Source organism: Bos grunniens, chromosome 17, assembly GCF_055505025.1.
Source record: "Bos grunniens cultivar Pamir isolate PY7600 chromosome 17, Bosgru_T2T1.0, whole genome shotgun sequence".
In the NCBI taxonomy this organism is placed as follows: Eukaryota; Metazoa; Chordata; class Mammalia; order Artiodactyla; family Bovidae; genus Bos; species Bos grunniens.
Window position 1 is genome coordinate 21693114 of NC_141181.1, and position 144179 is coordinate 21837292.

Consider the following 144179-nt stretch of genomic DNA (forward strand, 5'->3'; position numbering starts at 1 on the left):
TTAAACAATTACATTTGGAAAATAATCTTTGTATATAATTAGAATTATCTCTTTTCATGTCATGTATGAGGAACTCACTTATTTAAAAAGTTTATTAAACATTGGGTATGATTGTGTGTATCTCTGTGTTAGGAGAGGTCATTTTAAGTGGAAGTAAAAGTATACAGTGACTAGAAAGTAAGAGGCCATCATTTCACATTATTGGAACTTATCAAACACATGGCAGAGTTACAAGACTCAGCAGACTTGAAGTGGACATGAAGGGTTGAGAATGAGAGAAGGGAATGCCTGTTTTGCTTTCTATTGAACCCTCAGTTCCAGAAGACTGCCTAAACATTGGATATGGCTTACACATGTTTGCTGAAGTACTAAACGGAGGTAAATGATTAAAATAGAGCAGTGTCCATTACTCTATCTAATTTCTCTGCTAACTCTAACCTGCTGCAAGTGCTGACAGTGTTCTAACTTTAATTTTTTTCATTCCTTAAACACAAACTAATTCTCAGTACTGGAGAAGCCTTCTCTTAACAACAACTTCTCTCTCCTTTCCCATTCTTCCACTCAACTTACTCCCCTAATTGCGTCTTTTTAAAAATTGGAGGATAATTGCTTTATAATGTTGTGGTGATCTAGCTGTCCATCAATGTGAATCAGTCATAACTAAATATGCACCCCTCCCTCTTAAGCCTCCCCCCCCCATTCTACCCATCTTAAGTGAGATAGGCCCACATAGCATATCAGATCAGATCAGTCGCTCAGTCGTGTCCGACTCTTTGCGATCCCATGAATCGCAGCACGCCAGGCCTCCCTGTCCATCACCAACTCCCGGAGTTCATTCAGACTCACGTCCATTGAGTCAGTGATGCCATCCAGCCATCTCATTCTCTGTCATCCCCTTCTCCTCCTGCCCCCAATCCCTCCCAGCATCAGAGTCTTTTCCAATGAGTCAACTCTTCACATGAGGTGGCCAAAGTACTGGAGTTTCAGCTTCAGCATCATTCCTTCCAAAGAAATCCCAGGGCTGATCTCCTTCAGAATGGACTGGTTGGATCTTCTTGCAGTCCAAGGGACTCTCAAGAGTCTTCTCCAACACAGTTCAAAAGCATCAATTCTTCAGTGCTCAGCCTTCTTCACAGTCCAACTCTCACATCCATACATGACCACAGGAAAAACTATAGCATATATACACCCACAAAATAATAATTTTGGGGTTTAGCTCCAGTATCTTCATATTTTTCTGAGCAGTATTCATTGATAGAATTAACACATGTACATGAAACTCCCCTCATTATTGAGGCCTAGATGATGGTGCAGAAAAAGAGAGACAAAGAATATGCCAGGCTGATTTAGAATTGATCACCTTAAAACCTCCTTCACCTAAAAATGAACTAGTAAATTAGTCTGGACTAATGAATCCAGATTACTACTGATTGTTTTTATTTAACAAATGGGTCCTGGCAGAAATACCTATGTAGGTAGGTCTAGGGACCCCAAAAATGTATATAATGATTTGTAAAACAGAAGGAACAAAGTGGGAAGCATTGGAAGAGACCCTTCATTGAAGTGTTTTGCTTTTTGGATGCTTCTCAATAGGAAAATGTCATGTTAGATATACAATTTTACTTATTTTTTAATTACCTTCAAACTTTTTAATACAGTTGGGTTAACTCACATATGTCTGTATGGTTTTGAAAATTAGAGCAATGGGGTCAACATATAGAATTATTATCCTTCATTCATCCCCTCAACTTGTTCATGTACCATGCGATAATATTTTGGCAGCCGAATGGATTCACATCACCGTATTTTCTTTTGCACAGTAGCTGCCATCTTGCTCCCAAGTTGCTCTCATTTCTTAACACATTTTAGTCAGTAGATGGAGACTCCTGTGCTCTTTGTGTCAAGAGTAGAGCATCCTAGAAGAATGAGGGGAAAATGAGAATTATTTTCTTTGCTTTTGGACTTTGATAGTATAGAGCCTCTGGGAGAAACAAAGTTTTCATCGCCACAAAGATTCAGGAGAATTTGAGGGAGGTCTGAGCAGAGTTTCTCCTTTCTAACCCCCTCTATGTGGGGGATTAGAGGCTCAGAGAAGAAGAAGAAAGAGGTACGATGCTGGTGGCACCCCTGACTGGAGCCCTGAACTCTAACTTCACATACGTCATTGTGGGAAATAGAGAGAATAACAAAATCCCCATAAAGATTTGGGGATATCATGTTAATATATGGCAGAGACCAACAAAATATTGTAAAGCAATTGTCTTTCAATTGGCAATAAATAAATTTAAATAAATAAAAATATTTGGGGGAATCTGAATTCAAGACCTAAATTCCTTTTCCCAGTAAATTTCAAGGAAGTCCAGAACAGCTTCCTAACAGAAATGATTGCAAGATGTGTTTACTTGACAGGCTGTAGGACCCTTGGAGAGCAACCCCATGCCCTGTTGACAGAGAGCAGTAGAACAATTCTGATGGCACCCAGAACAGTCTGGAACTGGTGAAGCGCCATAGATGTCGCCATACATTTCTCACACTGCCATCATGATGAATAAGTAACAGAATGATCACATGCACTAAAGAGCAGAATACAATTTGGCACAATAAGAGTCAAACACAGTGGCAAAAATGATCACTGGTGGCTTCCTTAGCAGGCTTCAGATTACCGCTAGTACCAAGGCGTATTGTTAATGACTTAGATCAGGTGGCAACCCCTAATCCCTTCAGGGGAATACTAGCCCTATAGTAATGAGAGAAACTTAAACTGAGATTAGTTTTCCTTTACCCTGTAGGATGGATGCTCATATTAGAAAGCCAGTTGGGTTATAGAAAATATAAAATTATCTTTTATTATAGAAAATATTAAATTCCTTTTTTGCACTCCTGAATTTGGTGATTAAATTAAGACTCTGAATCCACAGCTCTACAGAATCTCATTTTCCCCAAGATGGCACAGAGAAGAGGTGAGTCCTTGGAGGAGTGGGTGTAACTGGGAGAAATGTGGGATGCACCAAGCAGCTTCCAGGTGGATGACTCAGAAAGACCTCAGAGTAGGCCCCAAATTTCAATCCATTCAATAGGAAGGAGAATTTCTGAAGATCTCCTTTTAAACCTTTCAGAAGGGTGGTTGGTGGAGGGGGGCTAAATACTTAACATTGCCAACAACATTTTTTAACTTTAAAAAAAAGCACATTTATAATGTTCATAGTTAAAAGAGAAGGTATATGTAAAGTTTGCTGTTGTGAATGTTTAGCTTATGTTTAAACTTAACTGGACTGTGGGATGCCAGATAGCTATAAAACATTATTTCTGGGTGTGACTTTGAGGGCATTTCTGGAAGAAATTAGCATTGATTTAGTAGACTGAGTAAAGAGATCTGCCCTGACCAATATGAATGAGCCTCATCCAACTTTGAGGACCCAGATAGAACAAAAGGCAAAGGAAGGATGAATTCTCTCTTTTCTTGAGCTAGAATGCCCTTGGACATCGGAGCTCACCCTTGGACATCAGAGCTCCAGGTTCTCGGGCCTTAAAACTCATAATTTTGTACCATCAGCTTTTTTGCTGGTATAAAACCACCAGGTTCTGCAACTTGCAGAAGGCAGATTGTGAGACTTTTTTTCCTCCACAAACATGTACGCCATTTCCTATAATACATATATGAGGAGGGCAGAGAGAATGTATTGGTTCTGTTTCTTAGGAAACCCTGCCTAATACTCTTGCATATAAGCAGGCATACACATTCTCTTGGTTTCCCTTGTAATTTCCCTTAGAAATGGCTCTAGAGTAGAGCAAAAAACTTTGTATTTTTGTTTTCTTTTGGCAGTGGGAAGGAAAATGAGAAAAGGAAATTGAGGGATCAGTAAGTCAACCTAAGAACTTTAATTTTAAAGTACTAACTTTAAAAAATAGCTAAAAAGCCAGAATCCATTAAAGAAAACCAACAAACTGTGTGTAAAATGCATATATACTTTATTTTACATATTTCTATTTTTCTGTAAGAGAATGTGTTTTTCTAATCATTCTCATTTGCCTGCTCATTGAGCTGTTCATTCATTTTAAACTGTTCTGCATTTCCCTCTGTAAGAAATTCTGAGTGAGTAATTTTGATTAGTAGCTCTTCCTACATACACATCTTTTTGTTCTTATTTTCAACCATTATAGTTATACTTTTTATTTTAATATGGCTTCTCATTTTATGACTTGTGATTTAGACTAATGTCTTTGATGTGAGTCATTAATGCAGAGATTTGATCATTTTACATTGGCAAAGGTATGAAAATACATTCATTTATTCCTTTAATGAGAAATGTCATACCATAGGGATTTAATAAGTAATCATACAAGGGAAAATGAAGGTATGTCAGGGTCTTTGTTAAGTAAAAGCAACAAGTTGGGTAATTTTTATCTTTGTGGTGAAATAGCTCCTCTTGGAGATAACAGTGAAAGAAACATTTGAAATAGAAGATTTTAAAGAAAGTGATAGGTAAAGTGAATAGTCTCCGGCATGAAGTAAGGCTCCACTGTGGCACTTGGCAATCTCTCTCTCCTCCACAGGGGACAGGCAGGGAAAACAACCGCGGGCTGACTCACGTGTTGGAGGAGTGTGCCACCATCCCCCTGAAATATGGTGCGGTGGAGGCAGTCACAAGGCCATTTCTTGGTTGTTTCTAGTTGTAGGAGTCTGTTAGGAGGCAGTTTCTCATCTGCCTCCTTAACTCCAACAGAACTGAGAAGTTCTGTCTCACCCACATTTGCATACAGCTGCAGACTGTAAAACTGCTTGACTGTGGCTCAGAGTTGCCTCCCTGAAGACAGGGCCCCCACACTTATGTTTCCTATCATCTGGCTCCTTCTGTATGATGTGGGCTTTAGAACTCGGGATGTGAGAAACTGACACCACTGGCCATGGTTTTGCTTGCCCTGTGAAAGGAATAAACTTGCCAATTCCATTCGGACTCCTTTGCGCCATTTCACCAAATCTCTGTAAGTGCCTCAAGCCATCCTGACAGCAGATAACAGGCTTCTGCTTACAGACTGATGGATCACTTTGGCTGGCACAGAGTTTGTAACTAATAATTTGCTATCCTGTGTAGATCGTAGGGCTGTTGCTTTATTAATAATAATCTTTAGCTATTTGCATATGTTTCTCTCTGTGTCTTCCTTTTTTGTTCAAGCACATGATGTTTTGTTTTCCCAGGTAGATTAAGATTTCTTCCTTTGTCTCCTTTCCACATTTGAACATGTAAACCATTATGGATATTTATCAAAATGGTAAATGCAGTATGACTGTTCCATGCAGTAAGAGGAGGAACTACAAAATATATATTTTTTTAACAAGGTGATTCTCTTTATTTCTCTATCCTCTACTAATATTCTCTAAATAGATTAAAAGGGAAAACAAATCTGCTTGTTTAATCTATATTTTAATCTATATTAGAAAAGGATCAACTCTCATTTCCCTTCTCTTTCCAGTCAGTAAACTCATTCTCTTCTTAAGCTTATCTCTGTACTTTTATTCCTGTGCCATTTTCATTCTCTGTGTCAGGACAATTAGACTTTTAAGTCTTGTATTATCTTTTGTTTTCAACATTTCCCTTCTCCTAGGTGTTTTGGCAATGGCACCCCACTCCAGTACTTCTGCCTGGAAAATCCCATGGACGGAGGAGCCTGGTAGGCTGCAGTCCATGGGGTCGCTCAGAGTCGGACACGACTGAGCAGCTTCACTTTCACTTTTCACTTTCATGTATTGGAGAAGGAAATGGCAACCCACTCCATTGTTCTTACCTGGAGAATCCCAGGGACGGGGGAGCCTGGTGGGCTGCCGTCTATGGGGTCTCACAGAGTCGGACACGACTGAAGTGACTTAGCAGCAGCAGCAGCGGGTGTTTTGGACATTGTATAATGATGGTCAAGGGCCATTTTTTATAATAAATAAAACATTTATCAACCTGGAAAAATCACTCAGCTTGAATCCAATGCCTGCCTTTTCTTTCACTATCAAACTTCTTGAAGAAAAAAGTATCCTACACTCCTTGGTCCCCGGTGTTTGTCTCCCACTCATTTCTCAGCCCACTATAATCTGGTGTGTACTCCATGCACTGTACTGAGATATTGCATATGTTACAAACGACTAATCACAAATTTCTCAGCCTTCTTAACACATGGATTTACTTATTGTAGATTTTTATCTTACTGTACATTTACTGTTTCGAAATATGCTCTTGTAGCTTCTTTTCCTTTGACTGTCCCTAAATAAAGAACTTTTTCAATTTTTCTACTTTTTAAAAATCATTTTCCTTTCTTGAAGATCTCTAGTTTGCTTGCTTTAATAATTACATTTACGTATTTGATTAGGATCTTCCTTGGTGGCTCAGACTGTAAAGCGTCTCCCTACAATGCGGGAGACCTGGGTTCAATCCCTAGGTCAGGAAGATCTCCTGGAGAAGGAAATGGCAACCCACTCCAGTATTCTTACCTGGAAAATCCCATGGACGGAGGAACCTGGTTAGGCTACAGTCCATGGGGTCACAAAGAGTCGAACACGACTGAGCAAATTTGTATTTACAGCACATATATTCTACTGAGTGAGACTTCTAGGTATCTATAGGAAAATTTTATTCGGTACCTTAGTAGCTCCTTAAAGTTAATCATACCTAAACACTGCTCAACATCTTCAATGCTCATCTGTCTCTCTGATGCATTCATTATCTCCACAATAAATATGTCTATTTTTTCCAATCCTCTGGAATCGTTATACAAGCCATTTTTACTCTCAGTTACCAACTATTCTCCCATCCATTTGACACAGTCTTTATTTAACGTTCCCAGTGTCCCTTGAAGCAATCTCATCTTTTCATTCTTCACTGTTACTCTCCTAATTTAGGCTTTCATGACAACTCTTAAAATAGACCCTTTATCGACCAGCTTACTGCCAATATCCTTTCTTCCCTTAAGTCTTACACATATCTATGTCAGATATGTTTGTTTGTACACACACAACCATCACCTTCCTCTCTACTGGGGAAGCCCTGATGCTACTTTGATGTTTATAAGCCCTGGTGCCTTGTCCCTGGAAACAATAACTTCCTGTAGTCCCTTTGGGTTCATCATAATTGGTCCAAGGTGGTCATGCTTGTTTTACTTCTTTGACATGATTGTTTTTGTCACGGCCTATGACTCATTCTTAGCAAATTGTACCTGGTGGGAAATCTGTAGGCTTCTAGGAAAGGTTTTTACTTACAAATTAAAAGTGATACAAGGTTGAAAATGCTCCTGTTTTTAATGGGATGTCAGCTTTCTGCATGTGAAGCTTAGAACTGGGGCAGTTACTTTTCACCACGAGGGGACATGTCATCAGCACATGGGAATGATGAAGCAGACTAATAGGAAGTCTCTGATCTTTAATAAAAAGACTGAGTTATTGGATTTGCTAAACTTCTACTCTGCTGCCTCTAGTCACTCTTTTCTTCCCTCCATGCATATCATTTTTTCTGCTTTAATCTTGTAAACTGCATAGCTATAGGCTTACTTATTTATTACTGAGGTAACATTAGTTTATAACATTATATAAATTTCATATGTACAATATTATTTTTGACTTCTGTCTACACGGCAGTGAGCTCACCACCAAGCATCTGGTTGCTGTCCATCACCATAAAGTTGACCGCTTCTACCCATTTCACCATCCTCCAACTCCCTTCTCCTCTGAAAAACACTACTCTGTTCCACATGCTTGTTTTTGTTCTGTTTGCTTTGATCATTTATTTTATTTTCTTACATATGACCCAAATCATACAGTCTAGTAACACGTAATGAATTGCTTACATTTAAAGACTTTTTAAACGTTAAGTTGGCTTATGTGGGGCTTGTAGAGCAGAAGTGTATTTGTTACAACTCAAATCACTTTACTCTATTGCTTTGATTGTTCTCTATTCCCTCCAGAATAAATTATAATACTCTTAGCATTGTACTTAAGGGTCTGTATGAACTGGTTGCAGCATATATTTTCAGTTTTATCTTTCAAAACTGCTCTTCACAACTTTCAGGCTCCATCCAAAGCAATCCATTAATTCACTGTTCTTGAACACACTTCAGAATTTTTCCCTCGTTTGCCTTCTAGCAGCTTTTCTTCCATTTGTAATAGTTTTCCCCACCTTCAAAGCTTATTTTTCCATTGAAATCACTATGTTCTTCTAAGGTTAAGTTCAAGGACCATAATCCTCATAAAGTCACCCTATTCCTGTGGGTTGGAATTTAAAATCTCTCCATCTGTTGGGTATCTATGTCAGGTGGTAATTTTATTCTAGCACCTGTCACAATCTCTCTGGTAACATGAATCTTTGTGCTTTGTGCCCCCTTTCTCATTGTAATTTCAATTATACTTAGCAGTATGCTTACCTTTAGGAAGTTGTCAGTGGAAAGTATGCTCTGTATCTGAAACAGGGCAAATTTTAAAATAAACTAAAACTTTGAAATCTTAGCCCAGAGAATAGGAAAGGACACTTGCTGAAATTTAATCCTACTTTAGGGCATAGAGATTGTGATTTTTTGATTTATTTCAGGGAAATTTTATATTGTGTACCAGAACACGTTTACTTCAGCATTGTTTACAGTATGAAAAAATTAAAATGACCTAAATGTCCGTCTATAGAAGGATGGAAAAACTTTTAATTCATAAAATTATTAATGTGTCAGTGAGGGGAAATCTTAAAAATCTTAGCAAGGATATGTAGAGAAAATTGCATAACATAAACTGTAATTTAGAAATTTCAATATTAAGAAAATAACCAGTGTCAGGAAAGGGACTTGTAACAACCACCTTGACTTCAAAGAAAGACTTCAGAGCTATTAACTAGAAACAGACACAGCTATAAACTATAAACAGCTCTTTTCTTAGGAGAGCAATGTAAAAGAATGCCTCTGGACATTTATGTGATATCATGCTGTCTACAGAACATAAATATTGTGCATCATTATTCCCAGCTCCCTTTGTATGATGGAAATGATCTACTAGCCACCCATCACTATAGTCTTCCTTCCTGTCTCAGAAACAGAAGTTTGTTCTCTGTATTTAGGCCTGACTGTCCTCCCTGTGCCCCACGTTATCATTCAACAGGGTCTTGGGACTTTCTTTCTACACTTATTTATTCACCCTTTATATTGTTTCAGTTTCTTCTTAGTAAACTCTTTTCTGTTACAAACACTTACCTCTTTCCCTCCATGTTCTCTTTTATTTTTTCTTTCCCATTTAACAAAGAAGATAGTTTCAGGAGATGTTTTATACATGCTGTTTTCATTGTCTAAATTAACATTTACTCCCAAGTTCATTGCTTTATTCTTTCTTTTCACTAGCATTCATCTGGCTATTCTAGCATCTCCCCAGAAATCCAGTTAAATAAATCAAGTAAATGCTCTTTTTAGTTCTTGCTCTTTGGTCATTATTTTTTCAATTGACCACTCTTATAACTAAAACCCTGTTCTCACTTGCCTTTTTAAAAAATATATTTTATTTTATATTTGCAGAAAAATTGAAAGGATAGTACAGAGGGTTCTCATATGCCTCACATTCAGTTTTCAATTAATTAGTATGGTTAACTAGTCATAATAATATTGAAACAATATTGATGTATCATTATTAAATGAAATCCATTCTATGCCAGGATCCCATCCAGTATATCACACCACATTTAGCTGGCACGGTTCCTTAGGCATCTCTCTCTATTATTATTATTTTTTTTTTTAGGTGCACATCATGGCTTGTGGGATCTTACTTCCCCAACCAAGGATTGAAACCAGAACCCAGGTATTAGAAACACAGAGTCCTAAGCACCAGACCACCAGAGAACTCCTTAGGCATCTCTTGGCTGTGTCAGTCTCTCAGACTTTCCTTGTTTTTGAGACCTTAGCAGTTTTGAGGAGTACTGCTTTGGTATTTTGTAAAATTTTTTTCAATTGGGATTGGTCTGATGTTTTCTTATGACTGTGTTGTGCTTAGTTGCTCAGTTGTGTCTGACTCTTTGCGACACCATGGACTGTAGCCCACCAGGCTCCTCTGTCCCTAGGGATTCTCCAGGCAAGAATACGGGAGTAGGTTGCCATACCCTCCTCCAGGGTATCTCCTCAACCCAAGGATTGAACCCAGATGCCTGCATTGCAGGCGTATTCTTTATCATCTGAGCCACCAGGAATTAGATTAAGGCTTTTGGAGGAAGACCACAGAGTTAAAGAGACATCCCCATCACATTGTATCAAATGTGCACACTACCAACATAATTTATCACTGTTGACGTTAAATGGTGATCAAAGTTAACATCCTTGTAAAGTCACTCCCCCCCGCACCCCTAATTTTCATACCGTGGTCTTTGGGAGGAAATCACTACTCATAACCCACACTTACGAGTGGGGAGTTGTGTTCCACCTCCTGGGGACAGAGTATCTACATGAATTATTTGTAATTCTGCACAGGGAAGTTGTGTATTTCTCTATTTATTTATTTAATAATATTTATCTCATTATGGACTCATGGATATTTATTTTATACTTTGAATTATATTCCAATTCAGTTTCTTTATTTTGTTCCTTAAATTGTTCCCACTTTGGACCTTCAGAGTTCTTTCATTTGACTGTTCTGTCCCTTTGGCATATCCCCATCATTGTAGGATTTTTTCCTTCCTCTCTTTTGAGCACTTCCTCCCTTTGTGGCACTACAAAAATGCTCCAAATTCATCTTTTATCTTTCCTGCTCCAGTAAAGGGTCCCAGGTTCCAGCCTATCTTGATAGCAAATGAGACACTCAGTCAGCTCCATCTTCTCTTATACTCTGACACATATACTGTGCTCCAGTTATCTCAAAACCTGCACATTTCGTAAAATGAATTATGCTTATCTTGCCTCAGTGCCTTTTGACATAGTATTTCCTTTGCCTGAAATGTTCTTCCTTCTCCATGTCTTTGCTAATTTTCCTTTTGTTTCTGGTTCACCCACTCATGTATTAAGACTTAGTTCTTTAGTAAGACCCACCTAACTGTAAAGTTTGGGGGAATGAACACTTTCTCTGGGCCTCCAGAGCTCACAGCATATGCCTAATGATATTACAGCTGTCCTCAATTTAGACAATCGGCATTTATTATCTGTGTATTAATTAAGGGAAGACAGTGCAGTTAATTCTAGAACTAGGCACAAAGTTCATATTTTTTATGATTGATAAATGTTTGCTGAGTAAATGAACTAACAGTGCTAGAGAATCTGAAGCTATTGGTCAAACTAATTTCCAAGGAGATTATAGAGGAAGTACTCACAGTGCTCATACCAAGGGGCACTTTCTCTGATAGTCACTATTAAGCTCCATTCCATTCTTTAATCAACAATGTTTTTCATTCTTAAGTGACTACCTTAAAAACAGTCTTCTAGCCACCAACTATGTCTTCCCCCAAATCAATTGCTACCCCAAACTCCTCTGTATCAGTTATGGGAATTCAGACTTACAGTAATTAAAAAAAAATCCCAATTCAAATCGGTTTACAAGTGTAACCAAATAGGACTCTATGGGACCTTCCTAGGACACTGGCACAGCTCTTCCCCTGCTCCTCCAGCGATGTCATCTGCCTAACCCTTATTTGTAGAAAAACAGCCTCCTAAGCCTTCCTTTTGAGTGTTTGAGTGTCTCATGCAGATGTACAGGTCAGCAGTGGCCTACCATAGGGTCCGGGGCTCTGAATGCAGCAGTGCTGGGTGTGGCATAAGCCCCCTGAGAGGAGGTCACCATTAACCCCACTATAGAGCTGCTGAGCAGACGACCCACAAACTGAAGAAAAGTATACCAAATAAGTTCTCACACTGTTAAGAAAGTCTAGGAGCCACAACAAATTTCCCAACCTGGGGATTTAGCAAAGGGAGTGAGAACCCCCAGGGAATTTGACTTTGGAGGCCAGTGGGATTTGATTACAGAAATTACACAGGACTGGGGAAACAGACTTTTGGAGGGCACAAATAAAACCTTGTGTGCACCAGGACCCAGGAGAATAGAGCAGTGACCCCACAAGAGTTTGACCCCGACTTGCCTGTTGAGTGTCCAGGAGTCTCCGTGAAGGCGTGGGTCGGCGGTGGCCTGCTACAGGGGCCGGGGCACTGAGTGCAGCAGCTCATGGGCAGGACCTTTGAAGGAGGTCGCCATTGTCTTCATTACCTCCACCATAGTTTGGTCTCAGCTCAAGCAACAGGGAGGGAACACAGCCCCACCCATCAAACAGAAAATTGGATTAAAGATTTACCAAGTATGGCCCTGCCCATCAGAACAAAACCTGGTATCAGTCAGTCTTTCCCATCAGGAAGCTTCCTTAAGCCTCTGATCCTTATCCCTTAGAGTGCAGAAAGAATGAAAATCACAATCACAGAAAACTAATCAAACTGATCGCATGGACCACAGCCTTGTCTAACTCAATGAAACTATGAGCCATGCCATGTAGGGCCACCCAAAACAAATGGGTGATGGCGGAGAGTTCTGACAAAATGGCGTCTACTGGAGAAGGGAATGGCAAACCACTTCAGTATTCTTGCCTTGAGAACCACATAAACAGCATGAAAAGTCAAAAAGATAGAACACTGAAAGATGAAAGACTTTATTTTCTTGAGCTCCAAAATCACTGAAGACAGTGACTGCAGCCATGAAATTAAAAGACGCTTGCTCTTTGGAAGAAAAGCTATGACCAACCTAGATAGCATATTAAAAAGTAGAGACGTTACTTTGCCAACCAAAGTCCATCTAGTCAAAGCTATGGTTTTTCCAGTAGTTGTGTATGAGTGTGAGATCTGGACCATAAAGAAAGCTGAGTGTCAAAGAATTGATGCTTTTGAACTGTGGTGCTGGAGAAGACTCTTGAGAATCCCTTGGGCTGCAAGGAGATCAGACCAGTCCATCCTAAAGGAAATCAGTCCTGAATATTCATTGGAAGAGCTGATGCTGAAGCTGAGACTCCAATACTTTGGCCACATGATGTGACTGACTGACTCATTGAAAAAGACTCTGATGCTGGGAAAAGTTGAAGGCAGGAGGAGAAGGGGATGACAGAGGATGAAATGGTTGGATGGCATCACCAACTCGATGGACATGAGTTTGAGCAAGTTCTGGGAGTTGCTGTTGGACAGGGAGGCCTGGCGTGTTGCAGTCCATGGGGTCGCAAAGAGGCAGACACAACTGAGCGACTGAACTAAACTAAACTGAGGCCTTCCCTGAGCTCCAAAGAGCAAATTTATCTAGAGAAGTGAGAAATGCAGAAACAAAGGAAAACAGTCAAGCAAGACCAAATAATAATAGCTTAGCCATTTAACAAAGTCAAAAAGCTTTAGTCCTTTTGTGTAACCAAAGGTGGGATGTATCCTCCAGGTCAGTCAAGGGAATTGCACAGCTCCCAGGACCCATGTTTAGACATAACATTGTCTCAGAAAAAATGCACACTTGTTCCACTTTTTTTTATAGCAGAAAGATGAAAACTTTCCTTTTACCTGCCTCCATTTCTATCACCTCAATACACATTTGAAAACTTTAGATAATCTGTATATCTTAATTTATGTCTCTCCAAATACTGACCCTGAAAAAATAATTTGAATGAAATAATTTATCTGGGAAGCACCATGGAAAATGGTAGGAAACTAGCATAAGGAGGAAAACAGAGAGTGAATTACACTCTGGATAAGGGAGTTCCATCCTGCCAGGGATCCTTTCAGAGACTGTAGAACACAGTGAAAGCCAGGAGATTTCAGTAAGACTTCACTCCAACTCTTATCCTTCTCTAGGTGATAGTACTCCCTGGTACTTCCACAGCCTTGCAACTGGTCAAGAACCTCATGTTGGCCAAAGAAACCCACAGGAGATTAGATGCAGGAGATTCAGGTAGGAAGTTGATGATAGATAAAGAAACTATTCACTGAAGTTACAGATGATATTTTGGGTGGGCCAACTAGGACAGGACACCAATAGTGTCTGCTACAAAGTCCATTCCCAAATAATTCACCATCAGGGCTCATTTGAAAATCATATTTAGCTTAGGCTTTTTGCTGCTGCTGCTTCTGCTAAGTCACTTCAGTCGTGTCCGACTCTGTGCGACCCCATAGACGTCACTCCACCAGGCTCCCCCGTCCCTGGGATTCTCCAGGCAAGAACCCTGGAGTGGGTTGCCATTTCCTTCTCCAGTTCATGAAAGTGAAAAATGAAAATGAAGTTGCTTAGTCATGTCAGACTCTTAGCGACCCTGTGGAACACAGCCTACCAGACTCCTCCATCCATGGGATTTTCCAGGCAAGAGTACTGGAGTGGGGTGCCATTGCCTTCTCCGTAGGCTTTTTAGTTATGCTAAATAAATACTGCAGTGTTAACTTTCATGGCCACTATTGTCTCTATAAAGGACTTTTGGGTTTATACTGAAGAAATGAGACAAAGCTAAGTAGATACAGTTGATTTTCATTACTATCACTTTAACTTTCCAGGGTAGTGAAGTTAAAAATAAGATAAAATATAGATAAATCTGGTATTCTAATTGGAGAAGGGAATGGCAACCCAACTCCAGTATTCTTGCCTGGAAAATTCCGTGAACAGAGGAACCTGACAGGCTACAGTCCATGGGGCTGCAAACAGTCGGACATGACTGAGTGACTTAGCACATATGCATAGTATTCTAATACTGGATTGATTTTTCCATCTTCATTAATATCTCCCATCACCATGGTTCATTCCTCTCAAATTTTGATTTTTACTTTCCTTATTTTTCTTGTTAAACTCACTTGCCTCTACAATACAGATATAATGATATGAGGATATAATGTCACTTTTACTGCTAAAATTCTTTTTAAGTGACTTAAAGACAAAATAAAATATTTAATAATTTTAATGATTTTATTTGCTTTACTCATCTATCTATATCCATATATGATTTATCTATGAATCTATTCATCTCTTTCTTTATATTATTTGCCAAACCAAGTGAAAGTAAGTTATAGACATCATGACTTTTCACTACTAAATAGTTCAACATTCATTTTCAAAAAACTCATGCAGTCCTCTTTACAATCAAAATAATATTATCAAACTCAATATGTTTAACTTTGTGAAAGAATGCTATATAACATAATAATCTTATATAAGATCCTTATTGAAACTTTCCATATTTTCACAATAATACCCTTTGTAACTCTTAGACGCTTTTGTTAATTTAGGATAAACATAATTATGCATTACAATTAATTGTCAATTATGATAGCAACTCTTTAGATTCCTTAACTTAAAGTGTTTCCCTCACTTATTTCTTTCTTGGTTAATCATGGCAGTAAGGCCTAGGCCATATTTAAAACAAAGCAAAAACCTGAAAATTTTATTTTGTGATAATTTTAGATTTACAGAAAAGTTGCAGCTACATCCAGAGAGACTGACTGCTTACATTGCCCACCCCCCACCCCTTTTTAACATCTTATATTACATGATGCATTTTTCAAAACTGAAAAATCAACATAGATGCATTATTTTGCTTATCTGAGTTTCTTCAATTTTCAGGTTAAGGTCCTCTTTCTGTTTCTGGATTTTATCCAGTTGCCGCATTGTAATTATTTAGCTTGTCTGTGAAGTCTCTTCTGTCTTGAGGAATACTGAACAGGTATTCTGTAGAATGTTCCCAATTTGAGTTTAGCCTTTATTTTTTAAGTTAGGCTAGGGCAATGGGTTTTTGAAAAGAATACCAGAGGTGAAGAACCTTTCTCATTGCATCTATCACAGATCTTTATATCCACATGATCTCATTGCTGAGGTTAACAGTCGCCATTTGGTAATGTTTGCCAGATTCCTTCATTGTAATGTTAGTATTTTCTCTGTCTTTATCCTGTTTTTAGAGGTAAGTCACTAAGTGTAGAACACTCTGGGGCATGGAGGGGTAGAGGTTAGGGTGGATAGAGTCATGGAGGGCCTGGTGACTGGAATTAAATTCTACCTCCCATAAGGTACAATATCTACATATATTGTTTGCAACTCTGTATAGGAGCTTCAGAGAAGGCAATGGCACCCCATTCCAGTACTTTTGCCTGGAAAATCCCACGGATGGTGGAGCCTGGTAGGCTGCAGTCCATGGGGTCACTAAGAGTCGGACACGACTGAGTGACTTCGCTTTCACTTTTCACTTTCATGCATTGGAGAAGGAAATGGCAACCCACTCCAGTGTTCTTGCCTGGAGAATCCCAGGGACGGGGGAGCCTGGTGGCTGCCGTCTATGGGGTCATACAGAGTTGGACATGACTGAAGTGACTTAGCATAGCATAGCATAGCATAGCATAGGAGCTTTGTCCACCAGTTTATGTATATAATCATTAATTAATAGCAGTATAGACTTGTGTAAATTTCTTTTCTACTTTGGGTTTTAATCCAAATTTACCTCATTAATTTTGTAGCTTCTATTGTTCTAGCTTGATCATTGGGAGCTCTTTCAGAAGACCAGTTTCTTTGACAGTCATATTTTATATTCACTTTGATCTTCATTCTGCCTTTTCCTCAAATCTCATTTCTATACTATCTCATTGGATAGAAATTCAACTCAAACCATTAACTTTCAATATGACATAGAACCAAGAAGAATACTGTTCAGTTCTATGTTTATAATTTTATAAATCTGCTTTCTATCATTTGATTTCTCCAACAAATTATTTTGACATATGAGACATTATTAAAATCTATTTACTATGGTGAAAATTAGAACTCATAGAATATAAAAAACAAACTATCAAGCCATCTGTTGGAAAAATCTTGATCCTTAAAAGGACTTTCCATTCCCTGACACTTGTACTTTTCTCCCACCTCTCATATGCTGCTCTAAATATGACAGCTGCCATGGGTGATTAGATTCTTCACCTGCAAAAGCTAAATTTCACATGCTTAATATATCATCTTATCTAAAATAATATAGTCATAGGAAGGCTACCTGTATTTTACTTGGATATACTTCTATGTTGGCAACATACATGCCACTACAGTGCAGAGTAAGCCTCAATACTTCAATTGCATTTGACGGAGGACGTACTTATTAATTTCTCAAAAGGGGCATGGATATTTTTAAATCCTTTGTCTCATTTTCCATTGTCTACTCAGTGTCAAGTGGCTTATTAAAAAAACAAGTTGATTTATAAAAAATGTTTAATATGATGGCTGCTGATTGGAATTTAGCAAAGGACATGTAACAAAAGCAAGGTTGAATCTAGTCCATAACATATCTGCTTTTTAATGGTTTTGCATGTAGCCTTTGTCTATTACATATAAAGAATATAGATGTAAAGTGATAGAATGAAATGGTACAAAGCTTAGAATCTATCTCCACTACTTAATATTTCCTATCAGTATAGAGTAGAGAAAATAATAATCTTTTTAAGGTCATTATAGTAATCAAATAAATGTAAGTGAATACTTAGTATTTCTATTTAGTAATCTGTCAAGCAGTGGTAGTCATATTTAAACGTTTGCATATTAATACACATGCATTTATTTTATCTAAAAATTAAATGTTATAGAATTTTAAAGAGTGAGTGAGTGAGTGAAGTCGCTCAGTTGTGTCCGACTCTCTGCAACCCCGTGGACTGTAGCCCACCAGGCTCCTCCATCTGTGGGATTCTCCAGGCAAGACTATTGGAGTAGGTTGCCATTTCCTTCCCCAGGGGATCTTCCCAACCCAGGGATTGATTTTAAAGAGTACTTTGTAATTATTCCAGATGGTGAGTCGAACCATGAATGATCATTCATTGAACAAAATCCTCCTGGGCAAGAAGGCCCTTTGCCTGGTGATTGAGGGTTGTCCTAGCCTTGAACCCACTTGTCTGTTGCCACCTCCCTGTCCTTTTCCAGAGGGATTAGAACCGGTCCTCTCAGTGTTGTTATTGGGAGAGAATGGGAGAGGTGAGGGCTTCCCTGCTGGCTCAAATGGTAAAGAATCTGCCTGCAATGTGGGAGATCTGAGTTTGATCCCTGGGTTGGTAAGATTTCCTGGACAAGGGAATGGCTACCCACTCCAGTATTCTGGCCTGGAGAATTCCATGGACAGAGGAGAGCCTGGCAGGCTAAATTCCATGGGGTCACAAAGAGTTGGATATTATTGAGCAACTTTCACTTTCAGGGGGAGGTGAAGAAGAAATACAAAATAAAACAGGGACATTTACAACCATATTCATTTCTTAATCTTTCCTAATAAAGTTAAACATATTTTTAGTAGGGGAGACTGAAGCCCTTCTGGAACACACTTATGCTCTAACTTTGTTAATTCTTTTCCTAGTTATGGCTTATCTTGAAATTCATTTTCATTTGATTTTGCTTCCAAAAAGTGATAGGGAGACTATGGAGACCATAGTGAACTCATGTTCTGTGATCTTAAACTCCTAGATGTGAACTTTTGTTTTTCTTGGTGTTCTATGTTTATAAGTTGCATCTTTGGAAGCTATATGATTTTATTAGTTAATGGAATATAATACGTACAAAGTTACCTTGCAATGAGTCTAATCATATCAGTGTCTAGAAAGATAAGTATTGTTTCCATAAGTGTGTAAAATTACTGAGGGTTATTTTAAACAGTGTGAAACTGAAAAATCATCATAATAGCACCTACTGTTGCCCACACACATTTGCTATATTATTTCCTGAACCTTATAAATATGTATATATATTCTGCATATCATATGTCTAGTCTACTTAAAATACTTTTTAAGTTATTGAAGAATGTCTAATATTGTGTATAAAAACAATTTACCACCAGGGACATGTTTGAAGCACTATAGCAAATATGTACTTTCTAGTCCAAAATTAAAGGAAATACTCCTAGCTATTAGACTGGTAAGAACTATGTAGCTATACTTAAAAATAAATCCTGAGTATAAGAAAGCTAATATACATAACCTAAATTATAGAATATTAACACATTTCCCTTTGCTTTATGATATATGGCATATTTTGTTTTGAATATTAAATATCTAACAGTCTTTTCTCAATTTTTTAAAAAATAATTTTATTTATTTGCTTTTGCCTGTGCTTGGTCTTTATTGCTATGTGGGCTATTCTCTAGTTGAGGTGTGGTGGTGGAGGTTGTTTAGTTGCTAATTCATGTCTAACTCTTGCAACCCCATCGACTGTAGCCCACCAGGATTCTCTATGGGATTTTCCAGCCGAGAATACTGGAGTGGGTTACCATTTCCTTCTCCAGGGAACCTTCCTGACACAGGGGACAAACCCATGTCTCCTGCATTGCTGGTGGATTCTTACCGATTGAGCCAGCAGGCCCGATGCAGAGGCTTCTCTTGTTGTGGAACATGGGCTCTGAGGTACATGGGCTTCAGTAGGTGCAGCTCCTGGGCTCTAGAGCACAGGCTCAGTAGTTGTGGCACACGGACTTAGTTGCTTCCTGGCATGTGAGATCTTACAAGCCCAACAATCAAACCATGTCTCCCGCATTGGTGGGTAGATTCCTCACCACTGAGCCACCAGGGAAGCCCATCTTTCCCCAGATGTTTTTGTGTATCTGTACTCAACATTTAGAAAACTAAGATCATGGCATCTGGTCCCATCACTTCATGGCAAATAGATGGGGAAACAGTGGAAACAGTGTCCAACTTTATTTTTTAGGCTCCAAAATCACTGCAGATGGTGATTGCAGCCATGAAATTAAAAGACGCTTACTCCTTGGAAGGAAAGTTATGACCAACCTAGATAGCATATTCAAAAGCAGAGACATTACTTTGCCAACAAAGGTCCGTCTAGTCAAGGCTATGGTTTTTCCAGTCATCATGTATGGATGTGAGAGTTTTTTTGAAAGCTGAATGTCGAAGAATTGATGCTTTTGAAGTGTAGTGTTGGAGAAGACTCTTGAGAGTCCCGTGGACTGCGAGGAGATCCAACCAGTCCATTCTAAAGGAGATCACTCCTGGGTGTTCATTGGAAGGACTGATGCTAAAGCTCAAACTCCAGTACTTTGGCCACCTCATGCAAAGAGTTGACTCATTGAAAAAGACCTGATCCTGGGAGGGATTGGGGCAGGAAGAAAAGGGGATGACAGAGGATGAGATGGCTGGATGGCATCACCAACTTGATGGACATGAGTTTGAGTAAACTCTGGGAGTTGGTGATGGACAGGGAGGCCTGGCGTGTTGCAGTTCATGGGGTCGCAAAGAGTCAGACATGACTGACTGACTGAACCGAACTGAACTGAGACAATGTGAAAAAGAAAACCAGACATCACAGCTAATCTTCACATGTTCTGATAATTTAGTTAAGTATACTTCTCCCTGGATCATACACTGCATATAAGCTTGTTATCTTCTTTGGCTTTATTCAAAATTTTGTGTGGAGAGAGAAGATTCTTTCAATAATATTAAAACTATTACCGTTTATAAATAGCAATACATAAAATTTTGTTTCCATTTCTCTGCTCATAAACTATATAACCATAAATGTAATCTCATGATAGTTCACATATTTTATAAAACCTTATATATTATTAAACACATGAAAAAATAGTAAAGAAAACAGAACCCACTTCTATACTTGATATATTAGAATGCAGTTCAAGCTGCTGCTAACTCACTTCAGTGGTGTCCGATTCTGTGCGACCCCATAGATGGCAGCCCACCAGGCTCCCCCGTCCCTGGGATTCTCCAGGCAAGAACACTGGAGTGGGTTGCCATTTCCCTCTGCAATGCATGAAAGTGAAAAGCGAAAGTGAAGTCGCTCAGTCGTGTCTGACTCTTGTAATAATAAAATAAGTAAGCCAAAGTATATACTACCCACTTTATTCAAATTGTGTGTAAAGCACAAATTATATACCTTTTAAAAAAAACCAATTGTTATACTGACTGCACATCTAAGTATAAGATTAATATTGATCTTCATTTGATCTTTAGTTATTTTCCTCAGTGTATGAATAGGAAAGCTAATACTCGCTATAAATCCATAGATTTTTGTTTAGTTTTGAAAACTTGTTACCATAAAACCAAAACTAAAGAAATAAGCAGAGATTCACAGCTACACCCTCCAATATCACTTTAAATTTACACTAGTATGTGATTATAATAGAAAGTTTTGTTATGGTGTTCCTCTAAAAGACTTCACCATTTCTCAACGAAATGAAGACAAATTCATAATATGACCTATAGTTATGGTAAAGATCTGTATCATCCATCAGCAGATAATCTAAGAAGGTCAGACAGAAAGTGATAGATGTAGTCTTATACTAGGGGCAGGAAAGTAAGACCATCCAGGGTGAAAAAGGATCACTGCTGGGCAGTAAACTGAAATGAGTTAGCATCAGGGAGACGTAGCCACATTACATTGGACCTGAAATGGGATATTGGAACAGTGACACACCTGAATTTATCAGTGTGAGCAAAAAGACTAAAGCCTACTCAGATATGAAAAACTAACTCAGATCTGACTTTTCCAAGAAGCTAAATTTATTTCAGAAATGTAGTCTAAATGAGTTCCAATGCCTAAAAATAATTCAAAACCAAAGCTATAAGCATTTAGAAAACTTTTTCTATAGGTTTTTACTAATGTTTTTCCAGAGCTACATTTTACAAACAGTTTTAGAACAGCTATAAAATAAAACTTGCAATAAAAAAACAGTAAAAAATTAAAAGTTATAAGCATTAAGAAAGGTTTTTACTTTTGTAAAATTTCATTAGATAGAAGTAGATCCCTAAAGGACTTCTCTGGCTGTACAATGGTTAACATTCCACACTTCCACTGCAGGGTACAAGGGTTCAATCCCTAACCCAGGAATTAAGATCCCCGTGCTACATGCCTGCTATGTGGCAAAAAAGAAAAATAAAATGTTACTAAAAACTTGTTCTCTGGCTTTTTAAAGACTTTAAAACTTCAAAAATGCTACTATCCAAATAATTCTGCAAAAAAGATTGTTTCTCTACTGTCTATATTAAGCTTTTCTCAGGTTGCATTAAGGTAGCCCTAATTGGAAAACATATTTCTGTGATATAAATGCCAGAAATAAAATAACTCTGTATTTTACATATTAATTTAAAGAAAAGACCTTATATCTCATGACAACTGGAGCGCTATTTAATAAAAGATAAATTACAGTTTTTCTTCCCACTCCAGGATAAATTCCAAATTGATTAGAGAATAAAACATAAAAAATGAAAATATATATGAACTAGAAGAAAATTGGTGTGTGTTTAAGAATATTGTAGAAAAAAACACAATAAGCTAAGTCAAAACCTAACAGCAAAATGAAAAATAATCCAATTTATAAGAAACTGAGTTTACATCCCTACTCACCAGGAGTTCTTAAATATCAAGGAATAAAGAAAAACCTGTAGCATAATGAATAAATGATATAAACCATACATTCACTGAAAAAAAAAAGCCTCTTTAAACATAAGAAGAATTACATTCTCACTTATAATAAGAGAAAGATGAATAAATGTTTTATTTCATCATTTTTGTAAAATTCCAAAAGCATGACAAAATATTTTGTTAATAAAGCTGTGAAGAAATTTATAGTCTCGTACACTGCTGATGAGGTTGGGGGAAAAAAGGCATTACATAAATAGAGGAATAGTTGGCAACATTAGAAAACTTTACATAGTGCAAATCCCCCTTGATTCCACTTCTAGGAATCCATCACCAAGATACATTGGCAAAAATATAAAATGACTTATAATCATTATGATACTCTTCTTAAAAACAAATGACTGAAAAAAAAACTTAGGATCTTTCAATAAGGCACCCAGTGATTAAATCCTGTATATAATGCAGAAGGATACACTGTAGCCATAAGAAAGAATGAATATTACCTTTAGAGAGTGATAAAATGTGATTTCTATTATATATAGGCATACCTTATTTTACTTCACTTTAGAAATATTGCATTATTTTCTAAACTGAAGGTTTGTGGCAACCCTGCATCAAGCAAATAAATTGGTGCCAGTTTTTTCCAAAAGTCCTTGCTCACTTTGAGTCTCTGTGCCACATTTTGATAATCCTTGCCATATTTCACACTTTTTCATTATTATATTTGTAAAGGTGATTTGCATTCAGGGACTTCTGATGTTTCTACAACTCACTGAAGGCTCAGATGATGGTTAGCCCTTTTTTAGCAACAATCTTAATAATTATGTAAAGTTAAAGAGTACTGTAAACAATGTTGAATAAATTTATTTCATTGTTGTCTGATTTATTTTGAACAAACTCAGTGGCAAAAAAAAAAAAAAGCTTTTGGAAAAATGGTTTTTACTTTTTTTAATTCCAGTAGGAGAATATACTTTTAAGTAATTCTTAATTTGGCCTATTTGTGATAATTTTATTTAAATAAAAATATATGGATTAATCAATTTAGGAATGTGTTTTTAAGCAACATATTTCCTTACAAAGATATTTCACAAGAGACTTTATGTATATACTTGGTTTTTTAGCATGAAGGTGATGATATATTACTTTTTTTTTTACTTTTCTCAATTTATGTAATAATAATGAAATACAACTTGGGTTTATATTGTATTTTTATCGGACTTTGACAAACATAATTTATGATAATAAATTATAACATAACCAGGAAAATAATATTATCTTAAAATGCTTATTTTTAAGTATTCATGTGAACACATAGAACCAGATAAAAATGAGGCCACTTGAACACATGAATTTAATTATCTATCATTATTACTACAATCACCTAACACAAAATTCCCATATGCCATGCCTACTTATCCCAGAAGGAAAGTGTTCCTACTTCTAATTTGTAGCATTTTTCATTTGTCTGATTAACATTTGCTTCCTTTGAATTATAAACAAAATTTAATAGTAACCTTATGATTAGTGAATGACTTTTCCTAACTCTAAATGAGAATGAAAAAGAACGTAGATGTCAAATACATTGGAATATGACCTCTAGCTAATTAAATTAGCTAACACTTTTGAGCAAACTTACAAAGAACTTTCATATACTTTATCTCCTATGATAGCTGCAGAAACCCAGTGAAAATCTCACCTCCATTTTACAGATGGGAAAAGTTAATTTCTGAGAGTACATGAACTGTGCAAGGTCATATAATAATAACTTGGATTCAGACTAAGTTCAGTTTCCATATCCAGTTATTTCCTATTGTTCTACTGCAGCTACTCATTATAAGTAAATGTTTTATTACTGGAAAAATATACACTTGATCCGATAGCACACTCAGTTTAACACTGTGCCTTCAAAGATAGATAAGATGTTTGTTGATAAAAAATGGCACTATTTAAATGTGTTATTGAATTTTTAAGCAGAATAACCAACCAGTTTTCTTGTACCAAGTACAGTATTTAGACTGTTCCTCCAGCGTAATTCCAAATCTCTGTAACTGTTGATATGTATTTTACATTTAGGTAGATAGAAAGTATATATATACATGTAAATTAGTGAACATATAAATTATGTATAAATAAGACATATCTATTATCATTATTTACATATATAGATTTGTTATATACAATTTATTTATGAACTCTTTAAATTAGGATTTACTTAATACAAATTAGATGCTGTAGAAGACAAGTGATATTTAAGATTCAGCACTTCCCATATTTCTTATTATCAGCTCTAACACTTTAACAGAAGAGTTTGTCATTTCTGCAAATGAATAAAGCAAAAGAACTACCTAGAGCTAGTAATTAACTAGTGCAGCTAAACTGGAGAACAACTGACATGTAAGTGTTGGCAGATATTTTAACTAATTGTATCTCACCTTCCTTTAAATCCCATATAAGCAACAGGAAAAACGCACTGCTGGAGAAACAGGACACAGCTGATAATGCCCGATGTCCAAGAGAAGCTCAAGGCAGATTGAAAAGACTGGGAACTATAATGACCACATGCAAGCATCCTCATTCTGTCATTTATACATGTAACATGATCTGGAATAGCAAAGTTCATATAAAAAAGTTGTGTTTTATACAGAAAACCAAATATAAAATAAATCAGAGTGTTTTAAATCCCTGGGTAAATTTGAAGTCTGATGTGGGGAAAAAAAAATGTCATCAAAACAGGGATTTGATATTTGGGATGATTTCCTGATAATGTATTATATGCTTTATAGAGTCATAAGGAACATCTTGATCAAAGTGGCAATGGAAGGCAGTAATGATGAGCCATACTCTGTGGAAGGCTGCACCTAACTTATGAATGATTTCTCTTCATATGAGTTTTGGAGAATAGATATCTTTGAAGTATATATTGTCACCTACTAATAAAATTCAAAACAAGTCATAGCAAGAGAGTTGCTTTATGTGTTTCATGAAAATTATTAGGATAAAAAGAAAGGCAGAGTATTTAATTCATGATAGTCAAAAGGGGTTATTTTTATTTATTAAATTCATTTTATTATTTCTGTTATTGATGTAAAGCTTATGGATAGTGAAAGTCAAATGATACAGAAAACATGCAAAAAGAAGCAGCAGCATCACATATCCTTTCTGAGTCACAGTTTGTTTTCTACCCCTCTGTAGACACAGTGATTTCTCAATGTGTGCATTTCTGGTTCTCTGTTTATCTCCATAATACTAAGTCATTTTTAATAGTAGCATTTCTTGAAATATGAGTGCTAGTTAACATTTTTTGTTACTACTTTCTATAATAGATAAAAATAATTTTTTTAGAAAAAATAGATAAAACTATCTTTTATAATAGATAAAACTAAAATAGATAGAACACATATAGTTCAAGTCATCTCTTTCACTTTAATGTCAGGTTATATAAGATAACTTTAGTCATTTTTATAATCAAATAATATTCTGGAAACTTCATCTCATGAATTCATGCTTTTGTTTACTCATCATATAAACATTCATATATAAAAAATCAGAGCAAAATGATATATATTCATAAACATATTGCTGCTCAGTCGCTAAGTTGTATCCAACTCTTTGTGACCCCTCGGCAGGCTGATCCCACCGCAGCATGCCAGGTTTCCCTGTCCTTCACTATCCCTCGGAGTTTGCCCAAACTAATGTCTGTTGAGTCAGTGATGCCATTCAACCATCTCATCCTCTGTTACCTCCTTCTCTTCTTGCTCTCAATCTTTCCCAGCTTCAGGGTCTTTTCCAAAGAGTAGGGTCTTTTCTATTAAGTTGGCTCTTTGCATCAGGTGGTCAAACGATTAGAGCTTCAGCTCCAGCATCGGTCCTTCCAATGAATATTCAGGGTTGAATATTTCATATTTCCTTTAGGATTGACTGGTTTCATCTCTTTGCTGTCCAAGTGACTCTCAAGAGTCTTCTCCAGCACCATAGTTCAGAAGCATCAATCTTCGGCACTCAGCTTACTTTATGGTCCAACTCTCACATACATACATGACTATTGGGGAAACCATAGCTTTGACTATATGGACCTTTGTTGGCAAAGTAACATCTCTTCTTTTTAATAGGCTTTCCAGGAAGGCTGGAGAAGGGATAGGCTACCCACTTCAGTATTATTGGGCTTCCTTTGTGGCTCAGCTGGTGAAGAATCCGCTTGCAATGCAGGAGACCTGGGTTCGATCTCCAGATTGGGAAGATCTCCTGGAGAAGGGAAGGGCTACCCACTCCAGTATTCTGGCCTGGAGAATTCCATGGACTATACAGTTCATGAGGTCGCAAAGAGTCGGACTGAGCGACTTTCACTTATTTCAGTTTTGTCATAGCTTTCCTTCCAAGGAGCAAGAATTTCATGGCTGCAGTCACCATCCTCAGTGATATAGACTTAGCTAATACTCCAGTGTTCTTGCCTGGAGAATCCCAGGGACCGGGGAGCCTGGTGGGCTGCCATCTCTGGGGTCGCATAGAATTGGACACGACTGAAGAGACTTAGTAGTAGTAGTAATATATTTTTATATACATTCTATATCTGTTTTTATATTTGAGGTTGAATTATCTTAATTGCCAGCATCATATTTCTGAATATAAGGATATGTGTAAAGTATTGGCAGGTGGTAAAGAATGCACCCACCAATGCATGAGAGGCAAGATTCACAGGTTCATTCCCTGGGTCTTTAAGTCCCCTGGAGAAGGAAACGGCAACCCACATCAGTATGCTTGCCTGGAAAACTCTATACACACTGAAGTCTGGTGGGCTACAGTGACATGAGTGAGGAAGCGTGGATGCATGCCCACTCACTCACACACACACACGTACACATCTTTCCTAAAATTAAGATATTTTCTTACATAACCAGAATAGTATCTTTATATTTGAGAAAATGATGTTTTATATAACTCCTAGTACATATTTAAATGTGTTCAATTGCCATCAACTTTAGATTTCTTTTTTTTCTTTCTTCTTTTTAAAAATAGAGCCAAAAAAAAAAAAAAAAAAATAGAGCCAGCCTGCAGGCCCTCCCAGCTCAAAGGCATGGCATTTAGGAACAGCCCCCGGTTGGCCAGGAAGCTGTGGAAGGCGGTGCTTCTGTAGCTTCGTCAGCAGCCCGACTGCACATGTCCAGCACCTATGCTCACTTGCTTCCATCCCAAGGTGGTCTGGTGGTTTGCGTGCCGAGCCGCTATTCCTCGGCCTAAGTGCCTCCTTCGGTATCCCTTTATGCCCGTTACATAAGGTACAGATATTACCTTCTTCCTTCCCTCTCTTTTACAAACTTTTTCTCTCCTGCCATCTACTGCTTTAGAGTGCAAGTTAAAGAGAAATTATGGTAAAGAAGCAGCGGCATGGGGCAAATGAAGGTCTGTAGCCAACTCTTGTCCCAGGTCCAATTTGGAAACGGACTGATATTCGTTTTAAGAGTCTGTCGTCTTGGGAGAAGTGGCCCGGGGTCACATATGGAGGAGTAAGGTGGTAGGATTGGGCAGAATGGCTGGTTGAAGAGCCAAGCACTTAGAGTGAAATCACCGGCCTCGGCTGGACGCTCCCAGGTGCTCTTCATTGTGGTGGTGAGGGCTTGGGGGGGAAAGGCGGGACTTGCCGCCTAGCTTGTGGTACTCGCTGGGTGTGGACGTGGCTGCTTCCTGAGGCAGTGGGAAATTTCTGGAAGCCACTCAACTGAAAACTCAGAAGCCAAAGCTGTTGGAAGGCCAGGGCAAATGCCTGGGGTGGTCTGTGCCGCAGATAGCAGCAACTGCTGTGTCACGAGCTGAGCTGAATTGGAGAGAGCTGTGAAATGGTCAAGCCAAAATGAAAGTAACGGTGAAGCCCTTAATTCAGTAAAAATAAATGTGAGGCTAAACAGGAGAAAATGTCACTTCCCCAAATCTTCCATTTTCCCGCATGGGACAAGGAGGGGGTGGGAGTCAGAGGATCCAAGAAGACGTGGGGATTGTCTCACTGCTGAGGGAAACTGGAACAAAGCGCCTGGGGCAGGGGAGAGGATCACATACTGAGTCTAAGTGGAGAAAAGTGTCTTCAGGGCCCCTGCCCCCATAAGGCCTCAGCTGAGCTCGTCTCCGCCAGGGCGGCCTTCACATGGAGGAACTGAATGCAGGGAAGAATAAGACATGGGTGACCAGGGTGACTGGTCCTTGACTGTTACTTCCTTTAGAACCTTCGATTTCTTGACCAATCTCTAAGTCTGGTGTGGGGAGTGTGGCCCCCCCGCTCCCCCTCCCCCCTCACACACTGGCATGAGTTTTTTTCCAACAGCCAGACTCTTCACACTACAGCTCATTCTCCACTGTTACCAACACTAAACCTCTGCCTCTCCAGATTTGAAATCTATTGAAAGATTCAGGTGACTGGGTCTGAATTAATCCTTTGGCCTCTATGGAGGTTGGCCCAAGAAAATTGACGTGTTTCTCAGCTGTGGGTGAGGCAAAATGTTTGGAGTCCATTGTCAGGGAATCTTTTAAAGATCACAAAGGGTGCAGCTCTTGAGAAAAATGTGACTCTCAGAACTCTGGGACTGGCACAGGAAGGTTTAAAGTCAGCCCCATGGATGTCCTTGATCTAAATATTTTAGCTAGGGGCTCTACTGCAGTCTTATCACTGGTCCATTGGTGGATAGATGGCTATTCCTTTTCACTTGGGGGACTGTGTGTAGTATTCTAGAGACTGTAAGATTCAGCGCTTATAGAACACGTGACAATCACAGTAAAGATGCTGGAAGAGACTGATAATTTCAACAGAAAAAAATGAATTATAGCAGTTAAGAAAATTCTGATGCTTCGCCACACATCAATACACTCACACACGCATATAGTTAAGCAAGGAAAACAAATCTGAATTCTGAATAACAGTGAAACATTTCCCTGATATATCAATAGTTAGATGGTAGGATTGTCTTTTGAGGCCTAAATTAGCGACATGGCAAACAAATTGGAAGAAATTTCTTTAAGTGTATGTTAAAAAGTATAAAAAGAGGGAGAAGCTCATGTGTGATATATTTAGATTAATTTTAAGGAAGAAAATGAACACAGAATACAAGCAATGAATAAAAATAGACCTGTGTATTCAGACAAAAAGAGCTTACCAAAATCCAGGGAGTCATGAAAGCCTCGAAACACAGCTGGTTCTAGGCATTTATTTGTATTTGTGTATTACAATACATGTCCTAATGCACTGGCATGAGAGCATGGAGGAATATGTATGATTATATACCAGGTTAAGTTAATAATGTAGCAGAGATGGGGGTGGATTATATGGGTAAAGATGAGGGGGAGAGGCAAAAGAGAGATCCAGTCCAATAAGAGAAAAAGAATGGGGCTGCCTCTAAATAATCACGATTAACATGCATTGTCTATTAAAATTAGCGTTAATCTTAATCATTTATCTCAGTTTTCAATTAAGTTGGTTAATTTTTAAAAATGCCTGTGGAATAATATTTTTGCAGAAGACATAAAAACAGTCATTAAAAGCTCAACTTTTTAGAGCCAACCTCACTACATTAAAATCTTGATCCAGCACTTACTAAGGAATATAACTTTGAACAAAGTACATATACTCTGTTCTTTAGTTTCTTTACCTGTAAAATATTAAATAGGACCTGCTTCCTAGGACTATATTGAGAATCAAATGATTCACAACATGAAAAGATCATAGAATAGTAGTGCCTGGCTAATAGTTTTCCATAAATGAGGGTTGCTATTATTGTTGCAGTTGTTGTTTTTACATATCCAATGTCAGAACTGTTGTGTCACTCAAAACAGACTGTTTCTAGTATGGCAGTGTTTTTGTTTTGCTCTATTTCAATGTGCTTCAAAATAGTGGCTTGGCTTTGTTACACAGTGTGTAAATAATGTTTTGTTTTGGACTTTATAATTTCCTTTTATGTGTTTGGAAAAGCAAGAAAATGCTTTCTTTCAGTGTCACAACAAATGCTAGCTTCCTTATTCTGTTTTTATATGGGATGAAGTTTTTGAGCACATTCTCAAATTCCACTAACAGAGAATTCTCATCTGGAGTCTTTTATTACAAGGACTGCAGAGTATCTCTCATACCTACAGGATTCTTCCCTCTTCCTCCTTTCCCTCCCTCTCACCTTCCTTCCTCTACCTCTCTGTTTTCTTTTCTCCTTTCTCTTCCTTTCATCTTTTCATCTTGAGAAAAGTTCTCAAATTTCATTTATCTCCCTGTTTTTCATCATAATTTTTCCAAAGTATGTCTTTTCAAGATTGAGCTCAGTGATAGAATTTGATTACATCATGTCTGTATGATACATAATGATTTCATTTGCAAACTAGCTGGATGCTGATCTGAATTAGATTGAATGTCATTTTTTTCTGAAAACTTTAATATCATCACTTCTTGTTTCATAACATCAAGAGTCATCAGTGGGAAGTCTTGGGGAGGTCTAATTCTTTGCTTTGTAGGAGGCCTGTTTTCAGAAATTTCCAAAGAATGTTACTCACCACCCCCCCCCCACCTTTTTTTAAAATGAGTCCTGCTTGATGCTGCATGAACATTCTCTGTGTGATAGTTACTTAGCTCTGTGATTTGCTTATGATCTTCTACTCCTGAGCTAATTCTCATCTTTTTGTTCTCTCTTTCCCTTAATACTACTCATGACATATTGGACCGGCACAGCTAATCTTTTTGTCATGTACTTTCTCCTTTTATTTTTATTATAATTTTAAAGAAATTGAAATATACACATACCCCAAAAGGTACAGACATAGGTGTAAAGCACAGTAATTATTACAAAGTGAACACACAGGGAAATAAATAGCACAAGCTCCCATCACATTTCTTCCCCAAAATTATGATCCCTACTCCCCATTGGTAAGTATTGTTCTAACTTTGTATTATATCGAATAATATAATTTATCTGTACCTGTGTTTGAAAGATATGTAAATTAAAATTAAGCAGTGCATGTTCTTTGCGCCTGACCTCTTTTCCTAAACATACTTGTGACATTGTTACAGATTAAGTGTAGATGTAGTTTAAAATTTTTTTTAGTATTATGTCAATTAAATAAATATACCATAGTTTATCCATTCTGTCATCAAAATTTTGTGTCTGTGTGTAAGTGCTAGAAATGATGATGCTACATTTTTCCTGATGCCAAAGCACATACATTTTGTTTGGATATATATCAAGGAGTTGAATTGCTGTCTGATAGGTTATGTATATATTCAAACTTATATATGCCAAGCAGTATATAATGCCACACATTAATTCCAGAGTGTTTATACAGATACCCAGATCTTCTTGACCTGTGATAGGGTTATGTTCTGATATACCCATCATAAACTGAAAATATAAGTCAAAAATACATTTAATACCCTGACCTTAGCCTGCCCTATCATAAATGTTCTCAGAACACTTATATTAGCCTACAGGTGGGCAAAATCATCTAACACAAAGCCCGTTTTGTAACAGAATTTCAAATATACCATGTGATTTATTGAATACTGAAAGTTATAAAAGGAATGATTTTATGGGTACTGAATGGTTATGAGTGTCTGGGTTGTGTGCCCTCATACTTATGTGGCTACCTGGGAGCTTTTGTTGCCCAGCATCAGGAGTGGGTATTATACTGTGCATGACTAGCCCAGGAAACGATCAAAATTAAAATTCGGTGTAAGGTTTCTACTGAATCACATCTTTTTGATGCTGTTGTAAAGTAAAAAAAATCTTAAACCATCATAAATCAGAGACTGTCCATAGATACCCTCTAGTAGTGCGTTGGATTGCCTGCTCTTCCATATGTTTAAACACGTGAGATTGGGGTCTGTGTAATGCTATCCAGTGCTATCCAATGCTATTTAATTTTCTTTTCCCTGTTTACTAATACAATTGAGTAGTTTTCTATACATTTATTGGTCATTTGATGACTAACTCATTTGCATTTCAAAAAACATTGAATATTTTTTTTTCAGAGTCAACTGCTATGTACTGAGTCAACCCTTTTTCAGTTGTATAAGTATCTCCCGTCTACAGCTTCCCCTTTCATACTTGTAATGATATACTTTGATGAAAAGGAATTATGTATAACATATTCAAATTTATAAAGTCTTTCCTTCCTCTTTCGTTCTGATGAAACTTTTTTCTTTTTTCATATCATGAAAACATTCCATATTATTTTAGAAGCATTGTTTACTTAACCGCTTCACAGATCATCAAAATGTTTGTGTATGGCATAAAGTATGTATTTTGTTCTTATATGGATTAACTCATCCAATTGACTCATCATGTTTTGGGAAAGATCTTCCTTTCCATACTGCTCTGTGGTACCAGAGGTGATACTTCATGATAAATTCAATGTTTCCATAAGTATGGGTTTATTACTAGATCATCTTTTCAGTACCAGATGCTTCTGTCTTTAACCATGCATCAGTGGTATACTATGTTGATCACTGTAGTTTTATTAGGTCTTCATAATGTTACTATGTAAGTCCTTCTGCCTTACAGGACTGCTTTTTTTTTTTTTTTCCCCCCCTTATCCTCTGCATTGCATACATATTTTTACCAAAAGATAAAAAGATTTTGCGTTTGGAGTTGCTTTGAATCTATAAAATACATTGACGAGAAACAGAAACTCAAGTATGTGAATATCCCTACATTTATTTAGACCCTTTGTAGACTTTTCAGAATTGTTTTATAGTTTTCTAAGTATACAGTTTTTGTTATATCTACTCATAGGAGTTTGATTTATTACTAGATGTTTTGAGTCTGTATATTTGTATTTTTTTTAATTAATGTGTGTTCTACTCAACTGTTGTTAGTATAGAGAAATGAAATAATTTTAAATTACAGGTCCAGTTACTTTTCTTGACACAGGGCATTTCAGTGTTTATGCCTATACTTGTGTCTACTTTGTTAAATTTTCTCTTATTTTTATGTTTATTTAATCTAGGTTTTTTTTGCTGTTGGCATAAAATTTGTTTCATTTTTAACCATATTATGAATTTTTAAAGTTGATAGAGTCCATAAAATATTCTCTCTTCCAATAGTAACATTTGTAAATATTTCTGTGTGAATCTTCCCATGAACTAATACATTTTACTTGCATTTAGTTATAATAGTTATTAGTTAACATACACTGACTGTTGGTGATCTCTATTGTACTCTTAATTTCCTATTTTACTATTTTATGCTCTTAATTTTAAAATTTTATTTATTTTTTTGTGTGGTGAAAGAAACAGCAGCCTTTATCTGATGCTGGGAGGGATTGGGGGCAGGAGGAGAAGGGGATGACAGAGGATGAGATGTCTGGATGGCATCACTGACTCAATGGACGTGAGTCTGAGTGAACTCCAGGATTTGGTGATGGACAGGGAGGCCTGGCGTGCTGCAATTCACGGGGTCGCAGAGTCGGACATGACTGAGCGACTGAACTGAACTGAACACAGGGAGAAGGGGCTTCCCTGGTAGCTCAGCTGGTAAAGAGCCCATATGTCAATGCAGGAGAAATAAGAGATGTGGGTTTTCTCTGGGTGGGAAAGATCCCATGGAGAAGGAAATGGCAGCCTACTCTAGTATTCTTGCCTGAAAAATTACATGGAGAGAGCAGCCTGACAGACTATCATCCTTGGGGTCACAAAGATGCAACTGAGTGCACACGCACATACAGGGAGAATAGGGTGGCTCATACTTAAAACCCCAAACCTCTCAATTAAAAAAGATACTTTCCAGGCAAGGCTCTACTGGGGCCCCTGCTTCAGAGTGGGGAGCAAGAACAAACAGCAGGTTCCCTTGTTTGCTTGCTCCCTGGGTCGGGGCGGGAGTCAGTCTTGTTCCGTACATGGGGTGAGTTTGGGATGGATGGGTCCAGGTGTCAGGCCGGAGGGGTAGCTTAGGTGGTTTGCCCACCTCTTAGGTGGTGTGGTATGTAGAAGGCATGTGCAGTACTCTGCCTTTGCTCTGGGCTCTAAAGAAGTGGTAGCTGGGCTTTCTGGTCTCTTTGTATCTTTTGTCTAGAATTTACCCTGACTGTGCATACATGCAGTTATTTTTGGTCCCATATAATTTCTTTCCTATTCTGTTGCTCAAGAAGAGGTATGTCCAGGTGCAAACATTGCAGCACTGCAGCAAAGGTCCCAGGTCCCAAGCCTGTCTCATTCCCCCCAGAGGCTCATCACCCTTGTTTTTAAGGGATTAGGGAGTCAAAAGTCTCTTCTTCCTGCTAAAGAGACTGCAGACCTTTGCCTACCCTAAAGGTGTAGAATTCCCTTGCCAACTGTTCGAAGGACATGTAGGGACCTGGGCCACCTTCTGGAATGGGCTGATTTCCTTGAGCTGTCATAAGTCTTACTTCAAACTCTTGTACTCTAAAAGACACAAACTTAACCCAAAGGTTAAACAAACAAGGGCCAAAAAGGAGAAAAGCAGTAATAGCCTTTAAATGGTTCAGAAAGGAAAGGAACTGGGATTCCTTTACTGTTGACCAGACAAGGGAGGCGACATCACCCCTGCCAAAATTATGACTCCATTATGCCTGAGCATATATTTCATTAGTATTAACTTTTACATATCCTGTTGCATTGATCCAAGTTGCAGCAGGAAGTATTAGTTATTACACAAACTCTACATTGTTCTGCCAAGAGGTACCAGGAGCCAGACAATTACCACGAACTATATCAGCCAAGGAAATAAGAGAGGTCCCAAGTCCCATTAATGCTTCAAGTAGGAGCCAACCCACTACAACATTTTACTTATCTGTTGATGGTGACTGTTTTTGAAATAGGTATCTCAAATATTTTGCAGGATCATAGGTGTATTGTTCTTCTATTGTGACCTGTGAGGTATCTGGAGGTAAAAGCTTTATTTTGGACAAATGTCCCCAATTAGATATCCCTTGCAGTTTGACCACAATAGATGTGGTTCAGCACAGTTCAGTCGCTCAGTCATGTCCTACTCTTTGCAACCTCATGGACTGCAGCAGGCCAGGCCTTCCTTACCTGTCCATCACCAACTCCCAGAGTTTACTCAGACTCATGTCCATTGAGTTGGTGCTGCCATCCAACCATCTCATCCTCTGTCATCCCCTTCTCCTCCCGCCTTCAATCTTTGGCAGCATCAGGATCTTTTCAAATCAGTTAGTTCTTTGCAAAGTATTGGAGTTTAAGCTTCAGCATCAGTCCTTCCAATGACTATTCAGGACTGATTTCCTTTAGGATGGACTGGTTGGATCTCCTTGCAGTGCAAGGGACTCTCAAGAGTCTTCTCCAAAACCACAGTTCAAAAGCATCAATTCTTCGGTGCTCAGCTTTCTCTATAGTCCAACTCTCACATCCATACATGACTACTCAAAAAATCATAGCCTTGACTAGATGGACCTTGGTTGGCAAAGTAATATCTCTGCTTTTTAATATGCTGTCTAGGTTGGTCAGGAGACCCTGGAGAAGAAAATGGCAACCCACTCCAGTATTCTTGCCTGGAGAATCCCATGGACAGAGGAGCCTCGGAGGCTACAGTCCACGGGATCGCAAAGAGTTGGATATGACTGAGCGACTTCACTCACTCACTGGGTTGGTCATAACTTTTCTTCTAAGGAGTAAGCATCTTTTAATTGCATGACTGCAGTCACCATCTGCAGTGCTTTTGGAGCCCCAAAAATTAAAGTCTGCCACTGTTTCCACTGTTTCAAAGCAGCAAGCTTCTTTTAATTTCATGGCTGCAATCACCATCTGCAGTGATTTTGGAGCCCAAAAAAATAAAGTCTGTCACTGTTGCCTTTGTTTCCCCATCTATTTGCCATGAAGTGATGGGAGCAGATGCCTTGATCTTCGTTTTCTGAATGTTGAGTTTTAAGCCAACTTTTTCCCTCTCCTTTTTCACTTTCATCAAGAGACTCTTTTGTTCTTCTTTGCTTTCTGCCATAAGGGTGCTCTCATCTGCATATCTGAGGTTATTGATATTTCTCCCGGTAATCTTGATTCCAGCTTATGTTTCATCCAGTCCAGCATTTCTCATGATGTACTCTGCATATAAGTTAAATAAGTAGGATGACAATATACAGTCTTGACGTACTCCTTTCCTGATTTGGAACCAGTCTCTTGTTCCATGTCCAGTTCTGACTGTTGCTTCCTGACCTGCATACAGATTTCTCAGGAGGCAGGTCAAGTGGTCTTGTATGCCCATCTCTTGAGGAATTTTCAGTTTGTTGTTATCCACACAAAGGCTTTGGCATAGTCAATAAAGCAGAAGTAGATGTTTTTCTGGAACTCTTTTGCTTTTTTGATGAACCAGAAGATGTTGGCAATTTGATCTCTGGTTCCTCTGCATTTTCTAAGTCCAGCTTGAACATCTGGAAGTTCACAGTTCACATAGTGTTGAAGCCTTGCTTGGATAATTTTGAGCATTACTTCGCTAGTTTGTGAGGTGAGTGCAATTATGCGGTGTTTTGAGCATTCGTTGACATTGCCTTTCTTAGGGATTGGACTTTTAGTAGAGTTTTCCAGATTTGCTGGCATATTGAGTGCAACACTTGTGCAGCATCATCTTTTAGGATTTGAAATAGCTCTACTGGATTTCATCACCTCCACTAGCTTTGTTCATAGTGATGCTTCCTAAGGCCCTCTTGACTTTGCATTCCATAATGTCTGGCTCTAGGTGAGTGGTAATATGTGGTAATCTGGGTAATGAAGATCTTTTTTGTATAGTTTCTCTGTGTATTCTTGCCACCTCTTCTTAATATCTTCTGCTTCTGTTGCTGCTAAGTCACTTCAGTTGTGTCTGACTCTGTGCGGACCCAATGGATGGCACCCACCAGGCTCCCCCGTCCCTGGGATTCTCCAGGCAAGAACACTGAAGTGGGTTGCCATTTCCTTCTCCAATCCATGAAAGTGAAAAATGAAAGTGAAGTTGCTCAGTCATGTCCGACTCTGAGCAACCCCATGGACTGCAGCCTACCAGGCTCCTCTGTCCATGGTATTTTCCAGGCAAGAGTACTGGAGTGGGGTACCATTGCCTTCTTCTGTTAGGTCCATATAATTTCTGTCCTTTATTATGCCCATATTTGCATGAAATGCTCTCTTGTTATCTCTAATTTTCTTGAAGAGTCCTCTAGTCTTTCCCATTCTATTGTTTTCCTCTATTTCTTTGCATTGATCACTGAGGATCAATGCTTTCTTTAAAATTACTTTATTGAGGTCCTTCCATTTTTGCAGTAGTTGGTCTTGGGGGTGGTATCCCTCTTTCCACCTTTTAAGAATTTGGTCCCCAGGATTTATTTGTGAAGGAACTACTACTTCCTCTGTATTTTTAGTAGGAGCTGGCAGTGCTTGTGGGCATAGCCCTGGATTGTCTTCTGAACTTGTTCTAGGTTAATAATAGACCTCAGGGACTTGTCCATATATTCATCCAGTAGAACATCAATAGTAAGAAAAGGCCTCTCATAGTTCATTTCAATGGCTAAATCTTGGAGCACTCAGTTGAGGCTACTGGACCCTGAGGGGTGCAGTAGAAAGCAAGTTGGTCCAGGTTTATAAGTTTCTTGGCAGAGCTTTACTAAGGTTTTCTTTAAAGTATGGTTTATTTTCTTCACCTCACAGAAGGGATAGTAGAGGTGTGGGGTGCCAAGTGGTGTGCAGCTTGTAGTTTGTCCCTAGGGCTGTTGTGAGCCCCTGTATGAGGGTTGGTTTTAAAAAAGGCCCCATTATCACTCTAGAGGGACTTTGGAAGTCAAAACCAAGGAATTATTTCTTTCAAAAGGACTCAGCAGACACCCATAGCCTTTTCAGATTTGATGGGGTAGGTTTCAACTCATCCGGTGAAAGTATCATGATACCAGAAGATACTTATATCTTGATCATGGGTGAATTTGGGTGAAATCTGCCAGTCTTCCCCTGGATATGTCCCTTGGCATTGAATTGACCTAATTAATGAAGAGGGGGATTGGATGAATCTATGGATGCATATTAATAAATCATAGGCAAGCATTACTTGTTTTACTGTTCTTTTAAGGCCCTTTCCTGAAAAAGACTTTTGCATCAAGTCCCATAGTGCGTCCCTTTTCTAGTGAGTGGCATCATATAAGCTCTTAGTTTCCATTTTTGGACCTCGAGGATTAGAACCTTACCCACCTTTTTATACCAGCCTGTGCTTCCTTTCTCATAGCCTCATTTTCATCATTCTCTTGTTCCTGTGGGGAATACTAGGGAATTCAGGGAGGCCAATCACTAGAGCCATAGGTTCCTGGATTCAAGATGCATTGTTTAGGTTCCTGTATTTGAGATGCATGCTTTGCAGTTTGATCAGCTTTGCTGTTCCCTTGTGTCAAAAAATTTCCATTCCTCTGATGGCCCCTACAGTGGATTACTGATACCTGGGTCAGAAGCTGCACTGCTTCTAAAAGAGCCAGAATCAAATCTTTATGTTTTATGAGGGGATTTCTAGCAATTAACATTCTTCTTTCTAGCATGTAGCACATGGAAACCCCATTTTGAATCAGTAAAAATACTTAATTTCTTATCCTTCCTTAATTGAAACGCTCTCATTAATGCAGTTAGCTCAGTCTTCCAGGCTCATGTCTGGGGTGGCAGGGCCTTTGCTTTTGTGACTTCATCTAGGCTGACCATGGCATACCCTTACCTTTTGGGTTCCCATTCTGCATAACTGCTTCCATAAGTAAACCATTTGACCTTTGGGCTGTCAAGGGGCTCATCTAGAAGATCAGATTTGCTGGACTAAGTTTGTTCCAGGGTGTCTATACACTGATGCTGTAAGTATTCACTCTCGACCATGGGCAGCAGAATTTCTGGCTTGGCATGCCTTTAAGGTAACTTAGACGGTGTCCATTAAGAGGGCCTGATATCTTATTAACCTTCCTCCAGTCAACCGTTTATGTCTTTTGACTTCCAGCACAGATTGTACCTTATGAAGAGTTAATACATCTAGAGGTTTCCTCAGAGTGAGCTTGGAAACTTCATCAACCAACAGGACTGTGGCTGTTGCTGCTCATGGGCAGCTTGGCCATCTTAGAGCCACTGAGTCCAGCTGTTTGGAAAAGTAAGTCACTGGCCTCTGAGTAGGTCCCAACTTTCGGATCAGGAGTCCTAGCGCTGTCCCGGACTTCTCGTGAACGTATATGGTAAAGGACTTGTCCAAATTTGGAAGCCCCAGTGCTGGTGGTCTACTCAACTCAGTCTTTGAGGTCTCAAAGTCCCACTAGTGGGCCTTTTTCCATTGAAAGGCTTATGTTTCTCCTCCTCATCTATAAGGCCATAATTTGGAATTCAGATACAAAACAACCCAGCCATCCTGAGAAAACCTTGGGGTTGCCTCTTTGTGATTGAGATGGTAATGTGATAATTGCTGGTTTTTGATCTACAGCCAGGCCAGGGCTTGTGCCTTCGGGGTTAAAACAAATCCTAAATATTGAACCTGTTACTGTGAGATCTGGGCCTTGGTGGGCGAGACTTTATATCCTCTTTTTGCCAGAAAATGAAGGACCCCTAACGGTATTTTGATCTGAATCTTGTTTGGTCTCACTAATGTGTGTTGCTGCTAAGTCACTTCAGTCTGTCTGACTCTGTGTGACCCCACAGACGGCAGCCCACCAGGCTCCCCCGTCCCTGGGATTCTCCAGGCAAGAACACTGGAGTGGGTTGCCAGTGTGTTAGTCACTCACAACTCTTTGCAACTCCATGGACTGTAGCTCACCAGGCTCCTCTATCCATGGGATTTCCCAAGCAAGAATCCTGTAGTGGGTTGCCATTCCCTCCTCCAGGGGATCTTCCCAACCAAGGACTTGAACCCAGGTCTCCTGCATTGGTCTCACTACTTATCAATAAATTATCAACATATTTTAGCAGAGTTCCCTTCTCAAGGAACAATTCCTTCAGTCCCCTTGCTTACCTAACACATTTCCAAAAACACAAGAGCTGTCCCTAAAGCCCTGGGGAAGCACTGTCCAGGTATATTTGGTAGCATCCAGGGTGTCAGGGCCCCTCCGTTCAAAGTTAAAACGATATTGAAAGTCTGGATACTGGAGTTGGTTAACGTTTCCTTCTGCAGGGGATCTTCCTGACCCAGGGATCAAACTCTTATCCCCTGTACTGGCAGATGGATTCTTTACCACTCTATCACCTGGGAAGCTCCATTCCTTGAGCTAAGGTGGGGAAAAAATCAAGAGTAAATATAGGTTACTTACTAAAGGCACAGGAGCTTAAACAATGTGTTATCAAAAGCAGCATTCCAGGATAACTTGATTCTCTGCTGAGAGTTTTGCATCAGCCTACTGTTAAAAAAATCCGTTTACCTAATTTAATCCTACTTTTGAAAATCTTGACCACATACAAAATTCTTTTCTCAAAATATCCCTCTTCTACAGACTTTCTGCAACTTACTTTGGCCCTTATTCTTTCCACATTCAGAAATAGCCACTTCTAGGACAAAATACGGAGAAGGCAATGGCACCCCACTCCAGTACTCTTGCCTGGAAAATCCCATGGATGGAGGAGCCTGGTAGGCTGTAGTCCATGGGGTCACGAAGAGTCGGACATGACTGAGTGCCTTCACTTTCACTTTTCACTTTCACATATTGGAGAAGGAAATGGCAACCCACTCCAGTGTTCTTGCCTGGAGAGTCCCAGGGATGGAGGAGCCTGGTGGGCTGCCGTCTATGGGGTTGCACAGAGTCGGACACGACTGAAGCGACTTAGCAGCAGCAGCAGCAGCAGAACAAAATCATCCTTTTTCCTTTCAACAAAATGCATTTCCATTCCTCATATGTTCTTTTCTGAAAACATACTTCCTAAGTAGCCATGAACTGTCCACTACGTTAGCATTCCTTAAATTGGTAGAGAACATGTCAAGGTGGCACAAAACGTCTTTAGTTTTTCTCTCACAAGAAGACAAAGGTAAATTTAGACATGTTTAACAATAATGCTCCAGTATTTTATTTTATTTGAAAATAGCCTGAATATTCAATTAATTTCTATCATTTAACTTAATTTAGTTTCAAATTTACAATAATTTGGAGACTTTTATTGTTTTTTTACTCGAGTATAATTGCTTTACAAGAGCATTAGTTTCTGCTATACAAAGAAGTGAGTTAACTATATGTATACATATATCCCGTTCCCCTTGAGCCTTCCTCCCACCCTCTCCTCACCCCACCCATCAAGGTCATCACAGCACCAAACTGAGCTCCCTGTGCTGTACAGCAGGTTCCCACTAGTTATCTGTTTCACTCAAGATAATGTATTCATATGAAACCTAATCTCCCAATCATCTTGCTGTCTTCATCCCGGCACCTCCCCTCTCCATGACCACACATCCCTTCTCTATGTTTGTATCTCTGTTCCTACTCTGGAACTTAGTTCATCTGTATCATTTTTCTAGATTCCACATACATGAATTAATATACAGTATCTGTTTTTCTGATTGACTTTGTATGACAGTCTTTCTTCAGATGACCTAATTTAGTTCCTTTTTATAGCTAAGTAATTAGCTCAGCTGGTGAAGAATCTGCTTGCAATGTAGGAAACCCTGGTTCAATTTATGGTTCTGGAAGATTCCTTGGAGAAGGGATCAACTACCCACTCCAGTGTTCTTGGACTTCCCTGGTGGCTCAGACGGTGAAGAATCTGCCTGTACTGTGGGAGACCTTGGTTTGATCCCTGGGCCTGAAGGCCAGCATGGCAACCCACTCCAGAATTCTGGTATGGAGAATCCCCATGGACAGAGGAGGTGGGCTACAGTCTGTGGGGTCACAAAGAGTTGGACACATGAGTGACTAAGCACAGCACAGCATAATATCCCCTTGTGTATGTATATGTGTGTGTATATATGTATACATATATACCTACACACAACATCTTTATCCATTCATCTGTTGATGGATACTTAATTTGTTTCTGTGTCCTGGCTGTTGTAAATAGTGCTTCAGTGAACACTGGGGTACATGTATCTTTTTGAATTATGGTTTTCTCAGGGCTTATGCCCAGTAGTGGGTCATATGATAGTGCTATTTTTAGTTTTTTTAAGGAACCTCCATACTGTTCTCCATAGTAGCTATATGAATTTACATTCCCACCAATAGTGCAAGAAGGTTCCCTTTTCTCCACATCTTCTCCAGCATTTACTGTTTGTAGACTTTTTGATTATGGCCATTCTGACCAATATGAAGTGATACCTCATTGTATTAATAGTTTTGATTTGCATTTTTCTAACAATTAGTGATGTTGAGCATCTTTTCATGTACCTCTTGTCCATCTGTATGTCTCTGGACGAATGTCTGTTCACCTTTTTTTTTAATTGGGTTGTTTGTTTTTATATTTAGCTGCATGAGCTGTTTGTGTATTTTGGAGATTAATCCTTTGTCTGTTGCTTCATTTGCAAATATTTTCAACCATTCTGAGAGTTGTCTTTTCATCCTCTTTATGGTTTCCTTTGATAACAAAATCTTTAAGTTTAATCAGGTCCCATTTGTTTGTTTTTATTTTGATTATTCTAGGAGGTAGGTCAAGAAAAATCTTGCAGTGATTTATGTCAAAGTGTTTTTCCAGTGTCTAAGTCTTTAATCTGTTTTGAGTTTACTCGTGTTAGGTAGGGTTCTGATTTCATTCTTGTGCATGTAGTTGTCCAGTTTTTCCAGCACCACTTACTGAAGACACTGTCTATTGTCCATTGTATGGTCTTGCCTCCTTTGTCATAGATTAGGTGACGATAGGTGCAAGGATTTATCTCTGGACTTTTTGTCCTGTATCACTGATCTGATATTTCTGTTTTTGTGCCAGTATGATACTGTCTTGATTATTGTAGCTTTGTAGTATAGGCTGAAGTTGAAGAGCCTGATTCCTCCAGCTCTGTTTTTCTTTCTCAAAATTGCTCTGGTTATTTGGGATCTTTTATGTTCCCATACAAATTGTAAAGTTTTTTGTTCTAATTCTGTGAAAAATGCCATTGGTAATTTGTTAGTGGTTTACATTTGTTAGGTAGGAAGTTAGGCATGAGCAATGAGGGATGGCCTAGCCAAAAAGAATGCAAGCTAATCTTTAAACCCGCAGTGAAAGTCATTCAGTCATGTCCAACTCTCTGCATCTCCATGGACTCTACAGTCCATGGAATTCTCCAGGCCAGAATACTGGAGTGGGTAGCCTTTCCCTTCTAAAGGGGATCTTCCCTACCCAGGGATCAAACCCAGGTCTCCCACACTGCAGTCAGATTCTTTACCAGCTGAGCCAGAAGGGAAGCCTGAGAATACTGAAGTGGATAGCCTATCCTTTCTCCAGCAGATCTTCCTGACCCAGGAATCAAACCGGGATCTCCTGCACTGCAGGTGGATTCTTTACCAACTGAGCTATCAGGGACTTTTCCAAATCCCACACACGCACCCTAGGCACACAGTAGATACAAACTAACCACAGGGGCTTCCTCAGGTAACCTTAGGAGCTAAGAGCCCGTTAAGCATTCATAAACATTCTACACGTATGGCATCCGGTCTCATCACTTCATGGGAAATAGATGGGGAAACAGTGTCAGACTTTATTTTTTTGGGCTCCAAAATCACTGCAGATGGTGACTGCAGCCATGAAATTCAAAGATGCTTACTCCTTGGAAGGAAAGTTATGACCAACCTAGATAGCATATTCAAAAGCAGAGACATTACTTTGCCAACAGTGGTTTGTCTGGTCAAGGATATGGTTTTTCCTGTGGTCATGTATGGATGTGAGAGTTGGACTATGAAGAAGGCTGAGCGCTGAAGAATTGATGCTTTTGAACTGTGGTGTTGGAGAAGACTCTTGAGAGTCCCTTGGACTGCAAGGAGATCCAACCAGTCCATTGTGAAGGAGATCAGCCCTGGGATTTCTTTGGAAGGAATGATGGTAAAGCTGAAACTCTAGTACTTTGGCCACCTCATGTGAAGAGTTGACTCACTGGAAAAGACTCTGATGCTGGGAGGGATTGGGGGCAGGAGGAGAAGGGGACGACAGAGGGTGAGATGGCTGGATGGCATCACTGACTTGATGGACGTGAGTCTGGGTGAACTCTGGGAGTTGGTGATGGACAGGGAGGCCTGGCGTGCTGCGATTCATGGGGTCACAAAGAGTCGGACATGACTGAGCAACTGAACTGAACTGAATAACAGACTAAATATTTAGTCTAATTTAGACTAATAACTAAATTATGGGAAGACATACACTACAGGGCCTGTTGTTATGTAACTTGCAGTTGTCAGTCGGTCTTAAGCATATGCCTGTTTGCATTCCTTCTCTTGATTTGTGGTGGGTACAAGCCCTGTTTTTGCACAGGGCGCAGCCAAAAGGAGATGGGAAGTATGAAAAGGGGGAAGCCAAGAGAAATCTTTTCGATGACTCTTGGGGTCAGCCTGCTCCCATGTCTTCAGATTGTCTAACAATAAAGATCTGTCTGCCTGAGCTGAACTGAGTTGTAACTTGTCTGTTGTTCTAAACCTTTTAGTCTGTCATTACAACTGTCGTGACAAGAACTGAGGAAGAGAAATCAACCTGATGTTTGGTGCCATGAAACAGATCGCTGACTGCCTCCAGATAAGGTAAGGGTCCTTGCCCTATGGCTCGAAGGACCTTGATTTCTGCTGAACTGATCTAACACACTGAATCTGTAGATTGCTTTGTAGTAAAGTCATTTTCACAATATTGATTCTTCCCATCTAAGAACATGGTATACTTCTCCATCTGTTTGCATCATCTTTGATTTCTTTTATCAGTGTTTTATAGTTTTCTGAGTACAGGTCTTTTGCATCCTTAGTTAGGTTTATTCCTAGGTATTTTATTCTTTTTCTTGAGATGATAAACAGGATTGTTAACTTAATGTCTCTATCTTATCTTTTGTTGTTAGTGTATAAGAATACAGGACACTTCTGTACACTAATTTTGTGTCCTGAAAATTTATTAAATTCATTGATTAGCTATAGGAGTTTTCTGGTAGCATCTTTCGAGTTTTCTGTGTATAGTATCTTGCCATCTGCAAACAGTGATAGTTTTACTTCTTTTCCAATTTGAATTCATTTTCTTTCTTTTTTTCTTTGATTGCTGTGGATAGGACTTTTATAGTGGAGAGAGTGGGCATCCTTGTATTGTTCCTGACCTCAGAGAAAATGCTTTCAGTTTTTCACTGTTGAGAATGATGTTAGCTGTAGGTTTGTCATATATGGCTTCTATTATGTTGAGGTAGGTTCTCTTTATGCTCACTTTCTGGAGCGTTTTTATCATAAATGGGTGTTGAGTTTTTTCATAACGTTTTCTGCATCTATTGAGATGATCATACTTTTTGTTTAATTTGATAATATGGTGTATCACATTGATTGATTTCTGTATATTGAAGAATCCTTGCATCCCTGGTATAAATCCCACTTAGTCATGGTGTATAATCCTTTTAGTGTGTTGTTGGATTCTGTTTGCTAGCATTTTGTTGAGGATTTTTGCATCTATGTTCATTGGTGATATCAGTCAGTAATTTTATTTGTGATATCTCCGGGCAATGGTGGCCTCATAGAGCAAGTTTGTGAGTGTCCCTCCCTCTGAAATGTTTTTGAAAGAGTTTTGAGAGGATGGGTGTTAGCTTTTCTCTAAATGTTTGATAGAATTCACCTGTGAACCCATCTAGTCCTGGACTTTTGTTTGTGGGAAGATTTTTTTTTTTTAATTTTATTTATTTACTTTTGGCTGAGCTGAGTCTTCATTGCTTATTTGGGCTTTTCTCTAGTTGTGGCTGGTAGGGGCTATTTAGTTGTGATGCACAGGCTTGTGGTGTCCTCTTTTGCTGGGGAGCACAGGCTTTAGGCATGCAGGTTTCAGTAGTGCTCCTGGGCTCTAGAGCACAGGCTCAGTAGTTATGCCTGGAATTAGTTGTTCCACCTGCAATTAACTGCAGGTGAGACCTTCCTGGATCAGGAATCGAACCTGTGTCTCCTGCATTGGCAGGTGGATTCTTTACCACTTAGCCTCCAGGGTAGCCCCAATTTTTTATTTTTATTTCAAGATAAAACAAACCAGAAGGCATGTGTGCATGTTCAGTCAATTCAGTCATGTTTCTGTGGGAAGATTTTTAATTTAAATTTCATAACTGTGATTAGTCTGTTTATATCTTCGGTTTCTTTCTGATTTAGTCTTTGAAAATTGTACTTTTCTAAGAATTTGTCCATTTCTTCCAGATTGTCCATTTTATTGGTATATAGTTGCTTCTAGTAATCTTTTATGATCCTTTATCTTTCTGTGGTGTCAGTTGTAATTTCTCCTTTTTCATTTCTAATTTTATTGATCTGAGTTCTCTTCCCCCCCTTTTTTTTCTTTATGAGTCTGGCTAAAGGATTATCAATTTTGTTTATATTCTCAAAGAACCAACTTTTTTATTGATCTTTTTTATTGTTTTTTTCATTTCTGTTTCATTTATTTCTGCTCTGATGTTTATGATTTCTTTCCTTCTAACTTTATTGTTGTTGTTCTTTTTCTTTCTCTAGTTGCTTTAGGTGTAAGATTAGCTTTCTTATTTGAGGTTTCTCTTGTTTCATGAGCTGAGGTTGAATTGCTATAAACTTCCCTCTGAGAACTGCTTTTTGTTGCATCCTTTATGTTTTGGGTCATTGTTTTTTCATTTTTATTTGCGCTGATGTATTTTTGTACTTCCTTTTTATTTCTTCAGTGATTCTTGGTTATTCAGAATGCACTGTTTAGCCTCCATGTATTTGTGTTCTTTATAGTTTTTTTTTTTCCCCCTGTAATCGATTTCTAATCTCATAGTGTTATAGTCAGAAAACATGTTTGATACGATTTCAGTTTTCTTAAACTTACCAAGGCTTGATTTGTACTCAAGATGTGATTCTGAAGGATGTTCTCTGTGCACTTGAGAAAAAAGTATATTCTATTTTTGAGTGGAATGTTCTATAAATATCAATTAAATATATGTAATCTGTTGTGCCATTTAAAGCTCTTACTTCTTTATTTAATTTCTGCCTGGGTGATCTGTCCATTGGTATAAGTGGGGTGTTAAAGTCCCCCACTATTATGGTGTTACTGTCGGGTTCCCCTTGTTGGCTGTTATTATTTGACTTAGGTATGGAGGTGGTCCTGCGTTGACTACAGAAATATTTATTACTGATGTATTTTCTTCCTGGATTGACCTCTTGATCATTATTATGTAGTGACCTTTATCTCTTGTCACAGTCTTTATTTAAAAGTTTATTTTGTCTGATACGAGTATTGCTATTCCAGCTTTCTTTTGCTTTCCATTGACATGGAATATCTTTTTCTATGCCCTTGCTTTCAGTCCGTATGTGTCCATAGCTGTGAAATGGGTCTCTTGTTTCCATTCAGCCAGTCTGTGTCTTTTGGTTGGAGCACTTATTCCATTTAAATTCAATGTAATTATAGATGTTTATGTTCCTATTACCATTTTCTAAATTGCTTTGGATTTGTTTTTGTGGGTCTTCTTTTGTTTTTCCTGCCTAGAGAAGCTCTTTTAGCATTTTTTTTTTTAAACTGGTTTGGTGGTACTGAATTCTCTTGGCTTTTTGCGTGTTTGTAAAGGTTTTTATTTTCTGTCCATTCTGAATGTGAGCCTTGCTGGGTAGAGTCATCTTGGTTGTAGCTTTTTCCATTTCATCACTTTAAATATATCCTGCCACTCCCTTCTGGCTGGCAGAGTTTCTGCTGAAAAATCAGCTGATAACCGTATGAGGATTCCCTGGTATGTTATTTGTTGCTTTTAATATTATTTCTTTGAATTTAATTTTTGTTTGATTCATTTGTGTCTTGGCGTTTTTCTCCTATGGTTTGTCCTGTGTGGGACTCTCTGCAGTTCCTGAACTTGCATGTTTTTTTTTTTTTTTTTTTCCTTTCCCATTTTAGGAAAGATTTTGACTCTGATCTCTTCATATATTTTCTCTAAACATTTCTATTTTTTTCCCTGGGGCCCCTGAAATTCAAATGTTGGTGTGTTTAATGTTGTCCCAGATGTCTCTAAGACTGTCCTCAATTCTTTTCATTCTTTTTTGATTTTTCTGCTCCACAGCAGTCATTTCCACCATTCCATTTTGCAGCTCACATATTCATTCTTCTGCTTCAGTTATTTTGCTATTGATTACTTCCAGTGTATTTTTAATTTCAGTTATTGTGTTTTTCATCACTGTCGTTCTCGAGTTCTTCCAAATTTTGTGCTGAGTTGTGTCTGACTGTATGCAACCCTATGGACTGTAGCCCACCAGGCTTCTCTGTCCGTGGGATTTTTCCAAACAAGAGTACTGGTGTGGGTTGCCAGTATTCTTTGGGCAGAGAATCTTCCCAACCCAGGAAGATCTTCTCCTGGGGTCTTCCTGACCCAGGGAATCAAACCTCCCAGTGTCTTGTGTCTGCTGCATGGGCAGGCAGATTCTTTATCAGTAGCACCACCTGGGAAGCCCTTGCTGGTTCTTCTAGGTCCTTGATAAACATTTCTTGTATTTTCTCCATCTGAGCCTCCACTCTTTCCAGTATTTTTAATAATCTTTACCATCATTACTCTGAATTCTTTTTCATGTGGGTTGCCTATTTCCTTTTCATTTATTTGGTCTTGTAGGTTTTTACCTTGATCCTTTGTAAAATCTTTTTTGTCATTTCATTTTGTTTGATGGGGGAGGAGGTGGGACTGTGTTCCTGTCTTACTGCTTGTATGGCCTGAGGCATTCAGCACCATTTGCAGGGGGTTGGGTAGGGCCGGATCTTGGTGCTGAGATGGGGCCTTCCAGGAGACTTCACTCTGATTAGCATTCCCTGATGTGTGAGGTTCTCTGTTAGTCCAGGGGGCTGAGTGTGGCACTCCTGCCACAGGAGCTCAGCCCTGACCACTGGCCTGGGAATCAGGATTCTACAAGCTATGTGGTCTGCAAGGAAAAAACATGGCAGAGCAATAGAAAAAGAATAGGAAGTAAAATAAAATTAGAAAACTTAAAAATATATTAGAAAAAATAAAAATATAGGTGAAACAACAAGAGAAAACAACCATAACAGCAAAAAAAAAAAAAACAGGCCAGAAAAGGCCTTGGCTGTAGGGGGCAAGGGCTTAGGTGGGACTGGGACCCTAGGCACAGGGCCAGAGTGACCAGAAAAGTCACTGTCCCTCCTTGGGAGAGTGTATGGGGGCAGGTCTTAGACTCAGTGTGCCCAGAGGGGTCCTCAGAGGGCTGAGGCTTAGGCCTGGGACCCCAGCAGCCTCACCAGGCCTGAGCTGACAAGGAGAATGCTGGCCACACTCCCCTCTGATCCTCCAACCCCTTGAAAGTGTTTTCCATCCCCGGTGGTGTGCTTACTGTGAGTGAGTCACTCTGAGCTTGGGAAGCCCTCCCATCCTCTAACTGCCTCTTGGGGGCACCAGTCCCATCTTGCTTTTACTTCTTTCCCACTCCCAGGGCCGTTAAATGGCAGAGGTTCAGGCCCAGCACCTCAGAAGGATCTCCCCAGGGCTTAAGTGGTGAGGAAGGAGATGGTGGCCCTGTTCCCTTCTGATCTTCCATTCATCTATAGGTCTCTCCCCATCCTAGCTGAGTGAGTCCCTTGCGATGAGTGGACCTCCCTAAGTGTGGAAACCCCTCCCCTCCCCCACTGCCCATCAGGGCCACTGGTCCCATCCCGGCTCCACTTCTCTCCCACGACCATATCCTACCTGGTGGTGTGGAGGCACCTCCCATCCCCTTAGGTGTCTGAGGTCCCCTACCTGTACCTGGTAAATGCCCTGGTTATGAGGAGACAGGTACTGCACAGCCTCTTATTCTGCCATCTTGACTTTGCCCCCATTGGAGAGATTGTTTTAGACAGATGTTTCCAAAACATAAAATTATTCTTACAGTTTACCAAAAAGTTCTTATCCCAGTTACATTTACTTAAAAATTTAATATCCGGTTATTTTCCCTGTTGACAGACATTATAACTGAAAAAAAAATATGCACTTAAAGATTACCAGTAACTCTAGGTATAATGAAAGTATACTTAACATTGATGACTCTAAAGACAGATCTATATTAATTAAACCCATAAGTTTAAGCTAGACAAGTTAATTTCTGTAGAACCAGAGATCTCATAGGTTTCTGTCTGAATTTAAAATGCCCCTCTTTTTTTCCTTTAGTCTGAGGGGACTGCAGATGAATCATTTAGTTCCTGAGAGTCCAGGCAGAATAGTTACATTATGGAGGCAGAGGAGGGAAAAATGCAAGGGCCTGTCATTTCTTTTCCTTCTTTAAAATACCAAGAAACCCAAGGCTGGAGTCTCAGGCAGTCTGGACTGTGTTTGTATTTCAAGGCTAAAGTGTTCCACCACACCCACAATGTCAGCAGAGGGTTGCAGGAGAAGTTGGACAGACAGAAAACTGCAACACAAACAAATATACCAATTATAAAACTTAAAAACACAGCAAAATGTTTTTAGGTCACAGGGGACAAGAGTGCAGTCATGAGGACCGAGAGAGATAAAAGGAGAAGAGACAGAAAACATTGAAAAAGAGAAGGAGTGAAATTGTCATTTCAGCCTACTCCCCATAGCTGTCTCTTCTGGCACCAACCTGCATGCTTCTAGAAAGGGCCTAGAGAAGGAGAGTGCCCACTGCCCACTAGGGTAATCAAGCCCAGAAACCAGCCAGCTGTATGTCTTCTGTGGGACTCTCACCAACTCATACACCAGTATATAGAAATCTGCTACTTTAGCCTGTTCCTAATGCAGCTTTTCTTGGTGGCAGGAAAATAAAAGTGAGAATGGAACAATTGGACTTCCAACCACTACATGATATAAGGTTTAAATTTCTATCTCTCTCGTATGTTCCCAGTCAGGAGAGCCCACTGGATCAAGGTCTGCATAGTGTGAAGTGAGCCTCTCTCACTTCTGCTTGTGACCCATCAAGGCGAGCCATTTGCAGGCCAAAAGAAGCAGCTCTCATAAGCTGAGGGGAGTGATACTGTAGCTGCCCAATATCCACAATCTCAGAAGGATAGGACAGAAGTAGGAGAGGACAGAGAGAGAAGTAGAGAAATTTCAGGAAAGGGAAAGGGACAACGGGGAAAGGGAATATGGTAAGAGATAAAGAACAGATGGGAGGGGAAAAGCATTGCCTGAATGAGAGTACTGAAGCTCCCAGGGGCCAGGAAGACATATTTACCAAACGTGGTGATGCTAACAAGAGATTCAGGTCCCTGCTTGCCACCCACAGGAAGCTGCATTCAGTGGTCCAAGAGGTGCCAAACTCTCTCCCCAGAAGAGGATAAGCCCCACATTGGGTGCCACAAAATATGTTACTGACCAGGGTTCTTGGCCTTCTTAATCAATAGAAATTGATCAGAGGCCAGACAAGAAATTAAGGCAAGGCTTTTTGGGGGCCCCAGCTGCAGCAGAGGTGGGGAAAGGGTGAGAACAACAGGTCCCTTGCTTGCTTGCTCACTCACTTCTTAGGGTGTAACTTACTGTTCTTTTTCAAACTTCATGAGGTGGAAGTTTAGATCCTTGATTTTCAGCCTTTCTTGTTTAATAATTACATTCAAATCTATAAAAAAATTTCCATGTAAGCATGGTTCATCTGTATCACACAAATTTTGATATAACATTCTTTGATTATCATTCAGTTAAAAATATTTCCTATTTTTAATCATAGTGTTTTCTTCTGTTAGTTAGTTAGAATAGGAAAAAGGAGTCCAGAATGGTGGTGGCTAAAAGACAAGGAAGGGAAAAGCCTGCAAAAATAGAACACAGGAAGGTCCAAGGACCAGAGTGAGGATCTCAGGTAGAACAAACAGCACTCCTGGATAGCCCAATTTACATAGGGCAGGCCCAGGGGGAGGAGACAAAATGTAAAAAAGAGGAGCCAGAATTGGGCTGGGGGCCTCTCTTTTTGCATCTTTTGGGTCTGCATGCCGTCAGGCCTCAAGGATGTATTTTCCTTTACTTTCTAAATAAAACTGAGCTGTAACATGGAGCTGTAACACTGGTCTGTCTGAGGGTTGTAAGGCTGGTCTGTCTGTCACTTCAAATTTTTGTTGCAAGGAAATTACAAACTCCCCTGACACTTTTGATCTACTTGTTTTGAAACATATGTTGCTGAATTTCTAAATGCATGGGAATTTCTTTCTTTTTTTATTATTTTGTATTTACATTATGAGAATCTACTCTGTGTAACTTTGACCCTTTATCATTTTTAAAATTTACTCTTTTATGTCCTAGCATACACTTAAATTTTGGAAATATCCTGTGAATATTTGAAGAGTGTGCATTCTGTGGTCTTCTATTGAGGTGTCCACAAATGCCAAGTGGATGTATGACATGACTAAAAGTCAGTTTTGTTTATTGTATTGAGCACATCTTCTTGCCTTTCTTTTTGTCAGCTTGTCCAGTCAGTTACTGGGAAATAATAAGTTTAAAAAACTCCTCCCATAAAGATGATTTTTCTTAATTCTCTTTTTATTGCAATTTTTGCTTTAGGTATTTTGATGCTACTGTATGCATACTATTCTAGGTTATATTATCAAGTGCATGCTGCTAAGTCACTTCAGTCATGTCCGACTCTGTGTGACCCCATAGACGGCAGCCCACAAGGCTCCCCCGTCCCTGGGATTCTCCAGGCAAAAACACTGGAGTGGGTTGCCATTTCCTTCTCCAATGCATGAAAGTGAAAAGTGAAAGTCAAGTTGCTCAGTTGTATCCGACTCTTAGCGACCCCATGGACTGCAGCCTACCAGGCTTCTCCGTCCATAGGATTTTCCAGGCTAAAGTATTGGAGTGGGGTGCTATTGCCTTCTCTGATCAAGTGCATAGATATTTAAAATTATATATTTCCAGTAATTTCAACATTGATCACTATAGAGAATCTTATTTTTGCTTTAGAACCTGTTTTGTATTATATGTTATTAAAACAGCACTAGCAGCTTTCTTTTGGAAAAAGTTTCTGTCATATCTTTTCCCTTATTTTGCTTTCAACCTTCCTGTATCCTTATATTTGAGGGATGGTATGGGGAGGGAGGAAGGTGGAGGGTTCAGGATGGGGAACACATGTATACCTGTGGTGGATTCATTTTGAGATATGGCAAAACCAATACAATATTGTAAAGTTAAAAAAATAAAATAAAATTAAAAAAAAATAAATAAACAAAATACATTCATTCAGTGTTTTTAAGACTGATAATCTTCTAAATGAAGCATTAGCTCATTCATATTGTGAAGTTATTATATAATTATTTGGGTTTAAGTCTATTATGTTATTTGCTTTTTTGTTCTACTATTCTGCTTTTCCTTTTAATGCATTCTTTTTTGAAACATTACATTTTTGCTTATCTTCCCCTATTAACTAGCTTATTAAATATTCACTTTTCTGTTATTCAGTTAGCAGTTATCCTGGAATTTACAAAGTCATACTGGATCTGTCAACCTTAATGTAAGGTAGTACTTTACCTCTTCCCAGAAAAAAGCATGGATATTTAAACCACTTTGCCTGTCTTTAATTGGCCCAGTGGGTAGAGAATCCTCCTGCATTGCGGGAGATGTTGGAGATACAGGTTTGATCCCTGCATCTTGTGGTTAGGAAGATCCCTTGGAGGGGGAAATTGGCAACCCACTCCAGTATTCTTGCCTGAAAAGTCCCATGAAGAGAGGAGCCTGGCAGGCTGCAGTCCACAGGGTCACAAAGAGTGGGAACAACTGAACATGTGGCACACGCTGGTGACATACTTTTCTTAGTTTTTGTTCTCTGAAAATTATTTCATTTTACTTCTACTTTGGAAAGTTATTTTCTCTGGTTATTAAATTCTAGATCGGCAGCTTTTTTTCTTCTTCTAACATTTAGAGGGATCTTTTTCTATCATCTTTTGATTTTTTTCAATTTTGCTATGAATCAGCTCTCAGTCTTAGTATTGCTTCTTTGAAGATAATATGACTTTATTTTTCTTGCTGTTTTTATTATCTACTCTTTATTTTTGTTTTCAGTAGTTTTATTTTGGTATATCTAGGCATAGTTTTTTTGTTGCTGTTTTGTTTGTTTGAACTTGCTTAGAAATTATGCTTCATTTGCTACTTAAGAAAAGACCTAGCAAATATCACTTTATATATAATTCCTATATGATGCACTTTTTTTATTTCTGGGAATCAAATTAAATGCATTTATTATCTCACATTTGTGTCTGTTTTCTCCTCATTTCTAATTTTACATCTCTGATTTTCATTTTGCATATTTTCTTCTTCTTTTTTTTTCAAGTTTACTCTTTCAACTTATCAGTATATAACCAGACATTAACCACCCCTCCATCTATTGAGGTTTTAATTTTTAGTATTTATATTTAAAATTCCATTTGGCTTTTAAGAAAAAATTCATGTTTATGAATGTAGTCTTTTGAAGTATTGAAAAGTCTGTGTCTCATCAGTACATTATATGGATATTCTGTTAATTATAAATTTTCCATTGATTCTTTTCCTTTTCAGACATGTCATTATTTTGTTTGGTTATTTTTGACTAAATTAGAAACTGTTCCTCAAAGAAAGTAAAAAATTGTTCCTCAAATAAAGTAAGCTTTTATTATTTATACAAGGAAAATATAACCTTATTCATAGTATGAAAATGCTTGTGTGTAGTGGTGTGATCTGAGACACACTTAAAAGTGTATCAATTCCCTAAATATGCACTCTCTATTACAAAGCTAAGACTCTCATTTCCTAAAAAATTATCATCCCTTAAGTCTCTTAGGTAGTACTTATCTTCTATTGATTATATTATGCATTGGGATGATATTAATATAATAGCAGTGTCTTACTCCCTTTCAAGCTTGATCCCTTTATTACCACCTAGACTCTAGTCAAGCTATATTACTTACTTCTCAAACACATATGAAAGTTTCTTCTTCCCAGCCTAATTTTTATATAAAGATTGAGAGCTTTTAACATATATTCATCCATCCATAGTTAACAGATATTTATTGAGTCACTATTATGCAAATAGTTCGATTGGCTGCTGGGAAGACAAAGATTTAAAAAACACAGTGTCCATCCCCATGGAGCTTAAAGTATCTAATTCTGCTTGTCCTCTGTATATCTACTCAAAAATCTATAGCCATTTTTCAAGGTTAGTCATTGATTTTAAGGATTCCAGTATATTAAAGTTCATGTCATTTTAAGATATAAAACTATTGGTAGTTTTGATGTGACATGATTATTTGCTCTGTAGCTTCACTTGCTTTGCTTTGATTCTTTTTCCAGTGCTTCAGCTGTCCTGTGTCCATTACCAATACCCTCACTTGCAAAGTTCCCTTTTTTCATCTTAATTTACAACCCTTTATACTATTACATCTTTTCTTCCAAAGAAAATGCTGAGCAAAGATGAGTTGTATGTAGTTTTCTGAAGCTCAACTTCTCTTTTGGAGGAGTTGAACAGATGTGACTGTAGGTAGAATCATCCCACTTGGTCTGTCTAAAAAGGAAGCACAAATGGGCAGAGATGAGGAAGTGCCCAGAGGCAAGATCCTGAATGCTCCACTTAAGGTGGTTAAAAACTGGAAGAAAGTACTAGAACAGATATAGTTATAATCCAGCTTCTACAGGCTCACAGTCTAAGATGAACTGAAGTTCAAAAAAGCAGCAAGATCAGTGAAAACAAATATTACATATTGATAAATATGTAGTTTATATTCTGTACATATGTTTCTTCACAGTTCTTCAGTTTCCACCAATAGTCTATTTGTGGTCTTTACAGCCTTCCTCTACCTCATATTCCCAAAGCCAATAGTAAAGGCCTTAGGTTCTTGTTACAGAAACAGTCCAGATTCAAGAAGTTGGGATAGAGACTGATGCTGGGAACCTAAAGTCACATTCATAGGGATGCATGTCAAGGAAAGCTTTGTCTAGAGCAGGTCAACTGGAAGAGTCATGCAATAACTTGATAGGAATCAGTTTTCATGAAATGTTTAAGTAAAGAACTGGTGTTAGCGAAAAAAACAAAAAGAGAGAGAGAGAGAGAGAGGAGAATTGGAGTTACCTAAAGCAGACTGCTCACTTACAGAGTTAATAAAGAAATGTGAAGCTAGCTAGACAGTTAATTGAGGGCAAGAAAAGGGTTTCTTTTGTTTCACTTTTTAACGGGAAAAATAACAGCGTATTTGCAAACTCATGGAAATAATACAGCAGAAAAGGAAAACTATCTGATACAAAAAGAAAAGCTGCCCAAGTAATATGAATATAAGAATATGTCATGCAGTGCACAAGTGGATGCTTAACCAAAGTCAAGAACAGAGACACTTCTTTTGTGGTGAAAGAAAAAAAGTGGAGTATTTAGGCACGGATGCCATACAGGTAACATAATGTGGTTGTGATAGATTGATTTGAGATTGCTAATATTTTTTTGAAATAGGAAGTAAAATTATCAACTCAGGGTAAGAATTAGGTAGAAGATATTGGAGATTTGAAGAGAGTGGAAAGAGTATTCAGCTAGGAGCATAAGTAAATAAACTGTTATAATTTTGGCACAGTAGACATCATTAAAGTCAGTAAATACTAATCATATGTGAGTTAATCAGCTGGTTATAGTTTTCAGTCACATTTAACTCTACAGAAAATAGGAGAGGGGTTAAAAAATTAATTAAGGTTATGATTTAGACAAGCGAGCCAAATTATGGAAGGGGGGACATTGGTGAAAAGTATGAGAAAGTGATGCTTATCACTGACTATGGAATTAACTAGAAGTGACAACCTGATAGGACAGAATACATTGGAAAATTGAAAGAAACTAAATTCTGTAGGTTACACTGATGTGGAGGAACTGATGGAGTTAAATTTCTAGAGCAATAGCTGGAAAAATGAGAGTTGGTGGAATAAAGAGTAGAAATTGAAACTAAGATTTTTCAGGAATTGTAGTTACTAGTAAAGACAAGATCTACAATGTGATCTGATCAGGGGAATAAATGGAATGGAGGTCAAGAAATGAAAGAGAGGAGGCCAAGAAGCTAATAAGTCAGGTTATTGGGAAAATAATCTACTAGAGTCTAGTACTAGTATATTGAAATAACCAGGAATAGTGATAGGATTAGTGGTGGAGAGAGTGACAATGAGCCTGGTAATAAAACGCCCAAGTTTCAGTGACCGGCTGCAAAGGAATCGGTTGGTAGAGTTTTATGGTATTAGAATCAAAGTTGGCTATTCTCACAGAAAAAGGGGTGAATGATTTAAATGATTTAGCAGTTGAAATAAGAAGAGAACACACCTCAGTGTGATTTGCATATGAGAAGTCAGCATAAGTAGGACTGTTGTAAGGAAACTTAGACTTCAGATTGAGCAAGAGGCAAAGGGCATGTTCTCAAAAGTGCCTGCTGTTATAAGAGATTTGCTGATCATAGGCAATGAGTTCCTAAATTCAGTCTAAAAGAATTTTGGGTTTGTTTTAAGGAAATGAAAGATTGATAAGAAATGTAATCAGAGGAGTGATCACCAGAGTGATCCCTAGAGTTGTGAGTGGATCAGAACCAGGGTATAATAGGTGGTAAGAGAATTCTGAGCTGCTTTTACTATCAGATAAACAGAAATAAAAGCCATGATGCAATTGGCCCTAATGGTCCCAAGGCAGACATTGGTGGCAAGCTGTGAATGTTGTGGAGAGTAAGAAGTGGGAATGTCGCCAGGCGCTCTTACTTTCTGCTGAGGGAAATAAAGAAAAACAACAACAACAAAAAATTAAAACAGAGCATGCATCCTCTCAAAACACTGAAATAATTCAGGGGGAAAAGGAAAATTTTGAAGTACTCCTATTAGTATGCTTAAAGTGTTTTACAAGTTTTTTGCATCTATACGAAAATATAAATGGGTGCTATAAAAGAAAGGCCTTCCCTTGTGGAATCTGCCTGCCATGATGTGAGAGACCTGGGTTCTATCCTGGGTTGGGAAGATCCCCTGGAGAAGGGAAAGGCTACCCACTCCAGTATTCTGTCCTGGAGAATTCCATGGACTGTTTAGACCATGGAGTCTCAAAGAGTTGGACACGATTGAGCAACTTTCACTTTCATAGAAAGGAAACAACTCACGAAGCAAAAGAGTTCTTAGGTACTACAAATGATTTAAGAACTGACAGCCTAGAAGATGTAACTGAAGGAAACTACAGAATATAGAGCAAAAAAGGATAGAGTAAGCAAAATAGAAAATCAACTGAAAATTCAACTAAAAGACAAAAAGTAAGGAAGTTGAAACACCAGAGAAGAATTACAGAGCTGATATCCTGGCCAGGGGTGGAGGAGGTGGGGGCGCGGGTGGAGATGAAATGCTAACCATAATTTTAAGTCAGTAATTTTACTATAGAAGAAAACTAACAGATTGCAAAGAATCTGATAAAAGGCAGAATAGCTACAGCTTCTGAGACCTTCTCTGGTCTCTAGAAATGAGGATGCAATTTGCAGAGTCTTTTAAAACAAACCCTGTTTAACATCCCATACTTTGGAGTAAGATGTTCAGAAGCACCCCTGAATAAAAAGTGGATGTAAAATATATCAGTACTTATAGGACTAGAATCTGATTTCACAATGTCTTCTTCTTGAAAATGGATTAAAATAATCTAGGATTCCTGTGTCTTTGTTGCCAGAGCAAATATGAATTCTCCCTGTTTTAACGTAAGGTATCATTTAAGGTATCATTGTAGAGCTCAAATCTACATTTCTTTCCAGTAGAGTGTACAAAATTCTAAATACATTATTAGAAAGCAAATGGAATTTTATTTTCTTGGATCCTTGCTAATCAATATTCCAAACTATTTGGGATATATCTGAACAGGTGTTTTGATTTAGCTAGCATATCTACCAACATGTAGTATAGTGTCTTATTCTGGTTGTTGCTGCTGCTGCTGCTAAGTCACTTCAGTCGTGTCCGACTCTGTGCGACCCCATAGACGGCAGCCCACCAGGCTCCCCCGTCCCTGGGATTCTCCAGGCAAGAACACTGGAGTGGGTTGCCATTTCCTTCTCCAATGCATGAAAGTGAAAAGTGAAAGTGAAGTCGCTCAGTTGTGTCCGACTCTTCGCAACCCCATGGACTGCAGCCCACCAGGCTCCTCCATCCATGGGGTTTTCCAGGCAAGAGTACTGGAGTGGGGTGCCATTACCTTCTCCGCTTATTCTGGTTAGGAACAAATTATTTAGTAAACTCGGATAGTGCCTTCAGAAATAGTCATTGTCTGTTGATCAAAAGAAAGCTTCCTTTTCATTGTAGGATGCCGACACACTGAGGAAGAAGGGAATTTTGGAACTAGATGGCACAGCTGCACAATGCATTAACAGCAGCAGCAAGAGACTGGAGTGGCAGGTGCAACTGGCTAGAAATTGGGAAAGGCATGCTGTGCTATTTGTATAGAAAGGTTCAATCCATACCCTTACCCATCCTGGAGACAAACTGGGTTTGTTGCAAATTAATAGACAAAGCCTGTAAATTGGATATAGTCCAGAAAAGGTTGGAGAAACAGTGAGTTCAAAAATCAAAGCAAGGGACTGGAAGTTACTGGGAAGCCAAGCTGAGTTTCTGTAGGTTTTGAGTGGAGAATTAGGTGTTTGTCACTTGCTATATTGTATTTCCTGTAAGAAAGTTTCAGCTGTGCAAAGACATTAAGTCCATATTAAGAAAGATGCGTTGCTTTTCTTCTGTATTTTACATCTTATCTGTAAACCTGAGTTGAACATGTCGTTAAAAAGAGTTATTAATCTCTGAAATATTCTAAATATAATATTACAGTTCTTGGGAACAGAAGGAAGGAGGGTAGGAGGGAAGGAGAGAGAGAAAAAAATTTAGTTCTTTAGGATTTTGTTGTTGGCTTAGTCACTAAGTTATCTCTGACTCTTTTGAGACCTCATGGACTGTAGCCTGCCAAGTCCTCTGTCTATGGCATTTCCCAAGCAAGAATACTGGAATAGGTTGCCATTTCCTCTTCCAAGGCATCTTCCTGACCCAGGGGTCAAACTCACATCTCCTGAATTGGCAGGCAGATTCTTTACCACTGAGCCAACCATCAGGGAAACCTCTTTAGTATTTCAGGCCAGCATATCTTCTCTACTGATGCAAGTAATAATAATATTGCTTTGAATCTTGAATTCCCCAATTTTTATTCTCTTCAAGTACAGTAATTATTTTTATAATTATATGTTTATATGTAAGAATGAAAGGTGAAAATGACTATTTTTGAAACAGAATCTAATGTTGAAAATGAAAACTGAAAGGAACTTTAACTTGTCAATATTTTGTTTAAATATTTGAAATGAATACTATTATACAGGGTTGATTTATAGAGTTTTATTTTGGGATATTTCATTGTGATAATTTGTTAGAAACTTTTATACATTGGAATAGTTAAAGAAGCATATTGATTACTTGGCAGTTAAATATATATAAAAGATCTTGAGTATCATTTGAAATTAACATTTAATGGGTGATACATTATTGGGTAGCCTTTACTATATCATACATATTTATGTGCAATATTTATTGATCTTCCTTCCTTTTTTCTAGGAGTTACTCTCTCCCATTTCCCATGCCTTCTTAGAGAATCTCAACATATATATAGCCTTTTTGGAAATCAGGCACTGTTGGTTAAACTATATCATGGAATTCTTGAGAATAAACAAATTAGTTTCAGTTACTTTGAAGAGTATTTTTGAGGCATGTTAAACCAAGAGTGTATCAGTAAATGTTTAGAATCTATTTTTAAAATAGTATAATATTAAGGGAAATGTGAGTCACTGGCTTTACATGCCTTTAAAAGCAGAAATTTTAAAATATATCTGTAGGTGGATTCTCTTTAAAGTAATGACCTGTGTTCTCTTGATCCCTGGGGAAGTTTCACTTGAGTGAAACTTCCTTTCTTACAGGAAGTTTCACTCAAGTGAAGTTTCGCTTGAGTATGGATGTGAATGTATACGAACATGTGTATGAGTTGTGTTTAAGCAGGGGGCCGTCTGCATTACACATACCTCTCAGCTTCTAAAATGCTCTTCTGCTTAAAATTTCTCATAGGTCCCCAGGCGATGGCAATGTGTTTAGGATAAGTGAAGTGAAGTTGCTCAGTCGTGTCCGACTCTTTGCAACCCCATGGACTGTAGTCTACCAGGCTCCTCAGTCCATGGAATTTTCCAGGCAAGAATACTGAAGTGGGTTGCCAAGAATCCTAGCCCTAGTTCAGATTTAGTCCTTGCAACTAAGAGGGGATAATGAATGGAGCTCTCAATCTCAGCGCTTTTGCATCTCATTAGGGCTTCCTTTGTGGCTCAGCTGGTAAAGAATCCACCTGCAATACAGGAAACGTGGGTTTGATCCTTGGGTTGAGAAGATCCCCTGGAGAAGGGAAAGGCTACCCACTCCAGTATTCTGGCCTGGAGAATTCCATGGACTGTATAGTGCACGAGGTCGCAAAGAGTCAGACATGACTGAGTGACTTACACTTTGAATTTTCTGTAGTTATAAAGTAAGCGGAATTATACCCCGAGATTGTTGTAATGCTAAAATGAGACAACATTAAAGTGCAGTTCCTGGTACTAAGTTCATGCTTAATAAATGTTAGAGGAAACAGAAATATATATATATATCTTCATGTGTAAACAGTGTCAGTTGTATTTCCTTACCACATAAAGATAGGAGTGACTGGTGAAAGCTAGAACTGACCCCCACACACACATATATTTCTGTGGGTTTTGTTGGTTCATTAATTGGTTGCTATTTTAACATTTCATCTTCGAGTGATAGTTGTTTCCTCTGAGGGTAGCTTTCTTTAGTAGGGAAAGACTAAGTTTAACTTCTGAGTGAAAGAGAAAATTAGGAGAAAACCAGTTTACTCCTGAAAATGGTCAGCTTGGTTTCTTTGCCCAAACACCCTCTGTTAGAGGAAGCACTGGAGAAAGCCCTTCAAAGTCTGTACACATCAATCTAGACTGTGGCTGATGGGCATCTAGAGGGAAACCCGGCAGCAGTCTGTGAAGTGTGCTCAGTGCCTGGTGTAGCGACCTTTCCGTCCTCCTCTAGAAGGCACTGTCCCAGTGCCCCTCGCAGTCTGTATGACTGCGAGGTACCCAAGGAACTGGAGCACTTACTTCCAGCAAACGGAGGAGCATAACTCCAGGTAACTAGACTCAACGAATGCTCAAGGATTTCTTAAAGCCCAGCTTCATATAGTGCTGCGTAACTGCCAATTACTGGGAAACCATAAGAAGAGAAAACCAGATGTTCAGCAAGCACATTGAGTAGGTAATTTAGACTTTGGGCAAGGAATTCTTGTTGATGCAATTTCATTTCATTCAAAACTGTGAATTTGTTTAAATCGGTATCTCATATCCTCCTCTATCACTACCACAGGATTTACACTGTATTTTACACAGTGCCCACTATAGAACATTTTGTTTGAGATGAGTAAATTTCCTAGGAAATGTGTCTGTAATGATCATGATTGCTTAAAATTAGTCCTTTCTACCCATCTTTACCTGAGAATAATAGAGTACCAACAGTAAACTTAATCTTTTTAAAATTTGTCACCTGGCTTTTTCAAAGCAAACAACATTGACATAATACTTAATACGTATTCTGATCACTGTTTACTTTAAACTGTCAAACAAGATTAGCTCTATAACTGCATCACTTACTGGTATGTCCTATTGTTTAGTTTTCATATTTAAATATTGTATTTATAATGCTTTCTATATGCAGTCTCTGAGCTGTTTCATTTCTAGTCCTGAAATTAGAAACTTGAATTTATCCTTGATCCTTCTGTCACCCTCAGTTCACAATCACTATTCATAAAATTATTTATTCCACTCTACCATTTTAGTATCCCTGGAGATAGTTCTAGAATAAATTCCCATGAAGACTAATTTGCATTTATAGTAGAGTACTCTAATTCCTTTTAATTGTATATTCCTCAAATCTAGCTCTCACACCTACACTAGAGCAGTTGATTAAAAAAAAATAAAGTACCATTTTTTCAGTCATTCTGTGATGCATGACATAATTATTGACCTCTTATTTTGTGATTTTTGGAAATATAATTCATTTATCAGGAGGAGGGAGAGGTCCATAATTCAACAAACAAAAGTGAAAGTCTCAGTTGTGTCCGACTCTTTGCAACCCCATGGACTGTACGGTCCAGGGAATTTTCTTGGCCAGAATTCTGAAGTGCATAGCCTTTCCCTTCTCCAGGGGATTTTCCCAGCCCAGGGATTGAACCCAGGTCTCCCACATTGCAGGCGGATTCTTTACCGGCTGAGCCACAAGATGAAGCCCAAGAATACTGGAGTGGATAGCCTATCCCTTCTCTAAGGGCTCTTCCCAACTCAGGAATCTAACTGGGGTCTCCTGCATTACAGGGGGATTCTTTACCAACTGAGCTATAAATCAGATTTGATTAAGGCTGTTCATCATATAAAATTCTATTGAGTCAAATTTGATCATCTCTTTCTCTCTTTGATTTCGTCTTTGAAATCTCTCCAACTCTTTTCACCACCACTGATTTCAGCACACACATAACTACCAACCCATGCCAGATAATACATGCACCAAAAGCGCTGATCTGCTTTATTACTCTGAGCACATCTTGTTGTTTGTATATACCATATTCCTTTTCTTACTATTGCCTCAGTCTGTAATTCTTCCACTGTTCTCCCTTGCTCGATGAATCCTTCTTGACTCCTTAGATTCAGATAGATATTCTTTAATCCAAAAAGCTTTCCTTAACCACTTGAAAGCAATTATCATTAAGAATGAGGTAAAAATAGAAAGCTTTCTTCCCGTGCCTAAATAATCATTAGGGTGTGGGCTGTTACTGCGTTTGCCATAAGGTATGATAATTACAGTCCTCCTGACTGATTTGTTCTAACTACAAGCTTTTTGAATATAAAAACTTATATTCACCTTTTTTCTCACACTTAGCCCTGTGTTTGGCATATGTAGGGATTGAATACATTTCTTCAATTGATAGATGGGGAGAGGAAAAAATTAACAGTATATTCCTGTTTTTCAGGTCATTTAATTGATGAATTTGGGAATAGAATTACCCAGTAAAAGAGTAAGAGTGGCTTCTTAGGTGGCTCAGTGGTAAAGAATATTCCTGGCAAGCAGGAGTCACAGGTTTGATCTCTGGCTCAGGAAGATCCCCTGGGAAAGGAAATGGCAGCTCACTCCAGTATTCGGGCTTGGGAAATCTCATGGACAGAGGAGCCTGGCAGGCTACAGTCCATGGTGTCATAAAAGAGTCAGATGCGACTTAGCAACTAAACAACAACAAAAGAATAAGGGAATGTAGTTGGCCGTACGTATGAGTCTTCATATAAGACACACACACACATACACACACACACACACACACACACACACACGGTCAGTTCAATTCAGTTCAGTCGCTCAGTCGTGTCTGACTCTTTGTGACCCCATGAACTGCAGCACGCCAGGCCTCCCTGTCCATCACCAACTCCCAGAGCCTACCCAAACTTATGTCCATCGAGTTGGTGATGCCATCCAACCATCTCATCCTCTGTTGTCCCCTTCTCCTCCTGCCCTCAATCTTTCCCAGCATCAGGGTCTTTTCAGTTGAGTCAGCTCTTTGCATCAGGTGGCCAAAGTATTGAAGTTTCAGCTTTAGCATCAGTCCTTCCAGTGAACACTTGGGACTGATCTCCTTTAGGATGGACTGGTTGGATCTCCTTGCAGTCCAAGGGACTCTCAAGAGTCTTCTCCAACACCACAGTTCAAAAGCATTAATTCTTCTGTGCTCAGCTCTCTTTATAGTCCAACTCTCAGATCCATACATAACTACTAGAAATACCATAGCCTTGACTGCTGCTGCTAAGTTGCTTCAGTTGTGTCCGACTCTGTGCGACCTCATAGACGGCAGCCCACCAGGCTTCCCCATCCCTGGGATTCTCCAGGCAAGAACACTGGAGTGAGTTGCCATTTCCTTCTCCATAGCCTTGACTAGACAGACTTTTGTTGGCAAAGAATGTCTCTGCTTTTTAATATGCTGTCTAGGTTGATCCTAACTTTCCTTCCAAGGAGTAAGCATCTTTTAATTTTATGGCCACAATCACCATCTACAGTGATTTAGGAGCCCTCCCAAAATAAAATCAGCCACTGTTTCTGCTGTTTCCCCTTCTATGTGCCATGAAGTGATGGGACTAGAGGCCATGATCTTTGTTTTCTGAATGTTGAGCTTTAAGCCAACTTTTTCACTCCCCTCTTTCACTTTCATCATGAGGCTCTTTAGTTCTTCTTCACTTTCTGCCATAAGGGTGGTGTCATCTGCATATCTGAGGTTATTTATATTTCTCTCGGCAATCTTGATTCCAGATTATGCTTTATCCAGCCCAGCATTTCTCATGATGTGCTCTGCATATAAGTTAAATAAGCAGGGTGACAATATACAGCCTTGACGTACTCCTTTTCCTATTTGGAACCAGTCTGTTGTTCCATGTCCAGTTCTAACTGTTGCTTCCTGACCTGTATACAGGTTTCTTAAGAGGCAGGTCAGGTGGTCTGATGTTCCCATCTCTTTCAGAATTTTCCACAGTTTGTTGTGATCCACACAGTGAAAGGCTTTGGCATAGTCAATAAAGCAGAAGTAGATGTTTTTCTGGAACTCTCTTGCTTTTTTGATGATCCAGAAGATGTTGGCAATTTGATCTCTGGTTCTTCTGCCTTTTCTAAAACCAGCTTGAACATCTGGACATTTATGATTCACATATTGCTGAAGCCTGGCTTGGAGAATTTTCATATATATATGGTATATACATATATAGAATACATATATGGTATTATATAGTATAATATATAACTATGATATCATATATATTATAGTCATATATATGATACATACATACAATGAACCAAAAATACAGTAATTTCTACAATATTGCTTTAACTCTAACACCTGATAGAAAGTTAAAGTGAAAGTAGCTCCGTTGTGTCCAACTCTTTGCGGGCAACAGTCCATGGAATTCTCCAGGCCAGAATTCTGGAGTGGGTAGCCTTTCCCTTCTCCAGGAGATCTTCCCCACCCAGGGATCGAACCCAGGTCTCTCACATTGCAGGCAGATCTTTACCAGCTGAGCCACAAGGGAAGCCCAAGAATACTGGAGTGGGTAGCTTATCCCTTCTTCAGCGGATCTGCCCGACCGGGGAATCTAACCTGCATCTTCTGCATTGCAGATGGATTCTTTACCAACTGAGCTATCAGGGAAGCCCTGGTAATGGGAAAATATTTCAAACATTTGAAGGCAATTGGTTACAGGTATATTTTCCTTTTCAAAAATGTTGATTAATGTTATTTATTAAACAATTAAAATACAACGTAGAGCAGTTTAAAGGGGTAGGGATGAGGATGGTTTCTCAAGTAAGTTCATCTTGCAAGAGGAAATCCTTCAGTTTTGATTGGGTCCTATCTATCACACCCTATATCACTAATAGTTCAACTTCTCTCTTTCTGATCTTACAAATTCTCTTTGGCAGATTTCACCTCCATTTACCCCTGTTCACACTTTTTGTTTATTCTCAGAAATTAATGTGTCTTTAAAGTTCAGCAGAATTCCACTCGTAAGAAATTGTGTTTTTTTTTTTTGCATGAAATACTCTTTATATTTCCATATATAATCATAATTTTTATATTATCATAATTTTCCTGGTGTTCCGTGAAAGTAATGCTTCTTTTAAATCATCTCACATCCTAACAGTGTCATAGGCAGGCTTACTGACACTTACAGATTTGATTTGTATTTGCTTTTTAGTTCTGCCACATTAGTAAGTATTTTATTTCTGATTTGCACTGTGCTTTTAGAACTGTGATTTTTTTTTTATTTTTAGGTAGTTTTTTCTGTTTTTATATGTACATACATATATTCTGCATTTTTATTTTATATTGGAATTTAGTTGATTTACTGTGTTGTGTTAGTTTCAAGAGTATACCAAAGTGGTTTAATTATAATCTATTTCTCAGATTTGTTTCCCATATAGATTATTGCAGAGTACTGAGTGGAGTTCCCTGTGCTATACAGTATATTATTTTCAATTATCTAGATTATATATAGTATGTGCTTATGTTAATCTCAACTTCCTAGTTTATCCCTCCCAGCCACGTTTCCCCTTTGGTAACCATAAGTTTGTTTGTTTGTTTGTTTGTTTTTTTCCCTAAGTCTGTGAGTCTCATTTGCAAATAGCTTCATTTGTGTCATCTTTTTAGATTTTACATATAAGTGAGTCATATGATACTTGCATCGCCTTTCTCTGATTCCCTTAACTTAGTATGATAATCTCTAGGTCCATTCATGTTGCTACAAATGGCATTATTTCATTATTTTTTAGGCTGAGTAATGTTCCACTGTGTGTGTGTGTGTGTGTGTGTGTGTATTTATATATGGTATGTGTGTGCGTATACACTGTATCTTGCGGACATGTGAAATGAGTCAGTTCTACGGTAACTTGAACATTCTTTGGCATTGCCTTTCTTTGGGGTTGGAATGAAAATTGACCTTTTCCAGTCCTGTGGCCACGGATAAGTTTTCCAAATTTGCTGGCATAGTGAGTGCAGTACTTTTCAGCATCATCTTTCAGGATTTGAAATAGCTCAGCTGGAATTCTGTCACATCCGCTAGCTTTGTTCATAGTCATGCTTCCTAAGGCCCTCTTGACTTCGCACTCCAAAATGCCTGGCTGTAGGTGAGTGATCACATCATGGTTATCTGGGTCATTAAGAGCTTTTTATTGTACAGTTCTGTGTATTCTTGCCACCTTTTCTTCATATCTTCTACTTCTGTTAGGTCCTTGCTGGTTTTGTCCTTTATTGTGCCTATCTTTGCATGAAATATTCTTTTGATACCTCCAGTTCTCTTAAATAGATCTGTAGTCTTTTCCATTATATTGTTTTCCTCTCTTTCTTTGAGTTGTTCACTTAAGAATGCTTTATTCTCTCTCCTTGCTCTTCTCTGGAACTCTGCATTCAGTTGGGTGTATCTTTCCCTTTCTCCTTCACCTTTTGCTCCTCTTCTTTTCTCAGCTATCTGTAAGCCTTCTTCAGACAACCACTTTGCCCTCTTGCATCTCTTTTTATTTGGGATGGTTTTGGTCACCACCTCCAGTACAGTATTACAACCCTCCATCCACAGTTCTTCAGACACTTGTCTACCAGATCTAGTCCCTTGAATCTGTTAATAACCTCCATTGTATAATCATAAGGGATTTGATTTAGGCCATACCTTAATTGCCTAGTGCTTTTCCCTGCTTTCTTCAATTTGAGCCTGAATTTTTCAATAAGGAGCTGATGATCTGAGCCACAGTCAGCTCCATGTCTTGTTTTTGCAGACTGTATAGAGCTTCTCCATCTTCAGCTGCAAAGAATATGGTCAATCTGATTTCAGTACTGACCATCTGGTGATGTCCGTGTGTAGGGTCATCTCTTGTGTTGTTGGAGGAGGTCGATTGCTATGACCAGTGCTCCACTTTGTACTCCAAGGCCAAACTTGCCTATTATTGTAGGTATGATTTAACTTTCTACTTTTGCATTCCAGTCCCCTATGATGAAAAGAACATGTGTTCTTTTCTGGTATTAATTCTAGGAGGTCTTTTAGGTCTTGATAGAATGGTTCATCTTCAGCCTTTGGCATTAGAGGTTGGGACATAGACTTGGATTACTGTGATATTGAATGGTTTGCCTTGTAAATGATCCAAGATCATTCTATTATTTTTGAGATTGCACCCAAATACTGCATTGGGGACTCTTTTGTTAACTTTGAGGGCTACTCCATTTCTTCTAAGGGATTCTTGCTCACAGTAGTAGATATAATGGTCATCTGAATTAAATTTGCCCATTCCCATCCATTTTAGTTCACTGATTCCTAAAATGTCAATGTTCACGCTGGCCACCTCCTGTATGACCACATTCCAAATTATGATGATTCTTGAACCTCACAAACCAGGTTCCTATGCAATATTGTTCTTTACAGCATTGGACTTTAATTTCACCACCAGTTACAACCTCCCCACTCCACTCCTGTTTTATGGCTCCACAGGATTTGCCTTTCGAGGTGGCACTCTCAATGTTATGTATGTTTGCTGAAAAAATACTTTCTGAAATAATTTTCCTGTGGGCTCTACATCCAATATCAGAATCTTTTTTTTTTTTTTTTATTCCAGTGTTCCTTCCTTGTTTGCCTTATTTTTTTTGTTTGTTTATGTGAATTTCCTTCAGACATAGGCATTCCATTCTGTAAGAATTTACATGCTGTGTATTTCTGAAGTTCTCATAAGCTTAGATTGTCAAAATTATGCTTTATTTTTCCATAAAGCATACTTTTTTTTTCTTTTTCCTCTTTTGTGTTTAGGCATCTCTTGAAGCTTGTCAAGACTCTACTGGGTCTCTAATCAGAATTTGCTTTGTGTGTGTGTGTGTGTTTTGTTCTGTTTTTGGTTCCTTGGACTATTGAGTACATCAGTGGTCTCCTTTTACTCCTGTATTTGGATTAAGAATGTATATTTTATAATGACAGGGTATTACACTTATCACCACATGTGGTATCAGAGGAACTCAGGGACAATATATCTACTTAGATCCACAAGCTTAATTTTATGCCTTTAAAGTTGCAACATGGGTAGCATAATATCCTAGTGTTGAGACCAGAACAAGTGTAATATGCATTTGATAAATCTGTTTCTTAAACTGATGCTACTACACACACATCACTGATGCCATTAGTAGATACAGACTGTATTTTACATCTGGTAAAGTAAAACAGTAATCTGGCTTGTATTTGTTAAAGTATGTGAGTTGCAGAGAAGTAAGTAGTGCTGCATTTTATTAGGGTTAAAGCATTGCTTTACAAAATGTGTTCTGTGAAATATCACTTCAGTGAATACCACTAAAAATTGAAAGTATTCCTTCAAATTCAGGGACTAGACAAGATGTTTTCTGTCACTGATTATATTCAGAATCATATAGTGAAGTCAGAAACCACTTCTAGAAGAATAATTCAGAACAATAAAGAATGGGAAGAAAGAACATTGCTACTTCCAGAGGGTATTAGTACATGTATAGAAAATTCAACTGTGAAATAAATGAATTTAGCAAGTTTGTTGGACCTAAAATGAATGAAAAGAAAACATTAATTGCTCAATCATGTGCAAACCCATGGACTGTAGTCTGCCAGCTCCTTAGTCCATGAAATTCTCCAGACAAGAATACTAGAGTATATGTTAATAGTTTCCTTTATAGTTTATAAAACTTAGACATATAGTATTAATATGAATATCCCATTTTTAAGAAAAATGAAAAAACCATAAAAATCATAATGAACTATAGATAGAATGTTAGTAGAGCTATAGGGAAATCCATTACTTTTCCTGAAGGGAAAAAAAAAAAGTCTATGTGAAGGTATATATCATGTGTAAGCAAAGGAAAGTTGAATGTCATGAAAATACCACTTTTATATTAATTTATTCAATATAATACAATTCCAATTTTATAAAAATGAATTTCAATAATGATTGTCAAGCTATTCTTGAATTGGCAAGAAGATCAATAATCCCTAAAACAATTTTGAAAACAAATTAAGAAAGTTTAGCCTGCTCTAATCTTCCATATACTAAAGTTTCAGTTCAGTTCAGTTAGTTGCTCAGTTGTGTCTGACTATTTGCCACCCCATGGACTGTAGCATCCCAGGCCTCCCTGTCCCTCACCAACTCCCGGAGTTTACTCAAACTTGATGTCCATTGAGTCAGTGATCCTTCCAACCATCCCATCCTCTGTTATCCCCTTCTCCTCCTGGCTTCAGTCTTTCCCAGCATCAAGGTCTTTTCACTCAGTATGCCAGCAAATTTTGAAAACTCAGCAGTGGCCACAGGACTGGAAAAGGTCAGTTTTCATTCCAATCCCAAAGAAAGGCAATGCCAAAGAATGCTCAAACTACTGCACAATTGCACTCATCTCACACGCTAGTAAAGTAATGCTCAAAATTCTCCACGCCAGGCTTCAGCAATACGTGAACCATGAACTTCCAGATGTTCAAGCTAGATTTAGAAGAGGCAGAGGAACCAGGGATCAAATTGCCAACATCTGCTGGATCATCAAAAACTCAAGGAGTTCCAGAAAAACATCTACTTTTGCTTTATTGACTATGCAAAAGCCTTTGACTGTGTGGATCACAGTAAACTGTGGAAAATTCTGAAAGAGATGGGAATACCAGACCACCTGACCTATCTCTTGAGAAACCTGTATGCAGGTCAGGAAGCAACAGTTAGAACTGGACATGGAACAACAGACTGGTTCCAAATAGAAAAGGAGTACATCAAGGCTGTATATTGTCACCCTGCTTATTTAACTTCTATGCAGAGTGCATCATGAGAAACGCTGGGCTGGATGAAGCATAAGATGGAATAAAGATTGCGAGGAAAAATATCAATAACCTCAGATATGCAGATGATAACAACCTTATGGCAGAAACTGAAGAAGAACAAAAGAGCCTCTTGATGAAAATGAAAGAGGAGATTGAAAAAGTTGGCTTAAAGCTCAACATTCAGAAAACGAAGATCATGGCATCTGGTCCCATCACTTCATGGCAAATATATGGGGAAACAGTGAAAACAGTGAGAGACTTTATCTTTTTGGGCTCCAAAATCACTGCTGATGGTGACTGCAGCCATGAAATTAAAAGACACTTGTTCCTTGGAAGGAAAGTTATGACCAACCTAGATAGCATATTCAAAAGCAGAGACATTACTTTGCCAACAAAGGTCCATCTAGTCAAAGCTATGGTTTTTCCAGTAGTCACGTATGGATGTGAGAGTTGGACTATAAAGAAACCTGAGCACCAAAGAATTGATGTTTTTTTTTTGTTTGTTTGTTTGTTTTAAATTTTATTTTATTTTTAAACTTTACATAATTGTTTTTGAACTGTGGTGTTGGAGAAGACTCTTGAGAGTCCCCTGGACTGCCAGGAGATCCAACCAGTCCGTTCTTAAGGAAATCAGTCCTGATTATTCATTGGAAGGACTGATGCTGAGGCTGAAACTCCAATACTTTGGCCACCTGATGCGAAGAATTGACTCACTGGTAAAGACTCTGATGCTGGGAGGGATTGGGGGCAGGAGGAGAAGGGGATGACATAGGATGAGATGGCTGGATGTCATCACTGACTCGATGCGCATAAGTTTGGGTGAACTCCAGGATTTGGTGATGTACAGGGAGGCCTGTCATGCTGTGATTCATGGGGTCTCAAAGAGTCAGACACGACTGAGTGACTGAACTATACTATGAGAGTTGTTGCTAAAGGACATCAGAGTTTTTGATGACTGGATAAAAGAATGAGATTAGGGTATTGGTATCAGTGCATATTAAAATTATTGGTTTTTGTTGATAATATTTTGGTTGGTAAATAGGTTATGAGCCAAGAATCAACACTGCTAATATTATAAAATGATAATATCAGTGGATTAGTAAAAGTCTTGACAGCATCAGATTATTTGGTGATTTTTATGAATTTGCCCTTTGAACAAACAGTCAACCTTCTCCAATGGTTGAGTATTTTTTATTTTGTACGATTCAGTCTACTAGTTATTTTTTCTCAGACAGTGGAGAAATAATGCTTTGGAGCTAGGAGAATGCATTAGACCTTCAACTCTCTCCTCCATTTATGATTATATGAAGTTGATGGGAATGGGGAAGAGTGAAAATAAAGACTCAAAGAAATGATCCTTGAGAGAATTAGAGACCTCAAATAAGGAAGCTGCCATATTCATCCTATGGTAGACACAGTTCCATAAGTGGTTTGTAATTTCCAATCTAATAAAATCTAAGGTTGTTGGTCTGAGATGTAACTGTACTGAAAAAGTGATATGTCCCTAATTTGCATGTCAAGTCTCATCATATGCTTTAGGTAATTTGAAAACCATGCTGTAGGGCCTTGGGAGTGGGAATCCTACATTATGTCTGTGCATACTCCATGATTCACCATAGTTTGTATTTGTTTCATATTTATTGAATTAATGAATGAATGAATTATAATTTAACTTGGTGAGCATGACCTTGAGGGAACTGTTCCAGCAAAGATACTTTTTATGCCACTTTTTTTAAGGGATAAGTTTGAAAATCGTTTGAAATAGACACACCTATATGGCCAATAAATTGCGAGAATAGGCCTTGAGAGGACACCCTTGGTTTCTGTTGTTTTATTTTCTGCTTAAAATTATATAAAATCCAGGATCTAGGTAGTGCCACTCTGACAGTAATGTGTGTGTTAGTTGTTCAGTTGTGTCTGACTCTGTGACGCCATGGACTGTAGCCCACCAGGCTCCTGTGTTCATAGGATTTCCCAGGGAAGAACACTGGAGTGGGTTGCCCTTTCCTTCTTCATGGGATCTTCTTCAATAGGGATCTAACCTGGGTCTCCTACATTGTAGGCACAAGCTAAATACTAGTGAGAAAGCACATTCCTCATATTTCTTACTACGTATTTGTAGAGGAAGAAAAGTAATTTTCTTTTATCCTCCTAAGTTCTCTATAGGGTCCCTGTAACAAAATACAGACTAATAAGAGAAATATTTGCAAGTTCATTAACATGTGTACCTCATGTATAAATGGGAGACATCCAGAGACAAATGAGTAATTCAGAGTGATGGCTTAGAACTGTGGTTCATATAGCATCTTCAATAAAAAAACAATATATTTGTGCTCAATTACATGACAAAGGAAAGCAGTTTTAGGCCTTCAAGGGCAGCAAATTGTGGGAATATAAATTCTGGTGTTGGAGTAAACTAATGGTAAATATAAGCTGACTAGTAAAGTTTGCTGTACAGATTTTCTGATACTTTCTCCAGATTAATAGAGTCCAAAAGTTGTCTCCAGTGATTAACTTTTGTTTTTCTGGTAGAGAGATGGAGAAGGTTACCTTTGTAAATTTATGTCTTGCATTTAGACAAATAGAGGGAGAAAAAAAAAGCTTTTATCTGCTTCTTCTCAATTGCCTTCAACTCAAACCTTATGCCAAAGTGGCATATTTTGAGGTGGCATACTCTACTACCTTTCATGATGAAGCCATATTCAGGGAAAAGGTAGAAAATAAAACATTTAAAATATTATTTTAAACACCCCAGAGTACCCTACCTCCTAAGGTTTAAAAAACTTTGATGTGATGTGTTAGTAGTTTTCTTATATGAAAAGTAACTATAATCTTAATGTACTAATTAAAAATATTATTAAAGACTTACATGATTCTAAGATTGATAATGTAAAATGAAATGTTAATGGGTTTAAATCAGATTATAAGCTAAAAGCAATATCTAATTGAAATGTTTTAACATTTTGTGATTATTAATACATACCAATTCATTCAGAAGCATGTATTTGCATTTATAAGGTATTTTTAATAAGTCAAAGGCTGTTTTTAACTGAACATTTATGAAGTAGAATTTGATACTTTATGTGATATAATCCCAAATACAAAGCAATTGCATGGTTAATACATATATTTAAATGCTAATTTCATATTTCTAATGTTTTTAGCTAAAGTTTGCAGTATCTTTTCTCCTGTTAATATATTTGATTGATATTTTAAAACTTCAAAATTACATTTTTTCGATATTTGTAGAGCATTACAAATTGTAGTGTGATATTTAATGATGGATTTAGACTGATTCTTGACATATTTATAACTCCAATCAGCTTAAATTTTATCTGCTCCTTTGGAATAAAGCCATTTAGCTACAAAAGATTCAAGCGGCTTGAAGATTATCAAACAGTGTGTGTTCTTTTAATAATATAGCTTAAAATGTTCTTATTTTGGGGAGAAAACCCTTGAGGTGCAGCAAGCCGTCAAATAAAATCCATGCAATGCCTCAAAAGGCCTTATGATTCATTTATTTTGCCTGTGTTTTCTTTATATTTTATTATATTTCTCAGCTTTAATAAGGTTAATTTTAGGAGAAAAAAACAATAAAAGTTATTTGAATCAGTATCTTATCAGTCTCATGATTTCTGAACATTCTGTTAAATTGATATGCTATGTAATTTCCAAGATTTTCAAATTGAATATATTCAAAGAATAGAAGTGAGAGATCCAGGTATTTGAAGGGGGCATTTTTCGTGCAAATCATTCTTTGTAAAAACAGCCTTTATTAACACAAGCAAATCATATTCTTAAAGTTGAATTAAAAATTAAGAGAATAGTGTCCTTTTTTCACATATAGATATTCTTAGCACCTTCTGAAATTAGAATTATATGTTATGAAGGAGAGGGAGAAAGGAAGCTCAAGGGAGACTGTGGGTGCCTAGTTTTGTGTAGTGTAACTTGATTCAGGTTATTTGAAGTCTTCAAATTCATTTTCAAGATTGACTATTAGAGAACAGCATGAGAGAAGTCAGATTTGGAGATTCAGTCTTGGAAAAGTAAATGGTTTGTTAAAAAAAAATTGAAATGCACAAAATTAATTTTATTCTCCAATTCATATACTCTTTATGGCTCTTTTTTTTCTTTCTAAAAAGAATTCTCTAGTTGATCAGTTGTGCTGCAGTGACACAACAAAGACTTGCTCTTTTTGGTTCTGCCGCATGTTGTTTGAAGGCTAGCAGGAGGTGCCACTCTACTCCATCCTCAATATGTAAAAGAGCGCGGTGAAACACATGCTGTTTTCTCAAAACGTCAATCCAGAAGTGACCCAAGCCTCTCTCGTTCACATTTCATTGCCCAAAATGAGTCACATGAATACATTCAATTTCAAACTCAAGGAATGTGAAGTGATGTGGCAGGATTGATGTGGAATACTTGTGAAAAAAACATCATCTGCTCAATATAAAAATGTGGAAATATATGAAAAAATAAATATCAGTGGTATAAGGGATCCATGAGGAGTGTCCAAAAAGTAAACACGGGATAGACTCTCAGACCTATATTTCACCCACCATAACGATTGCCTCAAACTATGGAAAACTGTCAGAATAAAATTCTGTCTTAAGTATACATGGTTTGCATTGAGCTTCTAGATTTTGGTTAATACAGTTGTCATGTGAAAATATTTTCAGCAAAATTAAAGATGAAAAATCTCTGTGAGTTGATATGCCACTAAGTTATCGTTTGAATATACACTCTCTTTTGTTCAGAAATAGAAGGGGAGATTTTGGCTTTTAGGCTTAATATTGATATTTGTAAAAAGGTATAGGTCATGGAATCTATTATTCTTTAAATGGAGACTGTTGGAGTCGGCAAAATGGTATTGTCTCCTAGACAATAACAGATACTTGCTATCTCTTGCATCTCCAACACTCTCTGAATCCGGCACTCAAAAATACATGATGCCTGTGGCCTCAGAAGCCATATTATGTAATCAGGACACAATAAAGCCAGATGTATTTTGACTTCTGAATATACTGTATAATAAGGTCTGGCATGAAGTATTGCAAAAACTGTCTTCTCTAGCATCAATAAAGAAAACAATACCAGTATCTTTGTGAAACTCATACTTAATTTTGTAATTGTTTAGCATTAATAGAAAAATGCATTTGATCATTTTTAAACAAATTCATTTATTTTTTAATGCTTAATTTAGGAAAATTAAGTAGTACCTATCTTGTATGTAGATACAGGAAATTTCCCTAATCGAATATGTAAAAATAATTTTTGAATATTTTAAACCAGTGATTTATAAAGATTATATCCCATTTTAATCTTCCTTATAAAAGCACAAATGTATAAGCTGTTCAACATAAAACTGTTTTCTTGCAGTTCCTGAATGAAAATTACAAAAGAGGATAGAAACAAAAGTTTTTTGAGATTTGTTTTTAAATTAAGTCCTGTATATATTTAGAGATCAGAAAATATTTCATTATGAATATTATTTTTGTTTGAAAAGAGCAAGTAGTTTTCCCTCTTTTAGAAATATATATGGTTTGGAAATAGCTTCATAGGCTTGGCAGGGGTAAGATATGCTATTTTCCCCAAAAGTAAACTTTTCTTGGATGTCACTGTGTAGAATTTTGAGCACAGTTGTTCATGCTGAGTTTTCTAAGCTGAAAGATGTCACTGCCGAGTCTTAAACACATGGGGCAGAGTGCCAGTGAGAACAACTTGCCCAGTATCTGTCAAGCCAGGCCGAGCATGGGGCAGTGCCCAGAATCCATGAAGAATACTTTGAAGGTCAGGACATCAGCTAACTGCAAAGAACTCAAAGTGAACTTTGAAAGAGTGTAAAGTACCCTTTTCACTTTTAACTTAAAGATAAGACATCAGGATTTTTCAGCTATTTTCCTTCAATAAAATATAAATTAATTTTAAAAAAGAAATTAAAATAGCTATTGATGGCTTGGTTAGAATTGTCACACTTTAGGTATTATGGCTCAGTAACAAGGCTACCATAATTAAAGAGATGTTATGATCAATTTCTGCTTTAAAGCACCTGGACAATTATTCAGAAACTTAAAATCTAGAAAAAGCATATTTAATTAAAAATGCACTGTAAGATATTGAATATCGTTCCCTGTGCCATACAGAATATGAAGAACAGTTATTGCTTATTTTTTTATGTATAATAGTTTGTATCTTTTAACTTGTACTCTAATTTATCCCTCCCCGTCTCCTTTTCCCTTTTGGAAACCATAAGTTTGTTCTCTACATCTGTGATTCTGTTTCTGTTATGTATATAGATTCATTTTTATTACCTATAATACAGAAATTGTGGAAGATCTGAAAATAAATATACAACTGAATCATTTTGCTCTATACCAGAAACTAGCACAATATTAAGAATCAACTACACTTCAGTTTTTAAAATACACTGTAAATGAATTTTAGCATATTGAATACATGAGATTATTAATCTAGCATTATAATGAATAGAGAACAGTTATCCTCTGATTCAAAATAAGATTTTGTGTCACTGTATAGAAAAAGGGAATTTAATATCCAGTCTATAGAAGGGGAAAAGATGTAGTTATCACATTCTTTTGCCCTGCTGCATAAGCAAGGACTAAATGACAGGTATTTTTAAGCTACATATTTAAAGTGAAAGTAACAGACATGATCAAAGTATTCTTTTTGTGTAGGTGTTTCTCAACTGGTACTAGCAAACAAGACAGGAAAACAACTAACAGAAAAAATACACAGGGTGCAGTGAGCAAATAGTGAGTGAAAGAATCTTAAATATTATCAACTGAAACCAAATGAAAGATGCATTTATATAACAAGACATTGGGATTTTATTCCATTTCTTAATTTTCAATGGTTTTAAGTAGCTTGTTATTCAAATACGTTGAGTACTTGGAACCATTTTTTTTTATATATATATTTTGTACATAACCTCCAACTACTTTTACATTTTTAATACCTATCATTTGATCTATCTTCATTTTGGGGGGGGGGGGCAATAAAGGTCGCAGTAAAAGTTGTCTATTGAGTTTGCTAATAACTTGTTCTTAAACTTGACCTAGAGCACAGACCATTCATATGACACTTTTTAAGTAATATACTGGGTAGGCATAAAATCAGAATGATGAAATTTGGAGATTGTATTTCTTAATTAAAAAGGGCGTATGTGGGTTTTTTCCCCATATGTGTTTTATATTTATTTTTACTTATTTTCTGGCAGTTACTAAAATTAAAAATAACTATCATGAGAGAAATAGATTTGGGAGAGTGGCATTGAAACATGTAGAGTATCATGTATGAAACGAGTTGCCAGTCCAGGTTCGATGCACGATACTGGATGCTTGGGGCTGGTGCACTAGGATGATCCAGAGGGAGGGTATGGGGAGGGAGGAGGGAGGAGGGTTCAGGATGGGGAACACAGGTATACCTGTGGCGGATTCATTTCGATATTTGGCAAAACTAATACAATATTGTAAAGTTTAAAAATAAAATAAAATTAGGGGGAGGCGCCAAGATGGCAGAGGAGTAGGACGGGCAAAACACTTTCTACCCCACAAATTCATCAAAAGAACATTTAAACATCGAGTAAATTCCATAAAACAACTTCTGAATGCTGGCAGAGGACATCAGGCACCCAGAAAAGCAACCCAACTCTTCGAAAGGAGGTAGGAAAAAATATTAAAGACAATAAAAGAGACAAAAGAGGGAGGGACGGAGTTCCGTCCCGGGAAGGGAGTCTTAAAAAGAGAGAAGTTTCCAAACACCAGGAAACCTTCTCACTGCCGAATCCGTGCCGAGCTTTGGAAACACAGAGGGTAACATAACAGGGAGAAAAAATAAATAAACAATGAAAAACTCGCAGATTGCGAGTCCTACGGTAACTCCCCCAGCGGAGAAACAGCGCAGACGCCTGCATCCGCCATTAGCAAGCAGGGGCTGGGCAGGGAGGCGCGGCACGGGCTGCATCGCGGAGAGTAAGAATCTGGCCTGAATACCCTGAGCGCTATCTGAGTGAAATAATTTGGGCTAGCAAACCAGACTGTGGGATATCTACCATGCGAAAAGCCAGCCCTAACCTAAGACACCGCCAGCCCGCGCACGGAACAAAGGACTAAACAGAGATAACTGGCTGCAGACCTTCCCCCTCCAGTGACAGGCAGCCAGAGCCGGAAGGGGGCAATCGCAGCCCCAGAGAGACATTATCTATAAAACTGGCTTCTTTGCTAACTAAAACTTATTGGGGGTCTGGACGGTCAACATCTGCCTGAGAAGGTGCGCCGGTTTTACACCCAGATAACCGAGTGGCGGGGAGGCGATAAGTCGCAGCATTGGCGCTCGCCAAACACCTCATCACCTGAGCTGCTCGGACCTGGGAAGAGCACAAAACGCAGCCCCAACTGAGTCTGCGCCTCTGAGGACTACCTGAGTGCCTGAACCTGAGCGGCTTGGACCGGGAGGTGCATGCAACCCAGGCCCAGCCTCGGATTGTTCCCGGCGGAACAACCTAGAGCCCGAGCAGTGTGGGCAGGGAGGCTACACGCGCCGTGAGCGGGGGCAGACCCAGTGTGGCTGAGGCACTGCGAGCGCACGCCAGTGTCATTTGTTTGCAGCATCCCTCCCTCCCTCCCCACAGCGCGACTGAACAAAGAGAAGAAATACAGCTCCACCCACCAGAACACCAACACAAGCTTCCCTAACCAGGAAACCTGACAAGCCACCTGTACAAACCCACACACAGCGAGGAAACGCCACAATAAAGAGAACTCCACAAACTGCCAGAATACAGAAAGGACTCCCAAACTCAGCAATTTAAACAAGATGAAGAGACAGAGGAATACCCAGCAGATAAAGGAACAGGATAAATGCCCACCAAACCAAACAAAAGAGGAAGAGATAGGGAATCTACCTGATAAAGAATTCCAAATAATGATAGTGAAATTGATCCAAAATCTTGAAATTAAAATGGAATCACAGATAAATAGCCTGGAGACAAGGATTGAGAAGATGCAAGAAAGGTTTAACAAGGACCTAGAAGAAATAAAAAAGAGTCAATATATAATGAATAATGCAATAAATGAAATTAAAAACACTCTGGAGGCAACAAATAGTAGAATAACAGAGACAGAAGATAGGATTAGTGAATTAGAAGATAGAATGGTAGAAATAAATGAATCAGAGAGGATAAAAGAAGAACGAATTAAAAGAAATGAGGACAATCTCAGAGACCTCCAGGACAATATTAAACACTACAACATTCGAATCATAGGGGTTCCAGAAGAAGACAAAGAGAAAGACCATGAGAAAATACTTGAGGAGATAATAGTTGAAAACTTACCTAAAATGGGGAAGGAAATAATCACCCAAGTCCAAGAAACCCAGAGAGTCCCAAACAGGATAAACCCAAGGAGAAACACCCCAAGACACATATTAATCAAATTAACAAAGATCAAACACAAAGAACAAATATTAAAAGCAGCAAGGGAAAAACAATAAATAACACACAAGGGAATTCCCATAAGGATAACAGCTGATCTTTCAATAGAAACTCTTCAAGCCAGGAGGGAATGGCAAGACATACTTAAAATGATGAAAGAAAATAACCTACAGCCCATATTATTGTACCCAGCAAGGATCTCATTTAAGTATGAAGGAGAAATCAAAAACTTTTCAGACAAGCAAAAGCTGAGAGAATTCTGCACCACCAAACCAGCTCTCCAACAAATACTAAAGGATATTCTCTAGACAGGAAACACAAAAATGGTGTATAAACTCGAACCCAAAACAATAAAGTAAATGGCAACGGGATCATACTTATCAGTAATTACCTTAAACGTAAATGGGTTGAATGCCCCAACCAAAAGACAAAGACTGGCTGAATGGATACAAAAACAAGACCCCTACATATGTTGTCTACAAGAGACCCACCTCAAAACAGGGGACACATACAGACTGAAAGTGAAGGGCTGGAAAAAGATTTTCTATGCAAATAGGGACCAAAAGAAAGCAGGAGTCACAATACTCGTATCAGATAAATTAGACTTTAAAACAAAGGCTGTGAAAAGAGACAAAGAAGGTCACTACATAATGATCAAAGGATCAATCCAAGAAGAAGATATAACAATTATAAATATATCACCCAACGTGGGAGCACCGCAGTATGTAAGACAAATGCTAATAAGTATGAAAGGAGAAATTAACAATAACACAATAAAAGTGGGAGACTTTAATACCCCACTCACACCTATGGATAGATCAACTAAACAGAAAATTAACAAGGAAACACAAACTTTAAACGATACAATAGACCAGTTAGACCTAATTGATAGCTATAGGACATTTCATCCCAAAACAATGAATTTCACCTTTTTCTCAAGCACACATGGAAAAAAAAAAAAAACAGCTTACTTTACAAAAAAAAAGCATTTCAATGAAATAGCAGTAAATAGAAATTATGATTCCTCTTTCTATGAAATGTCAAACATTAGAAAAAATAAAATAAAATTGTATGTGTGAAAGCAAAAAAAATAAAATAAAATAAATAAATGTTTGACTGGACGGATGGGAACCAAAGCACAGATACTAAAGAAAGGCAGTAAGTTTTTCCCAGAGGCAAGAAAAGAGGTCTGTTGATTAAAAGCCAAACTAAAAATGTACATTATTTCCAATAAAAATCCTAGAGTTCCCTGGCAGGAGTAAGTGCCAATATTCCAGATATTCTGGCACTCCTTTGAGGGTCATTCTCACTAAGGAAGTTTCTGGGGTTCTTGTCTAACCTCTTTCCTAACTCCCAAAAAAGAAAAAAATAAAATTAAATTAAATTTAAAAAAATTGATAGCAGGGAAAAAGTATTAAGTGGCAATTTTAGTTAATTTTTAAGAACATTTAAAATGTTAGCAAATTCAAAACAGCTTAGTGTTTTTCGTTAAGGAAAAGGACTCTCTTATCTAGAGAAGGTTTGAAACTGTAACTTGATTCTTAGGGAAGTCTTACAGTAATTTCTTTGTAAGCTTCTTGTAAATTAATAATGGCTTCTAATTAATAAATCACATGTTATAGCACTCAGTATACAAGATATCATGTACAATAAATGACTAAGTGATTTAAAATTTGTAGATGTGGAGAGGAATTGGCTTCAAAGTTTAAACCAATTTGATACTTAAAATTTTAAAGAACAATTTAAACAATGTGACATTTAAAGATTTGTCCCAATAAAGGAAGAAATGGGTGAACTGTTTTATTTTAGTTTAAATAAATTGAATTTAAAAAGAAAACAAAAAACGTCTTAAAATGGCTTATCCTCTATTTTTAAATAGCTTTAGTTATGCTGAATTACAATATTTTCAAAAACATGGGGATTTTCTGATTAATGTATCTTTTGTTTGATTATAAGTATGTATTTATTTGCTTGTGACTTCCACATATTGGCAAGTATGGATTTATTAATAGGCAAGTATGGATTTATTAATTGCCAAAGCACTATTGAACAGGTGCAATCTGAAAATGTTCAAAGAAGAACCACAGTACATAAGAAAAAGGACTTTTCAAGCAATACTTTTTATTTTGATCTCTTAGTTGTTGTTTTCCCACATTGTAAATAGTGATATAAATTCAGAAGCCCCTTCATGGATCAGAGATGCCCAGAATAGGCAAGTTTGGCCTTGGAGTACAAAATGAAGCAGGGCAAAGGCTAATTGAGTTTTGTCAAGAGACTACAGTGGTCATACCAAACACCCTTTTCCGACAACACAAGAGACGACTCTGTGCATGGGCATCACCAGAAATCTGATGGATTATATTCTTTGCAACCAAAGATGGAGAAGCTCTATTCATCAGCAAAAACAAGACCTGGAGATGACTTGAGCTCAGATCATGAGCTTCTTATTGCAAAATTCATGCTCAAATTGAAGAAAGTAGGGAAAACCACTAAGCCATTTAGGTATGACATAAATCTTTAATGATTATACAGTGGAGGTGACAAATAGATTCACGGGAGTACTAGGGACAGAGGTTCCTAACATTGCACACAAAGCAGTGACCAAAACCATTCTAAAGAAAAAGAAATGCAAGAAGGCAAAGTGGTTTTCTGAGGAGGCTTTACAAATAGCTGAAGAAAGACGAGAAGCAAAAAGCAAGGGCAAAAGGGAAAAGATATACCCACCTGAATGCACAGTTCTAGAGAATAGTAAAGTCAGATAAGAAGGCCTTCTTAAGTGAGCAATGCAAAGAAATAAAGGAAAACAAGAAAATGTGTAAGACTAGAGATCTCTTCAAAAGAATTACAGATATAAAGGGACAGTTTCATGAAAGGATGGGCATGATAAAGGACAGAAATGGTAAGGACCTAAAAGAAACAGAAGAGATTAAGAAAAGGTGGCAAGAATACATAGAACGGTGCAAAAAAGATCTTAATGACTCAGATAACTACGATGGTGTGGTTACTCACCTAGAGCCAGACATCCTGGAGTGAGGTCCCATGGGCCTTAGGAAACATTACTACAAAGTTAATGGAGGTGACAGAATTTCAGCTGAGGTATTTCAAATCCTAAAAGATACTATTGTTAAAGCGCTGCACTTTATATGCCAGCTAATCTGGAGAACTTAGTAGAGACCACAGAAATGGAAAAGGTCAGTTTTCATTCCAATCCTAAAGAAGGGCAGTTTCAAAGAATGGTCAAACTACCATACAGTTACACTCATTTCACATACTAGCAAGGTAATGCTCAAAATCTTTCAAGCTAGACTTTGCAGTACATGAACCAAGAACTTCCAGCCGTACAAGCTGAATTTAGAAAAGGCAGAGGAACCAGAGATCAAATTGCCAACATCCGCTGGATCATGGAAAAAGCAAGAGAGTTCCAGAAAAACATCTATTTCTGCTTTATTGACTATGCCAAAGCCTTTGACTGTGTGGATCACAATAAACTGTGGAAAATTCTGAAAGAGATGGGAATACCAGACCACCTGATCTGCCTCTTGAGAAATTTGTATGCAGGTCAGGAAGCAACAGTTAGAACTGGACATGGAACAACAGACTGGTTCCAAATAGGAAAAGGAGTAGGTCAAGGCTGTATATTGTCACCCTACTTATTTAACTTATATGCAGAGTACCTCATGTGAAATGCCAGGCTGCATGAATCACAAGCTGGAATCAAGACTGCTGAGAGAAATATTAACAACCTGAAATATGCAGATGATGCCACTCTAATGGCAGAAGGCTGACCCCTGAAGAACTGATGCCTTTGAATTTGAATTGTGCTGAAGAAGATTCTCAATAGTCCTTGGACAGCAGGGAGATCAAACCAGTCAATCCTAAAGGAAATCAATCCTGAATATTCATTGGAAGGACTGATGCTGAAACTGAAGCCCCAATACTTTAGCCAGCTGATGCAAAGAGCCGACTTTTGGTAAAGACCCTGATGCTGGGAAGGACTGAAAGCAAAAGGAGAAGGGGATCCCAGAGAAAGAGATGGTAAACCAGTAGTATCACCAACTCCATGGGCATGAATTTGAGCAAACTCCACAAAACAGTGGCTGCCCAGGGAGCCTGGCATGCTTTGTTTCATGGGGTCCCAAATAATTGGACAGAACTTAGGACTAAACAGCAATAACAAACAGCAATTTCAGAAGGAAATTTTTCAGTAATGGTAACAGTATCCTTTTATATGCATGACTTAAAACAGCAACACTTTGGAAATATGTTTCAGGATTGAAAAGTTAAGATCTTTTCCTTTATTTCTTTCCTTTATTGTCAATGCACTGAGTAGAAGGGCACTTTAGTACATTTGGCCAAGTCCTTACAATGGAAACACAAATTACTTTTTTAGAATATATCACTTAAAATACGGACTCTATATGTATTATAGCTTGCAGAAAGAACATGCATCAGATGTCATAGTTATATCCATTAATGTAAGTAAAGGAGCACAGAACAAAATTGTAGAGAATGAAACCTCAGATTTCTTTTTTCTGTCTTTCTTAACACCCCCACCCTACAAAAGAATTCTCATGTTTTTAATATCTTTAAAAGAAAAAAAAAAGATTAAAGTGAAAATAATAAAAATGCCATTTGGACTTTTACATATTTCAAAGTAATACTTTTTTTTTTTTTTTTTTAAAGAGCTGTTTTTGCACTTAAGGTTTGTAAGCAAGGGTGTGACAGTTGCATAGCTGATGGATAGGATCATTCTGATCCAACACGCAGGACGAACTGTGTGTAAAAGAAGGTAGGCAGGGAACCCTATGGGAAGACCATTGCAACAGTCCAATGGGGACAGCCTGAACAAGGGAAGAGTCTGGATAGGCATTCCAGGAGTTGACATCCCATCAGCTGGCAGGAATTTTCCACCTGTGCAGGGGATATATCACTGACCATGACCTTGTGTAACTGAGGCAGAATCAGCAGTTCAGCCTCTCTTCCTGCCATCTCCCATGTTGTACTAAATTCTTCCCACCTAGGGGCTCCCTCATATTTTGTAGCTGTTGAATACAAACAATCTCCAGAAAAACAGAATAGGTTTAACTTGCTCTTGACAAGTTGTTGCCATCTTCCTTTACCTTTAGCCCATGTGCAAGACTTATATTTTAAAGGACATGATAACACTTTAAAAAAAAAAGTATCTCATAAGTAAAGAGGCAGGAATCCCAATAGACAGCACAGCTAACCTTAAGATGAAGTGCAGTGGCTTGCATGGGCCTGGACTACAGGAACCCAGAAAGAAGACTCATTCTGGGAATTAGAATTGGAAAAGCAGTGAGATATATGACCTGGGGATGGCCAGACACATAGAACACTGCTGATCTGAGAGATGGGAGGGGTATTTCAGGCTATAAGCAAAAAAGACAATAGCAACCCATTGCCAAGGTTTGGAATGGTAAGGGGTTTAAGTTCATTTGTCAGGAACTGAATTCAGACTGACTTAAGCAGGAGAGGCAGGCAGACACCATACTTGTTCATTAAAATAAGCTTTATTTTATCTAGCTTTAGGTAGATCTGTGATCTCAACAAACTTTCCTGGTGGCTAGTTGGTAAAGAATCCTCCTGCAATGCAGGAGACCACCTGTAATGCAGGAGACCTGGGTTCCATCCCTGAGTCAAGATGATCCCCTGAAGAAGGAAATGGCAACCCACTCCAATATTCTTGCCTGGGAAATCCCATGGACAGAGGAGCCTGACTAGCTACAGCCTGTGGGGTTGCAAGAGTCAGACACGATGTAACAACACCACTACTACTGTGATCTCAGGTGATGCTACTAAGACTTTGTAACCTTCTCTGTCTCTGTGCTGCTCTCTTCTGTGTCAGCTTCATAATGAGCTAGGCTTGTCCCCATGGTGGTAACAACAACAACAAAAAATTCTGTGAGAACCATGCCTGAATCATGATAAACAGACATTGGCTGCAAGATACTGTTTCTGTAAACAGACTTGAATAGCTTTAAAATTACCTTATTTTTTTCTTTCAGATCTCATGAGTATTATTTTCAGTTTACAAAAAAAGTTTCTGTGTTTGGAATTTCATTGGAACAAGATTAGTAAGCTAGCACCATGTGGGTTTCTAGTAAATGTTTATACAAATTTCCAAAGCAGTGGATAGGTATGCTAATAGTGGGGAGTAAACTGGACTGACTGAAAATATTCAAAAAACAACATCACTTTTTCAAGACTCAAAGTAATCAGGCAGAATTAATGTAACTGTACTAATTTCTAGATTAAGTTTATTTTAAAAATTGCATTAACTAAACTAATTGACCCATTTCTCTTGGTAAATTTGTCAGATTTTAAACCCTGAAATAACTTTTAAAATCCCTTTTACTATAACTTAATTCTTTTCAGTTATACTTCTAATTATGTTAATAAATATGGTGAACTTCATAAATTAATGCATCTAAGAAAAAACATTCAGAAATGTATTGATAATTCTGAGTAGTTAATTTTAAATGAAAAGAAATATGTTAATTAAAAATGATAGATTAAACTTTTGAAGAGGTAATACATATATATTTAAAAGAAGCATATAGAACTTTTATTTTTTGTTCTTCTATGTTTACATGTCACTATCAAACTGTTAGTCTTTTTTTATCAATTTTGATCAAAAGTATTAGAATATTTTTCAAAGGATGTCATAATTCAATTTCAGCTAGTTGAATGACAAAACTAATTAAATGATTTTATCATTTTTCAAAGTATGGTTTTCTTCAGATATATGCCTAAGAGTGAGATTGCTGGATTATTTGACAGGTGTATTTTTAGTTTCTTAAGGACACACCATACTATTCTCCAAAGTGACTGTACCAGTTTACATTCCAAACAGCAGTGTAGGAAGATTCCCTTTTCTCCACACCCTCTCTAGCGTTTACTGATTGTAGACTTTCTGATGATGACCATTCTGACTGAATGAGGTTATATTCATTGTAGTTTTCATTTGTAATTCTCTAATATTTAGCTATGTTGAGCATCTTTTCATGTTCCTCTTGGACATCTTTATGTCTTCTTTGGAGAAATGTCTATTCAGGTCCTCTGCCCAGGAGGACCTGAATAGACATTTTCATTGAGTTGTTTGATTTTGATACTGGGCTGCATGAGCTGTTTGTAAATTTTGTAGATCAGCCCTTTGTCAGTCACATTGCTTGCCAGTATTTTCTCCTATTCTGTCAGTTCTTTTCATTTTGTTGATGGTTTCCTTTGCTGTGCAAAAGCTTTCAAATATAATTGGGTCCCATTTGTTTATTTTTGCTTTTATTTCCATTACTGTAGGAGACGGATCAAAGAAAATATTGCCACAATTTATGTCAAAGAGTGTTCTGCCTATGTTTTCCTCTAAGGGTATCCAGTCTTACATTTAGGTCTTTGATCCATTTTGAGTCTATTTTTGTATATGGTGTTAGAAAATGTTCTAATTTTATTCTTTTACATGTATCTGTCCAGTTTTCCCAGCAAAATTTATTGAAGAGACTGTCTTCTCTCCACTATATATTCTTGCCTCTTCATTTTTTGTAGATTAATAATTGACATAGCTACATAGGTTTATTTCTGGACTTTCCTGTTGCATTGATCTGTATTTCTGTTTTTGTGCCAGCTTCATACTCTTTTTGACTGTAGCATGGTAGATAATCAAGTCAGGGAGTCCAATTCCTCCAGCTCCATTTTTCTTTCTCAGTCTTGATTTGGCTATTCGAGGTATTCTGTGTCTCCCTACAAATTTTAAATATTTTTTATAGTTCTGTGAAAAATGCTATTTGTAATTTGATAACAATTGCACTGAATCTGTGGACCGCCTCTGGTAGTATAGTCACTTTGACAATATTGATTCCCTCAGTCCAAGAACATTTTATATTTTTCCATCTGTTTGTGTCATCTTCTATTTTTCTCATCAGCATCTTATAATTTCTTGAGTATGGGTCTTTTGCCTCCTTAGGTGGGTTTATCCCTAGGTATTTTACTTTTTTTCTTAATATATATTTTTTATTGAAGTATAGTTGACTTATGTTTTAGGTGCACAGCAAGGTGATTCAGTTATACATATATGCATATTTTTGAAATTATTTTCCATTATAGGTTATTATAAGATATTGATTGTAATTCCCTGTGCAATACAGTAAACCTTTGTTGCTTGTTGCATATCTATTATTTTTAGTTAGAAATCTAGCATTCTATTAATACTAAGTCAAACAAGTGGAATCAAAATGTCATATTGTTTTTAGTTACACAAGAAATCATGTTTTCTAGAATATATATATTATACATATAATTTTTATATATGTATACAAAAGGTTTTCTACAATGCTTGATAAAAGCTTGAGAAAGAATATGAAACAAAGCAATGGAGAAATTGGAAAATATAAATGGGCACACTGAATATGAAATAGAAGAAGTGAAACAAACTAGATAAAAGATCATCATATGGTCTAATTGTTTTTAAACATGACTGCTCATTAGAAACATATCACTGTTTATAATAGCCAGGACATAGAAGCAACCTAGATGTCTATCAGCAGAAGAATGGATAAGAAAGCTGTAGTATATATACACAATGGAGTATTACTCAGCCATTGAAAAGAATACATTTGAATCAGTTCTAATGAGGTGGATGAAACTGGAACCTATTATACAGAGTGAAGTAAGCCAGAAAGAAAAACAGCAATACAGTATACTAACACATATATATGGAATTTAGAAAGATGGTGACGATAACCCTGTATGTGAGACAGCAAAAGAGACACCGATGTATAGAACAGTCTTTTGGACTCTGTGGGAGAGGGAGAGGGTGGGATGATTTGGGAGAATGGCATTAAAACATGTATAATATCATATATGAAACAAATCGCCAGTCCAGGTTCAATGCACGATACTGGATGCTTGGGGCTGGTGCACTGGGATGACCCAGAGGGATGGTATGGGGGAGGGAGGTGGGAGGGGGGTTCAGGATGGGGAACATGTGTACACCTGTGGCGGATTCATGTTGATGCATAGCAAAACCAATATGATATTGTAAAGTAATTATCCTCCAAATAAAATAAATAAATTTAAATTAAAAAAAGAAAAAAAAAAACATATCAGGAGCTCTGGAGGAAAAAAGCAATACCTGGGCATGTGTATTTTTCAAAAAATTTCAAGATGATTCTGATATGCATCAGGATTTTAAAAAGTGATACAAGTTTTTCTATTAAATCCTAGTTTTGGTGATGTAGAGTTCTATTTTTTTTTTTTTTTTTTTTGCTGACCAATCATGATACAATGGTATTAACTGAGTAATAGTTATATAACCGCAATTGTAAAATATGTGCATCAGGTTACACAATCAATAGCCAGACAAGAAATAAAAGATAATTACAATTGCAAGCCATAATGGGAACATGATTAACATCATGTTAATCACTTGATGATTAAAAAGCACTTACATACAATGTGGAGGGGTCAAGCAGAGTGATGTGGTATGTAGAAATGCATACTGCATATGTTGCACATGTTTTTATCTGCCCAGCCAGTCTGTGTCTTTTACTTGGTGCATTTAATCCATTTACGTTTAAGGTTATTATCGATACGTATGATCCCGTTACCATTTTCTTAATTGTTTTGGGTTTCTTTTCTGTAGGTCTTTTCCTTGTCTTGTTTTTCCTGCCTAGAGAAGTTTATTTTGCATTTGCTGTAAAGCTGGCTTGGTGTGCTGAATTCTCTCATTAATTTTTGCTTGCCTGGAAAGCTTTTGATTTCTCCATCAAATTTGAATGAGTCTTGTTGGGTTGAGTATTCTTGGTTGTAGAGTCTTCCCTTTCATCACTTTAAATATATCATGCCATTCCTTCTGGCTTGTAGAATTTCTGTTGAGAAATCAGCTGATAGCCTGATGGGAATTCCCTCATATGTTACTTGTCCTTTTATCCTTGTTGCTTTTAATATTTTATCTTTAATTTTTGTTAGTTTGATTACTGTGTGTCTTGGTGTGTTCCTCCTTGGGTTTATCTTGTTTGGGACTCTTTCTGAACTTGGTTGACTGTTTCCTTTCCCATGTTAGGGAAGTTTTCAGCTATTATCTCTTCAAATATTTTTTCAGGTCCTTTCTCTCTCTCTTCTGCTTCTGGGACCCCTGAAATGCAAGTGTTGGTGCATTTAATGTTGTCCCAGATATTTCTTCACTTCTTTTCATCTTTTTTCTATATTTTGTTCTGGGGCAGTGATGTGGGACACCATTCTGTCCTCCAGGGCACTTATCCATTCTTCTGCCTCAGTTATTCTGCCATTGATTCCTTCTAGTGTATTATTCATCTCTGTTTGTTTTTAGTTCCTGTAGATCTTTGGTAACATTTCTTGCATCTTCTTCATTGTTTTCCCAAGATCCTGGATCATCTTCACCATCATTACTCTGAATTATTTTTCTGGAAGGTTGCCTATTTCCACTTCTTTTAGTTGTTTTTCTGGGGTTTTATCTTGTCCCTTCATCTGTAACATAACTTTCTGCTTTTTCATCGTGATTTATTTTCTTTAATATGGTCTCTGTTTTAGCCACTGTGGGACTGTGCTTCTTCTGTCTGCCCTCTGATGGATGAGGGTAAGAGGCTTTTGTAAGCTTCCTGATAGGAGGGAGTGGTGATGGGAGCAATTGGGTCTTGCCCTGGTGGGGAGGGTCTTGCTCATTAGTATAGTATAATCCAAAAGTGTAAACAATGCCCAGTTGTGGATGTGACTGGTGATGGAAGTACAGTAAAGAACAACATTGCATAAGAACCTGGAATGTTAGGTCCATGAATCAAGGTAAATTGGGAGTAGTCAAACAGGAGGTGGCAGGAGTGAACGTCAGTATTTTAGAAATCAGTGAAATAAAATGAACTGGAATGGGAAAATTTAATTCAGATGGCCATTATATCTACTACTGTGAGCAAGGATCACTTAGAAGAAATGGAGTAGCCCTCACAGTAAACAAAAGAGTCCCAAATGCACTACCTGGGTACAATCTCAAAAACAACTGCCTTCCTGTATAACGTCATGAACCTCCATCCATAGTTCATCAGGCACTCTGTCTATCAGATCTAATCCCTTGAATCTATTTGTCACTTCCACTTATGTATAATCATAAGCCATTTGGAAATGAACAGAGATCATTCTGTCATTTTTCTTTGGCATTAGTGGTTGGGGCAGAGACTTGGAATATTTCCATCACCAGTAACATCCACAATGCTTTGGCTCTTTCTCTTCATTCTTTCTGGAGTTATTTCTCCACTGTTTTCCAGTAGCATATTGGGCATCTACTGACCTGGGGAGCTCATCTTTCAGTGTCATATCTTTTTGCCTTTTCATACTGTTCATGGGGTTCTCAAGGCAAGAATACTGAAATAGTTTGCCATTCCCTTCTCCAGTGGATCACGTTTTGTCAGAAATCTCCACCATGACCTGTCCATTTTGGGTGGCCCTATGTGACATGGCTCAAAGATTCCTTGAGCTAGACAAGGCTGTGGTTCATGGGATCAGTTTTATTATGTTTCTGTGATTGTGGTTTTCATTTTGTCTGCCCTCTGACAGATAAGGATAAGAGGCTTATGGAAGCTTCCTGATAGGAGAGACTGAGTGTGGGGGAAACTGGGTCTTGTTCTGATGGGCAGGACCATGCTCAGTAAATCTTTCATCCAATTTTCTGTTGATGGGCAGGGCTGTGTTCCCTCCCTGTTGTTTGACCTGAGACCAAAATACAGTGTAATGAAGATAATGAAGGGTCATGAAGATAATGGTGACCTCCTTCAAAAGGTCTTGTGCATGCACTGTTGTGCCCCTGACCCTGTAGCAGGCAACTGTTGATCCACCCCTCTGCCAGAGACTTCTGGACACTCACAGTCAAGTCTGGGTTAGTCTCTTGTGGGGTCACTGCTCCTTTCTCCTGGGTCCTGGTGCTCACAAGATTGTTTTTGCCCTCCAAGAGTCTGTTTCCCCATTCCTGTGTAAATTCTGTAATCAACTTCCACTGGCCTCCAAAGTCAAATTCCCTGGGGGTTCTCAGTGCCTTTGCTAGATCCCCAGGTTGGGATATCTGTTGTGGGTCCTAGAACTTTCTTAACAGTGTGAGAATTTATTTGGCTTAACTTTTCTGCAGTTTGTGGGTCATCTGCTTGGCAGCTCTATGGTGAGATTAATGGCAACCTCCTCCAGAGGGCTTATGCCACATGCTGCATAACCCAGGTCTGATGCACCCAGAACCCCTGCCCCTGCAGCAGGCCACTGCTGACCTGTGGAGACACTCAAACACAGTTCTGTCTCAGTTTCTGTGGGGTCTCTGGGTCCTGGTGCCCACAAGGTTTTGTTTTAACCCTTCAAGCGTCTCTGGCAGGTATAGTGTTTGATTCTAAATGCGATTTTGCCCCTCTTACCGTCTTGCTGGGGCTTCTCCTTTGCTCTTGGATGTGGAGTATCTTTTTTGGTTGGATCCAACATTTTTCTGTCAATGGTTGTTCAGCAGCGAGTTGTAATTTTGGAGTTCTCACAGGAGAAAATGGGCACACATCCTTCTACTCCACCATCTTTTGTTTTTTTTGGAAGAGTTTTAGAAGGATAAGTGTTCTTCTTAGCTCTTCTCTAAATATTTGATAATGCTCAAAATTCTCCAAGCGAGGCTTCAACAGTAGGTAAACCGTGAACTTCCAGATGTTCAAGCTGAATTTAGAAAAGGCAGAGGAACCAGAGATTAAATTGCCAACATCTGTTGGATCATCGAAAAAGAGAGCTCCAGAAAAACATCTACTTTTACTTTATAAACTATGGCAAAGCCTTTGACTGCATGGATCACAACAACCTGTGGAAAGTTCTTAAAGAGATGAGAATACCAGACCACCTGACCTGGTTCTTGAGAAATCTGTATGCAGGTCAGGAAGCAATAGTTAGAACTGGACATGGAACAACAGACTGGTTCCAAATAGGAAAAGGAGTACGTCAAGGCTATATATTGTCACCCTGCTTATTTAGCTTCTATGCAGAGTACATCATGAGAAACGCTGGGCTGGATGAAGCACAGGCTGGAATCAAGATTGCCAGGAGAAATATAAATGACCTCAGATATGCAGATGACACCACCCTTATGGCAGAAAGCAAAGAAGAACTAAAAAGCCTCTTGATGAAAGTGAAAGTGGAGAGTGAAAAAGTTGGCTTAAAACTCAGCATTCAGAAAACTAAGATCATGGCATCTTGTCCCATCACTTCATGGCAAATAGGTGGGGAAACAGTGGAAACAGTTTCAGACTTTTTGGGCTCCAAAATTACTGCAGATGGTGACTGCAGCCATGAAATTAAAAGATGGTTTCTCCTTGGAAGAAAAGCTATGACAAACCTAGACAGCATGTTAAAAAAGTAGAGACATTACTTTGCCAACAAATGTCCATCTAGTCAAAGCTATGGTTTTTCCAGTAGACAAGTGTAGATGTGAGTTGGGAGTATAAAGAAAGCTGAGCACCGAAGAATTAATGCTTTTGAAATGTGGTGTTGGAAAAGACTCTTGAGAGTCCTTTGGACTGCAAGGAGATGCAACTAGTCCATCCTAAAGGAAATCAGTCCTGGAGGACTGATGCTGAAGCTGAAACTCCAATAATTTGACCACTTGATGTGAAAAACTGACATGTGAAAAGACCCTGATGCTGGGAAAGGTTGAAGGTGGGAGGAGAAGGGGAAGTCAGCGGATGAGATGGTTGGGTGGCATCACCAACTCAATGGACAGGAGTTTGAGTAAACTCCGGGAGTTGGGGATGGACAGGGAGGCCCGGCGTGCTGCAGTCCATGGATTCACAAATTCTCAGACAGGACTAAGCGGCTGAACTGACTGACTGAAAAATTTGATAGAATTCACCTGTGAAACCATCTGGTGCTGGACTTTTGCTTGTTGGAATATTGTTAATTACAGTTTCACTTTCATTACTTGTGATTATTCTATTCTTATTTTCTATGTCTTCATTGTTCAGTTTTTGAAGGTTGTATTTTTCTAATAATTTTCCTGTTTCTTCCAGACTTTCCATTTTTTGGCTTATAGTTGCTTCAAGTAGTGTGTTATGATCCTTTGTATTTCTGTGGTGTCAGTTATGACTTCTTTTTCATTTTAAATTTTGTTGATGAATCTTAAGTAAAGGTTTGCCAACTTTATCTTCTTAAAGAACCAGCTTTTAGTTTTATTGATCCTGCTATTGTTTTCTTCATTTCTATTAAATTCGTGTCTGCTCTGATCTCTTTGGTTTCTTTCCTTCTACTAAACTTCAGATTTTTTTTTTTTTTTTTGGTTCTTGTTGCTTTAGTGTAAGGTTAGGTTAAGATTTTTGTTTCTTGAGCTGAGATTGAATTGCTGTAAACTTCCGACTTCGAACTGCTTTTGCAGGATCACATAGGTTTTGTATGTGTTTAGCAGGCACCTGTGGGCTCAGGAAGACTTTTGGCAGCCTGTCTGCTGATGTCTGGGGCTGTGTTCTATTCCTGCTCTGTTGGTTATTTGTCTGAAGCCTCCTAGATCTGGAGCCTACAGGCTCTTTGGTGGGGCCAGGTCTTTGAGAAAACGGCAGCCTTCTAGAGGGCTTATGCTAATGAGTACTCCCCAGAACTGCTGCCACCAGTGTCTTTGTCCCTGCGGTGCGTCATCACTGCCCCCCACTCTGTAGGAGGCCCTCCCAATTCCAGAAGGTATGTCTGGCCCAGACTGTTATGTCAGTTTTTACCCCCTGTGTCCTGGTGCCCGTGACCTCATGTACTCCCTCCAAGAGTGGTTTCTGTTTCCTCCAGTCCTCTGGAATTCCTCTGCTCTAACCCTGCTGGACTTTAAATCCAGATGCTCTGGGGGGCTCTTCCTCCTGATGCCAGACCCCGGCTGTGGCACCTGATGTGGGGCTCAGAAACTTTACTCCTGTGCGGGAAGCTCTGCAATATAATTATTTTCCAGGTTGTGGGTCACCCACCCAGGCAGCAGGCATGGGATTTAATTTTATCATGACTCTGCCCCTGCTACCATCTAATTGTGGTTTCCTCTTTGTCTTTGGATGTAGGATATCTTTTTTGGTAGTTTTCAGCATTTTTTTCTTTAATGACTGATTACCAGTTCATTTTGATTTTGGTGTTTTCGTGAGAAGGGTTGAGCTCAACATCCATCTTCTCTGCCATCTTATCTCCATCCCTTAATTTAGTATTTTTATGTTTATTTTAACTAAGCAACTGATATTTGAAAAATATTATATGTATATGTACATATACACATTCTTCTTATTATAAAGAAATGTTACTGTTGACTGAAAATTTTGTGTGAAGAGGTGAGTCTTTATGGATGACTACCTATGGATGACTAAGTCCTTTCCACAATGAGTCCATATATAGATAATGCTCAGTCTACAGCTGTTAACAGAGTTGTCTCTGAGAATTTGCCCCTTAAAGTCACTGTTAGCCCCAGAAGTCACTTTCAGAAGTGCTGTTCTGATTTTTCCTGACTTTATGCCCTGTTGTGTTCTTCCTGCTTCTCTTTCCCATCTCAGAGTTTTCCAGTTCAGTTCAGTCACTCAGTCATGTCCGACTCTTTGTGAGCCCATGAATCGCAGCACGCCAGGCCTCCCTGTCCATCACCAACTCCCGGAGTTCACTCAGACTCACGTCCATCGAGTCAGTGATGCCATCCAGCCATCTCATCCTCTGTCATCCCCTTCTCCTCCTGCCCCCAATCCCTCCCAGCATCAGAGTCCTTTCCAATGAGTCAACTCTTCGCATGAGGTGGCCAAAGTACTGGGGTTTCAGCTTTACCGTCATTCCTTCCAAAGAAATCCCAGGGCTGATCTCCCTCAGAATGGACTGGTTGAATCTCCTTGCAGTCCAAGGGACTCTCAAGAGTCTTCTCCAACACCACAGTTCACAAGCATCGATTCTTCGGCGCTCAGCATTCTTCACAGTCCAACTCTCACATCCATACATGACCACAGGAAAAACCATAGCCTTGACTAGACGGACCTTTGTTGGCAAAGTAATGTCTCTGCTTTTGAATATGCTATCTAGGTTGGTCATAACTTTCCTTCCAAGGAGTAAGCGTCTTTTAATTTCATGGCTGCAGTCACCATCTGCAGTGATTTTGGAGCCCCCCAAAATAAAGTTTTCTAGCTACAGGACAGAGTTTTCCAGCTACAGGACAATGTTGGGAAATTCCCCTCAGTGCACACCTACAGAACTCATCAGCTTCTTTGTTGAGTTTCTGCTCACCTGGCTTGGTTGAGCTAGGGAAAGATATCACTGCTCATGTGTTCTATATATATAGGTTCTCCTATAATTTACTTTTTCAAATTATGTGTAAGAAAACTGCTCTAAAAACAAAATGTCAACTCCATCTCTGGTGTGATTTATAATTGGCAGTACAATATCACCATAATCTCACCAACTTGCAAATAATTTTTGGATAAATATTTGTTTAAACTTATTCCAGTTGTTTAAATGATTACAGACACATTTTCTGTTAACTAAAATTAAACTTTGTATAGAGAAGCTGTTAGTGGTCTTAAAACAATCATATTGAAACCACGTCTATATATTGTCCAAATAAAAATAGGACTTCACCATGATGTTTTTTCTGTTGCTGGGAAAGGAAGGTACATTTAAAGTAGCAGTTTTCATAGCTCCCCCCAAAGAAAAATCGAAGTATTATACAAAGGATATAAGGGAGAATTGACGTGTCTCATGGTGTAAATGTGCAGTGTGCAGTGTGCAGAAAGCCTTAATACTTTCTTACGAGATGGTTTGTTAAGTTTTCAAAATTTGAGTAGTTGTGAAAAAAATATATTTAGAACAAGGATTCTGTATCTTAATCTAAATTTGTGAATCATCCAAGGTGGTATTAATCAGTTACCATCTTGAGGACATATATACCTGGCTTATGTTGTGTGAACTAATCATCTCCATTGAGAGTAGAAAAGAAAGTGAAAGTGAAGTTGCTCAGTCATGTCTAACTCCTTGCAACACCCTGGACTGTAGCCCACCATTCTCCTCCATTCATGGGATTCTCCAGGCAGGAATACTGGAGCAGGTTGCCATGTCCTTCTCCAGGGGATCTTCCAGACCCAGGGATGGAACCCAGGTCTCCCATATTGCAGGCAGATTCTTTACTGTCTGAGCCACCAGGGAATCCCTGTTGAGAGTAGAATCTGCACTTAAAAAGGACATTGAGAAGAGTGAGACATTTGTATGTATTATAGCTATTGCTTATGTAGTATAATCTAAAGGAAATCTTATTTCTGTCCCCTTTTATTTGTGGAAGAGACTGAAAGCAAAGCAATAATTCTTTATTATTGTTACATAAAGCTAATGTCATAGACACAGACTCTTCTGGATATATTCTCTTTTCCCCTTTGGATCCTCTCTCCATTCTTCTATACTCCTTTGTGGCCTGGAGCACTGATCTCCAATGCACTACTCCATCAGGGCTGAGTCTGTTCTATGAGGTGTAGCAGCCAACCGGGGATCTTCTCCTGGAGAATAGGAGAACACTGAAGTCAGAGTCTTCCTTCCCCTTCCACCCTCCCTTTTCTACATCCTCCCTACACACAGCATAGTGGCAGATACCACCCATACCCACCATGGCTACTAGACTTGAGATGTGCAGAATTCATCCTTTGTTTCTTCCAGCACTTTTCTTTCCATGAAAGTGAAAGTCAGTCAGTCATGTCTGACTCTTTGCAACCCATTGGACTATACAGTCGATGGAATTCTCAAAGCCAGAATACTGGAGTGGGTAGCCTATCCCTTCTCCAGGGGATCTTCCGGGCCTGGGAATCAAACCAGTGCCTGCTGCATTGCAGGGGGATTCTTTACCAATTGAACTGATTGGGAAAGCCATCCCATTCTAGTGAGACATTGCTATCCTGCATGAAATCTGAATATTGAGCTAAATTTAATATCTGCAGGTCAGGAAGCAACAATTAGAACTGGACATGGAACAACAGACTGGTTCAAAATATGAAAAGGAGTACATCAAGGCTGTATATTGTCACTCTGCTTATTTAACTTATATGCAGATTACATCATGAGAAATGCTGGGCTGGAGGAAGCACAAGTTGGAATCAAGATTGCTGGGAAAAATATCGATAAACTCAGATATGCAGATGACACCACCCTTATGGCAGAAAGTGAAGAAGAACTAAAGAGCCTCATGATGAAAGTGAAAGAGGACAGTGAAAAAGTTGGCATAAAGCTCAACGTTCAGAAAACTAAGATCATGGCATCTGGTCCCATCACTTCATGGGAAATAGATGGGGAAACAATGGAAACAGTCAGACTTTATTTTTGGGGGCTCCAAAATCACTGTAGATGGTGATTGCACCCATGAAATTAAAAGATGCTTACTCCTTGGAAAGAAAGTTATGACCAACCTAGATAGCATATTCAAAAGCAGAGACATTACTTTGCCAACAAAGGTCCGTCTAGTCAAAGCTGTGATTTTTCCTGTGGTCATGTATGGATGTGAGAGTTGGACTGTGAAGAAAGCTGAGTGCTGAAGAATCGATGCTTGTGAACTGTGGTGTTGGAGAAGACTCTTGAGAGTCTCTTGGACTGCAAGGAGATCCAGCCAGTCCATTCTAAAGGAGATCAGTTTTAGGTATTCTTTGGAAGGACTGATGCTAAAGCTGAAACTCCAATACTTTGGCCACCTCATGCGAAGAGTTGACTCATTGGAAAAGACTCTGATGCTGGGAGGGATGGGGGGCAGGAGGAGAAGGGGACGACAGAGAATGAAATGGCTGGATGACAACACCAACTTGATGGACATGAGTTTGGGTGAACTCCGGGAGTTGGTGATGGACAGGGAGGCCTGGCGTGCTTCAATTCATGGGGTCGCAAAGAGTCAGACACGACTGAGCTACTGCACTGAACTGAACTGAACTGAGGACAAAATCATAAAATAGAAAACAATTTCAAACTATTGATAAGATAAAGCTTTCTTTGGGAATTAGTTTATAAGTAAAACTATAAAATATATGTAAATTTGAATTCTTTTAAAATAATGAATATATGTAAATAGCTAACTTTAACATGATTTTAAATAAAATAATCAAATATACTTAAACATGATAATCCTTTGTTTTAGAAAGTGTTGCATGAAAAAGCATCGTGCTTGAAGTACATTTGTTTCAAGTGTATATTTTCCAATAATAATGTGCTGTTAATAAAATGATTTGCATGACTCTAAAAAAAACTGCCGATGATTCACAGAATGTATATTTATGATTCATGCTCTTTATTTTCACCCTTTAGTATATTCGTTAATTGGAACACTCCATAAAACAGTATACACAGGTTTTTTGTTGTTGTCTGTCAGTAAAGGTACTTTATATATGTCTTGAAGATACTGAGATGAGCTGATTTCCTCCATCCATAAACTCAGAGGGAAATGTGCTAAGGAGGTAAGCACATGAAATAATATTTAAACTCAGGCACAGAGATGCTGATTAGACATGAATGTACATGTGTTGTGGCATCACAGCCCAGGAGCAGCAGCAATGACAGCACCATCTGTTACTGCTTCTGTCTCTGGTTCTTAGATCCATGAAAAAGCTGGAGTGATCTATTCCCCCACAATCACTCTTCAGCTGTTCCGCTTGTTTCTGTTGCTTGACAGCAGTTCATATTTATACCATCTTAAACAATGTCAGTTTGGAATAAAAGACTAAGGTATTATATGTATCAGTTCAGTTGCTCAGTCATGTCCAACTCTTTGCAACCCCATGAATCGCAGCAGGCCAGGCCTCCCTGTCCATCACCAGCTCCTGCAGTTTACCCAAACTCATGTCCATTGAGTTGGTGATGCCATCCAGCCATCTCATCCTCTGTCGTCCCTCCTCCTGCCCCCAATCCCTCTCAGCATCGGGGTCTTTTCCAGTGAGTCAACTCTTCACATGAGGTGGCCAAAGTATTGGAGTTTCAGCTTCAGCATCAGTCCTTCCAATGAACACGCAGGACTGATCTCCTTTAGAATGAACTGGTTGGATCTCCTTGCACTCCAAGGGACTCTCATGAGTCTTCTCCAGCACCACAGTTCAAAAGCGTCAATTCTTGGGCTCTCAGCTTTCTTCACAGTCCAACTCTTACATCCATACATGACTACTGGAAAAACAAGAGCCTTGACTAGATGGACCTTTGTTGGCAAAGTAATGTCTCTGCTTTTGAATATGCTATCTAGGTTGGCCATAACTTTCCTTCCAAGGAGTAACCATCTTTTAATTCCATGGCTGCAGTCACCATCTGCAGTGATTTTGGAGCCCCTCAAAATAAAGTCTGACACTGTTTCCCCATCTATTTCCCATGAAGTGATGGGACCAGATGCCATGATCTTAGTTTTCTGAATGTTGACCTTTAAGCCAAAGTTTCACTCTCCTCTTACACTTTCATCAAGAGGCTCTTTAGTTCCTCTTTGCTTTCTGCCATATGGGTGGTGTCATCTGCATATCTGAGGTTATTGATATTTCTCCTGGCAATCTTGATTCCAGCTTGTGCTTCTTCCAGCCCAGCATTTCTCATGATGTACTCTGCATATAAGTTAAATAAACAGGGTGACAATATATAGCCTTGACGTACTCCTTTAGGGAGTTAGGGTTAGGGTTAGGGTTAGGATGGTCTATATGGAACCAGTCTATTGTTCCATGTCCAGTTCTAACTGTGGCTTCTTGACCTGCATACAGATTTCTCAAGAGTCAAGTCAGGTGGTCTGGTATTCCCATCTCTTTCAGAATTTTCCACAGTTTATTGTGATCCACACAGTCAAAGGCTTTGGCATAGTCAATAAAGCAGAAATAGAGGTTTTTCTGGAACTCCCCTGATTTTTCCAAGATCTAGCGGATGTTGGAAATTTGATCTCTGGTTCCTCTGCCTTTTCTAAAACCAGCTTGAACATCTGAAAGTTCACGTTTCACGTATTACTGAAGCCTGGCTTGGACAATTTTGAGTATTACTTTATTTATTTATTTTTAATTTTATTTTATTTTTAAACTTTACATAATTGTATTAGTTTTGCCAAACATCAAAATGAATCTGCCACAGGTATACATATGTTCCCCATCCTGAACCCTCCTCCCTCCTCCCTCCCCATACCATCCCTCTGGGTCGTCCCAGTGCACTAGCCCCAAGCATCCAAGTGTGTGAGATGAGTGCAACTGTGCAGTAGTTTGATCATTCTTTGTCATTGCCTTTCTTTGGGATTGGAATGACCTGACCTTTTCCAGTCCTGTGACCACTGCTGAGTTTTCCAAATGTGCAATTATATGTATAGGAAAAGTCAAATCTATTAAAATTTTACCTCATAACTTCATCACAACAGGCATTAATATGTACTAAAATTCTTAAAGAGAATATGTAAAAGTAAATGTAAATGACCAAAGAAAACAACCAGAAGAATTATTAAATGGTCACTTATCTATCAAAAATGCAAGTCATGTTTCCAGAAGCTACTATTAATAGTGACTTACATTCAGTAGTCCTTTGTTGTCATGTTTGAAAATACATTATTTTCTAAAATCACTATTAATGATAAACACAAAGCTTTCTAGTGTAAAAATTTCATATGTAGAGTTTGTATTAATGTTCTCGATCAACTTTTGGAATACAGATCTATGCTTGAAATAAAATGTTGAAATACAATTTTAAAAGTACTTTAATTGTACATGATTTAGGGATATGCTTGGATTTATGAGTTTATACCAATATCAGCAGTCATTAGGTTATTACTTAATTTAATTAAATTTAATGAACTCTCTGAAACCCAAATTAAGTATTATAAACATGTTGAATAAAGAGGATTAAAAGAAGATTAATAACAGGGCTTTTAATAATTGACACTTTCCTCTCATGTTTATTTCATAAAGTGACAAAATGATACCTTTGTCTCTAGCTTGCATAACTGGATGGGGAGTGCTGCCTTTTATTTGGATGCACAGGAAGTGAACGGGGACAAATTTGGGAGTCTGGAGTGATGAGTTCAAAAACCGTACATAATATGTGGAAGCTCTCTGGGAAAATGTCAAATGGCAGTTGAGGGCGGTTCTTCGTCTGGGAGGAAACACTCCTAACTATCCTTGTGCTGGTGAGTTTTGTTTTCAGTGTGGCCCTTGTGTACATCTCCTTTAATCATGTTTAATCCCCAAAGAAAGAGAATAACACAGTCATATTTTAGCTTAATATGATACAACTATCCTGAGTACAACACATCACTGGGTGATGTTTACTCCTCTTGATAATCTGTAACTTAAATATTACAATGTAAAGTCAACATATCTTATATATCATGGTAGACAGAATTATGACCTTGTCTTTACTTGGGAATTACATATGGCTTAGGAAGACGCTTATGGGTAATAAGTTAACAGACGTACAGCTTGCAATGGTGAATTTTGCATGTCAACTTGGCAAGCCATGGTACCAAGATATTTGGTCTACATGTTCTATGAAAGTGAGATTAACATTTGAATTAGTAGTTTTGAGCAAAGTAAATTACCTTCCATAATGTGGGTAGGCCTTATCCCATTCGTTGAAGTCCTTAAGAGGAAAAAAAAAAACAGCTAAGTCTTCCCTTCTTTTTTTCTCCATACACACACTCACTCACTCTCTCTCTCTCCCTCTCCATCGTTTTCATTCTTTTTCTCTGGAGAAGCCTAATATAATCCTTTTCTTGTGCCGTGTCTCCTGGCCATTCTATTTCATGTACTATAGGTAGTTGGAGGAGTATGAATTCTTTTTTTTATATATATATATCTTTCCTTTTCTTTGCTTTTTGCTTCTCTTCTTTTTTTTTATTTTTTTATTTTTTAACTTTACAATATTGTATTGGTTTTGCCATACATCAACATGGAGGCAAGAATATACACTGGATTAAAGACAATCTCTTTAACAAGTGGTTCTGGGAAAACTGGTCAACCACTTGTAAAAGAATGAAACTAGAACACTTTCTAACACCATACACAAAAATAAACTCAAAATGGATTAAAGATCTAAACGTAAGACCAGAAACTATACAACTCCTAGAGGAGAACATAGGCAAAACACTCTCCGACATACATCACTGCAGGATCCTCTATGACCCACCTCCCAGAATATTGGGAAAAAAAGCAAAAATAAACAAATGGGACCTAATTAAACTTAAAAGCTTCTGCTCAACAAAGGAAACTATAAGCAAGGTGAAAAGACAGCCTTCAGAATGGGAGAAAATAATAGCAAATGAAGCAACTGATGAGGAATTAATCTCAAAAACATACAAGGAGTATGAATTCTAAGTTCCGTTCCATCTAGCCGGTTTTAACTACTGTGTCTTGATATTAAACCTTCTTTTTCAAAACTGTCTTGGCTAGTTCTACTTTTACAACTTCCATTAAGATTATAGTATCAGTTTGTCAAATTATGCTGAAATTCCTGGGCGATTTTGATTAGTATGCCAATGGATTTTTTTACTGGGAGAGAAAACTCTCCCATTTCCTCCATTACTTTTTCCTCATTGCAGGTCTTCTCATATGGTTTGTAAACATTGACTGTGAGCTCATCCTCAGTGTGGTTTTTGTGATGGTCCCATGTGTCTTGCAGGCTTCCCTCATAGCTCAATTGGTAAAGAATCTGCCTGGAATGCAGGAGGCCCCAGTTCGATTCCTGGGTTGGGAAGATCCCCTGGAGAAGGAAATGGCAACCTACCCCTATACTCTTGCCTGGAAAATCCTATGGATGGAGGAGCCTGGTGGGCTACAGTCCATGGGGTCGGGAGGAGTCAGACACATCTGAGCAACTTCACTTTCTTTCATGCGTCTTGCGCTTGGGAAAAATCTCTAAAGGAAGCTTTATGTTTTTCTCTGAATGGGACCACTTGGTCTCGGTTTTCAAAAATTTTAGGCTTTCACACTCACTGAGACTTATTACACGTATTAGAGTGGTATGAATGTGATACATCTGTTTGAGGATCCTGACTTCTCAAGGACCTTTCTTATTAAGCCCAGCCTCTGAAGCAGTGCTGAGTTTCCTTGGTAGTTCCTTTATACACTCACTCCATGACTTCTGATTTCCTCAAGATAGCTTGGCTTCAGGTTCCATTTTTGTCTCCTGCTTCCTAAAATCCTGTTCCATGTGAATATCAAAACCATAACTTCATGCCTTCACCTGATTCAGATAGTCCCCCAATACATGTAAATCTCACCTCCTATGTACTAGACTTTATTTTTCCTTTGACTTAATGGACTGTAATTGCTAAAGATATACTTACCTTTTATAGTTTTGATTTTGATTTTCCAAAACAAGTCAGTTCTTGAATTAATTATCAATACCAAGGCTTTTGGAGTGGTAACTTGGCATAGAAATTTAGAAGATGGCCATGAAATGACCATGTAGACTACATAAAATAATCAGTATTTTAGTTAAAAAAAAAAAACAAAAAAACTGTTGTCTCCTTGACCTCCATTTTCTACCTATGAAATAGAAATAATGCAATAATAAAAGTCATGAGGATTGTTTTGGATACCATTTGTGGTACGTCACAAGTATTTTAGAACATATTATACTTAACAGGAAGCAATATGTCTTCTTATTTTAACCATCTGTGCATGAAGAAGAGGCAAGAACAAATAGGAATTAAAAAAAAAATATTGATTAGTTTTGATGATGTTTCCATCATAGAGCCTATTCTCAAGAATGTGCTTGAGATAGGAAATGTGAATAATTAGACGTATATAAAATAAATACACAAATAGAGAAGGAAACGGTGTAAGAAAATGGCTTCTAGAAACAGTTAATATATGTTTTTTCCCTTATCCTCAACTGAGAAAACTGCATTGTTGCAATCAAAAGGGAACACTAAAAAACTACTGTGTCAGCAAATCTCTGTGGGAAGTTCAGGTGTTTGAACATGTCTGATATTTCCTCTTTATAGCTATCACCACAGAGAATGTTATTCTATTTATCAAAAAGCCAAAACTGAGCTCCTGTTTAACCTCCAAACATCAGTCTGAAAAGTGAAATACTGATGAATAATTACAGAGATAATTAAATTAGGCATTATTAAAATTAGTTTCTCATCTTCATAAATTACTAAGGTTAGAATTTTATGCAATCAAGAATTTATTTTCCTCCCTCCTTCCCTGTCACTGTCTACTTATGTAGATGCACTTCATTTATAATTTTTTAACACTCCAGTTTGCTGAGTTTAAATCTTACATCACTTTTTTGTCCTTTTTTCCTTTCAAATATAAGCATATAAAACTAATGAATATATCAGCTATTCTTTTTTTATATTATATAAATATATAATAGTTTGTAATAATATATAGTATTATATAGTTTGTAAATTTATAATTTTATACCATGTATTTTGTTAATAATTAATTTTGACATTGATCACAAATTATGTTTTTTTTAAATTTGATTTTATTAATTCCTAAATATTTCTGATAATTTACATTTTTATTAAGGAATCTATTTATTTGCACAATTTCACGTTGAGAAAAAACTGTTTTGTCTGTGTGCCACCCTTTTAAAAACTAGTTTTTGAAGTGTTCTATAAACTTGTAAAATCGTAAGTTACATTTTCTTTGTAGTTTTCAATTTTCAACATATTAGTAAAACCAGTCTTATGATACTGTTACCAACCTTTCTCTGTGTCCTGCAGTGTGCTTCATAAATCTAAAGTGGTTGTTAGAAGTGGACATTACTCGTGCCTCTTCTGTTTCTACTGATTCAAAATCCATGGTTGTATCATGAATCACTATCATTATCCACATTCCTAAATAATTTCCATGGAAACTGAAGTTTGAAATTTGTGGTTCTCTGTATCTTTTATATTTGACAGTTTGTTGTATAAACCCTAACATTTAAAATAGAACAAGCAGCAGTGGTAGGCACATTAAGATATATCTTATTTAATCCACAATAGCCTTATTGTGGTATTGTTATTAAGAATTGGAGTGCTGAAGCAGTTTATACATGCTCATGCTGTGCTGTGTTTAGTTGCTCAGTCATGTCCAACTTTTTGCGACCCCATGGACTGTAGCCCTCTAGACTCCTCTGTCCATGGGGATTCTCCAGGCAAGAATACTGGAGTGGGTAGCCATGCCCTCCTCCAGGGGATCTTCGCAACCCATGGATCTAACCCAGGTCTTCTGCATTGCAGGTGTATTCTTTACCATCTGAGCCACCCTTAAAGCCCAAGAATACTGGAGTGGGTTAGCCTATCCATCCACCAGGGTATCTTCCCGACCAAGGAATTGAACCAGGGTCTCCTGCATTGCAGGCAGATTCTTTACCAGCTGAGCTACCAGGGAAGCCCATACATGCTCATACCTTTAGTAAATTGGAGGTTCATTCCAGTCTCAGGTCGTATGGCTTCCGTGTCCTTGATCTTAATCACCATACACATATGGCTCTCATTTGAATAGATGCTGAAAACCATGCGTCAAGTAGAATCACAGTAACCTCTGACTCTGTCAAGGTGTTCCTGATTTTAAAATAGTAATAAATATTTTGTAGACAAGCCTGTTTTTAAGTGTATGCTTAATTAAAATAATATATGGTCTTTGCTCCATTTTATGCATTTCACACTATTGTTTAATCACTAAGTCGTTCTGACTCTTTTCCAACTCCTATAGGTGGTATTTATATCACGGTGTCTGCAGTTCATTTGCTTTTGATATCTATTTTTTCAAGGTATATTTGGTCATTTTGATTTCTCCCTCCTTCTTATAAACAGCATATGCCAGACTGGGTTCTCTACCTCTAGTTTACAAAAACTTAAAAAAAAAAAAAATACTGTCAGCTGAAAAAAAGGTACCACCTGAAAGTTAAGAATAATGTTTTATTTGATTCACAAAACTGAGGTCTTAAGCGTGGGACAGAGTATCTCAGATAATTCTGAAAGACTGCTCTCAAGAGTCAAGCTGGGGAGCCAGGAGTTTTTGCAACAAAAACCAGGCAGTCAGAACATCAAAAGATTACTGTTAAAGAAAACTAGATACCTCAGTTATATAGCGCTTTTCTATGTTTGGAAAGATGCAAGAGTCTGGGCTCACAGAAATCATTGCTTTGATTTGTACCTCAGCTGTCTGAGGCCAGCATCCCGAGTCTCTTCAGGGTGTGCTCCCCAGGCTGGCTGCATGTCTGATGAGCACTGTGGTTCTGAGTGCTCTCAGGGCTCACTCAGGGGGGCTGTGATGTGACGACTTGGTGGTGGCAACATTCTGTTTCCTGATAAGAGCAGGTTGTGTTTTTCATTCAGAATACTTTTGTGTTTTACGTCTAGAGATTGGATTGGTGGGGAAAATGGACATACTTTAGTTTGTTTTCTATGGAGTTTTGCACAGTTTTGCCATAGAGGCTTAGGTATTAATACAATTTGAGCGTGTTTTCTTGCATCGAGGATGATTGCCCAGTCACTTTTGTTAAACGTTGTCTTGAGATATTGCCTCTTTCTACGTTTTGGATTTCATGAGTATTTTAATTGGACTATGACAGAGGAGTCAAAAATCACAAATAGTTTAATACTAATAGTAAACTAGTATAGAATTAGTTCAGTTTTGTTTTTGAAAATAGGAAATATGACAAAAACGTAAATAATACATTTCTTTCTCAAAAGAAGTTTAATTTTGAATATAAGGGAGGGAAGGAGTAGCTATTTATAATTCTTAAATAACACAGACAGTATATGAAAGAGGAAGTAAAACAATCACAAGTCTCATCTTTATAGTATAAGGGGAAGTAGATTTCACTTCACGGATGTACCCTGGTTTTCATCATCCCTGGAAAGTTAAGCAAATGGACTGGAGAACCCCTTTGCTGATGAAGAAAGACCCAATGTCTTGTTAAAGAGCCTTTTGAAGTGTAGATATTTGCACAACAGGGGCTTATTCCTTTTCCTTAAGGGTTTAGATAATGAAAATAAATACTTCATGGGCTAATTTTTATCTACATCACTGAAGGTCATATATACATTTTGTTACCTACCAAATATAAATGGCAGGGTTTTATTTTGAATGTATAGCTTTCAAGTTAGAAAATGCATCAACACTGCTGGATTTGAAATCTAAAATCAGTTTTAAACAGTTGACTCAAATCAACTGCATTTAATATTGTCCTGGAGGTCTCTGAGATTGTCCTCATTTCTTTTAATTCGTTTTTCTTTTTTCCTCTCTGATTCACTTATTTCTACCATTCTATCTTCTATTTCACTAATCCTATCTTCTGCCTCTGTTATTCTACTATTTGTTGCCTCCAGAGTGTTTTTTTGATCTCATTTATTGCATTATTCACTATATATTGACTCTTTTTTTATTTCTTCTAGGTCCTTGTTAAACCTTTCTTGCATTTTCTCAATCCTTGCCTCCAGGCTATTTATCTGTGGTTCCATTTTTATTTCAAGATTTTGGATCATTTTCACTATCATTATTCGGAATTCTTTATCAGGTAGATTCCCTATCTCTTCCTCTTTTGTTTGGTTTGGTGGGCATTTATCCTGTTTCTTTACCTGCTGGGTATTCCTCTGTCTCTTCATCTTGTTTATATTGCCGAGTTTGGGGTGGCCTTTCTGTATTCTGGCAGTTTGTGGAGTTCTCTTTATTATGGAGTTTCCTCACTGTGGAAACTTGTGGCTTGTCAAGGTTTCTTGGTTAGGGAAGCTTGTGTTGGTGTTCTGGTGGGTGGAGCTGGGTTTCTTTTCTCTGGAGTGCAATGAAGTGAAAGAGACACGTGTACCCCAATGTTCATCGCAGCACTGTTTATAATAGCCAGGACATGGAAGCAACCTAGATGTCCATCAGCAGATGAATGGATAAGAAAGCTGTGGTACATATACACAATGGAGTATTACTCAGCCATTAAAAAGAATACATTTGAATCAGTTCTAACGAGGTGGATGAAACTGGAGCCTATTAGACAGAGTGAAGTAAGCCAGAAAGAAAAACAGCAATACAGTATACTAACGCATATATATGGAATTAAGAAAGATGGTAATGACAACCCTGTATGCGAGACAGCAAAAGAGACACAGATGTATAGAACAGTCTTTTGGACTCTGTGGGAGAGGGAGGTGGGGATGATTTGGGAGAATGGCATTAAAACATGTATAAAATCATATAAGAAACGAATTGCCAGTCCAGGTTCAATGCAGGATACAGGAAGCTTGGGGCTGGTGCACTGGGATGACCCAGAGGGATGGTATGGGGAGCGAAGTGGGAGAGGGGTTCAGGATGGGGAACACATGTACACCCGTGGCGGATGCATGTTGATGTATGGCAAAACCAATACAATATTGTAAAGTAAAAAAATAAAAAAATAATAAAAAATCAACTGCAAACTAGTAAACAATTGTTTCACAGCTATATCTAATTATTACAATTGAAACAAATTCTTCCTTCTCAGGTTTTATAGCCATGTCCTTCAGCCTCCCCATCTGATATCAGGAAAACCAGCATAAATACCACTCTATAACTTAGCGTTTAAAAGAGCTACAAAGTGATATATCTGTTATTTCATTATGCTTCTATCATGTTCATTTTATTCAAGAGGTAATAATTCAGGTCTATCACTTAATGGATACCTGAAAAATGGTTTTATTCCATAACAGTGTCTCACTATTTCTTTAAATCTAACTATCTTCTTCACATCTGTGAATCCTCAACTAAATAAGGTAACGAGATTGTCCTACCTTTATAGTTTGTGCTATTTATACATAAGAGAACATGTTTTCTTTAGTACAGGAGCAAACTAATATTAACCTACCATTTGGAAGCATGGTGAGCAGTCCGGGAAACAACAACCTAACATCTTAGATTGGGTCCTAATCTTTTCACTCCGATGAAGTGAAGACCTATTAAAAATAATGATACCATGATAACATTAATTTGGCTTGTATTGCTGTCCCAAGTCAGAGCTCTAGCTAGGAGCAGCCGAACGTATTTTATTGAAAGACAAAGTAAATTGGGGCAGTTCCCCTAAGTGTAAATTAGTCAGAACCTTGGAGACATAAGTGTATTTTAGGAACACAGTACTGAATTCTTTTTCTAAGAATTATGTCACCTTAATTCAGTAATTTGGTATGCCTCAGGGTTTGCATGTATTTTAGAGATACTGTAATGAAGCGTGTGAGTATTCATTTAAACACAGAGGTCCCCCAAGAATAAAAGGCATGCCTAATTCACTGGAAATGCTATCATTCTCAGAATGTTTCCAGGAGTAATGCAAACTTGTACTAGCTGGGTTAGATAAGTTATTAGGAGCATATGGGGATGAAATAGGTAAATGTGCTTGAGAGATCATTGAAAATTAGGTCATTCTCAAATGAACTAATAAAAACTAGAGTTTACAAACTGAAAGACTGCACAGTGGTTTAAGTCCCTATGCTTTTTCATTCTGGTCTTTGGCTTGGATGGAATTACCTTACTGTTTCAAAGTTTTCAAACCCTGTATGTTTTTAGTGATCTGATTTAAATGCTATGCATGAAAATGGGATTTTGCACATTGGAGTAATTTTGTCTCATATACTGGTCTGAGAATCACTGAAGTATTTGTTCAGTGTTGAAGAAAATATTGATACTGATATGGAGTAAAACCTTTTTGTTTAGGTTTTAAATACTCCATAAACTGTTTGCTTAAGCTACCTTTTTTCCATGTTGAACTGCTTCAATCCAGGAAATGCTTCCTTTTATCCTGCACCTGACCCATAAACAACTCCAGCTTTTACTATAATTCTACATGTAATTTTGTATTTTTCACCTTTTTATTAAATTTTAAAGTAACAAAAAGAATTGTAATATAATCAAGTAGCATAGGTTTTGGAGTTAATACTTTTATATTGAAACCTTACTCTTTTCTTGCAGTGTTAACTGGGGTATTTTTCCTTAACTTCAAGAAGATTATTTTCTCCTTTCGGAAATGGACATTACATGTATGTGCCGAGAAAACTGGGTTGTAATGTTTTTATTACTATACACTTTCAAAGTTAAGCCTGCAAAATAAAATTCCCTCTTCTAATTGTGGGAGGGAGAGCATAATTAATGAGAAGAGAAGTCTGTGTCCCATTTTCACTATTTCTATTTATATTAAAAGCATATGTTCCTACTTTATAAACAATGCATACTTTTCACCATCCTACTAAAAATGCTTTGATGAGAATTTTAAACTTAACATTATCAAATAGATATTATGCTTTTAAAACTCTGTTCAAGATGATTCAACCTTTTATGGTTTTAGAAAATAAAGATGAAAAAAACACCAGCAGTGGGCACATCTGTGACATTTACAACATCAAGGACTTGCATCAGTGCCAGAATGCTCCCTGATAGGTTGATGTTTATGCTGGAAATAAATGTATAATGCTGCTGGCAAAAAATCTTCAGACTAGGTCCAAATGATATAAACATTTATGTAGTTTAAATGCAAGAATACAAGCCTGGTATTTTGATTTCTATTTAAGCAACTAGATAGCCAATTAATGTATTTTCACTAATGTCATTGCAGTTTGTGTCATGTAGACACAGCCTGTGTTAGGCCAGGAAAGAAACCATCAGAAGTGTTACACTTGAAACTTTTTCATCTATTTTAATTTTAGCTGAGCTCCTAACCCGAGCTGGAAAAATTGAAGTAGTATAGGATTTTAACCCAAAATATAAAATAAATAGCTGTGAGGGTTCATACTGACACAAATAATTATTTGAATAAATAAATAAGGGAAATACACAAATCTTCCATGGAGGATAACTCTAAGTCATTTATGCAAATACTCTGACACTAAAGGGATGGAGTATAAATTCTCCCTCCTTAAGCACAGGTGGCATGTATTAATATTTTTCCAAATAGTACAATATGAAAAAGACAAAGCAGAGTAAGATTACAGTGAAGTAATCTTTCAAACACTATGTCAGAAAAGTGATCATAGCCTACGTCAACACTGCACGTCATGTTGCTAGAACTAAAGTACTAAAGTACAACACAATAACACTTACCAAAAAAGAAGAACTTTACTTCTGTGGCCTTCCTCCCCAAATACCCATATTTAATCAGGAGGCAGAGAAACAAGATCAGACAAATCCAAATGTATGTTTTTCTACAAAATACCTTACCAGTACCCCTCAAAACTGTCAAGGTCATTCATAGCAAGGAAACTTTGAGGAACTACCATAGCCAAGAAGAGCCCAAAGAGACATGGCCAAATATCATGTGGTAACCTGTTCAGAACAATAAAAGGACATAGATGAAATGTAAGAAAACCTCAATAACAATGTACTTTAGTTAGTGGTAAATATTGATACTGGTTCATTAATTATAACAAATGTGTTTTATAATTTAAGATATTAATAACAGAGGAAATTGAGTGTGGGGGTTTGGGGAACTCCATTAAATCCTTGAAATTTTTCTGTTAATCTAAAACTGTTCTAAAATAGAAATTATATTTTAAAAATCTAGTCTATCCTTTTGTTCAGTGTGCATATTAACAATGAAATAGGCTGAGCAGACAAATATGTGGATGCTTTTAATAATATGATGTAAGTAAAGTTTAACATGCAACTTTTTATTCAATTTCTTTACTTTCCTTTTTTATATAGGCCTAAAATGTGGTCAGTTGACCTAATTACTGCTAGAAGTGGAAGCAACTCTTATGCTCTTATGAAGTAGTAAGTTCATTTCTCTTCATTAAGGAAAAAAGCTTTAAGAGGAGCTCATTAACAATTTCATTTCACCAAGTTTGTAGCTCATATGTGAGTTTCTCTTTCTTGCATTTGTCTAACCATTAGAGAGGTAAAAGGAAGAAAATATTGTGACATCACTGTTTATCAACTGTGATGTGACAACATCCTGCCACTTGAGGCAAGAGGGTGGTTAAAGACATGATTCTGTGGCAGTGAGATTGGGTCATTACTTTAATAAATTTTATTAGGTACCTAAAAGATACCTTCTGTGTGTTCTGCTTCTTAGGAGAGTAACCTAACTGAAAATACACATTTCAAGTATTTCCCGCAAGAGAAGTATGAACATTGTCAATAAATTCAACACATTAATTGATGCCTCGCGTGTGCCAGGCAATTCTAGCCCTAGGAATGCTTCAGTGAGCAGAAGAGATGAAAATCGTTGTCTTTGTGACTCATATCACTGTGTGTTTTTTATTTTGGTCTGTTTTATATATGGCTTTTGAAAGCAAGAAGTTAGGGAAAAACACTAGAAATCTAGGTTTCTTTGATTCCTAACAGTAAGGAAAATAAGTAAGTAAAACTTTTCCCTCTAGAATGTAATGTGTTTTTTTAAAAAAAATCTTTACAAAAGTTAAGAATTCAAAAACGAGAAAAAGTGGCAACAGGCATGTTCCATGGTCTGCAGAAAATAAACAATTTTTTAAAGAGAGAGGAAAGAACATTTTTGCCTCCTCCCTCATTCCTCTCTTCAGCTTTGGTAACTTTTTTTTAATTCCTTAAACAAATATTTATTGAATACCAATCTCATATAATTTGTGCACTGAACACTAGGAATAAAAGGCTAAAGATACTGTTTCTACATCAGATATTTTATGAACTGAATCAGAAATACTTTATTACATTGTAGATTAAAAATGCAGTATGTTAAAAATGTTAAACATTAGTCGCTCAGTTGTGTCCGACTCTTTGTGACACCATGGACTGGAGCCTGCCAGGCTCATGTGTCCATGGAATTCTCCAGGCAATCATATGGAAGTGGGTAGCCATGCCCTTCTCCAGGGGATGCAATAAATGTTATTAAAGTCCATTCTAAATATTTTGGGTTCCAAGGAAAAGAAGACAAATGAAATCCAACATAGTGCATGCCTAAAATTTATGTTATACTTTGCTTTTATTAATAATTTAATTAATTGGAAAGCTTCATGCCTTTATAAGAAGCTGAAAAATATTTTCCTATGGGTTGATCTGTTTCTGCTCCCGAAAATAGATATATTAAAGTCCTAACCCATAGTACCTATGAACTTTATTTGGAAATAGGCTCTTTGAACACATATACAAGGAGACCTCCATGTAAAGATATGAAAACACATAAAGATAGAAGATGACCATATGAGAATGGGTGATGAGTGGAGTTATGCTGTTTGCAAGTCAAGGAACAACTGGAGCTACCAAAAGTTCGAAATGGCCAGGAAGAATCTTATCTCCTAGACACTTTGGATGGAGCATAATCTGCCAACATCTTGATTTCACACTTCTAGCCCCTACAACTGTGAGAATAAATTTCTGTTGTTTTAAGCATCTAGCTTGTGGTATTTTGTAACAGCCACTCTAGGAACTTAATGAATATGTATATAACTATATTTTTTTGTTAAATGTCAAAAATATAGCAACAAATCAAAGAAAATATAATGTTGTCATTGTATGAGCTAAGCAGAGACATTACTTGGCCAACAAAGGTCCGTCTAGTCAAGACTGTGGTTTTTCCAGTGGTCATGTATGGATGTGCGAGTTGGACTGTGAAGAAAGCTGAGTGCCAAAGAATTGATGCTTTTGAACTGTGGTGTTGGAGAAGAATCTTGAGAGTCCCTTGGACTGCAAGGAGATCCAACCAGTCCATTCTAAAGATCATCAGTCCTGGGTGTTCACTGGAAGGACTGATGCTAAAACTGAAACTCCAATACTTTTGGCCACCTCATGCGAAGAGTTGACTCATTGGAAAAGACTCTGATGCTGGGAGGGATTGGGGGCAGGAGGAGAAGGGGACGGGACGACAGAGGATGAGATGTCTGGATGGCATCACCAACTCGATGGACATGAGTTTGGGTGAACTCCGGGAGTTGGTGATGGACAGGGAGGCCTGGCGTGCTATGATTCATGGGGTCGTGAAGAGTCAGACACGACTGGGCGACTGAACTGAACTGAAGCTGTTCTGTTAGGGTTAGATGGTTATCTAACCATCTATCCATTAATGAATGGATGATATTTGGATACGAATGAGAATTAGAACTTTAATAATTCAAAAATTAACATTTTTTCAAGTTCTATATTATTACAATATATTTCTCTTGCATTTATTTTGACAAGTCACTTTATATTTATAATCAAGATTTACTTAATTTGTACTCTATTAGCAATAGTTACTGCCATATCCTTTAAAAATGATAAAAAAATCTTTAAAATATTTAGGTGCAAATGATTATGAATATATTTCAGATTACAAAATTTGAATAGTTTTATAAAGAATGTAAATTAAGTATAAATGTTAAAAACTAATGATTTTCAAAAACATTACTATTCTTTAAATATTCAAAAATTGTATATAAAATTTTTAGATGGATATAAATATGACTGTTAAAATTTAAGTAAAAATTACCTAAACATGAAATGTATATTTCATTTCTGAAAGAAGTATTTCATAAAAATAAACTTATTTTTAATTCTACTATTCAATGTGAACCTAGTGTGCTCATGTAAAGAATCAGTTCTACATAAATGTGAAATGGAAGCCTCAGCATATTTGAATAAAAATGTGTTTACTCTTGGACTGGTATTCACGTGGTATCATCCAACAGAAGCTCAGTGTATGACTGTGCATCAGAGAAATGATTGGATTATGTGTCAGGTGACCTGGCAAGTGGATTCACAGAGGGAGTCAAGGACTACGCACTGGTTTCCCTTTTCCAATCCCTTTTACACAGTCTTCTACAATGATTATCTGGGCTTACCTCTTAAAATTTTCATCATTTCCATGATGTATAATATGCTGGAAATTATGATTCATCAACTTTGATCCTCTATACACAGTTTAATGGCATTTCATAGCACTTAAAAGTTTCATGGTTTTCTTTTATGTTGGGATAAACCAATAAATTTCCAAATAGCATTCCTTAACAATAATAAAAATCCCATGTGACATAGAAAAAAATATAGAATTACACTGTACAGGAAACTACCAATATTTCCTTTAAACAGGGATGATTCAAATTAGAGAATTGCTTTTCAAAGCAAATGTTTACTCATAAGAAACTAATTGAAAGCAAGTTAAATTTCATAAATTGGAGCATTTTACAATGTATACAGTTTTACAGTGCAGCATTGTTCTAAATCTGTATCACAAAAGGAAAAAGTACATTCTCTTTGTTGGAGAAAAAGAAAATAACTAACAATAAAAAAAGTCTGTGTACTCAACTTTTGTCTCTTTCAGTTGGCAGTGATGTTAAATCTTTAATTTGCAGGTCTCCAATGGCCCCATTTACACATTGCAAAATACATACCAAACTCCTGTAATGCAGAAGGGATTTCCATTCTATCCCTAGTACACTGTGATAAATTTCTTGACACTGTTTCTTCTATTTTAGCTGTTTTTTATTTTGTTTTCAAATTAATTCTGTAAGTCTCAGATGTAAGAAAACAACAGCAGTAACTACTCTGTAGCTTGAAATATTTTTACCTAAATCTAGATAGATAAAGCTAGCTAGCAAGATTAAAATGCAAGAGATGTCTTTATGACCACATTTTGGAGTGGTCATATTTTTTTCTGAAATATTTTGGTAAATTGTTAATGAAACCAATTGACACTATCCATTTTAACTGATGCTATTAGAGATTTCCTGATAATAGCAATGCATTCTTACCTTAGAATATGTTGAGACAAGAGTAGAGAAGAATGGATAAGCCAATCTGCCATGGTATACATTTGAAACTATGGAAAGGCACCTGGAGAAATAGTACTATTTATAATGAAATGTACAAATGTTTCCATTATGTTTACTGCAGCTACATATAACATCTGCCGCATAGTTCTTTAATTCCTATTCTTAAAGTTATAATGATTCCAAGAATTGACTTTGTTGAACAGTTTATGGAAGTGGCAGTGTCTGCCAAATTAAACCATTTCTAAGACTAGCGCTCATTTGACTTCCTTGGATTTCAGCCAAACACATTTCAGAGACAATAACATAACATATCTACAAAAGTTTAACTTGACTGGCATAAGGTTTAAGTAGAAATATTCCATCTATATATTCATACTAAATCCATATCTACTAGGCATGCTGCCCATTAAAGACTGTCAGTGCCTTAGGATGGTGGATATCAACTTTGTCTGCATACTGGAATCATTTAGGGAGCATAAAAAGACACTGATATCTGGGTTCCAACATCAGAAATTCAAATTGAATTGGTTATAGGCATTGACTCATGGATATTGAAATTTTAAAAACTCTCTTGGTGATTCTAATGCCCAGTGAAATAACAGAACCACTATCTTAGGATTTTAAGAAGGTTTGACATATCTTAGATTTTATAAAATTTCAAAGAATTTCATTTCTTTGAAATGACTGTGTCTGAACACAAAATGCTGCCTTTTTTGAACATGGCCTGAAACAGTAGATTTGATGATACAAGTGTATTATTTAGTTATTACAAATCCAAAGTTAAAATATGATTTAAAGTCATCACTACTATTATTGTGGTTCCTAATCCATAATGCTGTGGTTACTTGAAATTTTTTTACCAGTTTATAATATATTATTTGTAGTATTACTAAAGAGGAATGTTTATTAGTGCAGATTGGAATTCAGTAATAAATATCTAATAACCAGATCTTTAAGGACAAAATGGCCCTGATTTGTAGTATTTTCTAATTTCCATGATGTACACCTTCAAGCTGCAATGTGATGTCAACTAGTTCACAAGATTTCTGAAAATTTAGTAGGTGTTGCAATCTTGGAGCTGTCTCCAGAATACCACCACAGCATATTAGTTGCATATGTCTAGACTTTTGTAGAACACTAAATAATCTTATGTAAATATGTCAATTAATCCTCAGATCCACACAATGATAGATTTGCAATGCAATTAGTTCCAATTCAAGGAAATAAATAAGAAGCTTAAAGGAGATTTAAGCTTCTCAAGTCAAGTCAGACAGCAGCCACTGGCATGTAATTTTGAACACCTACTATGAATCAGGTGCTCTTCTTCCAGGTGTAAATTCATCACAGTAACTCTGCTGTCAAAGAGCCCAACTCAACTGTGGGGTGCCAGAAAAAAATCAGACAGTAAATAAATAGAATAAGTTTACTGGTTGATAATGAGCCATGAGAAAAATAAGATCAGTGATACGGTAGAGAGTGGCTGGTACAGGAATCTATTTTGGTTGGACTGTTAAAAGGTTTTCTAAGGAGGCATCACTTAAATTTGAGCAAACTCTGGGAGACAGTGAAGGGCAGGGAAGCCTGGCGTGCTGCAGTCCATAGGGTCACAAAGAGTCATAGATGACTGAGTAACTCAACACCATCATCATCACTTGAATATATGAAATACAAAATGTAGTGAAGCTGTGGGGAGAATGTTCTAAGGAAAAGAACAGCTAAAAATGGGCCCAACCAGTACTAACCAAGGGATTTCTGAGGTACAATTAAGGACGTAGCAGTGTAGATGAGCGGAGAAGGCAATGGCACCCCACTCCAGTACTCCTGCCTGGAAAATCACATGGATGGAGGAGCCTGGTAGGCTGCAGTCCATGGGGTCGCTAAGAGTCAGACACGACTGAGCGACTTCACTTTCACTTTTCACTTTCATGCATTGGAGAAGGAAATGGCAACCCACTCCAGTGTTCTTGCCTGGAGAATCACAGGGACGGATGGGCTGCCGTCTCTGGGGTCGCACAGAGTCGGACACGACTGAAGCGACTTAGCAGCAGCAGCAGCAGCAGCAGCAGCAGTGTAGATGAGAACCTGGGGAGAGTTGGCAGAAAACAAACCTTATAGTGGGTCCTGCAGTTTGGATTTTATTCCACCCATAATAGAAAGCCACTTGAGGCTCTTTTTAGGTCTGCAATGAAGAGACTGAAGCATGATTCAAATGATAACCTTAGTTCTTCTGACCAAGGGAATTAGAGGGGGCCAGGAGAGCATTTAGAAGGCTCTTGACATACATCATTGAAAATGATGGCTTAGACCAGGGCAGAATTTCTCAGGTTATATGCAAAGGTATCAGTCCTCTGAGCCCTTGAGGGCAATTTGATGGATCTAGATGTCTCCTGTCCCCAGTGGTCTATAACTTCAGCTAAGAACAGCCTTGTCCTTTTACCTCAGTGTTGATAAAAGTACCATCAATAACCTATTCCATGGCATAAAAGGGGAAGCACTGGAAAATGGTTAGCAGTGAATAAGATTAAGATTACGGATAAAATTTGAGAGTAGAAATGTCTGCATTTGCTGGTCCTTTCAGTGTGGGGCTTAAAAAAAAAAGGAAATCAAGGTTTCTGAATTAGATAGGAAACAGATTAAACATTCAAAAGTGATGGATTATTTCCTATTTACAAAGCTCTGGAAAATTTAAAATGATACCAAAGGAATCATTAATTTCCTGGAACACTCAACAGTAGGAAGCTTTTACCAACCTTAGCTCTAAAAGTGAAATAGAGTAATAATTTTCACTTTAAAATAACTATTTAGGGACGTTATAGGAAGTTCCAAATAAAAATATGTAATGCCCAAAATGCTTTGGATCTGATAGAGTGGGAAATGAAGTAATATTATTACTTCATAATACAGTTTTTTTCTTCATCCTCTTCCTAGTGGATGATCTACTTTGGCAAAACAATACATCGATGTGTTTATAGGAAAAGTAATCCATATTAGCAAGAAAAAACTTCCTTGTAGACGCTCTCAAAAGTGTCTCGAAAGCCCAAATACACTTCTAGAAAGCACCTTAAATCTCCGTTCTTCCTTTCCAGTAGAGGCTTGAAGTTTCAGTATCCTGAAAATTCTCCATTTCTTCTTAATGCAATCTTTGGACTCTATTTGTTAATAACCCAGGCCAAGGTATTAACAAATTTATATCTGGCCATGATGTTCTGTTCATTTCCCTGATCATTACTGCAACTTATTCCTTCTCCAAATTTCTCTTAAAAAAGAGGTCTATGTAAAAGAAGCTGAGCTAACCTGAAATTACAGCCTAGTTGGAGATCAATGGATTCCTCAATATTATGAAAATTATCATATTTTTCAATCCAAGGGTTACAGTAAGAAGACTTCAAGATCTTTATTTTTCTGATTCTGTTACTTTTCAGTTTATGGTATTTCCCACCTTTCAATTTGTGATTGAACTATTATTCACTAAAGTAAACTTAGCTGTAAATGTATCAATATAGCATCTTAAATATCTCAAAATATTTGAGATTTCCTTGTGTGTTTTTATGGTTTGTTGTTGCTCATCAAGATAGATCAGTATATTCATATCAGTATAAAACCACATATATATACACACATATTACCATCTGAAAGGAATGTACATTGTGTCAGGTGTTAAGAAACATCCAAATGTTGCAGATTTACAAATGTTAGCATCAAATTATATTAATTTCACAGGTGAAGAGCTAGATATAGCACAAGGTAGACAGGGAGAGGAAGAGAGGTAGAAAAAGAAAATCTCTGAGTTAGTATTACTACCTTCAGAATGGAAATGGCAATAATCATCCAAATTTCAATGGGTATACCACACGTGAAGCTCCTAGGTTTGTTATTCGGTCATAATACTTAAAACCTTTTTCTTGGGTATTAATTGTTGTTAACTGTGGAATCAAAATTTATGGCAGTCTGATTGTAATATGTGTTATATGAATAGTTCTTGAGTTTACCATATTAACATTGTCATACCTGAGACTGACATACGTATATGTCTTAGGCCTTTGCTATAAAACATATATTCAAAACTAATAGTTGCTAGGCTAGCTACAAAATAAATTGATAGTATCCAGTTCTTTTAAGATAATTTTGAAATTGTTGACTTAATTTAATTCTCCTTAGGCCCTTTTATGTTAACACTGATTACATTCATCTGTTTTATCTGCTTTCTTAGACTGTCTGACAAGAATATGATCACAATAGACTTAAAAGTTGGACAGTTAAATTGCTTAGAAATTAAAATATTGCTTTTAATCCAGATTATTAATTATTTGTAAAGATAAAACCATTGCAAAAAGCCTCAGGGTACATGCCAATTAAGTATTTTTAAGCCATAAAATTAAAAATAGCTGCAGCATGAGAATTTTAATTATCAATTGATGTCTCTTGGTCTGAAAAGTTACATTTTATAATATGCCCTCAAGGTCATAAAAATAATGTCTCTGTAGAGTAAGTAGACAGGTAGTCAACAGCACTTATTGATTTCTCCTTCTGGGTGGAAGCTGTAGCCATGAACCTGGTAGTTTTTGAATCCTGAAAATGCAGTTTTTAGTTCTTAAACCTTACGTGGAATGGATGTTTGAGAGTCATACAGGAGAACTGCCAGAAATGCGGCATGTTCCTGTACAGACAGGCAAAGTTTTCCTCCCTACTCAATCTTACAGAAATGTTTTTGCCCTGCTTGGATGATACCTGGTACCACAATCCTAGTTATTAACTTATTTTTTAATTATTTTCCAAAAGACCAGTTGATCATAGTTGCTAAAGTGGTACACATTTTAACTGCAAATGTAGATCTAATGCCTTATATTTTCTCTGGATGGCCTAGCTAGGGGGATTTACATGGTGTTTGAGTTAGTTTCCTCAGAAAGAAGCAAAATATTCTGAATCTGATTTAAGCAAAAATCAATACAAAAGTGAAATACATAACTGGATGCATACTGCTCACTGTATCAAAGGAAGTCTAAAAACTAGGCTTTGGGTTGGAAAAAACCGAGTTTATCAATCTCAGTTGTAGAACACAGCACTGCTTTTCAGGGCATTGACATCATAATTAAATAGTTGTTCGTGACATTCTGTCCTTGTATTAGTCCGTGTAAGACTTTAATGCCCAGGGCTATAGTTTGATTAGCATGGTTGGTGCACAGGCAGACATTTAATCGGGGCATGGCTTTGGAGCAGATACGCTGATGCCATTCCCACAGAACTATGTGCAGTGACAAATTGGTAGTGTAAACTTTACCAAGCAAAATCAAAGTGTGGCTACTAAAATATATTAGAAGAAAAAATTCAGAAGTTTAGATAATCTCCAGATATATCTTTTTCTCAATATTTTCTTTCCATGAAAACCTGGAGTGAGCTATATATAGTCCTCTCAAGAAAAAAAAATGTTCCATTTGCTACGAGCTGGCAGCCCATGTAGAGCATTTTAGAAGTGTGCTTTATAGGAGTAGAAAAAAATAAAAGTACTGATTCCATCCTTGCTTCTGGATAAGTATGGATAATTCTTAATATTAAATTATATTTACAGTATTTTAAGCTGACATTTGTATAATGACTAACCTAAGCCAATGAAGCAGAGACTTAACTTTTTCCTAGGCCTGAAGCTGGACTATATTTCCTAGCCTCAACCTCCTTTGCAGTCAGGTGGGCCATGTGATTGCCTGTCAATGGAACTTGAGTCAAAGTGGTGGGAGCTACTTCCAAACTGGCCTGTTTAAATGCACCATATCTGTTCATCTGTGCTTTTCCCTCTCCTGACATCAATGAAGGCAACCCACAGAGAAGTTTTGGAAACCACATGTTGAAGAGAGCAGACCTGCCCACCACCAGGATGCTTTAATGACCACACTGAGCAACAGCTAATCCTCTTTTGCCAGCTCCTTGGGTTAATATGTGAACAAGAAATTGAGTATTTTTGTGCATAATTTTAGGCCTGTTTGTTTCAGCAGCAACAGTTAAGCTACTTAATAGTCCTCATACAATTTTACACTGTGAATTTAACTTTTTTCTAAACACTGATCTTACTGTCGTTACACGTCTAAGAACTTTGTGAGTTATGAGACTAACCCCACTGAAGCTAACTGCCAAACAATAGTGTCCAGAAAATGCTTCATGAAGGAGGCTTCCTGAATCATGCCCATACTTGTGAGTGATGTATTACACACAAGAGGAGGGGTCAATTTGTTATGAGCACCTTTTATTTAGCAAAGTTCCAGAACCTACTCTGTTGTCAGCAGCATCACTCCACTAATGTTAGATTTACTTACATTTCATAAGTAGCATTCATTCATAAGGTAGAATACAAGAGTAAAGGGGACAGAGAGCTACACTGTATCTTGCCAACAAGTAATTGAGTCTCTCACCCTTTTGCAAAACCCTTGCCACACTGCATCATTTTCTCCACAAAAGAAAACACCCCCTTAGAAATAGTACTTAGCTAAAATTGCAGTGCAATATTATAAAGACTAAATATACCAATTCTTACATTACTTCTTCCTTCCTGTCTCTACACCTAGCCCAACTGGTGTGATAACAAAATGAGCAGACCACATGTGAAGCCTTAGAGGATGATAAAGGAGTTTGCACATGATTTTTTTTTGAAGAAAAACAGACTAAAATATTACTTATTTTAGTATTTAGTATACATAGTGTTCCTGAATAATCATTTTTCATTATTTTATTTGAAGAGTTAATTTTACTGGGAGAGATATTTTGAGGGAAAAAAGAAATCCCCCTCTTTTCTATCTATCTTCTCTGGGTTAAGATGATAGTATCTTTTTTTTTTTTTTTAATTTTTAAACTTTACATAATTGTATTAGTTTTGCCAAATATCAAAATGAATCCGCCACAGGTATACATGTGTTCCCCATCCTGAACCCTCCTCCCTCCTCCCTCCCCATACCATCCCTCTGGGTCGTCCCAGTGCTCTAGCCCCAAGCATCCAGTATCGTGCATTGAACCTGACTGGCATCTCGTTTCATACATGATATTTTACATGTTTCAATGCCATTCTCCCAAATCTTCCCACCCTCTCCCTCTCCCACAGAGTCCATAAGACTGTTCTATACATCAGTGTCTCTTTTGCTGTCTCGTGCACAGGGTTATTGTTACCATCTTTCTAAATTCCATATATATGCGTTAGTATACTGTATTGGTGTTTTTCCTTCTGGCTTACTTCACTCTGTATAATAGGCTCCAGTTTCATCCACCTCATTAGAACTGATTCAAATGAATTTTTAAGATGATAGTATCTTTAACATCAAAACTAGAGCGAGCATTTGAGGCAGAAGCCTTCATTTGAATCCCCTGAAGCACAGGACTTTGCTCTGAGTTGTGGACTGGAACAGGATCTCCCAGTAACCAGCACTGGTTTAGTACAGAGATGCTTGAGAAAAAGCTGTACCTGCCAGCTCACAGAGAGACAGTGGGAAGTTAAGAGATTATCTTCTGCTTGGTCAGAGGCAGAGAAAAAGCTGTGCCTTCTGGTGAGCATCCTTTTGTCCAGTCCAGTCTGACAATTTAATCTGATTGAAGGGGGATAATTTTTTAGAAAGCTTCGTATGCTTGAGAGCACAAGGAACCACGAAAAGGAGTAACAAACAGAACCCAGAGATCAAGTTGCTCATGCTAAAATAGTCATTGGAGCTGGCACAAAACAACGTTAACAACATGATAATATGAGCCCTCGAGGAGCACCAATTAAGTTATTAAAATCATGATATTAACATTTTGAGAACTGATTTAAGCATTTGGAAAACTAGGTCATCAGTATTCAGCACAAAGTTAGTGGCTTGGCAGATCATGTGAAATTAATAGTGCAGAACCCACAGGACAAAATAGAGAAGGCATGTAATGGAAACAATAAGAAAGTTGTAGAACAGCTGCCAGGGATAGCATAAGAAAATAATATGTGTTTTAGAAAAAGAAAAGGAATAGATGATATAAAAGAAATGATTGCATAAATCAAAGAAGACAAAGATTCAAAAATCTCATCACATTCAGGCAAGACTAAAAAATGCCTTCACTAGCCTTGAATCTTAAATTCAAGCATACAGTATTCCAAGGTTGTCAGTAAATTACAAGTTACTAATATAATAAACAGCATTAGATAACAACAGCTTCTACCTGGTAGTAGTCAGTGGGATGGAGAAAAACAAAACAGTATACTCACACAAAAATTTGTTTTCTTTTAGAGCAAAAGAAAAATATTTTAGGACAGGAAATTCTTTCATAGAGTATATTATTCACTAGAGGAATACAGGTGAAAACCGGAAAACAGGGGAAAAATATGTTTTGACACAATACATTTATTTTAGTAGATGTTAATGAAAGCATGCTTGGTTATTTAAATACACATTGCATGCCATGAGTGGATACTTTAAGGGATAAATCTAATGAACTGTACTAAGATTATTAAAGATAACACCAAGAAGCTGGATGGGGGAGATTGGGGTGGAGAAATGAAGAGTCTTTAAAGGTTCACTGTGAAAAGTGGACTCAAGAGTAGGTCAAAAAACCACAAGCAAACAGAATAGTTAATGGAGATAGATGTGACAAAGTTGCCAGTTTTTACATTAAGAATAATGTTAAATGGAAAATAATATTTAACGTTAAGGAGACCCTGGAGAAGGTGGCTTTCATTACCAGTAAGATAGAAAATACCATTTAATATAGGCAAGTAGGCTAATCATAGCAATTACACTTTCAAATCTTCATATTTTAGGATCAGGACTTTTTTTGACTACCTATTCTATAAAAATGTAAGTCCAAGAAGGAAAATGCAAAAGTGAGAATTATTATTTCAGCTGTGTTCATAGGAACAAATAAAACCTAGAAATATAAATGTCCATGAAGAGGGGCTTGGCTAAAATCATTGTGAATTCACCATATTTAAGCTTCATATGAAGCTCCTAAAATAAATTATAAACATTTTATTTTTACTTAAAGACACATGTCAGATAAAGGTATATACATACACTCTTGTTTCAAGGATTAAACAGAACCCAAAATGTATAGAGTTGTGTATTATGAATTTTGTTTTAAAGGGATCTAGAATGACCCAGATAACCACAATAGTGTGATCACTCACCTATAGCCAGACATCTTGGAGTGCAAAGTTAAGTGGGCCTGAGGAAGAGTCACTACAAAGCTAGTGGAAGTGATGGAATTCCATCTGAGCTATTTCAAGTCCTAAAAGATTATGCTGTGAAAGTGCTGCACTCAATATGCCAACAAATTTGGCAAACTCAGCAGTGGCCACAGGACTCGAAAAGGCCAGTTTTCATCCCAATCCCAAAGAAGGGCAATGCCAAAGAATGCTCAAACTACCGCACAATTGCACTCATTTCACATGCTAGTAAAGTAATGCTCAAAATTCTCCAAAGTAATGCTAAAAATAGGCTTCAACAGTACATGAATTGAGAACTTCTAGATGTTTAAGCTGGACTTAGAAAAGGCAGAGGAACCAGAGATCAAACTGCCAACATCGACTGGATCATAGAAAAAGCAAGAGAATTCCAGAAAAACATCTACTTCTGCTTCATTGACTGTGCAAAAGCATTTGACTGTGTTGATCACAACAAACTGTGGAAAATTCTTAAAGAGATGGGAATACCAGAGCACCTTACTCTGACTCCTGTGAAACCTGTATGCAGGTCAAGAAACAACAGAACTGGACATGGAACAACAGGTTCCAAATTGGGAAAGGCTATATATTATCACCCTGCTTATTTAACTTCTATCCAGAGTACATCATGTGAAATGCCAGGCTGGATGAAGCACAAGTTGGAATCAAGATTGCAGGGAAAAATATCAATAACCTCAGATATGCAGATGACACCACCCTTATGGCAGAGTGAGGAGGAATTAAAGAGCCTCTTGATGAAAGTGAAAGAGGAGAGTGAAAAAGCTAGCTTAAAACTCAACATTCATAAAACTAAGATCATGGCACCCAGTCCCTATTCATGGCAAATAGATGGGGAAACAACATAAACAATGACAGACTTATTTTTGGGGGCTCCAAAATCACTGCTGATGGTGACTGCAGCCATGAAATTAAAAGATGCTTGCTCCTTTGAAGGAAAGCTATGACAAACCTAGACAGCATATTAAAAAGCAGAAACATTACTTTGCCAACATCCGTCTAGTCAAAGCAATGGTTTTCCCAGTGGTCATGTATGAATGTGAGAGTTGGACCATAAAGAAGAATTGATGAGCACTGAAAAATTGATGCCTTCTAACTGTGGTGTTAGAGAAGACTCTTGAGAGTCCCTTGGCCTGCAAGGAGATCAAACCAGTCAATCCTAATGGAAATCAGTCCTGAGTGTTCATTGAAAGGACTGATGCTGAGGCTGAAGCTCCAGTACTTTGAGCATCTGATGCAAAGAGCTGACTCTTTGGAAAAGACCCTGACATTGGGAGTGACTGAATACAGGAGGAGAAGGGGACGGCAGAGAATGAGATGGTTGGATGGCATCACCGACTCAGTGTACATGAAATTGAGCAAGCTCTGGGAGATAGTGATGGACTGGGAAGCCTGGCATGCTGCAGTCCATGAGGTTACAAAGTTGTACAAAATGAGCAATTGAACAACAAGTTCTGGAAGAATGTTTTTCTGGCTTAAAACACATTTACAGAACTTTCTAAAGTATCATTCTTCTGCATTTCTACACAAACTTGGCACTGATAATGTGAAAAAAGATATTTTTAGATGATTTGACATTATCAGATTTTCAACTCAATTCTTCCATATTTGTTACTGGTTTGTTCTTTGTATGTGTGTGTATGTTTGTTTCAAATTTACAAAACCACATTTTATTACTATTTGGAGTGAGCTAAATTCATTTATTGGTATTTACTAGAACAGTATTTACCAAGGCTTCTCTGGTGGCTCAGATGGTAAAGAATCTGCCTGGAATGCAATCCCTGGAATTGCAATCCCTGCAATCCTCAATCCCTGGGTTAGGAAGAACCCCTGATGAAGGAAATGGCAACCCACTCCAGTATTCTTGCCTGGAGAATTCCATGGGCAGAGGAGCTGGAAGGCTATGATCCATGGGGTCACAAAGAGTGGACATGGCTGAGCGACTAACACACACACCAGAACTGAAGAGTGTGTTTGTGTGTGCTGTACACACACACACACACACACACACACATATATAATTGCAAAAACAACTAAATATTGTCCCGTGTGTGTTAGTCGCTCAGTCATGTCGAACATTTTTGCAAGCCCATGGACTATAGCCTGCCAGGCTCTTCTCTCCATGGAATTCTCCAGGCAAGAATAATGGAGTGGGTAGCCATTCATTTCTCCAGGGATCTTTCTGACCCAAGGGTTGAATCCAGGTCTTCTGTGTTGCAGGCAGATTCTTTACTCTCTGAGCCACAAGGGAATCCCAGGTATTGTCATAGTAGTGCTACAAAACTGGATTAGACTCAAAATCTCAGATACATTCAAATAACAAAGAATTCCTGAAATTGGCATGGAATTATCTGATTGTCATTTTTTTCCTTTACTTGTATATTTTTCGCCTACTTAAAATTTCCAGGAGGTTAAAAAAATAGTAATATTATTTGAGGTTAACCAAGTGATCTGGTTTCCAGGTGGACGGATAATTGATTAAAATCTATGTTTCAGTTAATAAACTATAATTGAATTCTACATAATTCTGCTTTCTATGGATATGTGTTAATTCAAGGTAACTATTTCTAATTTTTGATAACAATGAAGCTTGGTTCAACATATTCAGTCAAACTGATTGAACAAGCAAGTCAGTTTTATGAAGTAATGTGCACTAGATTCAGTAAAATTAGTTGTTATAAACTTTTCTCACAGGAAGTATCGTCTTCCTTAAACTCTATTTTACTGTCTCGGATTTATTCAGATTTTCCCACAAATCTTTCACAGTTTCTGTCTTTCTCCCTTTCATTCCAGAACTGTTTCATTACATTTTACAAATGAGTGAGCCGGTGATCAAGTGAACTGAAATAAATGTGATTTGTTTCAGTACTTCTCTTTCATTAGGCTAACATGCATTAGCTTACTTCTGTTAATCCAAGTGTACAGAATTAAAGAAAGAAAAGACTTCTCTTTTAAAAAAACTTGTGAAACTAAAAGTAGATTTGAACCAAACATCTAATATTATTCAAAGCACTGAGGAAAATATGAAAGTGATATTTTCCCCAAATGTACTGTAACATATATGGTGAGATCCAGTATTTAAACTTCATTTGTTAATGTTTGGAAACATACTAGTAAAAAATGTCTAAATCAAATTGCTTATTAGCATAAACAATTTTTGCATGTTAACTCAGTTGCTGCAATAAGTGACTGTTTTAAGGCAAATGTGAATATGTGTAGATATAATTAGGAACAAGTAATCTTTTGAAAGGGCAAAAACTATAAAAGATAATACCTTTTACAAATTTTAAATATGGTTTAGCTCTCTTATTCAGAAACAGGAAAAACACAATGATCTCAAAATTAATTGAAGAAATTTTATTTTTATCAATTTAGTAAAGTTTTTCTGCTTTTCTGGTATTTCCCTAAATATTTTAATGTTTGTGAATCATATCAGAAGGGTAGATGATGTGTTTCTAGAACTCCCTGGCCTTTAAATGAACTCATTGCTTTTGTTCATTTTACTTTGAGAGGCCATTGTAAATGTCAATGCATAATTTTATATAAATTTCTAATGAGATGCATATTTTTAAGTTCAGTTTGTTTTATTTTCCATCATTATATCTTCCAAAGTAGTCCACGTTGGCAATTCAGTTTTAGAATAATGTAATTTTATTTAAGCCCATGGAATTATATAAAAACTTTTATAATTGATATTTATACTTATCTGATTTTAGGGCTGACTTTTTTGTTTTTGCTTTACAAAAATATACCTCACAAATATATATGCAAATATCAACTTTCTTTTATGAACTGGAAGTAAACAACTATACCTATCAATCATAGTTTACAATGGATACATGGTATTCCATGGCATGGATGTACTTTGATTTATATATTTTATTGATTATACATTTATCTTTGTTCTCTTATGAGCAAACATCCTTAAATAAATGTCCCTGCATACTACATTTTGTTTCTGAGTCATAAATTTTTAATTTCTTAGTTACGGGTATTAATCCTTAGTATTCTTAATTTAATATTGCCAGAAAACATCCAAGATGGCTATTGCATTTTACATTATCCTCTGCTCTGAGTATTCCCTTCTCCTTCAATCCCTGAGAACAATAGATGTTACAGCTCATTCACTTTTGCCTTTCTGATGGGTGCTGAATGATGTGTCCTGTAAGTAATGTCCTGATTATCCTATAATGTGTCATCATCAAATAGTCATTCTTTGCTAACTGTGAGTTTGAATGTTTTAGGCATTTATTAGCCTTTGACACTTGCTCATCTGTGAATGCTCAGTTAACTTTTTTTTTTGTATTGAGTTATTTTCCCATTTATCAGTTTGTATTACTTCTAGGATTATTACCCATGTTACCCCCTTTTTTCTACCATATACACCACAATTATTTAAGTAATTTTTGACTACTTACTTTAGTAAGCAAAATGAAGAAGCAATATAGTACTAGCACAGAAGCAGACATACAGATTAAAGGAAGAGAATGGAAAGTCCAGAGATAAACCCACACACCAGTGGTCATCTAATCTCTGACAGAGAAGGCAAGAATATATCATGGAGGAAAGACAGTTTCTTCCATAAGTGGTTCTGGGAAAACTGGACAGCTACATGTAAAAAAATGAAATTAGAACACTCCATACATCATACAAAAAAAAAAAAAAAACAGACTCAAAATAGACTAAAGATGTAAATGTAAAGCTGGACACTATAAAAGTCTTGGAAGAAAACACAGGCAGAAACTGACATAAACTGCAGCAAAGTCTTTCTACACCCACCTCCTAGAGTAATGAAAATAAAAACAAGAATAATAAAATGGTATCTAATTAAAAGATTTTATTCAGGAAAGGAAACCATAGACAAAACAAGACAACCCTCAGAGTGGGAGCAAATATATGCAAACATTTATACAACATGAAATAGAATGTGTTATGCCAAGTGAAATAAGTCAGAGAAAGACAAATACTATATATCACTTATGTGTGGAATCTAAAAAATACAACAAACCAGTGAATATAAGAAAAAAAGAGGCAGACTCACACATAAAGAGAACAAACTAGCAGTTACCACTGAGGATAGGTAATAAAGGAATTGGAGAACAGGATGTACAAACCATTGGCTGTAAGGCCCAAGGATGTACTGTACAACATGAGGAATATAGCCAGTATTTTGTAATAACTAAATGGAGTGTAATCTTTAAAAATTGTATAAAAATAAAAAAAAACACTTATGAGCGTGAATATACCACTTTAAGTTTGTATGCTCCAGGTTAAAATGCAATGTTCAATAAAAATTATACAATTTTTATTTTAAAAATAGTATTCCACATATTTATCTCCAAAACATTTTTCAGAATATGAGTTTGAATAGATTAAGCATTAAGAAAAGTTTATACATTTTTAATCATGTAATTCAAAGTCAAAAGGTAGTAAGTGAATATCAGGAAGCATTTAACAGGAGGCTTCCTGTGTGCTGTTTTGGATCTGTCAGGAATTCTCTGTTCCTTATTAATTACTGAATACTCAGGAATTAAGAGGAGAGGCAAGCTTCTCCTGGGGGCTGAGGAATCCAGGCATTTCCTTCATTATTTTTTCTATATGGTGATAAGTACCCTCTTCCTTCTTGTGAACCATACTGTAAAAATGATTGTTTACAACTCTCTCTCTCTTTAATATGGATCACCTATGTTTTGTAAGTATGGAATTTTAATCTTTGTCTTTGCTGAGAATAACTACCTTGTAAGACAGTATATATGCCCACACCATGTCGATTAAACCTTTGCTCCACCAGAGCTTTTGTCCCCGTGTCTCCCTTTCTCTTTTTCTCTCTCTCCCTCTCTTTCTTTTTCAGGCTGATCCCCTGGAGTGCAGAGACTCTCTGAGTTCACTTTCCTGCCTGGGCTTCTAAGACCCTCTCGAGAAGGTGCTCTGTGCCTTCACCCCATCCAGAGGGCGCCTGAGGCCTTTGTGAACAGAGCAAGCCCCATGCAGGGGCTTTATTAGCTTTATGCATAAACCAAGAAATATCAGCCTCTTTCTTTCTCCTTTACTTGATTATCGGTTGACTCTGGACCATGAGGTTCCAGTCCATTAAAGGACCTGAACAAGTGAAAGGTAAGCAAAAGTAGAAAGTCAAGAAACACCTGGAGTAACAGGCAAATTTGGCCTTGGAGTACAGAATGAAGCAGGGCAAGGGCTGACAGAGTTCTGCCAAGAGAACACACTGGTCATAGCAAACACCCTCTTCCAACAACACAAGAGAAGACTCTACACATGGACATCGCCAGATGGTCAACACTGAAATCAGATTGATTATATTCTTTGCAGCCAAAGTTGGAGAAGCTCTATACAGTCAGCAAAAACAAGACCGGGAGCTGACTGTGGCTCAGATAATAAACTCCTTATTGCCATATTCAGACTTAAAGAAAGTAGGGAAAACCACTAGACCATTCAGCTATGATCTAAATCAAATACCTTATGATTATACAGTGGAAGTGAGAAATAGATTTAAGGGACTAGATCTGATAGACAGAGTGCCTGATAAACTATGGACAGAGGTTCGTGACATTGTACAGGAGAAATGGAAAAGATGAACTATGGACGGAGGTTTGTGACATTGTACAGGAGACATGGGAAAGATCATCCCCAAGAAAAAGAAATGCAAAAAAGCAAAATGGCTGTCATAGGAGGCCTTACAAATAGCTGAGAAAAGAAGAGAAGTGAAAAGCAAAGGAGGAAAGATATATCCATTTGAATGCAGAGTTCCAAAGAATAGCAAGGAGAGATAAGAAAGCCTTCCTCAGTGATCAATGCAAAGAAATAGAGGAAAATAACAGAATGGGAAAGACTAGAGATCTCAAGAAAATTAGAGATACCAAGGAAACATTTCATGCAAAGATGGGCTCAATAAAGGACAGAAATGGTATGGACCTAACAGAAGCAGAAGATATTAAGAGGTGGCAGGAATACACAGAAGAACTGTACAAAAATGATCTTCACGACCCAGATAATCATGAAGGTGTGATCACTCACATTTACCTGGAGCTGGACATCCTGGAATATGAAGTCAGGTGGGCCTTAGGAAGCATCACTATGAACAAAGCTAGTGGAGGTGATGTAATTCCAGTTGAGCTATTCCAAATCCTAAAAGATGATGCTGTGAAAGTGCTGCACTCAATATGCCAGCAAATTTGGAAAACTTAGCAGTGGCCACAGGACTGGAAAAGGTCAGTTTTCATTCCTATCCCAAAGAAAGGTAATGCCAAAGAATACTCAAACTACTGCACAATTGCACTCATCTCACATGCTAGTAAAGTAATGCTCAAAATTCTCCAAGCCAGGCTTCAGCAATATGTGAACTGTGAACTTCCAGATGTTCAAGCTGGACTTAGAAAAGGCAGAGCAACCAGAGATCAAATTGCCAACATGATCCATTGCCTGGATCATCAAAAAGGCAAGAGAGTTCCAGAAAAACATCTATTTCTACTTTATTGACTATGCCAAAGCCTTTGACTGTGTGGGTCACAAGAAACTGTGGAAAATTCTGAAAGAGATGGGAATACCAGACCACCTGACCTGTCTCTTGAGAAACCTGTATACAGGTCAGGAAGCAACAGTTAGAACTATACATGGAACAACAGACTGGTTCCAAATAGGAGTACGTCAAGGCTGTATATTGTCACCCTGCTTATTTAACTTATATGCAGATTACATCATGAGAAATGCTGGGCTGGATGAAGCACAAGCTGGAATCAAGATTGCCGGGAGAAATATCAATAACCTCAGATATGCATATGACAACACCCTTATGGCAGAAAGTGAAGAAGAACTAAAGAGCCTCTTGATGAAAGTGAAAGAAGAGAGTAAAAAAGTTGGCTTAAAGCTCAACATTCAGAAAACTAAGATCATGGTATCCAGTCCCATCACTTCATGGCATTAGATGGGGAAACAGTGGAAACAGTGACTGACTTTATTTTTCTGTGCTCTAAAATCACTGCAGATGATGATTGTAGCCATGAGATTTAAAGACGCTTGCTCCTTGGAAGGAAAGTTATAACCAACATAGACAGCATATTAAGGAGCAGAGACATTACTTTGCCAACAAAGGTCCATCTAGTCAAGGCTATGGTTTTTCCAGTGGTCATGTATGGATGTGAGAGTTGGACTATAAAGAAAGGTGAGTGCCGAAGAATTGATGCTTTTGAACTGTGGTGTTGGAGAAGACTCTTGAGAGTCCCTTGGACTCTCAACCAGTCCATCCTAAAGGAAATCAGTCCTGGGTTTTCATTGGAGGGACTGATGTTGAAGCTGAAACTCAGTTACTTTGGCCACCTGATTCAGAGAGCTGCCTCATTTGGAAAGACCCTGATGCTGGGAAAGATTGAGGGCAGAAGGAATGGGGGATGACAGAGGATGAGATGGTTAGATGGCATCATGGACACAATGGACATGGGTTTGGGTGGACTCTGGGAGTTGGTGATGGACAGGAGGCCTGGCATGCTGCAGTTCATGGGGTCTCAAGGAGTCGGACATGACTGAGTGACTGAACTGAAGGAAATGGAATGTATTTATAGTATTGCATGCTCAGTCACTTCAGTTGTGTCTGACTCTTTGGAACCCTATGGACTGTATCCCTCCAGGCACCCCTGTCATGGGATTCTCCAGGCAAGAATCCTGTTGTGGGTTGGTATTCCCTTCTCCAAGTAATGTTCCCAACCCAGGGATCTAACCGACATTCTCTTACGTCCCCTGCGTTGGCAGTTAGGTTCTTTACTACCAGCACCACCTGGGTAGCCCGTATTCTTTTTTTCATACTTTTTAAGTATTATTACTGTGAAAGTGAAGTCGCTCAGTCATGTCCGACTCTTTGAAACCCCTGGACTGTAGTCTGCCGGGATCCTCTGTCCGTGGGATTTTCCATGCAAGAATACTGGAATGGGTTGCCATTTCCTTCTCCAGGAGATCTTCCTGACCCAGGGATTGAACCCAGGTCTCCCAAACTGCAGGGATGGGCTTAGGCAAATAGATATGTTATAGGAAAAATACTCTGAAAAATTTAATAATCATATTGGAAGAAGCAATGTGTTCAATTTTAAACATCATGGTAATTAAACTTTCCATTTATTGCTTTGGAATTTTAAACTGTTGAGCTTACCATAATTATAGTGCAAATTGAACACAATTATATGTACTCTAATAATTGATATCAGTGTATCCTCTGTAACTCTACGGAATGGTGAGGCAGTTAGAAGAAAAAGTTCGTATTGGGAGCTTCGTGCTTATAAATCTATATAAAAGATAAAATTTCAGGACAGTTGTTATTTGACCTTGAATACTAATAATGAGAATATTATTTTATGCCAATTTTACTTACTGGAGAAAAACTTTCGAGTTCGTAGAAGCTGATGCAGTCCATTTTAGTAGTCTTTAGTACTCTTGCCTGGAAAATCCCACGGACGGAGAAGCCTGATGCGCTGCAGTCCATGGGGTCGCTAAGAGTAGGATATGACTGAGCGACTTCACTTTCACTTTTCACTTTCATGACTTGGAGAAGGAACTGGCTGCCCACTCCATTATTCTTGCCTGGAGAATCCCAGGAATGGGGTCGCACAGAGTCGGACACCACTGAAGTGACGTAGCAGCAGCAGTGGCACTTTGCTACAGCCTGAATCTTCCAAGAACATCTACCTCAAATTTTGAGCAGTATTTTATTGATCCAGTCTTCAAAATAAGAAACACCATTTAGTAACAAAAGGTTTCTTGATATTTCTAGATGATATATAAATAGTGATTTATTTGACACAAAAGAAGGCATCAATAACAAGCTGACTTAGAGTCCAAGTGAATAGAAACACGAAGTGGTAGCCATTGTGGCAAAATTTCTAAAATTATTCATATCATTGTTCACACATTTGCTCAAACAAAACACTTTTTAGACTTGATTAAGATTGAAGATAGGCTTTCCAGGTGTCAATGCAGAAGACTTAAGAGACCCGAGTTTGACCCCTGGATCAGGAACATCCCCTCTAGCAGGGGGTGGCGACCCACTCCTGTATTCTTGCCTGGAGAATCCCATGGACAGAGGAACGTGACAGGCTTCAGTCCACAGGGTCGCAGAGTCAAACACAACTGAAGCAACTTAGCAAGCAGTCATGCACGCACCTATTTAAGACTGAAACAATCATTTTTATAGGGACAAGAAGAGTCCCAATGACCAGTGGAATCACTAGTAAAATGCAACACACTGCCATCAATACTCAAGTTATTATTTTATTCTATACAAAATTTTATATAGATGTTTACATAAATGTGTATAAAGAAATTCATGGTATCCTTGTTTGTAATCGCAAAAAAATAAATTATACTATATCCATGAAATAAAACTTTACAAATATTAAAAAAAAAAGTACACCTAAATAGAAAAATATGGACATAGAAAAGTATTAAATGCTTAGGATGTCTGGGTATGTAAGGAAGATGATGAATAGCAGAGAAGCCTTATTTAATTTCTCCGATTCATGATTTGTATTACTTTGGAAATTAAAGAATGAGTTGGCCACATTATATATATATATATATATATATATATATATATATATATATATATCTGGCTATGAAAATGCAGACACCTATTTTGTTGATTATTTTATTCCCTAATATTAAGAGCTGTAATTGGTATGGTAATGGTATTTTAATAAAGTACAGAGTATGGACTACTCTGCAGATATATTCCTTTCCCAGAGTCTAAGACATAAATCATCATTGTGCTCAGCATGACCTATGGGTTTTAGTGGATCACAATATAAATAGAATTTGTGAAAAGTATAGATGTCACAACAATATTAAATGACAGACACAGACAACAGGATTATGGGGTACAAAGAAAAGGTTTACATTTTCGCCTAAACTCGAGACGACTACAAATGCCCACTGTGGTCTATACTTAGCTCCCATTGCCATTTCATCCATAAGCTTTAGGGATAAACAGTTTTCTGTTCCTCAACACAATATGATCACATTTTATATCTTTGACCCAAGTTGCCTATGCTAACATTTCAGAAAATCTCCTCCTCCTCCTACTTCTTTACACTGACGTTGAGTGTTCTCTTTTCTCTGAACTCTATTCTGGTTCCAGGATAGCAGTACTTGCCTGGCTAGGATGTTCCCTCCCATTCCACCCTGTGCATCCATGCACTGTGTTGTAATTAACTGTCATTGGTTTAACAGTTATTCAGGGACAGAGATGATCTTTCAGTTTATTGCTTCGCAGAAAACGTCACTGTGCCTAATACATAATTTTCATTCATCAAATCAAATCGAGTAGATTGAATAAATGAACATTATTACTGGTTACCATCTTCTCAATGTTCATAACTTTGGTTGTATTTGAGCTACATGGCTGTTAGCATAGAATCCCTTTCTTGTTTACTGATACATGAATATGTACTATCTCCTCTTTGTCCAGATCAAAAATGTGTTTAAGGAGATGAAGAAAAAGTAATTTGTACAAGATCACAGTTTGATGCCAGAATTAGGTGTTCCTTTTAGTATGTTTTAAGTATTCTACCAAATATCTGCCTTTATTTCTAGTTAGTAAGAATTTTAAATTTACAGAATTAAAACTTTTCTTTTACTAATATGTGTTATATCCAATATAGGTTCTGGTAGCTCTTTTAACTAACTGAACCAGTTATTCAGAATCATAAGTTTAATATAAAATGTATTCCATGATTTAATTTTTTGCAGAGAAAATTGCACAATTTCAGATATAGTTTCTATAAAAATGTTATTTTCTAAGAATGTTACAAATAGTACTGCCATGTTATAAAGCTGGTAACTTTTTTTTTTAATTTTATTTTTAAACTTTACATAATTGTATTAGTTTTGCCAAATATCAAAATGAATCCATCACAGGTATACATGTGCTCCTGAAATTAATAAACCATGATATTGCAATGGCTTAACAATATATATTTACACTATGTGTGTGTGTGTGAGAGTGTGTGTGTGTGTGTGTGTGTGTGTGTGTGTGTGTGTACTGTAGGTTTTCCTTATCTGTTTTAACTTTCCTTATCTGTTTAACTTTCCTCTGTATGATGTTTTAGGAACTAGACTCATTTCTTCTGGTGGGTCCTATAAACACTTAATATGTCTAGTTTTAATTTTCAGAAGTGAGACAAACATAATTAATAATAACAAATACTACTGATTGCTTTTACTTCATTTACTAATCTTTTCTTCTGCAATACTGTTTTTTATCTCAGTATACTTTTCATCTTGGGAATTATTGTTTTCATGTCAAGAATTTACATTTGGATTTTTTTTTTTACATCTTACATGGCTCTGCTTACATCTTAAAATACATGGAGTGCAATCTAATACTTTAATGCCCATCCCTGCTAGTTTTAACTATTTGCCTTTTCTCATCATACATTATATTTTCCTATGCCTTTAAGTGCCTGGTAATTTTTTAATGGCTCCCAGTCATTATATTTTGCCTTGTTTGTGTTGGACATTTTTGTTATTTCTATGTTTTGAAGCCTTGTTCTGATATACATTTAAACCACCTGGAAACAGTTTGAACATTTCAGATCTTGCTTTTCAAGATGCATTAGGGAAGTCAACTACAGCATTTAATCCAGAGCTGATTATTCCCCCATGACCTCAGTAAGACTCTTCAATGTACTCTCCTCACATGCCTTTGACTTATGAGGTCTTCCAACCTGGCAGGTAGGAACAGTCACGAGCCCTAAGTCATGCCACATACTTTTCCTCTAATACTTTGGATGGTTCTTCAACCACAGATAGTTTGCCCACAGGCATGTTCTGGTGACTCTATGATAAAAACTTGAATGGAGGCCCTGTGCACATCTTAAATACCACTGTTTATATATTTTATCTTTTTATTTATTTCAGGTTTAGGACAGTTGTTTTCTCAGCACAGTATATCCACTCCTTAATGCTCCACTTTTGCTGGTAGCCCAGATAAAATTGAAGTGACAGGGGAGCCTGGTGGGCTGCGGTCTATGGGGTCGCACAGAGTCGGACAAAACTGAAACGACTCAGCAGCAGCAGCAACAGCATCTATAGCTGCTAACAAACATCTACATTAGAGATCTATTACAATAACAAATAGGTACCTTGGTGGTATCTTTTTTTCAGGGAAGCTGGCTGAGCTGTGTCTGGTGGAAGGAAAGCCATCACCATGATGCCATGGTGCCATGTGGTCAGTTTCCTGACTGTAGTCAACTCAACTATTAGAAATAATGTTTTTAAGAATGTCATCTGTGAGATCCAAATAACATATAGCTCTTAAAATATTAGATTTGGTTTAGTCTTTGCTCTACCAGTCTGTCTGTCTATATTCTACTTTTTTGGTCCAAGGATGTATAATTTTGCTTCTCTGGTCATTGGTTTTCTCATATGTAAATATGGGAGGCTGAATTTTATGATCTGAGATTTCATATTAGTTTTAAATATTTTACTAATTCTGACAGTTTTCCAAAGCATGTGGTTGCAATATCTAAAGTAATTCTACTTCTGAAATGTAGCATTTTAAAAAAATTTGCTTTCAATGATATATTTTCAGTAATAATCCTATTATTGAAAGGCAATATCTATGTCTCCTGCCATTGTGTATGAATGGACTTACAACCTCAAGCAATAGGATGTGACAGAAGTTACACTGTGTAATTTTTAAGGCCAGGTCATAAAAGGCCATGGACATGCAGCTCCCATGTTACTTGTGGTAACATTTATGCTGTAGCCCTCAGCTGCTATGTAAGACATTTACATAGAGGGCTCCAAACCACATAGCAAAGTCTTGTATAGATATTCTTATTGAGAATTTTAGCATAGTTAAACCTTTGTATTATTCTAGCCTGGGCACTAAACATGTGAATGAAATTAATTCCAGATCATTTCAGATTTCATATATTCCCAGTTGAGGTTCCAGACATAGTAGGGTTTCACTGGTTTCCTGTCCAAATCCCAGACCCACAGAATTTATGAGAATAAAAATTTATGACAGAAATTTCTGGGTATTTTGCTATATAATAGTAATTGGAAGAACAGTTATGAAAGAAATTATTATTATCACTTTACTGAATTGATGCATTATATAGAGTTAAATTTAAAGTAAAGTTTCTCCTTTCAACTGAAACCTACAAATTTTTATATAATTAAGATAACCTTATGGATAGCCCTTGCTAAGTCACTTCAGTCATGTCCAACTCTGTGTGACCCCACAGACGGCAGCCCACCAGGCTCCCCATCCCTGGGATTCTCCAGGCAAGAACACTGGCGTAGGTTGCCATTTCCTTCTCCAATGCATGAAAGTGAAAAGTGAACGTGAAGTCACTCAGTCATGTCCGACCCTCAGCGATCCCATGGACTGCAGCCTACTAGGCTCCTCTGTCCATGGGGTTTTCCAGGCAAGAGTACTGGAGTGGGGTGCCATTGCTTTCTCCATGGATAGCCCTTAAGGGCTTTAAATTGCAGAATTTAAATGTTCACTTTTAAAGTTAGATTAAAAATAATAGCATAATGAAAGGGAAATAGCTTACCGGCTGTGTAAGCATTTTTTATCCTCATAAAGTTGCAAGATGTGATATGACTATTAAATACAATATTGTGTTGAGCTAGAAAGTACAATATACATTGTGGCTATCATGAAAGTTTGGGTGGATTACAGCTGGAGACTCATTAGGAAAAACCAAGTGAAATAGTATATCATTACATGTTTTACTAGGAACTGATAAACATCTGGTACCTCATTTTAAAAAAATAACATAGTGTAAAATAACAGGAAGCACATCAAGGCAATGAGAAAACATGGAGCATCGTTACTATAGCATAGCTAACTGAAGAGAGAGTGGTTTTATATCAGGAATTTTTTATTCATCTCTTAGGGGTTTTTGAAATTTGAAAAATGTTTCTTAATAATTTCCCTAGTAATTTTACATGGAAATTTAAATTGAGATGTTTAACTCATTGAATTTCTTTTGCACATATGACTCAGAAAATTTACAAGTAAATGTAGAGTCACCTAAAATCTCAATATGATAATGTATGAGGGGCTGAAAAATAAATAAAAACCTTTCATGAAATTATGTTTATTATCAGATAATACAGACTTTTGCTAAATCATGTATGTCAGGCTTTGAAAGTATCAGTACCAAGGAATATTTTTGAGGCTGTTGGAGACCCCTTATTTGTACACATTTTCACTTTGGCAAGCTTTTTATTTTATTAGACTGACTATCTTATAGGGTATGAAATGTTTACTAGCTTATTTAGTTTCTAGTACTTCACCTCACTACATGTTAACTTGCAGTCATACAGTTTCTATTAATTCCATATATACTATCGTATTTAGATCTAAAGTACACCATTAGATTTTGAGACATTCATGGGCACAGCTTGTCTCATGCATCTTTTGGATCCCATAGAATAAAAAGACATTGTGCATTCCCCATTTAGGCACTAAAAAATAAGTATTTGGATGAAAGAAGGAGTATGTAAATTCAAAATGTATTATATTATTTTTTAACCACATTTTTAGTTGATGTATAGTTAATTTACAATGTTGTGCTAGTTTCAGGTGTATAGCAAAGTGATTCGATTTATATACATATACACATACATGTATATATTTTATATTCTTTTCCATTACAGGTATTACGAGATACTGAGTATAGTTCCCTGTGCTATACAATAGGTCTTTGTTGTTTATTTCATATATAGCAGTGTGCATACTTTAATCCCAAATGCATAATCTGTGCCCCCGCCTGCTGCTATCCCCTTTGGTAAACATAAGTGTGTCTTCTATGTCTGTAAGTCTATTTGTTTTGTAAATAAATTCATCTGTATCATTTTTTTTAGATTCCATTTATAAGTAGTATCATATCATATCTGTCTTTCTGTGTATGACTGACTTCACTTATTGTGGTCATCTCTACGTCCATCCATGTTTCCTGCAAATGGCATTATTTCACACTTTTTTTATTTTGGCTAAGCTTTTATTCCCATCACCTGCTTATGTATTTGAATATTTCTTTGATGTGCATTATGTTTTATAATGTAAATGTTTTATAACATAATATTAAATGTGAACCTATGAAAGCCAGCTCTATAATACCCAGATTAGAGACTGAGAAAAATGGGCTATATCCAGAAGGCAGTAGGAATTTAGAGAGAAGCCAGAAGAATTTATTTTTCCCTGCATGAGTATATATATATATATATATATACTCAGCATACTTCCCAAAAGAGAGGTTAAATTTATGTTAAATCACATATACCCATTCTTTTGATCTCATTTATAATTAAGAAAGAAGATGTGTAACAGCTGTAGACTTGGAAAATAAAATGCCTTAGCATCTAAGGCTTTTGCTGTCTTCCTATTGCCAGCCAATGACTTATGTTGAATTGCAACAAGGTTGAAAGAGAAGTCATAGTACTATTATATATTATGTATTAGTCATAATACTGTCATTTAAAAGTTATTTAAAATAACTGAAAAAATACAGTCAGCAAAAATAAGTCCTGGAGCTAACTGTGGTTCAGATAATGAGCTCCTTATTGCAAAATTCAGAATTAAATTGAAGAAAGTAGGGAAAATCAATAGGCCATTCGGATATGACCTTAATCAAATCCTTTATGATTATACAGTGGTGGTGAGTAATAGATTCAAGAGATTGGATCTGGCAGACAGAGTGTATGAAGAACTACGGATGGAGGTTCATAACACTGTATAGGAGGTAGTGACCAAAATGATCCCAAAGAAAAAAATACAGAAGGCAAAGTGGTTGTCTGAGGAGGTTTTACAAATAGCTGAGGAGAGAAGAGAAGTGAAAGGCAAGGGAAAAAGGGAAAGATACACCCAACTGAATGCAGAGTTCCAGAGAATAGCAAGGAGTTAAGAAAGCCTTCTTAAGTGAACAATGCAAAGATAGAGGAAAATAGCAAAATGGGAAAGACTAGAGATTGCCTTCAGAGAAGGCAGTACTATTTCCAGTACTCTTGCCTGGAAAATCCCATGGACGGAGGAGCTGGTAGGCCTCAGACCATGGGGTCACTAAGAGTCAGACATGACTGAGCGACTTTACTTTCACTTTTCACTTTCATGCATTGGAGAAGGAAATGGCAACCTGCTCCAGTGTTCTTGCCTGGAGAATCCCAGGGACGGGGGAGCCTGGTGGGCTTCTGTCTATGGGGTCGCACAGAGTCAGACACAACTCAAGCGACTTAGCAGCAGCAGCAGAGATTGCCTTAAGAAAATTG

At 37.6% G+C, this 144179-nt stretch overlaps 1 long non-coding RNA gene across 3 annotated transcripts; it reads left to right on the plus strand.

The window, feature by feature from the left end:
• The first annotated feature begins 27441 nt into the window (after positions 1-27441).
• Positions 27442-115356, plus strand: LOC147355111 (uncharacterized). 3 transcript variants are annotated; one of them, XR_015143935.1, is made up of 6 exons: positions 27446-27585; positions 44788-44881; positions 103028-103219; positions 111972-112039; positions 113697-113765; positions 115098-115356. It is a non-coding gene; the product is annotated as an uncharacterized LOC147355111 (long non-coding RNA). The 3 variants fall into 3 exon arrangements; XR_015143934.1 differs by lacking the exons at positions 113697-113765; positions 115098-115356 and having other exon boundaries at positions 27442-27585; positions 111972-112155; XR_015143936.1 differs by lacking the exons at positions 111972-112039; positions 113697-113765; positions 115098-115356 and adding an exon at positions 104710-106758.
• Positions 115357-144179: the final 28823 nt, after the last annotated feature.